Genomic DNA, 144,179 nt, shown 5'->3' on the forward strand with positions numbered 1-144,179 from the left:
TTAGTAGAGTCTCTACAAAGAAGAGCCTGTGACTATAGCTGATGGAACACCCTATACATAAAGCAACATTAAAGCTTCACACACCACACACTCATACACACACACTCATGCCAAATCAGGAGTGAGAGAGAACAAGAGAGAGAGAGAGAGAGACAAGAAACAGAGAGAGAAAGCCAGAGAACGAGAGAGCAAACAGAGAGAGAGAGAGAGAGAATGAGGAAGCGTCAGAATGCGAAAGCGTACAGAATTGAGTGTGGTTAGCTAGCTGTTAGCAGTGTTCCCCTCTCAGGCGAGTCTTTAAACAAGCCTATAATGCCCCCTCTTAAAGGGAGTACTAGGATCTCCTCCAAAACTAACTGATTTATAGTGGCCTGGGCTGGGCCCCCATGGGCATTGGCCAAGTCCCCCTCTGTCCCTCCCTAACTGATCCACAGCCAGCCCTGGTGGCAGGCCGTACTCACACCTATTGTGTTTGTCCACTGAACCACAAACAAAAGCACTTTATAGCACAATAAAACACCACGAGGAGGCATTAATTGAATATAATAGCCAGGAATTATTTAGATAATTTAACACCTTCTTATAAAACGAGAGGAGAGAGAGGAGAGGAAAACAGAGAAAGACTGAGGGAGAAATAAAGAAGACTGCAGGAAAAAGGATGTATTTGTAGACGTGCCTTTGCAAAAGCATCACTCTCACTCACCCCCCCCCCCACCCCGCCCACACACACACACACACACAGACACACCAACAACAACAAAAGCGATGAAGTGCCTATGTCACTGACATTGCTAGAAGATTATAGTAGATGATATGAAAATGAGTAAATATACTGTAAACCCCCTATCTGTAAGAAGTGTTTTACCAACAAGCTTTATTGAGAAAGATAATAACTCCAGATTATTATAACAAACGACCTCTTCCGACCCCACATCCATAAAACTCTGTCACCATTTACCTTCTCTTCACCCCACCCCACCCCACTCCCTCGCTACTCCCTTCTCAACTCTTTTTCTCTCGTGGAGGTTTAAAAGGGTCCAGGCCCTTGCTTGTATAATAATTGGTACTTTATTGTCATATAACATGTATATCTGCACTGTGTGCCTGGCAGGGAGGAACAATGGGAGAGCAGACAATAGAGGAATAGCTATAGCTCTGAGAGCAGGACTGATAACCACACTACACAGCACAGCACAGTCAATATAACCAATCATCCACTCTAATCTCCTTACGCAAGATTTAAACACTCCCCCCAGACACTCCACTTTATCTACTACCGTTTCAGGAAATAACGTTTTTTTTTTATTATTATGTGAAGAGCATTAGAGTAGTCAAAAATTCCTTAGCGGGTGGGCCTGCATAAATTTGGATGGGGGAAAACAGCTAACTTCCTGCAATTCTACACATTTTGCAATGGGGCAGAGGAAAATATGCAATTTTATAGCTAATCTCATGCTAGTCTACACATTTTGCCATGAGGCTGAGAGAAAATGTTGCATTATTAAAGCTAATTAAAGCTTAACTATAGGTGTGTTGACTGCGATAAGGGCCCTGGATTATGAGCTGTCTTGTTTGCTAAATGAACAAATGAAGCAGGTGGTGTCATGGTGCATATAGCCATAGAAGCAGAGTGACGTGCCTCAATGCGGTCATATTCGTGGCTTATTGGGGGTGTGGCTTTCAGTTATTTTTGGCCATCAGTTATTAATGTCCCATTTGGAACACTGATATAGAGAGAGCCCAAAGAAATGAAAAAGCTACATCTGAGTGTGTGGGCCCGGGTCGTGCCTACGCAGCTGGTGAAAAGTGTTTTAATAGAATTACTCTGCTTATATTCTGAAATATATATGATTAAACACAACACAATATACACCTAAATCAAAGTAATTCATTTGTAAAATGGTAGCTATTTCATATACAGTATTTACAACCGCTCAAGGCCAGAAAACTACTTTTCATAATATTGTACATATTTCAGCATTTTATCAAGGCTTTATACATGTTTCATTACCAGCAGGTGCACATGCAAGTTTCAAAAATACACGTTTGAATAAAAAAATCTATAAATTAAAGTGATGAATTTGACTAGCGCAATCTAATTTTGTCATTTACATAAATTACATGATTTTCATTGCACTGATTTGTATTGTGACCTCATGTGCCCGTATCTCAAGTGAGGGTTTTGCCTGTTTCTTTATGTAGGTCCTCGTATTCCGTGGAGACAGTCTGCGGTAACACAGGAGGTACAGTGTGAGGAGAGGTCATGGAGATGACACCGCAGAAAGACATCCATCTCCCTGTTTCCCCTGCTCTGCAGCAGGTCCAACTGGAGATTGTGTGTTTGAAATAGAGGAAAACAATCACATATTATTATCACATATGACGACTAAAAGGGTTTGGGGAATGGAAAGCAAAAAGGAGCTTTACTTTAAAATCATTGCTATGTGAAGACGTGACAGTAACTGAAATTGGAGTGGAATAGGTTCGTTTTCCCTTAAAATGTCAAGTGCTTAGAGACCTATCATGTAAATTATTATATAAATTCATTATATGTCATTAATTAAAATGTTGATTTCAATGCAGTGTAACAAACACACGCTCTGCCTCTGTCAGTGTCTGTCTGTCTCTTGCTGCTCTCTATCTAAGGAGGAGCTTGTCCCAAACGTGACCACAGCTGTATGCAAAACCTCTCAGCTCTGACCTCTCAACTGGGACCCAACCCAATCAGCAGAGGGGGGTGGGGGATAGTGGAGGTCACAGGGGTTAAGTTATAGCTCTTTGTGTGTGTGTGTGTGTGTGTGTGTGTGTGTGTGTGTGTGTGTGTGTGTGTGTGTGTGTGTGTGTGTGTGTGTGTGTGTGTGTGTGTGTGTGTGTGTGTGTGTGTATTATTCACAATGGCTTAGAAACAAACAACACTCCCAATCAAGTATTCACCTATGTTTTTTTGTTTTTTTTAACAACCCTGAAAAACACAAATATGCCAAGAAAATGTGCACGAAAATATATGGTTTCAGAGAGACTGTCATAAAGGAAACTTTAGGGTAAGAACACACACTTCCCATATTTCTCATGTGTGTACTGACATCTCTAGTGCCTGGCCACTCTACCTCGCAAAATATAAACAAGTAAACATTTGTCAGGCTTTGTCATCTGTCTCCACTCGCTTCTTACTCACAGGCTGAATGTTGATGTTTTGGACATAATGGGCACACTCACACACACACTGAGAGAGAAAGCTGTGCTGGGGGCTTAGATATGCATGGCTGTTATTTACTTCAGGAGAGGAGAAGGAGAGACTGAAAACTTCTCTACTGATCTCATCTCTACATCAGCAGGAGGCCAACAAACAGAGGGAGGCTGCAAATTCGGTTGGCCTACAAACACAACACACACACAGCCACAAACACACGGTCACAAACACACTGATACAGTAACACATAGCACACACATACACTGATTGGGCTGACAGTGGAATATGGAGAAAATGCATGGCATCAACAAACATTTCAATGTTTTCAGTTGTTTTCCATCTCTCCATGGTGTGGTGCATTGTGCTTTGAAAACCACATAACTACCACTTGTGAAGTGTGTGTGTGTGTGTGTGTGTGTGTGTGTGTGTGTGTGTGTGTGTGTGTGTGTGTGTGTGTGTGTGTGTGTGTGTGTGTGTGTGTGTATCAATTATTATTATAGTAAACTAAAACTAATCATGAAAAAACTATTTTAGCAAACTGATTTAAAAAATGTATCCGCTTGAAAAACTAAAACTATACTGAAACTATTATTTTTGACTCCATAACTAACTACAATTAAATAAAAACCATCATAAATGATGTTCAGTTTTAGTTTTTCTCTTCTAAACTTTGGGCAAAAAGTTTTTAAAACTTGTTTTCTAATGTTTATTTCAAACTTCTAAATCTGGCAGGTAAATGCTGCCAGGTAATGTTTTAAACAGGCCTAGCTTGTGCATCAGTATCACAAGCTATCTAATCTGTCTAGACAGACGGGCTGCCTCCCACAATGTACAAATCAATATTCCAGCATACACATCTGTACAGGTACCTGTGTCAGTTGGAACAGAGAGAAGGAGCCGGAACAGGGAAGACTGTCACTGCCTTATCTGGTGACGTCACCGCCTATCCATTTGTAGTAGCTAGCTAGCGATATGGCGAACGCAGAGGTTATTTTTAATGAGCACATTTCGCAAGTGGCTAGTTTGCATCCTCTACCTTCACTAAAACCACAGCAAAGGTTTTGCCTGCAAACTTTAGTTTTGAATCGTTCTGAGATGAATGGACATATGACATGTCAATGACCAAGAGCGTAGGCACGGATGGGCCTGGATGGGCCCAGGCCCGACCACTGGGGAGCCACGCCCACCCACTCAGAATGATCCCAAAAAATAATATTATATATTATTTATTTTTGTACATATTTTTTTATGCTCTGTACTTGTCAGTATTCCAAACGGGGCATTATTTGTCTTTTTACCTAAACATGCAAACACCATCAGATATAATTCACAGCAAGCAGTGCACTGGGTTAGTCAGATCTGATTAAATATAACAGAACCAATGATGTATATAAACCCTGGATTGCTGATGCTATGTATTGGCCTTTGAGAGGCTTTGAAGCCACCGGTCAGCCATCTTGGCACTCCTGAGTAGGAGCAGTCCACCATAGGAATGAATGGAATACTACAGTATTTCAATTAAATGTTTCAAGGACAAAATTACAAGTATTTAAGTATTTTTGGTTGTTGTAGTGGGGACAGTAACATTAGTAATCTCAAAAAATTATACTTTAAGGAAACTGTTTTGAAGAATTATGTCATTTTTTAGTTTTATGTTTAGCTCACAATATGATTTCAAAGTATGCATTAAGGTGTTTATAATACAATAAATGTGTCAAAATCGAATGTAGACATTAATAAATGCATTTCAATAGCTTCCCAAAAAAATTTACAATGGTGGGGGAGCACCAAGATGGAGGCACGGTGGCTTCAACACAGCCAGCTATCAGTCATCTATTGTATATATAAATCATAGAATAGAGCAGATGACCTGGAATGACATTCATTCTCACGGGATGGGTTGCCAAAAATAACTAACTGAAAGCCACACCCCCAATAAGCCATGAATTTGACTGCATTGAGGCATGTCACTGTGCTTCTATGGTAATATGCACCATGCCACTGCTTATTTCATTTGTTCATTTAGCAAACAAGACAGCTCATCCTCCAGTGCCTTTATCATAGTCGACACACCTATATTTTAGCTTTAATTAGCTTTAAAAATGCAACATTTTCTCTCAGCCTCTTGGCAAAATGTGTAGAATTGCAGGAAGTTAGCTGTCCAAGAGAAAACAAATGAAATAATATTATAACGAAATACAAATGTTTTTATCAAACTAAAACGGAAAAAAATACATATAAATCAAGTCGTAAAACTAACTGAAACTAAACTGTTAAAAAATATAAATAATATCAAAACATGCTGGATGAGAGCTAGACTTTGAAGGGAGGTTAAACTTGTGCTTTTGTTTTTCTCTGAATTACTGACATGCAGGGTTTGCATTCAAACTCACCTCAGCACTGGAGTCGCGTTAGCTCCCTGACCCTGTACCAACCCTGTCATTCCATTCCCACAAAGGTTCTAAACTCATTCTGATTCGACTTGTTTTACAACCAGAATGCAAAGAAGGTATAGCAATGCATAAATAGCCAATCAAATGGTATCAGAACTAAAATCTCCATACTACAATTCATTGTGAGAGATACCATTGATTTACACACCAGCTGCTGCGTTGGCTCGTCACACACACAAACATGCACACACAAACCTTTCCAATAGCACCCCAGCTACAGTATTGCAGACTGATCAATGGAAACAGCTCATGACCTTTGTTAGAGACACTCAAGGACCCCAACATTACACACAACAAACGACCACTGCACTACAGAAATCCATAACCCAGCCAAAATAAAGCCAAGCTACAGGAATGTAAATGGTTTGCCATGTTCTGCTTTGAAATTTGAAATGCATCTCATGCTTTTATAGATCTGCATGATGATTCACTACTGTGTGTGTGTGTGTGTGTGTCTGTGTGTGTGTGTGTGTGTGTGTGTGTGTGTGTGTGTGCGTGTGTGTGCACGAGACGTATCATTTCTCTAACGCTAAGGTTTGACAATCCATTTTTTGCTATAAGTAGCAAACTGTTTGTCAGGGTTATTTTTCTCACTGTAAAATGACATTTACTGACATGTACTGTATTCTCCCTCAGTTTTTTTGTTGCTGTGTGGCCATGTCGCAGCTAAAGCAATTTTCAGTCTCCTCAGAAAACCAATTATATGAGCGGTGTGGTCTTCTGTAGCTCATATAGGAAAAGCATGGCGCTTGCAACACCAGGATAGTGGGATCGAATCCCAGGACCACCCGTGAGTAAAATGTATGCGTGCATGTTGCTTTGGATAAAAGCGTCTGCTAAATGGCATATATTACATTATAGGTGTGACTACATTTATATTGCAGTCATATGAATGAAATCACTCGATTCAAATGAAATATACCACAGAGCAGAAATGGTAGCCTACACTATAGACTAAATTAAAGCATGCTAAACGTAGGTACATTCGATATTGGGCTACCTTGAATGTATAGATATGCATGAATAATTTATTACAATAATAATATTGAAAACAACGTACCATTGCTGTTATGAAGTCAATTAGTAATAGTCGTGTTGTTTTCCTAATCATTATAGTCAATTATAAAACTGCACCGTTTAAATGTAATCGTATCAAATCACAATCACTAACTTGAACTATGCCAGCTGTAAATATTCGTTTATTTGGACTTTGATTGTGTATTCCCGCTTGCAGTTCTTTATTGGGTTTTATGTAGGATCTAAGTTACAATTACCATTACAATACTAATAGCCTATCGTTTGTTAAATTGCTAAAATGTAACGTAACGTTTTCCTTTTTGATTGGAGATGAATCACTATTTCCCCATGCAATGTGCTTACCTGTGGCCACGTGGACAAATAGTGCCGTTGGAGTTAAGTTGTAAACAAGCAAGCGCCTAATAACATGATAGGCCGTAACACAACTTGATCCATATTACATCAACTTTCCCTTTCTCCCTACTAAAAAATCTAAAAGTGGGCATGTCACGTTTGGCGTGAGTTGAAGAGTGTGTGTGTGTGTGTGTGTGTGTATATATGTGTGTGTGTGATGGGGCCACGGAATGGGGTTCTCCTTACAGCTCAGCCAGTGCATGGTTTGACCAAGTGTTTGTTATCTCGCCGATTACCATTTCAACTATTTCTCAGTGGTGGCTGAGAGAGTGAGTAAGGCCGGGCCCCTTGCATTCAAATCACCGGCCGGCTGCGTGATCGTGAAGGACAGTTTACTAGGCCCCTTGGATTGTTCACTGAACAATGGATTCTTTTGTGAAGGTGTTTCTCTTTCGATCCGTGGACAATACTTGAGGGCCCTTCTGGCCCTGCACTTAAGTAATGTTTGCAAAATTACACCTCTCTATATATGCCTCTCCAAACAAGTTCAGAGTCTTGTGTAGGTTTAAGAAAAAAAGAAAAAAAATATGAAACGGAGTGTTAATTTTAAACGCTGCTTTGGTGGTAGAATAAGCGCGACGTAACAGACCACCATGACTCAAAAATGTGTGTTGTCGATTTATTAGGGATTTGACCGTGCTTTTATCATGTATTTTTCGATGAAATGTACAATGACTCAGCTTACATTTACAATGACAAAAGGCATCCCATTGTTTACGCACTGTAAAACAAATCCAAATTAAATGTCATATGATTAGCCTACACGTGCAGAAAGACTAACTCAACTCAGTGAACACACAAATAATCAACATGCACAGTCTTTCTGATTGTCATATGAATGAATATGTGTTGGAATTGGAAGTTAGACCTGCTCTCTCTGTATAGGTCTATATGTTGACTATGAGGGACTATAGGCTGTGTGTAACGAGCTTTTCCGCGGTGTCCTGCCCACTACGCGTAACGATGACTTCTCCCTCCCCTGGTTGAAAAGGCCCATAAGCAGGGACCCAGCTGTGCCTATCCGGGCCTTCAACAGAATTTCGGAAATCGGTATGATTTCCCTGTGAAAGTAGACCTTCCACCCGGGGAACCAATAACCTCCATGATAACTTCAACATGGTTTACACATTTCGTTGATGGTTTTCTTTAAATTAATAGGTAGGCCTATAGAGCTAAATGTCACTGAACATTTCGTCTATATAATGATCAACACACATTTTTATAGGCTATTATAATTAATGCTAGTTGTGTATGTTATTATTAAGCCTAGTATAATTAATTGTCGTTAACATCATTTATATTTTACCAACATTGTTTTCACATAGTTGTTTATCCTGTGATAGACCTAGGCTATGCCATAGCCTACTATTAAAAGAGCAGTGCGGATACCCATTAGATGATTTCCCAAATTGTTTTGATGTTATAAAATTGACCCTCAATGATCAGGTTTTGTGTATATATATGTTGTGTTAATGTAGACACATGTTTCACGTGGAGCGCAGCATGTGCATAGGCCAATAGCTGTGCGTTTTGCGCAGAGAAACCAAGACTTGCGAATGACATTATCTATTATTAACGTTACTGTGTCCTGAGAGAGGCATGGGAAAGAAATACTAGGAGAAATAGGCTCCACTTTTAAACATTACCTACTGCATTTTGACGTTGCCACAGGCATATTATTCCTATTGAAACTGTATCTTTAAGTGATATGTTATGAGTGGTTAGTCCATAACATTTTAACTTTTGTGTTTATTTAACAATTCATCTCAGTTTAATGAATCCACACATACACGTATATTTATTTATTTACACTGTAATGTTAAATCCAGTTGTTCCATCTGTCTACTGAACTGATGAACCATTGTGTCGTGTTTGTAACCTCAAATACACAACTAAACAATACAGACTCAGTGTTGGAGCTAATTAAATAAAGTTTGATGCTTCCTGTAGGCCTAATCCATATTCGTGAACACTACAATATGTATCAGTACGCGCACACCTTTAGGCGCAACATGAGAGTCTACATCCACAGTGGATAAAGTAGATCTGACAGTATACAGACATTACACCTTCGATACCAGCAAACAGCTCAACCACAAAGCAGACTACCTACGACCCACCCACTCATTCTGCAAGCGGTAGCCTACTCTGCGCATCTTCCTAATGCCTACAACCAAATAAAGGCTCAAACGAACGAGAGAGCGAGAGAGGATATGCAAAGGATATAGACTATACAACCGATTTTCCCTTTTCACCCTAAATCTTATGTTTAAGGAATAAATAGGCTCCTCAAAAATACTTAAACACACACATGTCATAATATCTAAAACACAGGCGAACACTTTCCCAGCGTACCCCCAAAGTTCAGGGGCCGCAGCGCGCACAACTGGGGCCGACTCCCCTCTCTCTTTTGTTGTGGGCTATTGTGGGGGCTGCGTGTTGGGATTGGGGGTGTAATGAGGGGGCTGCGACCCCCCGATGGGGTGCATTTGCTATCCAAAGACCGTTAGGCAGAGGCTGAATGAATGAGGACTGAATGTCATTGTAATGCACCGGGACAACTCCCCCTTCATTCAGCCTTTGGATGTGGAGGCCGCGCAACCAAGCAGCGAGGAAGAGATGAGGAGATAGAAACCTACCCGGCCACATTTAGCCGTCTCTCTCTCTTTTCCCTCGCCGTCTCCCGAAGACAACAAGTGTTTTTTGACACTGTCAAAAACAGTGTGCGGTTTTTCTTTCTAGAGAGGATACGGTGATACATCGCCTCTGAATGCAATGAAGACCGCCAAAAGAGCCGTGCAGGATTGTTGGAGGGAAGCTTCGCAGCACCGTTATGTACAAGAAAAGGAGAAGTATCTGTGCGGACTGATTGAAATTCCCGTCTCAGGAGCATGAGTCTTGTTTTTTTTAAAGGACATTATTGTTTTCCTATAGGTCTCCAGCCGATACTAATTGTATTGCTTTTATTTTGGATACCGTCTTTGTCCAAGCATTGGTACAAATGCAGCATTTGAATAACATTGGAGAGGAAATTCTGGACCTGAAATGTCGTTTAGGCTAGGCTATGTAGAATCTGAAAGGGGTCGTGGTTGAAACAGTAGCCTGAAAAAGATAATTAACAACATACATTTGAAAAGACATTTGCAAATATATTGCCTCGATAATTGAGGGTAAAGCGCCTCGGTTTCATCTTAACCAACTCTGACGTTTTCCGCTCTCCATCTCTTTGTTCAATCGACAGTGGGTGGTAGGTGTGTGTGTGTGAGAGAGAGAGGAATGTGTGTGTGTGTGTGGGGGGGGGGGGTCGATATATCCGGGGAATTTCATTCGGTGCAGTAGGCTATAAATGAAAATGTATCATCTTCGGCTTTGTTCAAACGAAATATCATTAGCTCACACTAAATTGTGTTATTATGAAATAAGAACATAGCTGTAGCCTACACTCAAACACTAGTGTATAATATTCATAAGAACTGCAGCATTTTTTATCAGATAGACTATTATCAAAAATAGGTAAATGTGCGCATGGGGACAAATTATTTAGAATTGTATTCAGGCATGTGATTTTCAAATTGGGCCGAAATGTTAACATCTTTGGCTTATATCTTTAGATAGGCTTATAAGCTACTCGTTGCTAATATATAGACCTACAAACGAGACCCTTAAAGAAGCATTCAGGCTATTTTTGAACTTTTTCTGTTGAAAAACAATATCCCTAATATAAATACGGCTACAGTAATGTACACACACTTAAGTGTCAAAATATACGTTTTTAAATAGTGTTCTTTTTAGACAACTGCAAACTTCAAGGAGTAGGCCTTTCAAGGAGTTGGTCTAACGGTCTGATGTGATGTCATCGGCCTCCCCTTGCTTGCGGAAAGTGAGGTTTGAGGTGTGCCTTTTGTTAAGTAAATCAAGTGATAAATGAGGTGAAAAGGAGACTGGAGTGCTGTGTGTGGTACTATTGTATAAACAAAAACAACACACAGGTTTATATCAAGGGCAGTAAAATTCGTTAGGCCTAATAACTACATTCGTGAATTCGAAGCCTAAAATGAGCCTTTATATTCATACACGGTCCAAACACCAGCATAGTTTTGCGCCATAAAAACACCAGGTGTAGCTAATATTCAATCATGGCATTCCTCCTCTTTTAATATCATATTAATAGACTAGCGCTCTTAGGGTAACTCCATAATTAAGGCTATAGGCTACAACAACCGACCTATGGCATAGGCCTGCACTTACTGTAGCAGTAGGCTACCTTAATCACCTCCCTCCTAGTGTCAGGTTTATATTCCCTGTTTACCCTCAAAATGAGCCATTTTAGTTTAAAGGCACAGAGATGTGTGTTACATGTTGGAATACAATGATCATGGTAAATGTGTCATATAGAGGGTTGATAGGACAAAGTTGTGATTGTTATCTAATGCAGCAGACATAAATATATTGGGAAGACTACAGTAGGCTAGGCCTATGCGTCACGAAGGTAATCATTATGTAGGCAGGCTACGTGTGCTAACGCTGCCCTGCAGAATGTCAGCCGCGTGGTTTCAAAGACATTGTTGCTGATGAGGATTTGGTTAATGGGGGGAGAGAACTTGGGCCCGGGCCATGACGTCATTGTGTGCAGACGTAATCCTATTGCGCTGAGCCCAATCACCAGAGGCTCACGATTGCCTGGGATGGGAAGAGAGAGGCGCGCTCTAATCCGCGAGACTGGTGGCGCATGTATGCATGCAGTGGTTCGGTGCAGTGCCGAGGAACGGGCCAGATTAAAAAGTAACAGAGAGAGAATGGGTTCCAGTCCTTTACAGGCACCAACGGAGTGCGCGAGTTGCCGGGGAGAGAGGACACCGATGGCAGGCGCTGGGTTCTAACCTCTTTTTTATTTTTTCAATGGAGAAGAAAAGACATCATGTGTTTTTAGAGACGTGAAGAAAATTGCTTTCTTGTCATCCTAGATGGCCAAATAGGGAAAAGATTTGTAACGCATGCGGCCAAAATGCTTAAAGATACATATTTGTATGTAATCATCCTATAATATATATATAGCCTGTCAAAAGAATGAGAGGGAAGAGCCATCCAGCGTTTCAGCGGAGGGCGTTTGTAACGGACAAGTGGAGGAACTGCATCTCAGCTATGCTTCGGAGAGCATTCCTATTTCCTACACCGCACAATGGGATGTATATCATTTGAACCAAATAGCGTCTTTGTGATACACCATCCAATTGTTTTTCTCTATGAGGACAAGCCATGGGCTGCTTTGAGAACATGAGTTATGTTTTTGTCGTTTTTTTTTATGTACAAAGAGATGTCGTTTTGAACATGGACAGCCATCAACAGATGCGTAAAGGCGAACAGCTGCTAGAAAAACTAGAGCAGAAATGTCACTGAGCTATTAAGCTTTATGACAGACGAATAGCATTATCCAGTCTGCAGTGGCGTATGGAGTCGGTGTTGCCTTTGTCAGTGTGTGCATAGAAATGGTATAGTGGAATGTGATGTTGCGTTCCGACGCAGAATATGGATACCACTGATGATCTTGTAGGATTTCAATCAGAGTGGTCGGGGCAGTTAGTTGGTTTACGATTGTTTTGTGTGTGTGTGTGTGTGTGTGTGCGTGCGTGCGTGCATATAGTGTTTGACGTGCTATGATCTCAGTCCAAGTTTTGCATGTCCTCATTGCATCTTTCAGTGCCACGGAGTTGGGTGTAGGGTTAGGGTTTCGACATTGCAGTTCTCGTATCCATGGCGGGTGCCCCGTTTTCGTATCTGTGCGGGGGCGCGCGTCATCATGAAGGGTTATCACTCTGCGTGTTCACGGCGGACCTTGATTTAATGTCCATACAATTAAGGCACGCGGTGAATGCCAAGAGAGGAATCTACACAGCATCGGGTTCACTGATATAGGCATTCAAATCAACCTCCATTACGCGTTGAAGACACTTAACCTTTTCATATTCATAATGTAAGCATTGACATCATCTTTGCGTTGAGATGACAGGGTGTTTGTGTGCGTGTTCACTCTTGTGAGTGCATGCGCAATGCGTAAAGTGGCTGGTTTTGGTGGATTTAGGCTCTTAGCAAATTCATAGATTTTACATCTACATCCAAACCCCATCTGCGTTTAGTTTATTACCTGACTGAATACAACACCAGACCTATTACATCTGACCTCCAGTTAAATAATGTGTTGGTACATTTCAATGAGCTTATAATAATGTCTGGAGATGCAGGTCTGTTTCTTGGCTAACACTACAAGGCCCCGCAGTGATGAAGCATTGTTGTAACTGCAACCCGGTCTATACTGTACGTAAAATGTCAACAAACATTTGTATTGTGAATATCCCAGGGAGTTGCATGAAAAACGAGTACAATAAACATAACGGCAATATCCAAAATTGCATTTACACCCGAGGAAATTACACTTATTTTGGACACATTCAGGACTGCTAAGCTAAATATCTTATCAAATAGGTCTAATTTGCCCTAGATGATTACAGTAAACAGTTCTGGACTGAATTAAGAATTCGATCAGTTAAATTAGATAAATATAATACCAAGGAGGCTATAGCTGCATCTCGCTTCCAGGTAGCCTAGTCTTTCCATAACAGCACAAAGACAGGCCCTTTGCTCCCAGCCAATACACCAGCTAAATTCAAACGACATAACTGATGGCATAATCGAAATCGACCGATTTTTTGGACTGAAACAACTAGGCTAATCAAAAGGCAATGTGGCAAAGGCGCCATCCCGCTTCTAGAGCAGCCTGCGCAACAAACCGTGAGCCATGAGTTATTATAACACAATGAGTCCCTCTAAATATGTTAAATATTCTACATTTAAATAGGTAGCCTAGCAGAGTTCGCATGTGTGTGGGTCTAGATCTATAAATTGCCTGTAATGTACAGTATAAGCCATCAATGTGCTTTTCTGTTGCATCTGGTAAAAAGGCCCACAAATGAGCTGTCTGGTAACAGTGACCACAACTGATTAATTGTGGGGTACCTAAGAACCGCCCTAAGAACCATGTCCAATTGCTGACACAAAAAAAAAGTTTGGTAAAAAATGTGGTATGTGGATGATGGTCATGCTTAGGCAAACAAACTATAAGTGGCTATGTCATTTTTTGTTGTTGTTATTTAATGAAATGTTTTTAGAAAAGGGGCGTTTTTTTTCTCTAAACAAGTGTATTATTTATCTTTAGACTGCCCTTATGGTATATATATATATATATATATATATATATATATATATATATATATAAAAACGTTTATAGAGCCAACTTAATTAGATTATATATAACTTTTCTAAATGACAAAATATTATATCAACTTACCTCAGAATCGTTTTGATGAGACAGATAACATTTTAAGTTGAGCAAGAGTAGAGGCAGCAAGGGAAAGTGTTTCAAAATAAATAAATATGTGACATAAAGTGGTTTCTGTGAGATTTACAGGGGTTGGGGTGGGGTGGGGTGGGGTGGGGGGGGGGCAGTGACCCCGGGGGGCTGGTACCCCACGTTACCCTACTATTTCTTACTCTCTTACAACTGTATAGCTTAACTATCCATAGGCTAGGCCTTCATGAGGCGTTGGCGTTTGTTTACTTTTTTATTTTTACATTCTTGTCACAATCCCAAAATATTACAATATGCAACAGCTTCAAAATATATTTAACACATAATGAAATAGCCCAACTGACAATGAAGTGAAATAAAACGACAGATATTGTTCTAGACTCCCCGGGGGCTTTATGGTCAGGCTAACGCCATAACGTCTTGTCATGAGCGTGTCCTGAGTCAATGCCACTTATTGAAACCATATTGATAATGAATCACTGGAGGGAGCTATGGGCTTGGTTGTACAAATGCTATGTAGCCTAGGCCAACTCAAATACGTCATATTCAAAAATGACTCCTACCTTAAGTGTTTCAATAAAACAATTGCCTAGCAGCAACAAAACAACAACGAATAGACATGCATACAATGTAGACCTATTATATAATTGCAGCAGGCCTCTGAATCACCAATATCATATAAGCATGTTTGATAGAGGACAAATCCGACGATATGGAGAATTTGGGGGTCCTGGATGATTGAGAGTGTTATCAAGATTGCTCAGGTAAGTGGTTGGTTGTATCAATAGTTAAATATATTCTGATTAAAATGTCCGAAAATGTTTTACAAGGTCACGTTGTTCAAATTATTTTCGATGTTAGGCCCATATGTAGCCTACACTTGGAATGTTTTGTTCGATATAACCAATAAATGAGTGTGCAATAGGTCATTATTTCATTGTCTGTGTGATTTTGTTACAACTTAGGAAAGGGGGAAGGTTTCAGTTAAATAATTATGTAAAATAGGCATACCAGTATAAAGGGCATATGTGATAACGATTCGAGCAACACAAGACATTAGGCCTGTCGAGATCACGTAGTAGGAATGTCTGTAACAAATTGAGATTTCCTCAGTAGGCTAGTCTAACGATTGTGTATCAGCACCATGGAGAGCTCCCGCCAGGTTGCGTGGATGCGTTTAGCAATAGAACGTTTACAGTAGGTCTAGCCTGGGCCTAACATGATCAAAGGGCTAATAAAAAGTTATTCCGTTTTGGTATTTCAGTTAGGCCTATATAAACATATATTGTAGCCTACCCTATGATCATGCTGGACCACTAGGAGACTTACTTAGACCTAGCCTACTTAGTCCCGTCGCTGCCCAGGGAGCATAGAGGGCGACGACTCCTCAACATCGCACTCTGTTCTGGGCGGTCTTCTCAACTCGTTCCACCCCATGCCGGATCTGTAAAGCAGGAGAAGCCTTGTTTAAATTAATTCACGTAGGTATAGACCTGTCATGCTGATGTTAGGCTACAATTGACTGGCCGCTTGAACCAGCGACTAATGCATCACGTGAATATACTTTAATCATTCAATAAATTTTACTTGGGCGTGACCCGAGCTGTTTGCCGACTTATCTTGTAGGTCTACTGATCTATTCAAAATAGTGCATTAGTGTCTGTGGAAATGTAGGCCTACTGTCCCGGACAAGGGAGTTACTCCCTGCCATCCAGGACCTCTATACCAGGTGGTGTCAGAGGAATGCCCTAAAAATTGTCAAAGACTCCAGCCACCCTAGTCATAGACTGTTCTCTCTGCTACCGCACGGCAAGCGGTATCGGAGCTACAAGTCTAGGTCCAAAAGGCTTCTTAACAGCTTCTACCCCCAAGCCATAAGACTCCTGAACAGCTAATCAAATGGCTACCCGGATTAGTTGCATTGTTCCCCCTCTTTTACGCTGCTGCTACTCTCTGTTTATTATCTATGCATAGTCACTTTAACTCGACCTATACATGTACATATTACCTCGACTAACCTGTGCCCCCGCACATTGACACTGTACCAGTACCCCGTGTATATAGCCTCGCTACTGTTATTTTATTGCTGCTCTTTAATTATTTATTTATCACTTATCTATTTTTTTACTTAACACTTATTTTTCTTAAAACTGCATTATTGGTTAAAGGCTTGTAAGTAAGCATTTCACTGTAAGGTCAACACCAGTTGTATTCGGGGCATGTGACAAATACAATTTGATTTACCATCAAGTGTTCTGCATCAGGGTTGGGGTCAATTCCATTTAATTTCCAGTAAATTCAGAAAGGACACTAATTCCAATTCCAATTATATTCAATGCTTTTCAATGAGGAACATTTGGAATTGGAATTTGGTTTACTTTCTGAATTGACTGGAATTGAAATGGAACTAACCCCAACCCTGCTCCGCATACATTTTCTCACTCTAGTCTAGTCAAATTGTCTTCATATGGTTCTACATCAGCATGTAAGAAAGTAGACACCTAGACATAGCATAGTTGTCCAACAAGAAAAACAACATGACTCAATAGTTGAAATTCTTGCCTGAATTGAAAATGCGATTCTAGGACGCCACTTAGGTCATTATAATGGCCAGTTCAAAATCATCACCAAGTTGATTTCAGTTCAATATAACACAGCTCTTGGAGACAGGACCTTTCTGGAAAAAAACGTATTCACTGTCATGTTTGAAATAAAAAGTGTGTCTCCAGAATGGTCAACAGTAATGAGATGAAGACAAAGTGTTTGATGCTAAATAGTTTATTAAGGCTTGATTTCTTCTAAAGGAAAAAATAAAATAAACCAAGATAGAGTTTTAAAAACCTTACAGGTTATTCCCACTGACATATGCTACAGTGGTGTACTTGCAAGTCTATACGATAATTCCTTTTATTAATATTTTTTTATTTCATTTCATTATTCTGTAGTAGATATAATTTATTTTAAAACCATAAACATGGCCCTCTATTACAGCAAAGAATTTGACACGTGCATGTAAGTCCTAAACTAAACTATAGGCATCACAACCATTCCATGCTTCTTGACCAAAAGAAAGACAACAGTGATGCATGTCTATAGCGTAAAGTAGTTTCCTTTCCTTAATCTATACTGGTGTGAAAGACTGATGAAAGAAACACCATGGAAGGCATCCACCCATATGGCTTTAACCCTTTGTTTTCACATTTGTGCAGATCAAGGAGGAAGGAAGTCACTTTAGACTGGAAGAATCTCACTAGCGCCCTCTCTCCTCATCTCCTTCTCAAAACCCATTTGATGAGAAAGCCATAGGTCCCGCCCCTCTGACCTTCTCCTCCAATGGGTTTTGAGAAGGAGAGAACGCGAGGAGTATGCAATTGAGGTTCTCCCTAAATTGAGTTGCACCCAGGGTGTCCCCTGTATAAAGGTCAAAGGTCACGTCTCCAGTCATACAGGGACTATACACTACACTGACCAGGTAAAGGAGCAGCTACACTACAGAGTACAGACAAAACCAACATCTGAGAAGGGGCTGTGGTGACACACACAACCGAGCACCACACAACCAGCAAGTCTGGAACTGATCAACGCACATTGCAAGTTACACAACTTCTTGAACACAAGAGATGTGAATTCATGCTCATGTACAGTGAGTGACAGCATCCACATCCATGTCATTACTTTCATTAGCACTCTGTCCTGTCCAAGTGTTCACACACACACACACAAGGCAGAAAATGACAAAACATTGAAAAGCAGTAAGCACTCCTCATAAAGGATTGTATGATGTTTAAAGCTGGAATCCGTAGCAGTGAAACTGCAATGTCCTTTTGCGATATTAAAACAAATACATTACTGCAAACAATGAACACTGTTTCCACAGACATCAATGCACATCATTGTACCCGCGATAGACCAGAAGAGTATGTACTATGATTATATATATTTTTTAAATCAAGGTGCAGGATGCTTCGCTCCTCCTTTCATAAACAAAACAAAAACAATAAATGCACCAGTGGCGCCGTTTCACCTAATGCGGATTCCAGCTTTAACCAAAATGTAAATCAAGTTTACAGCCTGCATGATTGCGCATTGTAGGCTATTAATTAGAGATACTTTCAATGTTCAACCCCCAATCAATCTCCATGGATAGATAGCTCCTGATACCAATGACTTACTTTCATATATTAAACAATGACTCCATTCTAAAAGCGCACACACATTTTCAGCAACAACAAAAAACACAGAAACCATATTTTGTTCTTACTTTTTTCTTACTCTTGGTAGTAAATCAGTTACATTATTTTCAGGTTATACATTGTAGGCTTTCTCCATGACTATAGGTTCCTAAGTTAAAGCTTAGCATTACGAAGGAAATTCTTGATTTCAGGGCTCTACAGTCCAACCATTTCACTCGCATATGCACCCTAAATATTTTACTGTGCGACCTGGAATTTTTATTTAGGAGCACCAGTGTGCCTAGAAAAAAAAAAATAACCCAGATGATAATTGTTGCAATGATTACTTCACTGTACCGCAGCCCCTGAGTGCCATGGAGAATACACTGAGCGCAGATTGACTGTCATGTTTGAACTATTACTACAAAGAAAACGGCTCGTTATCTCAAATATTTGTTCATTGTGCTCCTAAATTCCTTTGTGTGCTCTTACATTTTTCAACTTAGGCGCACATGTGATCCTTGTAAAAAGAAAAAAAAATCTGCGTAAAAAAAAAAAAATCAGCGTAGAGCCCTGGATTTATAGCAAAACCACATTTTGATAAGCAGAAAAGTCCAACGAAACAAAGGATTAAGACAGAATGATGGCCAACGGACAATTAACCGAAGTGATTTTTCCAAAAAGAGCAACAAACAATTCATTCATATGTAGCAGTTACATCACATAATTCTAATTATAAAATAATTACTTTAAAATGATGAATGCTACATTTCTCTCATACTGGCTTGAATACGTGAACAGAATCTCCCAATGATGAAACATACAAAACCTCAAGACAAACGTCATTTATCAAAACAAACCAAAGTGAAGGGGTTTGAGGGATGTAAAATAGTACAATTTTGGATTCAGATGGTGAGAGCTCCTTCACCGTGGAGGACACACATCAGTTACTTCCTTCCCAGAGGCCTTTGCACTTCCTCCTTTGAAATGTCCAGAGTCTGTGACTTCACGCTATCCCTGATTTCTCCAGCACTGTCAGTTAAAGAGCGGTTCTTTTGACATGTCATTAATAACTAGAAAATAAAATATTAAGGCTCCAGAAAAGCAGCTTTCTGAACTGAAAATTGTCAATAGTAAGCCAAAAAATATAGACTTTGTTGATCTTGAATGAAAAATAGATAAACCATTGAAGTCTTATTAATCGTACACAGTTCCAAGTCCGAAAATGTTGCCTTTGGGATCCTCCAACCCTGTCGGCATAGTTAAACCTCTGAAGCATGGCAACACCGCCCCCCAATGGACAAACAGGGGCAGGACACTGCAGTTCCTGATTGTGCAGAAATATAAAGTGGCAGATATTCTCTTCTCCTTGGTGCTGTCAAACCCTGATTCAATTCGAGCGAGAGTAGGAAGGAAGGGGGCAGGAAAGGTCAAAACCAACCCAGTCTGACGAGAAAGAGTACATGATGGAGAGAACGTAAAAATCAAAGTCAATCAGAACTAAAACAGTGCAGTGGTGGTGGCTAGGTAATACATTAAATCAGCTTGTTATCCCTGCACAAGAGGTGGTGGGTGGTACCTGGAGCACAAAGCGCAAGTCTTAAGTGGTGGCAGAAATTCACCAGGATTAAATATAAAAAATGACGTATTTTTGAAAATAATTTCTGAATTCTTCTGTCTCTTAAATCAAAAGTCCTAGTGTAAATGTTGATCAAGCCAAGGATAAATGTATTCTACTGTGGTTTACTCCTGTTTTGGCGCTCCTGTGGGGAGACAAGAGAAGGAAGTAGCCATTAAATAACACTAACAAAATCAAAAACAACAATCACCAAAATGGTAATCATCATAAAATCCCCCCAACCTTATCATCACAACAATAATGTCAGATTCCAGTTGAGAGAGGGGGAAACTGGACATGTACCTGATCCAGTGGAGTTCGGTTCTGGATGGGTGCAGGCGGCTCAAAGACCTGACAGCAGGAGCAGAGGGAGAGAAGAAGAGGTGTCAGTCAAGCACACAGTTGCTCAGAGTTGCATACATATAAAGCAACCTCTTACGGACATCTATTGAAGGGATATGATAGGCTCTAAACTGATCATGATATGCAAACCATTTTCATATTCACCAAGATGATAACTAATGACAAAATAATGTAAATGAATCAAATGTCTTTTACCAACAACAAAGGACAGCATTTGAAGTAGGTACAAATCAATACAACTTTATGGGAGGCAGGTTGTTTAGCATCCATAAAGCCTAGAAGTGGATGGACTGGATTTAACCAGACCAGTGTAGCTAACCCACCTTGCGCACCTCCTCCTCCTCCTCCTGCCTCTTCTCATAGTGGGAGAAATCATCGAAGATGGACGTGGTGTGCTTGTAACCCACAATGATCTTCAGCACCTGCTTGGCCTTCTCCAGAGGGACCTCCTGGGTGTCCCGGGAGTTGGTCACCGGCTTGTTGTCGTTGTTCTCAAGGCGGATGTGGCGCAGCTGGCTGTTGGGCACGTCCTTCACAAACAGCCAGTCCACATCAAACTTACCCTTCCACTTGTCCTGCGCCCACACGCCGGCGCTGGTGCCGTAGTCCACGGGCGAGCGCATCTCGGCCACGCCGCAGAAGTGGCCACTGCCGTTGACGCTGAACAGCAGGTAGACGGGTCCCTTGAAGTTGAGGCCGCGGAAGGCCCCATCCAGGCGCTTGTTGCCGTGCTCAGTGCTACACCAGATGGAGTACTTAATGGAGCGGTGGATGTCGTCCTCAGAGTAGCTCTTGATGATGAACACACGGCCGTTCTTCAGGTTCCACTCAAACTCCTTGGGGTTGTAGCTGTGAGCGGCACGCAGCTTCTCCAGTACCGGGTGGTTCTCTGCTCCACCGGGTACCATACTGGCAGAACTGAGGGGGGCACCGTTACCCCCGCCAACTATGGCAATCATACTGCCACCGTCCATTCCGGCCCCTCCCTGCCCGTAGCCAAAGTTACGGTTGCGCGGGGCGACCCAGCGGGTCTGGGGTGGTGGGGTTTGGGTGTGGTTCTGGTAGGATTGAGGAAGGGGCTGGTGGTGCTGGTGGTGGGGGGGCTGGTGCTGTAAGGGCATGGGCTGCATCTGCTGCTGCATGGGGTTCTGGGGTTGCATGGGGTGGCCAAGGGGCATGCTCATAGCCTGCTGCATGGGGGCTTGGGCCACTTTATTCACAGGCCCCTTGTTGTCCCAGGTGCCGATGTCCATGTTGTGTTTGATGGGCGGAGGGGGCAGGGCTCCCCCAGGGCTGGCCATGCCTGGTTTCATCTTGGCCTTCAACTGCTGGGGCTTGGCTGGCTTACTGGCGATGGCTGCCCACGAGGTGGGCTTGGGCAGGGGCATACCGATGGGCGTACCCCCATTTCCCTGCGCCACCGCCGGCGGTCCACCAATCACAGAGCCCACAGCCTTGACCCCTGACCCCTGGCCTGTGATGTCACCACCAATTTTTAGGCCCACCATGCCCTGCTCCAGGCTGTTCATGCCTGGGGCCTTGTTGAGAGTGTCGCTGTGGAAGCCTGTTTGGCCGTCAGGCACCAGGGTGCCCCCCAGGGAGCTGGGAGGGTAGCTGTAGCTACCCCCGTAGGCTGAGCTCTGAGTCTGCTGGCCCTGGGAGCCACTGGTGCCCCAGGCGGAAAAGGTTGGGTTCTCAGGGAAAAAGTTAAAGCGATGGGGGTAGATACTGTTGCCAAGCCCTCCAGGCTGGCCAAACACGGTGTCGGGCATAAAGTGATGGTCTCCATTGCTCAAGGGTCCGTAGGGGGTGAGGTAAGGGATGGGGGGGTCTCCCCCGGTAGACCAAGGGGCCTCGCTAAGGGGGTAGGGAAAGCCGATGGAGGGGGCGTAGTAGCTGGACAGGTAGGGGTCGGTCATGGACTGGTAGCTGTTGCTCTGTGGAGTTAGAACAATGATATCAATAATCTATGACGATTATGTAAAAATATGTTTCATTTGTCTTTTGTTTTACATTATGCAACACTAATAAACAGTTGATCACAAAAATACAGGTCTGGGAATTGCTAGGGACCTCACGATACAATATTATCACGATACTTAGGTGCAAGTTCTATATGTTTTGCGAGTCTATTTTGCGATTTGATGTTCCACACATATTGCTCACTATACAGTACCTTCGGAAAGTATTCAAACCCCTTGACTTTTTCCACATTTTGTTAGGTTAGAGCCTTATTCTAAAATTAATTAAATAGTGTTTTCCCCTCAATCTATACAAAATAGCCCATAATGACAAAAACAAAAACAGGTTTTTATAAATGTTTGCTAATAATAATAATAATACAATTTAAAAATAAATATCACACTTACATAAGCATTCAGACCCTTTACTCAATACTTTGTTGAAGCACCTTTTGCAGCGATTACAGCCTTGAGCCTTCTTGGGTATTTAACATTTAGTCATTTAGCAGACGCTCTTATCCAGAGCGACTTACAGTTAGTGAGTGCATACATTTTCCATACTATGTATGTCTCTATAAGCTTGGCTTATTAGGGTAAGTCTCTATAAGCTTAGCACATCTAGCCACTGGGACTTTTGCCCATTCTTCAAGGAAAAACTGCTCCAGCTTTATTTCTCCCATACTGACCCCCCGTGGGAATCGAACCCACAACCCTGGCGTTGCAAACGCCATGCTCTACCAACTGAGCTACACGGGGTATGACGCTACAAGCTTGGCACACCTGTATTTGTGGAATTTCTCCCATTCTTCTCTGCAGATTCTCTCAAGCTCTGTCAGGTTGGATGGGGAGCGTTGCTGCACAGCTATTTTCAGGTCTCTCCAGAGATGTTCAATCGGGTTCAAGTCCAGGCTCTGGCTGGGCCACTCAAGGACATTCAGAGTCTTGTCCCGAAGCCACTCCTGCGTTGTCTTGGCTGTGTGCTTAGGGTCGTTGTCCTGTTAGAAGGTGAACCGTCGTCCCAGTCTGAGGTCCTGAGCGCTCTGGAGCAGGTTTTCATCAAGGATCTCTCTGTACTTTGCTGCGTTCATCTTTGCCTCGATCCTGACTAGTCTCCTAGTCCCTGCCGCTGAAAACCATCCCCACAGCATGATGCTGCCACCACCATGATTCACCGTAGGGATGGTGCCAGGTCTCATCCAGACGTGACGCTTGGCATTCAGGCCAAAGAGCTCAATCTTGGTTTCATCAGACCAGAGAATCTTGTTTCTCATGGTCTGAGAGTCTTTAGGTGCCTTTTGGCAAACTCCCAGCACACTGTCATGTGCCTTTTACTGAGGAGTGGCTTCCGTCTGGCCACTCTACCATAAAGGCCTGATTTGTGCAGTGCTGCAGAGATGGTTGTCCTTCTGGAAGGTTATCCCATCTCCACAGAGGAACTCTAGAGCTCTGTCAGATTGACCATTGGGTTCTTGGTCACCTCCCTGACCAAGGCCCTTCTCCCCTGATTGCTCAGTTTGCCCAGGCAGCCAGCTCTAGGAAGAGTCTTGGTGGTCCCAAACTTCTTCCACTTAAGAATGATGGATCCCACTGTGTTCTTGGGGACCTTCAATGCTGCAGAATTGTTTTGGTACCCTTCCCCAGATCTGACAATCCTGTCTTGGAGCTCTACGGACAATTCCTTCGACCTCATGGCTTGGTTTTTGCTCTGACATGCACTGTCAACTGTGGGACCTTATTTAGACAGTTGTGTGCATTTCCAAATCATGTCCAATCAATTGAACTTACCACAGGTGGACTCCAATCAAGTTGTAGAAACATCAAAGATGATCAATGGAAACAGGATGCACAGGAGCTCAATTTTGAGACTCATAGCAAAGGGTCTGAATACTAATGTAAATAAGGTATTTATGTTTAGTATTTTTCATACATTTGCAAATTTTTTCTAAAAACCTGTTTTCGCTTTGTCGTTATGGGGTATTGTGTGCAGATTGCTGAAGATTTTTATTTACTTAATCCATTTTAGATTAAGGCTGTAACGTAACAAAATGTGGAAAAAGTCTAGGGGTCTTAATACTTTCTGAAGGCACTGTATGTCTGCTGCAGAGAGACGAGAGCATGAGAAAATACGTTTTGATCGGTTATTGAAATAAAAGTGCTAAGAACATATTGGCGCAACATTTAAAAATAAGACAGAGAACAAGTTATAGGATGAAAAATCCAGTTTTGGGGCAGGTACAGCCAACTAGCGCTAGCTAAAGCTACCTAGCAAAAATAAAAATGTGTATATGTATATATATATATATATATATATATATATATATATATATATATATATATATATATATATATATATCACACACACACACATACAGTGGGGAGAACAAGTATTTGATACACTGCCGATTTTGCAGGTTTTCCTACTTACAAAGCATGTAGAGGTCTGTAATTTTTATCATATGTACACTTCAACTGTGAGAGACGGAATATAAAACAAAAATCCAGAAAATCACATTGTATGATTTTTAAGTAAAAAATTTGCATTTTATTGCATGACATAAGTATTTGATACATCAGAAAAGCAGAACTTTATATTTGGTACAGAAACCTTTGTTTGCAATTACAGAGATCATAAGTTTCCTGTAGGTCTTGACCAGGTTTGCACACACACTGCAGCAGGGATTTTGGCCCACTCCTCCATACAGACCTTCTCCAGATCCTTCAGGTTTCGGGGCTGTCGCTGGGCAAAACGGACTTTCAGCTCCCTCCAAAGATTTTCTATTGGGTTCAGGTCTGGAGACTAGCTAGGCCACTCCAGGACCTTGAGATGCTTCTTACGGAGCCACTCCTTAGTTGCCCTGGCTGTGTGTTTCGGGTCGTGGTCATGCTGGAAGACCCAGCCACGACCCATCTTCAATGCTCTTACTGAGGAAAGGAGGTTGTTGGCCAAGATCTCGCAATACATGGCCCCATCCATCCTCCCCTCAATACGATGCAGTCGTCCTGTCCCCTTTGCAGGAAAGCATCCCCAAAGAATGATGTTTCCACCTCCATGCTTCACGGTTGGGATGGTGTTCTTGGGGTTGTACTCATCCTTCTTCTTCCTCCAAACACGGCGAGTGGAGTTTAGATCAAAAAGCTCTATTTTTGTCTCATCAGACCACATGACCTTCTCCCATTCCTCCTCTGGATCATCCAGATGGTCATTGGCAAACTTCAGACGGGCCTGGACATGCGCTGGCTTGAGCAGGGGTACCTTGCGTGCGATGCAGGATTTTATTCCATGACGGCGTAGTGTGTTACTAATGGTTTTCTTTGAGACTGTGGTCCCAGCTCTCTTCAGGTCATTGACCAGGTCCTGCCATGTAGTTCTGGGCTGATCCCTCACCTTCCTCATGATCATTGATGCCCCACGAGGTGAGATCTTGTATGGAGCCCCAGACCAAGGGTGATTGACCGTCATCTTGAACTTCTTCCATTTTCTAATAATTGCGCCAACAGTTGTTGCCTTCTCACCAAGCTGCTTGCCTATTGTCCTGTAGCCCATCCCAGCATTGTGCAGGTCTACAATTTTATCCCTGATGTCCTTACACAGCTCTCTGGTCTTGGCCATTGTGGAGAGGTTGGAGTCTGTTTGATTGAGTGTGTGGACAGGTGTCTTTTATACAGGTAACGAGTTCAAACAGGTAATGAGTGGAGAACAGGAGGGCTTCTTAAAGAAAAACTAACAGGTCTGTGAGAGCCGGAATTCTTACTGGTTGGTAGGTGATCAAATACTTATGTCATGCAATAAAATGAAACTTAATTACTTAAAAATCATACAATGTGATTTTCTGGATTTTTGTTTTAGATTCCGTCTCTCACAGTTGAAGTGTACATATGATACAAATTACAGACCTCTACATGCTTTGTAAGTAGGAACACCTGCAAAATTGGCAGTGTATCAAATACTTGTTCTCCCCACTGTGTGTGTGTGTATGTATATATATATATATATATATATATATATATATATATATATATATATACACACACTGCTCAAAAAAATAAAGGGAAAACTTAAACAACTCTCACTTCTGTGAAATCAAACTGTTCACTTAGGAAGCAACACTGATTGACAATACATTTCGCATGCTGTTGTGCAAATGGAATGGACAACAGGTGGAAATTATAGGCAATTAGCAAGACACCCCCAATAAAGTAGTGGTTCTGCAGGTGGTGACCACAGACCACTTCTCAGTTCCTATGCTTCCTGGCTGATGTTTTGGTCACTTTTGAAAGCTGGCGGTGCTTTCACTCTAGTGGTAGCATGAGACGGAGTCTACAACCCACACAAGTGGCTCAGGTAGTGCAGCTCATCCAGGATGGCACATCAATGCGAGCTGTGGCAAGAAGGTTTGCTGTGTCTATCAGCGTAGTGTCCAGAGCATGAAGGCGCTACCAGGAGACAGGCCAGTACATCAGGAGACGTGGAGGAGGCCGTAGGAGGGCAACAACCCAGCAGCAGGACCGCTACCTCCGCCTTTGTGCAAGGAGGAGCAGGAGGAGCACTGCCAGAGCCCTGCAAAATGACCTCCAGCAGGCCACAAATGTGCATGTGTCTGCTCAAACGTTCAGAAACAGACTCCATGAGGGTGGTATGAGGGCCCGACGTCCACAGGTGGGGGTTGTGCTTACAGCCCAACACCGTGCAGGACATTTGGCATTTGCCAGAGAACACCAAGATTGGCAAATTCGCCACTGGCGCCCTGTGCTCTTCACAGATGAAAGCAGGTTCACACTGAGCACATGTGACAGAAGTGACAGAGTCTGGAGACGCCGTGGAGAACGTTCTGCTGCCTGCAACATCCTCCAGCATGACCGGTTTGGCGGTGGGTCAGTCATGGTGTGGGGTGGCATTTCTTTGGGGGCCGCACAGCCCTCCATGTGCTCGCCAGAGGTAGCCTGACTGCCATTAGGTACCGAGATGAGATCCTCAGACCCCTTGTGAGACCATATGCTGGTGCGGTTGGCCCTGGGTTCCTCCTAATGCAAGACAATGCTAGACCTCATGTGGCTGGAGTGTGTCAGCAGTTCCTGCAAGAGGAAGGCATTGATGCTATGGACTGGCCCGCCCGTTCCCCAGACCTGAATCCAATTGAGCACATCTGGGACATCATGTCTCGCTCCATCTACCAACGCCACGTTGCACCACAGACTGTCCAGGAGTTGGCGGATGCTTTAGTCCAGGTCTGGGAGGAGATCCCTCAGGAGACCATCCGCCACCTCATCAGGAGCATGCCCAGGCGTTGTAGGGAGGTCATACAGGCACGTGGAGGCCACACACACTACTGAGCCTCATTTTGACTTGTTTTAAGGACATTACATCAAAGTTGGATCAGCCTGTAGTGTGGTTTTCCACTTTAATTTTGAGGGTGACTCCAAATCCAGACCTCCATGGGTTGATACATTTGATTTCCATTGATAATTTCTGTGCAATTTTGTTGTCAGCACATTCAACTATGTAAAGAAAAAAGTATTTATTAAGATGATTTCATTCATTCAGATCTAGGATGTGTTGTTTAAGTGTTCCCTTTATTTTTTTGAGCAGTATATATATATATATATATATACATATACACACACACACACACACACACGTGTACAAAACACCTGCTCTTTCCATGACAGACTGACCAGGTGAAAGCTATGATCCCTTATTGATGTCACCTGTTAATTCCACTTCAATCAGTGTATATGAAGGGGAGGAGACAGGGTAAAGAAGGATTGTTAAGCCTTGAGACCGATTAATCCTTAGTTGCTAACAAGATTTAGGCCCAACTTGCTAAGAAAAGACAAACTAGCTGTTTGCAGATGTAAGAAACACAAACTAAGTGTAATTATAGAACGCTAGTGGATTTATATTAAGAAGCAAAGTGAAAACAGCATCGTTGTCAACAACATTGTTGCGTTGACCATGCAGACTGAACGCAAGTGTCTCGTGGTTAAGGAACAACAAATGTGCTCCTTGAGTGAGGGGGCGGGGCTAGGTCTGTGTGGAAAGCGGCAAGGAGAGAGAGCTGAGAGATGACTGAAGTAGCGAAGTAAACAATAAAAATGGACGGTACACACGGCGTATCACATTTAACAAACCAAACATTCAAATGCCGTTATAGAAGGTAAAGTAAAAACCCAAACTGGTCCGTGCATCAATACCGGTATATCGTAAAATACGGTATACCGCCCAGACCTACACTAATGCTAATCGCTAGCTAACTAATAAATGTACTGAGTCAGGGCAAATGTAAATAGCCATATAACCTGATAATACCAGTGATGGTGTAGATCTAAAATCAGTTGTTTGTGCAACAGTATCTTCTAAATCAAAGAGGAATACGCGAAGCAAGAATATGTTAGCTACATGAAGTAGCTAAGAGAAAACATTCAATGTAGCCAAAGATTATAGGGTCCCGTAGGAAACACTTGTCAACACTTTGGTTCCTACCCTGTCACAATAACGCCTCCCTGGCATTTTCATTCATTGTCATGTCAAATAACACTGTATGCAAAGTGCCCACTATTATATTCTAACTATAGATTTATAATAATCATTATATTTCCATGATTCCAACAGTTCACTCGAGTGTTTTGCTCTAAATCCCAAACCAACTCACAATTGCAACATTTGGTTAAAAATAAGGCCTAGATTGTTTGCCCATATCGTACAGCCCTATGTGGCAGTGTGGAAATGATCTCAAATGAGTGCAGGAAACGCAGAAATTGATGAAAATTCTGAAAATTATTTTTGGTTGAATTGAACAGTATAAAACAATCACAAAGTAGCAAAATAACCTAAAATGACGACATACGCAAAATGCTTCGATAACAGCTGGGCAATATAGGTGTCAGTAATTTACGGTTTATCGTCCCAGCTCTAGCCTAGGGCTACATTTTACAGTTGCCACCCTAGGGTCACACACTACTCATAAAGCAAATGTATAACTTTATTATTCAAAAACATAAAATACCGTCATACTGTGATATGATATTTTGGCCATATCGCCCAGCCCAACTTCATCATAATATGCAATACCTGATACTGACCTTTCTTCTACTATAAATATCCACCAAGAATTTCCACTCCGCCGTAAAACCAACTGTAAAATGTAGCCCTAGAGCTGGGACGATAAACCGAAAATTACCGACACCTATATTGCCTTTCTCTTATCGAAGCATTTTGCGTATGTCGTAATTTTCGGTTATTTTGCTACTCGGTTATTTTGCTACTCAACGTTCCTGTAGATTGTTCTAAAACCATTATTTGGTCAAGAGTAATAGCCTATGCATCATGTTGATCCCTGTTATGAAAGTATTTGCATGTCCCGGTTTCGCTATCAGATGCTGTGTGAGAGAGCTACTCTCACTCCCTCTCCCCACTGTGCACACGGAGGAGGGAGAGATGTATTCTGAGAAGCACAAGCATATGACCTATGCTCAAAAATGCAACTGCAGGAAAAAATAGTTAAAAGCAATTACTGTTGTTCTAGTTACAGAGAGGAGTGTCACAGCTTTCTGGGAGTCATTTATGTATCACTTCTTAATATTGAGTTCATGGCACCACTTTACAGCCGGAGTAGGCTGTAGTATGGTTGATGCGATCGCGGAGCAGAGAGAGCCATTTTCAGTGAATAGGCCAACATCAAGTAGCCTACGCCTAGCGCTGGAAAGGTTTTGTAGGACATTAGCCTAGATTTACTGATTGATTTACATCAATTAGCCTACATGGCTATATAGCAACATCATCATATTTAGAGTTAGCAGTCTAGCTAAGCGGTATCCTTCCTTTCCGGCAACGGAGTTAGGAAGGACGCCTGTATTTTTGTAGTGACTGGGTGTATTGATACACCACCCAAAGTGTAATTAAAAATGTCACCATGCTCAAAGGGATATTCAATGTCTGCTTTTTTTTAAAAATACCTATCTACCAATAGGTGCCCTTCTTTACGAGGCATTGGAAAACCTCCCTGGTCTTTGTGGTTGAATCTGTATTTGAAATTAATTGCTTGACTATGGGACTTTACAGATAATTGTATGCGTGGGGTACAGAGATGAGGTAGTTCAAAAATCATGTTAAACAATGTTATTGCACACAGAGTGAGTAAATACAACTTACTATGTGACTTAAGCACATTTTCACTCCTGAACTTATTTAGGCTTGCCATAACAAAGGGGTTGAATACTTATTGACTTGACATTTCAGCTTTTAATTTTTAATTAATTTGTAAAAAAATAAGAATTATAAGAATAATTCAACTTTGACATTATGGGGTATTGTGTTTAGGCCAGTTACAAAAAAATCTAAATGTTATACATTTTAAAATTCAGGCTGTAACACAACAAAATGTGGAAAAAGTAAAAGGAGTGTTAATACTTTCTGAAGGCACTGTACATAATCCACCAGACACGCCACTATGGGTTACTTAACTGTACCCAAACCAATAACACATTTAATGCGTCGTTCAGTTATGCATAGAACCATGTCATCATGGAATGGTCTGACACCAGAGGTTACTCAGGCAAAAAGTTTATAACAAAAAAACAAACGGATTAAAAAAATAATCTCTTGTATCACAGCGCCTCTCCCTTTTCTAAACATCTCATTTAACTGCACAGTATATAAGAAATATGAGTGGCTTGCGAAAGTATTCACCACCTGGCATTTTTTGTATTTTGTTGCCTTACAACCTGGAATTAAAATTGATTTTGGGGGGCTTTGTATCATTTGATTTAAACAACATGCCTACCACTTTGAAGATGCAAAGTATTTTTTGTGAAACAAACAAGAAATAAGACAAAAACAGAACACTTGAGCGTGCATAACTATTCACCCACCCAAAGTCAAAACTTTGTAGAACCACCTTTTGCAGCAATTACAGCTGCAAGTCTCTTGGGGTATGTCTCTATAAGCTTGGCACATCTAGCCACTGGGATTTTTGCCCATTCTTCAAGGCAAAACTGCTCCAGCTCCTTCAAGTTGGATGGGTTCCGCTGGTGTACAGCAATCTTTAAGTCATACCACAGATTCTCAATTGGATTGAGGTCTGGGCTTTGACTAGGCCATTCCAAGACATTTAAATGTTTCCCTTTAAACCACTCGAGTGTTGCTTTAGCAGTATGCTTAGGGTCATTGTCCTGCTGGAAAGTGAACCTTCGTCCCAGTCTCATATCTCTGGAAGACAAACAGGTTTCCCTCAAGAATTTCCCTGTATTTAGCGCCATCTATCATTCCTTCAATTCTGACCAGTTTCCTAGTCCCTGCTAATGAAAAACATCCCCACAGCATGATGCTGCCACCACCATGCTTCACTGTAGGGATGGTGTTCTCGGGGTGATGAGAGGTGTTGGGTTTGCGCCAGACATAGCGTTTTCCTTGATGGACAAAAAGCTCAATTTTAATCTCATCTGATCAGAGTACCTTCTTCCATATGTTTGGGGAGTCTCCCACATGCCTTTTGGCGAACACCAAACGTGTTTGCTTATTTTTTTCTTTAAGCAATGGCTTTTTTCTGGCCACTCTTCCGTAAAGCCCAGTCTGTGGAGTGTACGGCTTAAAGTGGTCCTATGGACATATGTCCAATCTCCGATGTGGAGCTTTGCAGCTCCTTCAGGGTTATCTTTGGTCTCTTTGTCCCTGACCTGTTTGGAGAGCTCCTTGGTCTTCATGGTGCCGCTTGCTTGGTGGTGCCCCTTGCTTAGTGGTGTTGCAGACTCTGGGGCCTTTCAGAACAGGTGTATATATACTGAGATCATGTGACACTTAGATTGCACACAGGTGGACTTTATTTAACTAATTATGTGACGTCTGAAGGTAATTGGTTGCACCAGATCTTATTTAGGGGCTACATAGCAAAGGGGGTGAATACATATGCACACAACACTTTTCTGTTATTTTTTATATTCCACTTCACCAATTTGGACTATTTTGTGTATGTACATTACATGAAATCCAAATAAAAATCCATTTAAATTACAGGTTGTAATGCAACAAAATAGGAAAAAACGTCAAGGGAGATGAATACTTTCGCAAGGCACTGTATGAAGTGTGTAAATTGCATTTTTGTTGTCTCTTGGTGTCTTTCCAATATATCACTGTTATTTTATTTAGAAAACAAACATTTTGAATTTAAAGTAATATCTTATGTTGTACTTGTCTATAACTTTTTTGGGCCCAGTTATCCCTCTCATGTCGCCTCTTCCTCTCTGTTTCTACCTGATAATAAATGCCTGGTCTCCAAGGTCTGAATCAGTCCCTGATTAGAGGGAAATCATTTTTAAAAAGCTGTGGATATGGCTTCGATGGGTCATGTCTAGAAGGGATGCAGCTAAGGTGAAAGTGATATCAAAAGTTGCACATTCGAGTGACGTCAGGGAGAATTTCTGCATTTTCTGTAACCATTTTCCTAACCTTAACCTAATTCTCCTAACCTGCTACGTTAATTATCCTAACCTGCTGCGTAGGTTTTCCTAACATGCAACGAAAAGTCACTTTTGACATTAGCGGCATCCCATCTAGTCAAAACCGCTTCGAGGTCCAGATTTGAATTTGAGAGGCCTATGTTAGGGAAATCTGAAAACTTGATTCAAAGATTTAAGACCTTAAATAAAAGACCAACCCATCATTGAAAATCTGTTTATACAAATGGAGAGTAACTTAACTCTTACCAACTGCAGCTTCAACACAAAACACTGCCACTCCCTGACATGTAAATTCAAAGTCATAAAAGGCTGTGCAGATATTGAATAATACAAAAATGCAAACATTATCCCATAAAAGACTGGTCAGCATTATCACCTGCGGCCAGTCACGCACCTGGGTTGATTGGCCAGTGAGGTACGGCTCAAAGTCATTGTCGTGGACAGTCTCCTTCTGATGCAGTGAACCATTTTGCACTGAAACAACAACACACAGGAGTTAGAATTTTTGCCAGAAATGAGGAAGGATTCCTTTCTCAACTATAACAGGTGAGTGGCACTGCACTGTCAGTTAAGTCCATTTTGAAGTGTGCTTAGTGGTCAAGGCAGCCTTCCTCAACACTGTCACACAGCTCAGACCCCAGGGGGATAGGTATGTAAGCTACGCCGTCTTTATTTTGTTACTTATTGTTAAGGCCGTCTTTGGTGTGCTTATCAATGCACAAGCAACTTTTTTCCCACTCCGATCATTTTTATTTATTTATTTAGTCATACAAAAGTGTTAAAATGCATGAAGTTTAAAATGCATTGTCATTACTAAATGTGTAATGTGAAATATTTTAACAATACCATTTTTTTGCACAAAAACATTTAATTAAATATTTTAATCAGCCCTCTTCCTCAAATGAAGGGGATGATGATGCAATCTTTGCAAGCGGGAGGGAATCTGATTTCATTGGTCCTCAACTTGCGGCTCAGTCATTTCCTTCAAGGTAAGTAGAGTTAACCCTGAGTTAACCTGCCCCGGAGCAGGTTAGTTCTGAAGGATTCGTTGTCATAGAAATGTATCTAGCTAGAAGGTGAGCCACATTCATGACTGGTTATCCCGAGTTGAACTCAGTTGACCAAAGTTACCACGCTAACTCCTCAAACCTGCTTCGTAGGATACCTCTCTGATCCTTGCTGGGAAACAAGGAGTAATCTGGAAGTGACTCAGGCTGTGACCTACACACCCCCTGCAGTGTCAGTATGAGTCAAGACCTGTGCTGTGTGTCACTCTGCCTGCCTGTTCTGCCAGCCTCTCAATGTCTAATACACAATTAGAGGCCAGTCACAACATAATCAACATCACAGCAGTGAATATTCAGTGAGTCACTAAATGTGTGCGCACACTTAGGCACTCCTGTCTAAGTGTGCATGTCAAAGTCAATTCATCCAGAAATTATGGAAAACTGTTCGCTAACTCAGACCATTAGTTGGCCTGTATGGCAAACAAATGACGTAGAATAGGTTTTTGACTATCCTTTGTTCAGCTAACGACACGCAAAGGTACTGGACTAGCCACCTCTTCAAATGAGTGGATTTGGCTATTTCAGGCACACCCGTTGCAGACAGGTGTATAAAAATCGAGCACACAGCCACTCAATTTCCATAGACAAACAATGGCAGTAGAATGGCCTTACTGAAGAGCTCAGTGACTTTCAACGTGGCACCGTCATAGGATGCCACCTTTTCAACAAGTCAGTTTGTCAAATTTCTGCCCTGCTAGAGTTGCCCCGTCAACTGTAAGTGCTGTTATTGTGAAGTGGAAACATCTAGGAGCGACAACGGCTCAGCTGCGAAGTGGTAGGCCACACAAGAACGGGACCGCCAAGGGCTGAAACGCAACACTCACTACCGAGTTCCAAACTGCCTCTGGAAGCAACATCAGCACAATAACTGTTCGTTGGGAGCTTCATTAAATTGGTTTCCATGGCCAAGCAGCCGCACACATGCTTATGTTCACCATGCGCAATGCCAAGCGTCGGCTGAAGTGGTGTAAAGCTTGACGCCATTGGACTCTGGAGCAGTGGAAACGCGTTCTCTGGAGTGATGAATCACGCTTCACCACCTGGCAGTCCAACGGATGAATCTGGGTTTGGCGGAAGCCAGGAGAACCCTACCTGCCCGAATGCACAGTGCCAACTGTAAAGTTTGGTGGAGGAGGAATAATGGTTCGGGCTAGGCCCCTTAGTTCCAGTGAAGGGAAATCTTAACCCTACAGCATACAATAACATTCTAGACGATTCTGTGCTTCCAACTTTGTGGCAACAGTTTGGGGAAGGCCCTTTCCTACTTCAGCATGACAATTCCCATGTGATCAGTGTGGAAGAACTTGACTGGCCTGCACAGAGCACTATCGAACACCTTTGGGATGAATTGGAACACTGATTGCGAGCCAGGCCTAATTGCCCAACATCAGTGCCCGACCTTACTAATGCTCTTGTGGCTGAATGGAAGCAAGTCCCGGCAGCAATGTTCCAGCATCTAGTGGAAAGCCTTCCCTGAAGAGTGAAGGCTATTATAGCAGCAAAGGATGGACCAACTCCATATTAATTGCCATGATTTTGGAATGAGATGTTAGACGAGCAGGTGTCCACATACACTACATAACCAAAATTATCTCTAGATCTCGCTCTACATTGTCTAGATCATGTAAGGTGAAAGCTGTAACTTGGTGCAGTTGACTAAAGACCACCTGTGCAGATCACAATGTAGGCTGTCTTTGTGGGAGAACCTTCTGTGGAAAGTGTTCTAAATGGAACCCAAAGGGATTCTTCAAAGCGTTCCCCCACAGGAACAGCCGAAGAACCCTTTTAGGTTCTAGGTAGAATCTTTTTTTCTAAGAGTAATGTATCTACATGGCTGTTTTTATTCAGGTTAGAGGCCTATTTGAAATGCAATGATTCTTACCTTTAGATGCTTGTCCCTTTGATCTCTGCATCCCAATTGCATCATGCCCGGGGGAAACAAACATAACTTACATGTTAGCCTTCCAAAGGGAGCTTCACCAAACATGGACTAGATAATATATCAGTTGGCTAACTAGTTAACTTAACTAATGTTAGCTGACCCGTTAGCTAGCCATGATCAGGCTAACATTAGCTAGTTACAAGTTATCTGGCTAGCTAGTTAGCTATGTAACACCATTGGAGAATCCCATATGTTGGTTAGCTTTTTGACTAAACGCATAGCCTAATTTGACTAACGTTAACTAGTTAGCGATATGTAGTTATGACCAAGCAACGTTAACGTTGCAAGATGGCTAGTTACCCATTTAGCCAACTTCTAATATTATTTAAATGAGTCATTTGGTTATGACCTTATCAGGTTAGTTAACGTTAAACACTGGGTTTCTAAACAAGTTATCTAGCAAGCTAATGTTCACTAGCAAATAGCTTGTTTTCCTTCAAAAACAATGTATCAACCTATGCAAATATTTGTTTGCAAACCGGTTAATTGGCTTGCTTGCCAACAAACTACCTGGCAAAAATCAAAGCGATAGCTAGCTAACGTTAAATATAACATAAGTCTGAAACGTAGCTAGCTAGCTAGCTAGCTAATGTTAGCCAGTTAACATTAGCTAACTGATTAGCTAGCTACCACCGGCCAAGATGCATCGTCATGCCTACCTGAGGGTCAATGCTTGTGGCAGACATAATTCATTAAGCAAGTCCCTGGATTCGCACGGAGCCTAGCAGGTTACTGTATCTGGGGCCCCGGGTTCCGATTGTTCTCAGCTCAGTTAACGTTAGCTAAAGTGTTTTTCCGCTACACGTAGCTAGCTATCCCCAGATCAACTTCCACAGTTCAAGTCTCAGTCTTATCCCGTCCGAATGTCCAAGAGTAAACAAGTCCGGATAATATTTCCAGATCTCCACAGAATGTTGTTTTTGGATCCGTTACAATCCTTGTCCACGGTTGAATCTTTTGCGTCTTTTTTTTTTTTTTTACTCCAGAGATCCCTCCTCAGTTAGCGACAGGCCCTGTCCACTTCCCCCAATGGCTGTTCCATCCGGGTTCTAGACAGGGCTTTACGTCAGCGACACCGGTTTCTTGAGAGGAGGTGGCGGTGGACCAGTGATGCGAGGTTAGAGTTAATCGAATGCCAGTGTAAATTCTTCTTCATCTTCTTCTTCTTCTTCTTCTTCTTCGATGAGGTTAAACGGTGGTTGACATCCAATTTGTTGCATTACCGCCACCTACTAGACTGGAGTACAACTCCCTTATATTTTGCTTGAAAAATAAAATGAAGAAATACCCTACCATCTAACACTACACCTACAAATTCAAAAATATTATTATTAATTAACACCACCCTACTCCACTATATAAATATATTCATTCCTACCTCATGCCCTCAACCTGAAATGATGGGACATCACCACTTAACACTCCCTGTAACTCTTCTGATGTCAAGTCTCATACACCCAAATACCTCTCTGCAGCTGCCACCACAACCTCAATTTTCTTCGACTTACGTTCCATCCCTGCAGTACAATTAATAACCATTGCTATATATGCTAAAAATCCAATCTTACTGAAACATATATCACTTGTTGGCCTATCCCTCTGCACTGGTACATATATACTACTCTCACCACTCCTCCCCTTTGAACCATCTTCCTCTACTTTCTTCACTGCCTCAGCATATGACACCAGTGTAACTCCTTCTTCTTCTTCTGTGGGTTTTATGGCAGACTACAACCCAAAAAGGTGTATTGCCGCCACCAACTGGACGGGGGAAGATGGCGGAAACTGAGGTTTTGTTTGAAACTGTTAGTGAGTGGAGTGAAGCTAATAGGACAGAACGTGAGAATGAGTCGGTTACAGTGGTGAAGAAAAAGGGAAACAAGAGAAGTAAAGCTATGTTGGAAAATAGGAAACCACTAGACTCATTCTTGGTCGGAGTCAGGGTTTTGGATCAATGCTACTTGGGAAATCCGTTTAACGTCTCCAGGAAAATCTGGAATGTGTTGGAGGAAAGTGTGGAGTTGGTGAGAGTCACAAGAAGTGGTCTTATTTTGATTTTTTGTGTGTCTGCTGAGCAGAAGAAAATATCGGAGGGGAATGTTTCCTGCAAGGATTTTTGTAGCAGGGCGCCTATCAAGGGTGTTATTTCTGGGGTGGCGCAATAAATAAAGGCAGAGGATATAACTCAAGACATCGATGGAGTGGTTGTTGCACGTCGAATGTCCTGTATGGTGGACGGAGAAAATAAATAAACTTCATCCATGCTACTGTTCATTGATGAAGAGTCTCTCCCTCATATAAAGTTAGGATTCATGAGATACCCTGTAAGAGCTTTTGTGCACAAGCCCCTTCAGTGTCATTATTGTAGAATATTTGGTCATGTGTCAAGTGTGTGCAGAAGGGAAGAATATCGTATGCCAGATGAAGGGAAATGTTGCAACTGTGGAGGTGGACATGCGCCTGAATTCCTGGAGTGCCCGGTTAGGGTGAAGGAGAATGAGGTGGCAAGGGCAAGGAGTGTCCAACGTGTCTCCTATCTGGAGGCGGTGAGAAAATTGGAAGGAACGCGTGGCGGGGAAGAAACAATGGTAGTAGAGCCACCACGACCAGTGAAGGTTTCCCATCAACCGAGGGATAGTGAAATGCTACATGTTAAAAAGGTGGACTTTGTATTATTTATTGCAATGGTCATAAACTGTACAGCACAAGTGGAGAAGAAGTCTAAGAATATTGGAATCATTGTGAATGCCACTGAATGTTTTTGGGGTCTTCGTGATTTCACAGCTGAGGCCGTGCAAGAAATCCTGTCGGTGAATGTACCCCCATCACAGGCTGCTGAGCCTGTGTAGGGATGTATTTTGGAGTGGACTGTGATTGAAGAAGTGTGAAGGGTTTTCTTAGTTGACGTGTTTTATTTTGTATGATGTCGTTTTCCCCTTTTCCCGAAATGTTTTTTGTTGTTGTTTCTTCTTCAATATCCCGTCCAGCTGGTGGCGGTAATGCACCATTAACATTGGATGCCAACCGCCGTTAAACTCCATCGAAAAAGAAGAAGACCAACTTGACGGGTTGAAACCAAAACAAGGTAAAAAGAAAATCCATACGTAATAGGGAAACTAACTTAATCCACCCAAATAAAAATAGTAGATTGACAAAAACAAAACAAAACTCCCACTACTTCCTTCTTTCAAATCTCCATATATCCCTTATCAGGCTCTAGGGCCTGAGAGGGTGGTACGGCTTGTGACAATATTCCATGTAACTCCTTCGCCGAGAAATCTTTCAGCCCCAGGAACTGCTCCGCCGCATCCGCAATTATGTATATCTTCCTGGACCTTCTCTCCACCTTGGCAGTGCCATTAATCACCATAGCTATAAAGGCCACAAGTCCACCTTCTTAACCTTTAAAATATCAGGGTCCTGCTGGTGAAAGGCAACCCCTGCAGCCTGCAGTGAAGGCCTATCCACCACCATGGACTCTTCAGGAGCACCATTTATACCCTCAACTCCTTTAACAGTTGCTGCATATGAAATGCTCTGGACAGCCCTGACTTTGGCCACCTCATTCTCTTTAACCCTTGTGGGGCATTCGAAAGATGTGGCTTCATGGTTCCCTCCACAATTGCAACATGTCACATTTTCATCACTTTTACAACACATGTTATATGATCTTTTCCATAACTTTTCCACATCTCGGCTTCTCCCTTCTGCAAACACTTGAAACATGACCAAAAGCTTTACAATGATCACACTGCATTGGTCTTGGGATATATGCTCTGACTCTGTAGTTAATATACCCCAACTGCACTTGAGTAGGGAGAGACTCCATATCAAAAAACAAAAGAACAGATAGACTCTTCACTTTTTCTTCATTCACCACACGATTCATCCGACGTGCATCAATCACTCCAGGAATATGTTTAATCTCTTCAACATCGACTTCCCACGAGATGCCAGATATAACCCCCTTGAGTGGTGCCCTGTTCCTAAGAGACACACACGACACTTCAAACGTATCAAATCGGGTGAGACGCAACACACGTTTCTTCTGATCCGCTGAAGCACAAAAAATCTAAACAAGCCCGCCTCTCGTGATCCTCACAGCCTTCACTCTACCCAGCATTCTCTCCACCAGTTTGGATATCTCAAATGGATTCCTCAAGATTGGTAATTCGATCAGCTGCTCCTCATTAACAAACCGTACTCCTACAAGATACGAAGTGTCATTCTCATCACTACTTTGCACCGTTTTCCATTATTTTGGACAATATTCCAATTCTCCTTGATTCGGACACCATTAGATTCAGAATCCACTTCATCATCCGCTTCCACCATCCTTTTCTCTCTCCTCTTCCCCAGTGACAAGTTATGGAAAGTGTATGAATATGTAGCCCTCTGCAAAACAGCTTCAATACATGACAATGAGGGGCAATCATTTCAATAAATAGTTAAATGTTGCTGTTGTTGTGATAGACACCAAGACAGCTGCAGGAGTCACATTCAGACACAGGCAATGTTCCCTCTAAGCTGCGCGCATGCGCGGGTGTGCAGCCCCCCCTCGGACTGCCGCGCAGATGCGTGAGATTGAACTTCACTCAACTTTCTACAGTTTTCCTCTTTAGTTAACACTATCAATGTTTTGCTCTACTGTGGAAATTGTGATTGAATCAATGCAATATTAGCCACTTTCAATGTAATATATCGAAACAAAACGAACTATGCAAGATGGCATTGGAGTAGGATTCTATTGCATTGACAGGCACAACTCAGGCCCCTACTCTACACAGACCGGTGCGCCATAACCAATCAGAGCTGCAATAGGCCTATATGCAAATAGCCATAGCCAAATATGGATCTGTGCCATACACTTTGAACTGGACTGTGTTTAGGCTACAGTATGAGCGGCCGTGAGTAGATGCACTTGTTTTGAGATCAAAGTGAGAGCTGCATATAGCCATGTGTGCACATTTGTTCATATTATTTGCTAGTTAGTGAGTTATTAGCCCAGTTATAGCTATAGTTAGTACGTTAGATAAGAAAGAACCATGGGATTATGATACAGATGTACTGCAACAATGTGACAATTACAGAGCCAGAGCAACAGCAGGCAATGAAAAGCAAAGAAAAATAAAATATAAATATGTTTTGTATTTAGGGGGGTTTTGGTTCCCAAATTGTCCCCATGTTGGAGAATAAGAGACTTGAAAGTCTTGGTTTTAAATAAAATCTGTCACCAAAACTATTCCAAAATGTTTTTTTGCTTAAAAAAAAGTATTAAAAAAAGTCATATCTTTCACCTAATGGTGGCACCCTAAACATGCACAAATTCCCATAGGAACACAATTTTTGTCTTGCAGGAATGATATACATATGAGGAGAATGCTGAAGTCTTAACCTTTTCACTGATGTAATCAGATCTCATGTCTGATTCCCAGTTCTTGCACTAGTAGGTCACATGACTTGACTTGGCCACTTGAAACCAGATGCTTCTGGTTTGATTTGGTTTGGGTAGTAGGCCTACCTCACTGTGCAAAAATGACATACAGACAGGGAGGAAAATCAACGGTGCATATGGAGGATGCATTCAAGGTAATGTCATATTAAAGCTGCAATATGTAACTTTTTGGGTGACCTGACCAAATTCACAAAGAAATGTATCTGTTCTATGTGTGATATTTCTATGCTTCTCGTTTTTAAGTTTCATTTTTGCGTCTTTTACTTTCAGTTTTGTACACCAGCTTCAAACAGCTGGAAGTACAATATTTGTTGTTATTGCAAACATATTTCACAGCTCTATGCTTGTTTTGTTACAGAAACTGAAATTAGGCTAACTATTAGAATTTGAGCAACCATGAAATGGGGTAGGGATTTTTGCATAGTGCGCCTTTAAATGTGGATGGAAAAGAAACGCATTGCATTATGATGAGCACCAGGGTGTACCCTTTCCAAAGCCACGGGAAGGCCGGATGCTGGAGGTGCTGCAGCACCCCCTGGTGGTAAGCTAGTAAAACTGCAAGAATTTGTGTTGTTGCAATTTAAACTATAAAACCATTTTTCTGTTGCATTATTGATAGAGAGAAAAAAATATGGAAAGTGTATATATGGGCCCCATTCTGCATGGAGAGCTCTCAGCTCTGTTTTGTAAGTAGTGCACTCATGATATGCTCTTATCTATTCAGTTGTGGGGGTTTAGAGTCAAACACAAGCTCTGCAATACGATACATTTACATTTTAGTCATTTAGCAGACGCTCTTATCCAGAGCGACTTACAGTTAGTGAGTGCATACATTATTTAATTTTTAATTTTTCATACTGGCCCCCCGTGGGAAACTAACCCACAACCCTGGCGTTGAAAACGCCATGCTCTACCAACTGAGCTACATCCCTGCCGGCCATTCCCTCCCCTACCCTGGACGACACTGGGCCAATTGTGCGCTGCCCCATGGGTCTCCCGGTCACGGCCGGCTACGACAGAGCCTTGATTTGAACCAGGCTCTCTAGTGGCACACTAGCACTGCGATGCAGTGCCTTAGAGCACTGCGCCACTCGATAGACGTGGAATGGGAACAATATCAATTAATGTCTCGTCCTCGGCTCGCAGGCCTGCTCCTGCCCATGTCAAACACGTAGGTGTACTAGCCCACTAGTCTAGCAAGCAACACAGTGCTGGGTGTGGCCCAGCGAGTGGTGCTTTCCACCCGCTGGTGCTGAATCGAGGTGAGCGCTTTTCTCCATGATGGATCGCATAGCTGTCCATTTGTGCTCAGTTTTAATAGGCACAATCTTAATTACAACACCCCTCTTGTAATCTCTCTCACACACACGTTGTAATTACACAGTACGCTCTGTTCACAAAGGTCTATTCCTAGGCGGCGAGTGAGTTTCAAGTTTGGGGAAGCTTACAATTTATCCTACCATTATGGTTTTCATATGCACATTTTTGTGGAACAGTTTAATTTCAATAATAACGTTTTTGTTTCTCAAAATCATTTTCAAGTGGTTAATAATTCAAATCGGAATAAAAATTATAAACATCTAAAAGTAAAAATTCCACTGATTGGACAGCACCAGCCTCTGCCATATGATTCACAGTGAGCCATTGGTGGCTAAAGAAATGAGCTCATGGAACTAAGAGAAAGCCTACTGGCCAATGTAGCAGTAGGCCTATAACTTCCATTGTCAACTAAGTAAAAATACATAAAGCTAACAAATTAAAACAGAAAATATCCTGATTAAAATGCAGGTTCTTTCAATAACATTCATGTCTTTACTCCACCTGTTTGCCTCCCTTTCTATCAGTCTTGACTTGAGCTATCGCTAGTGAAGTGCAACATTGTATCAAATCAATCAACTGGGTCCGGCCCAATGACTGAATACTGTAGATGAAGGTCCGGCCCGAAGCTGTCGTTAGCGAACTTGCAACGTTGTATCAACTAGCCTATTCTGGGCCCTCAGAGTTTCCCATGACAGTGAGCTCGGGACAGACACAGCTGTTTAAGGTAAGGGAGGGGTAGAAGGATTACTTTATCCTATCCCAGGTATTCCTTAAAGAGGTGGGGTTTCAAATGTCTCCGGAAGGTGGTGAGTGACTCCGCTGTCCTGGCGTCGTGAGGGAGCTTGTTCCACCATTGGGGTGCCAGAGCAGCGATCAGTTTTGACTGGGCTGAGCGGGAACTGTGCTTCCGCAGAGGAAGGGGAGCCAGCAGGCCAGAGGTGGATGAACGCAATGCCCTCATTTGGGTGTAGGGACTGATCAGAGCCTGAAGGTACGGAGGTGCCGTTCCCCTCACAGCTCCATAGGCAAGCACCATGGTCTTGTAACAGATGCGAGCTTCAACTGGAAGCCAGTGGAGTGTGCGGAGGAGGGGGGTGACGTGAGAGAACTTGGGAAGGTTGAACACCAGATGGGCTGTGGCATTCTGGATGAGTTGTAGGGGTTTAATGGCACAGGCAGGGAGCCCAGCCAACAGCGAGTTGCAGTAATCCAGACGGGAGATGACAAGTGCCTGGATTAGGACCTGTGCCGCTTCCTGTGTAAGGCAGGGTCGTACTCTCCGAATGTTGTAGAGCATGAACCTACAGGATCGGGTCACCGCCTTGATGCTAGCGGAGAATGACAGGGTGTTGTCCAGGGTCACGCCAAGGCTCTTCGCACTCTGGGAGGAGGACACAACGGAGTTGTCAACCGTGATGGCGAGATCATGGAACAGGCAGTCCTTCCCCGGGAGGAAGAGCAGCTCCGTCTTGCCAAGGTTCAGCTTGAGGTGGTGATCCGTCATCCATACTGATATGTCTGCCAGACATGCAGAGATGCGATTCACCACCTGGTTATCAGAAGGGGGGAAAGGAGAAGATTAGTTGTGTGTCGTCAGCGTAGCAATGATAGGAGAGGCCATGTGAGGATATGACAGAGCCAAGTGACTTGGTGTATAGCGAGAATAGGAGAGGGCCTAGAACTGAGCCCTGGGGGACACCAGTGGTGAGAGCTCGTGGTGCGGAGACAGCTTCTCGCCACGCCACTTGGTAGGAGCGACCGGTCAGGTAGGACGCAATCCAAGAGTGAGCCGCGCCGGAGATGCCCAGCTCGGAGAGGGTGGAGAGGAGGATCTGATGGTTCACAGTATCAAAGGCAGCAGACAGGTCTAGAAGGACAAGAGCAGAGGAGAGAGAGTTAGCTTTAGCAGTGCGGAGAACCTCCGTGACACAGAGAAGAGCAGTCTCAGTTGAATGACCAGTCTTGAAACCTGACTGGTTTGCATCAAGAAGGTCATTCTGAGAGAGATAGCAAGAGAGTTGGCTAAAGACGGCACGCTCAATAGTTTTGGAGAGAAAAGAAAGAAGGGATACTGGTCTGTAGTTGTTGACATCAGAGGGATCGAGTGTTGGTTTTTTGAGAAGGGGTGCAACTCTCGCTCTCTTGAAGGCGGAAGGGACATAGCCAGCGGTCAAGGATGAGTTGATCAGCGAGGTGAGGTAGGGGAGAAGGTCACCGGAGATGGTCTGGAGAAGAGAGGAGGGGATAGGGTCAAGCGGGCAGGTTGTTGGGCGGCCTGCAGTCACAAGTCGCAAGATTTTATCTGGAGAGAGAGGGGAGAAAGAAGTCAAAGCATAGGGTAGGGCAGTGTGAGCAGGACCAGCAGTGTCATTTGACTTAACAAACGAGGATCGGATGTCGTCAACCTTCTTTTCAAAGTGGTTGATGAAGTCATCCACAGAGAGGGAGGGGGGGGGGGGGAGGATTCAGCAGGGAGGAGAATGTGGCAAAGAGCTTCCTAGGGTTAGAGGCAGATGCTTGGAATTTAGCGTGGTAGAAAGTGGCCTTAGCAGCAGAAACAGATGAAGAAAATGTAGAGAGGAGGGAGTGAAAAGATGCCAGGTCCGCAGGGAGTCTAGTTTTCTACCATTTCCGCTCAGCTGCCCGGAGCTCTGTTCTGTGAGCTCTCAATGAGTCATCAAGCCACGGAGCTGGAGGGGAGGAACGAGCCGGCCGGGAGGATAGGGGACATAGAGAGTCAAAGGATGCAGAAAGGGAGGAGAGGAGGGTTGAGGAGGCAGAATCAGGAGATTGGAGGGAGAAGGATTGAGCAGAGGGAAGAGATGATAGGATGGAAGAGGAGAGAGTAGCGGGAGAGAGAGAGCGAAGGTTGCGACGGCGCATTACCATCTGTGTAGGGGCAGAGTGAGTAGTGTTGGAGGAGAGCAAGAGAGAAAAGGATACAAAGTAGTGGTCGGAGACATGGAGGGGAGTTGCAGTGAGATTAGTAGAAGAACAGCATCTAGTAAAGATGAGGTCAAGCGTATTGCCTGCCTTGTGAGTAGGGGGAGACGGTGAGAGGGTGAGGTCAAAAGAGGAGAGGAGTGGAAAGAAGGAGGCAGAGAGAAATGAGTCAAATGTAGACGTAGGGAGGTTGAAATCCCCCAGAACTGTGAGGGGTGAGCCATCCTCAGGAAAGGAACTTATCAAGGCGTCAAGCTCATTGATGAACTCTCCAAGGGAACCTGGAGGGCGATAGATGACAAGGATATTAAGCTTAAATGTGCAAGTGACTGTGACAGCATGGAATTCAAATGAGGAGATAGACAGATGGGTTAGGGGAAAAATTGAGAATGTCCACTTGGGAGAGATGAGGATTCCTGTGCCACCACCCCGCTGACCAGATGCTCTCGGGGTATGCGAGAACACATGGTCAGACGAGGAGAGAGCAGTAGGAGTAGCAGTGTTTTCAGTGGTAATCCATGTTTCCGTCAGCGCCAAGAAGTCGAGGGACTGGAGGGTAGCATAGGCTGGGATGAAGTCTGCCTTGTTGGCAGCAGAACGGCAGTTCCAGAGGCTGCCTGATACCTGGAACTCCAGGTGGGTGGTGCGTGCAGGGACCACCAGGTTAGAGAGGCAGCAGCCACGCTGTGTGAGGCGTTTGTGTAGCCTGTGCTGAGAGGAGAGAACAGGGATAGGCAGAGGCATAGTTGACAGGCTGCAGCAAATGGCTACAATAATGCAGAGGAGATCGGAATGAAATGAACTAAACATCTGGGAAAGGAGAGAGCGGGGCCTCCCTCAGCACAACTCCCAAATATAACTCTCCCAACTTCCACCTCAGAAACTATAATTGTTGTAAACTACAGCGGTTCAATGTTTCTAGGAATAGACTAACTCAGTTTATTCAGCTAGCTAACTAGGTGCAGTATTATTCCGTGAAAATCATCCGGGCATCAAGTCATATGACACCACAGCCAGCTAGCATGCCGGACTCCAGCAACACGGTTTAGCGCCAATACTCTGCCACAACAAACCACCAGTGTATCAACACGCAAGCAGATCGTTCGTGTCCGTGTCTAACGTTGTGGGTTAGTCCCGACAGCTTGAGAGAGTCTCTCATCAACTTATTCAGCCAGTTAGTTAGCTAGAATAGTTAGCAAACTAGCTAGCCATTGCTTTCAGACAAAGAAGAACCCCTCCTTTCACGGCACGAACACACAGAGAGAGCCAAACTAACGTTAACTAGTCACCCATGTCCCAAATTCCTTGAACGACTCGGGCTATCAATATGTAAAAAACAAAACACAAATGTAGGTTATGACTTACCCCTAGCAGCTACTGTTAGCTAGCCAAGTGCAAAGCTAGCCACTGAATTGACTCAGCCAGTTCGCGTCTGTTCGCACGGTCGTTCCAGCTATTGTTTACTAGTAGCTATTCAGGTAGCAACAAGCTAGCTAATATTTCAAGCATAGTAGCCACTTGCTACCTAACGTTAACGGTTCAGACAATGAGGTTAGGAAACAGCTGAATGGTAGGCAATTATTGTATGTAATTATTGTAGGCAGCCAGCTGGCGTAATTACAGGCACTCTCAGGCGTGAAATAACTATACCGTTGCTAATAGCTACTCGCCAGCTAGTCCCGGTGGTGGGTTAGCTAGCTAGCTTCGTGCTACGCTGGGCTACGCTGGGCACAGCCGAATACAATACTAACCTACAATAATTACATACAACAACCCACAATAACTGATAACTATACAATTTTATCCCTGATGTCCTTACACAGCTCTCTGGTCTTGGCCATTGCGGAGAGGTTGGAGTCAGTTTGATTTAGTGTGTGGACATGTGTCTTTTATACAGGTAACTAGTTCAAACAGGTGCAGTTAATACAGGTAATGAGTGGAGAACAGGAGTGCTTCTTAAAGAAAAACGAACAGGTCTGTGAGAGCCGGAATTCTTACTGGTTGTTAGGTGATCAAATACTTATGTCATGCAATAAAATGCAAATTAATTATTAAAAAATCATACAATGTGATTTTCTGGATTTTTGTTTTAGATTCCGTCTCTCACAGTTGAAGTGTACCTATGATAAAAATGACAGACCTCTACATGCTTTGTAAGTAGGAAAACCTGCTAAATCTGCAGTGTATCAAATACTTGTTCTCCCCACTGTATGTAATGGGGAATTTATAACAAATTTACAATGAATGGGCAAACAATTAGCACAATAAAACAATGAATCTGCAAGAATTGGCGGGAGACAGCTCAGCACATCCTGGAGAGAGACATGCCAATATCTTTGCCACACACCCCTCCCCTTCTTCTTGTCTCAACATTTCAAATTATACTCAAGACATTATCGTCACACATTTTAGATGCATTGCTTTTCACTCACAGCCACATCTCAATAATCAGCTAGGCCTATTGCCACCCGCGCTGCAGAAATTGCAAATAGGCCTACATGCTTGTGATTTGAAACAATCCACAGCTTTAAAAGAAGCAAATGATCTTCTGTGGCTAAATCATGAAGTATTTTGAATGATTTTGTATTTATTTTTGTATAGACAGCAGTAATTATATAATTTTAGCAAATTCATTTCAATTTACTTTAGGCTGCAGTGACTACTGTTACCGAATCATGTCCTATACTTAGGCTACTCATCACATTAAGAATTGTATTTTATTGTTAGTTGAGGGGGGCAGTGGTGGCATCTTATGACATCCCCAGCAGTAAGATTTGAGCTTGATTTAAAAAAAGACAAGTGATGTAGCTTTCGAATGATATGTCACTTTCTATTTTCTGACCGAAATTGGAGTGGGTATCACTTAAGCTCCCCAAAACAACTGCTCAGAATTTAACAGCTTAACCATAACCTTAACCACTAACCCTAACCCCTAACCTAGCTAATGTTAGCCACAACAAATTGGAATTCGTAACATATCATACATTTAGCAAATTCATAACATACTGTAGGAATTGCAATTCCTAACATATTGTAGGAATTGCAATTTGTAACATTTCATACGAATTGTAATTCGAAACATATTATACGAAATCGATTATGATGGACAGCTACACAGTAATACATACGAAATGTAACATATCAACTAATTGGAGTGTTCCAGATTTACATTTACTATGTTATGTCTACCCCTGAGTCCAGGTTGCAGCTGAGAGGTTTGACCGCATGGGACTGACCGCATTCTGGCATCTGTTGAGTGAGTTCTGGAACGCTGCCTGATGTGGGTTACTGCGCAATCCGTTCATACAGCTGCAGGGAATATATGTCCAGCACTGGGCACTCCGCACTCCCACCCGCACAGTCCACTATGGAACGGAAAGGGGATGACTGGCACAGGACCGAAGGAGAAAGAAGCCACCACAAGCCCGAGCATGACGGATGACAGGAGCGAGATGCTGTATATTCTGGAGAAGCCCCAGATGCGAGGCGAGGCGGAGCGGCTTCGAACTTTTGAAAACTGGCCGAGGGACGCACCAGTCACCACGGCCAACCTGGCCAGAGCGGGATTCTATTTTCTGGGGCCCGGGGATAAGGTGCAGTGCTTCTGTTGTGGAGGGATCCTGAGGAACTGGATCCACGGGGACAGTCCGATCGTCGAACACAAGAGGCATTTCCCCACCTGTAGTTTCATGCTGGGTAGAGCCGTTGGGAATATCCCGCTGTTTGTCATCCCCGGGTCCCCTTCTGACTCCGTGGACGGCCAGCTGTTGAGCCAGCTCCAGAGGATGACTGTGGACGACCAGGGGTCAGCCGGGCAGGCTGTCTACCCCGAGATGGAGTTAGAGGAATCCCGGCTAACCACCTTCCACAACTGGCCCACGGGTGCTTCGGTCCAGGCCGGTGTTCTGGTGAGGGCAGGATTCTTCTACACAGGTACGCAATAGTCTTTGTTGATGGTGACAGTGTGTGTTGTGAATGTAAACTTTTCTGAATTCTGTTGGGTAAGTTTTATAACTTGCATCTTGCTTTTGGTTCCCTATAAAGTCCCATTAATGTTTGGTGAAGCTTTTGGATAAAGTTACGCACGCCTTGGCAATTACGCACTAGCAATTCGATTTTCAGAAATAGCAGGGTAGTGGAACAGTGGTCACTACGAGTTTCCAGTCTTTGTGTGTGAGTTCATGGGACAATAGTGACGCTGAGTCATGTATTTGTGGACAGAAAAAGCTGGACAGGACTCGGACTGCGTAAAGGAGAACATGCCATCACTGTAATGCTTAGACTGATGTGGTATTTAAAGCTTAGACATTAAAGCGACTATGAGAGAGAATTAGAGAAAAAACGTTTCCTTTGTTTGGAATTCAGTTTTGGAAATGCAATAACACAATCCACATTCTCACAGCAGGAATGTTGTGGGTGTCTGTGTGTATCATTGTGAACATTTGTGTCATTGTGTTTGTGTACCCATGGACAGCAAACACATGCTGTTTTGTGTACTGTATGCCTACTGTCCGTGTGTACTGTATGCATATGTTTGTGTGGGTGTGGGAGTATATTTGTATGTATATGTCCATTTGTGTGTGTGTGTGTGAGAGAGAGAGAGAGAGAGAGAGAGAGAGAGAGAGAGAGAGAGAGAGAGAGAGAGAGAGAGAGAGAGAGAGAGAGAGAGAGAGAGAGAGAGAGAGAGAGAGAGAGAGAGAGAGAGAGAGAGAGAGAGAGAGAGAGAGAGAGAGAGAGAGAGAGAGAGAGAGAAAGAAATGTGGTCCTTTAGTGTGTGTCTAATATTCATGTGACTCTTTATGTCAGTGATAATGATACATAAGTGCTGTGATAATACTTGGTCTGTGTCCCACACTCCTAGGCTACGGTGACAACGTGAAATGCTTTTACTGTGACGGAGGGCTGAGGAACTGGGAACCTGGAGATGACCCCTGGCAGGAGCACGCCAAGTGGTTCCCACAGTAACACACAACAGCACCAACACACACAACCTGTAAAAAGGCATTCTGTAATGCCTTTGACCCTGTGTCCATGGTGCAGCTGGGTCAGTAGACTACTTCTTTCTTTCTTTCCTCAGATGTGACTTCCTGATCCAGAGGAGAGGGCGTGACTATGTCAGTAATATCCAGGATACCCACTTCCACAGAGAGACTGTGGTAAGTACCTTTATCCCTCAGTGTTGTCCTTCACTCTCATCCATTGTCAGGGTCATTTGCATATTCATAATGTGCCATCATAACCGTAGTGGTCGCTGTAGTGTGTTAGGGCACTTACAGATTAGATCCTGAGGGTGGATTTGTTTTCCAGGGTGGATCACAGACTCCGGTGTCCCGAGAAATCACCTCAGAAAATGGTGAGTCCCAGAATACAAATGAAAACATTGAAACTTACATTACATCCACTTCATTCTGTTAACCACCCCCAAATGAAATCACAGGGTAATCCGCTCCATGTGTTAACCTGTGCTGCACAAACACAATAAATATGGAATGCCTTGGAACTAATATGCTGCTTCCCCCTGGCTGCAGTCTAAGAGGATGTAGTATTTCATAAGTGGGCACTTAATCACGTGAATGTAGCTGGATAATCACAAATACTGCTTGTTTCGGCTGTTTTAGAGAACAGGCAGAAAAACAGTTGGATCCCTCAGTGGTGCTTTTCTCTTTAGCTATCAGAGCACAATTGAAAACTGAATTTCTTGCTGTGGTTTGTGTGTCAGAGAGGTGATGTGGGTCCCTGGGTTGCCTACTCTCTCCAGTCAGACACCCTGGGGTACTGCTCTCTCTACTGGGCTGTTTATCAAATGATAGAATGCTCACACTTATCATCACATACTGTTGCTGAATCTGCACTGCTATCCATCTTTTTTTTACAGGAGTGGGAAAAGGTCATTCCTTTTGCTTGAACACATATCTCTTTTGGTTTTCTCATGGAGAGAGAGATTGCCTCGGCTAGATTGAAACATTTTTCAGTGCTATTAGTTTTCAGTGAAACTCTCCCTCTATATATAACTCTATCTCTTTCCCACCTTCCCACCTTCTTTTTTTCTCTCCCCCACCCTCCGTTCCTCTCTTCCCTCTTTCTTTCGCTCCCTCCCCTGGCATCTCCTCCCCTCTGTCAGATGTGGTGGGTGGTCTGGGCGCACCCTCAGCCATGTTGTCTCCTGTGGTCCAGACCGTGCTCCAGATGGGGTTTGAGGCTGGCCTGGTGGAGAGTCTGGTCCAGACCAAGTACCTGCTGACCGGCCAGCACTACACCTCCGTGTCTGACCTGGTCACTGACGTACTGGCTGCTGAGGAGGAGGACAGGACCAGGGGGCTGCAGAGCAGAGTCCAGGGTGAGTATGATGATTATATTAATGATGATGGATTGGATTTACATAGAGCTTCCTGATGCTCAAAGCACATTGTAAGGCCCTTACAGAAAAACCACATGATTTCACATATGAAATTTCACATGTGAAAATATGTTTTTGGAAGACTTCACATGTGATCATGTGTTCACATGTGTAGTTTCATGTTATTGCATGTTGCTTTACATGTTGTCACATGTTATCACATCAACTTCACATAAGATCACCTGTGATCACATGAAAACGTGTTCTTGGAACACTTCACATGTGATCACATGTGAAATTCATGTATTTTTTCCGTAAGGGTGGCAATGGGTTATTTCAGATAGGGTAAATGTCTAGGGATTGACCCCTACTGACCCCTGTGAGCTATACCCAGGCAGGTGCTGCTACTATATACCCTGGTAGTGGATGAAGTACTTGTCTTGAGGTAGGGACCAGCAGATGGTTATGGGCTGGGTAGAGTCCAGGGGCCCACAGAGCAGGGGTAAAGGCCATAACTTTAATAAACAGCCTACATCTTTGTAATTACACTTTGACCCTAGGGGGTGTCCTAAAAATAGCCTGCTGGACCATTGTCTGATGTTGACCACATTCACATTTTTACACAACCCTTTGATATTCTTGTGCATCTGAATTGATTGGATTGGATTGACATTGGGAAACAACAAATATAGACTCTTGTTAACGATGTAAATAGATCAGGTTACTGTGTGTAACCATGTGTCTCAACCTTGTTTGTGTTTTCTGTCCCCATCAGAGCCGATGGAGAGACAGGGGCCCAGTGCAGGAGGGGTCAGGACACAAACACCCATCAGAGAAAAAGGTCAGAGGTCATATTACACACACACACACACACACACACACACACACACATACACACACACGCTTGTGCACACTCACATTTGTAAATTCATGTTTGTATTTCAGCAGTTGGAGACCCCACCCCTGAGGAGCTCCTGCGTCAGCTGCAGGAGGAGCGGACCTGTAAGGTGTGTATGGACAAGCTGGTGTCCATCGTCTTCATCCCCTGTGGTCACCTGGTGGTGTGTAGTGACTGTGCTGCCAGCCTGCATCACTGCCCCATCTGCAGAGCCACCATCAGAGGCAGCGTCCGAGCATTCATGTCCTGAGAGACACATTCAAGTACAAGACCCTTGTGTGAGTCAGTGTGTGTATGCGTGTATATTTGTATGGCAAGATTACCCTAAAGTATACCTAATACACCAATACACAAAATCCTTGTTTCCCTTTTAGGCTTTTGTTTGCCTTTGACAAATGAAGAAAGATTCTACAACCCCTCGGAGCGGCTCACATCTTTCTATAGGTGCTGTGAGAACGTTGTGAAAATGTCCCCTGGATGTTAGATGCCTGACAGATCTGATCCACTCTCCTAACCTGAACACTGCTCTGCTGTTAATTTGCCCTGCTCAAAATACCCTCCAAAATCAAAATGGCCTCTTTTTGGCTGTAATAGAAGTTGTTGAACATATTTATTTTAATACAATAAACACATTTGTAATATCATTATTGATGTTTACAGAGATCAACTGGGAGAGCAAGCGAATCAGTCCAACTGCACATCAGATTATAGTTAGTATTTGTACAAAATATGAATAATCCCTAAAACAAATAACCCAGAATCAGTTGATTAAAAGTACACATAATTTGGCCTCCCGAGTGGCACAGCGGTCTAAGGCACTGCATCACAGTGCTTGAGGCGTCACTACAGACCCGGGTTCGATCCCGGGCTGTGTCACAGCCAGCCGCGACCGGGAGACCCATGAGGCAGCGCACAATTAGCCCAGCGTCGTCTGGGTTAGGGGAGGGTTTGGCCGGCATGTCCTTGTCTCATCGCGCTCTAGCGACTCCTGTGGTGGGCCGGCGCATGCACGCTGACATGGTCGCCAGATGTACGGTGTTTCCTCCGACACATTGGTGCGGCTGGCTTCTGGGTTGGGTGAGCAGTGTGTCAAGAAGCAGTGTAGCTTTTGGAGGATGCATGGCTCTCGACCTTCGCCTCTCCCGAGTCCGTATGGGAGTTGCAGCGATGGGACAAGATTGTAAAAAAAGTACACTGATTTTTTTAATTTACACTCTTGAACACAGCACACTTTTTGGACAAATAGGATTACATAATTGAGTCACATGAAGGGAACAAAGAAATACAGAGGACACAAAATAAGGACAAATACAAAAAGCTTTTCCCCTATACAAAGAAAAAAATTTATCTACAAAGAGGTGGACTTTTTTGGGGATCCATTACACGACCACAATAGGCTCCAACCAACTAATGTCAGGTATGGCTCTTCCATTCCCTGTTGCAGAGGCTGTATTGCATTAAAAGGAAAAAACTGTTCCCATAAATGAAATTACTTTAGGTGTCTAAACATATTTTTATCAAGACATAATGTGCAGTGTGTGTTCACTGTTGCTAATGATCCTGGCTACAGTTAATAAAGTGTAGCTGGTCCTTTGTTCATAAGTATTGACAGGCAGGCATGGCTTGGTATTGATAAGCTTGGGGTTTATTCATTGGAGTGCAACATAGAATATTACAGATAGAAATGTAATGCATAGAGCTGGCATCATCTATGACAGAATAATGGCTATTGCACAACACATCTATATATGAACCTTCTGTAACATTGCGCTGTCCTGAAATTTTACATTTACATCTCAAATTATACCTTATTCTCTATATAGTGCACCACTTCAGGATTTCATTTGGAACACAGTCCATGATTTACAATAATTGTTTTTGCACCATCACTGAAGCCACTACCACCGTTCTGCAACAGCATTCATATGAAGCCAATTATCAGTTGAGAGACATCTGTGATTTTAATATCATCCGCTCAGAAGCCTGTCTATCAAACCCACAAGGGGATAAGGTGTTGATCAGGTGCTGGGAACAAAAGAGACCGAACCAAATTCCAGTCTTCATATGTGCTGTGTTCAAGGCTATTTTGATTAAGTAGAAAACAAGCTTTGATTAATGAAGGGTAATCATAGCATTCATGTTACAGCAGATTGCATCAAGACAAATGATACAAAATAAATACAAATACATTTTAGAGGCTTCAGTTGGAGCAAAGAAATACATTTGTTCTTCTGAATGGCGTCAAGTATAAGACTGTGTGGATAACATGGAGATAAAGAAGTAGACAGTGAGATAAACGCATACATACATGCAGGTTAGTAAACTGGACCTTCCTATGGGGTCCAGTAGGCCAATAGAAAATTACCTCAACTGTTTATTATATATTATCAACAAACAGTATGCCATGAAACCCTAAATGACAAAGCAGAGGGCTTTGTTGGAGTCCAGAACAGAAACATATTCAGTAGTATTTTAATGTGTACATGAGCACATTCAACAGCAGGGGGCAGTAGTGGTACACAGGAAGATTAAGGCAGAAGGCAGACGGTCCAGGTAGATTAGGTGCTCTTAGGCACAGATCTAGGATCAGTTGCCCCTTCTCAAATCTTAATGAGGGATGAAACACAAAACTCACCTTAGATCAGTGTCTATGGGCAACTGCATTCTACTCATAAAGGGACACAGCCAAAGACCCAGGCAGTTACACACTCTGTAACAGAAAGTCCAAATACTCAAGAACTAGCCCCCATCTTAAAGTTTGGACAAAATAGTTTATGTCTATTGGAATTGTGGGATAACTGCTCCCCAAACCCACAGAGACCCAAATATACAATAGATTATTACCGTATAATACAGCATATCCACAGTTATCATACAAAACCCATTCAAACATGCTTTGAAACAAATTATTAAAATTGATCACAGTTGAATCATCGATCTATAGATGGAATGATAGAGAAAACAGGTGGTGTATGGTTCTGTCTTCTTGCTTTGCTATATTTGTGCTACTTTTACATTAAAACCATTTACACTACATTCAACACCTTTGTATGCCATGGACGGGAAATGTAGACAAACTACCTCTCATATCACACACTATTTTGGATTGGAAATACAGTGAGCCACTGTGTAAAGTGTGTTTGACTTATGATCAACTGTCAAACACTCAAACTTACACTCAACCCCCTACCCTCACAGTAGTTGGAGGCCGTTGGGTTTTTAGACAGGGGCTTTAAGACACATCTAAATCCTGACACAAACCTCAAACCTCCACACCAACAACTGTAAATCAAGGTTACAAATAAACAGTTTTTCCTTTCATTCCACCCCTCTCTACAGCTTTAAGATGTAGTCTACTGAACACTGTAGACCATGATCAGTCACAGTCAGTCACAGCACTGTAAGTAAGACTAGATTAACAAAAAGTTCAACTCAAACATTATTGCCTGTGTGCTTTTACTATAATACCTTAAGCTCTTTCTCTGTTATGAGGTTGTTGTTGTTTAGTTTGCATTTCAAAACCCTGACTCAAACTCTTTTTCCAGCTTGTGTTCTCTTTTTTCTTCTTTTTCTGGTTCTATTTTTGAAGTCCCTTTAGGTTTGGTTGCTTTGCTTCCCTACCTCCCACCCCTGTCTCCCCCTCCTTTTCCCCCTTCCCTTCCTACCTCTTACTGCTTTGCCTGTGTATTTATGTGCACAGATCCTGGCCTCAAGTAAACAGGCAGAACACAATAGCTCATTCCATTCCACAGGCTCAACTGTAAACAGTGAGGATCTAAGACCAAGCCATAATAACACTCCAAACCACAAAGCCACAGACAGATAGGCCTTTCACACCAGAGGCCAGGAGGAAGGCTGAACTGTCGGGTTCACACAAGTTTTTATATATATATATATATATATATATATATATATACACACTACCGGTCAAAAGTTTTAGAACACCTACTCATTCAAGGGGTTTTCTTTATTTTTACTATTTTCTATATTGTAGAATAATAGTGAAGACATCAAAACTATGAAATAACACATATGGAATCATGTATGAACCAAAAAAGTGTTAAACAAATCAAAATATATTTCATATTTGAGATTCTTCAAATAGCCACCCTTTGCCTTGATGACAGCTTTGCACACTCTTGGCATTCTCTCAACCAGCTTTACCTGGAATGCTGTTCCAACAGTCTTGAAGGAGTTCCCACATATCCTTCAATCTGCGGTTCGACTCATCCCAAAACATCTCAATTTGGTTGAGGTCAGGGGATTGTGGAGGCCAGGTCATCTGATGCAGCACTCCATCACTCTCCTTCTTGGTAAAATAGCCCTTACACAGCCTGGAGGTGTGTTGGGTCATTGTCCTGTTGAAAAACAAATGATAGTCCCACTAAGCCCAAACCAGATGGGATGGCGTATCGCTGCAGAATGCTGTGGTAGCCATGCTGGTTAAGTGTGCCTTGAATTAAAAAAAAATCACAGACAGTGTCACCAGCAAAGCACCCCCACACCATAACACCTCCTACTCCATGCTTTATGGTGGGAAATACACATGTGGAGATAATCCATTCACCCACACCGCGTCTCACAAAGACACGGGGTTGGAACCACAAATCTCCAATTTGGACTCATCAGACCAAAGGACAAATTTCCACCGGTCTAATGTCCATTGCTTGTGTTTCTTGGCGCAAGCAAGTCTCTTCTTCTTATTGGTGTCCTTTAATAGTGGTTTCTTTGCAGAAATTCGACCATGAAGGCCTGATTCACATAGTCTCCTCTGAACAGTTGATGTTGAGATGTGTCTGTTACTTGAACTCTGTGAAGCACTTATTTGGGCTGCATTTTCTGAGGAAGGAAACTCTAATGAGCTTATCCTCTGCAGCAGAGGTAACTCTGGGTCTTCCATTCCTGTGGCGGAATGAGAGCCAGTTTCATCATAGTGCTTGATGGTTTTTGTGACTGCACTTGAAGAAACGTTCAAATTTCTTGAAATTTTCCGTATTGACTGACATTCATGTCTTAAAGTAATGATGGACTGTCGTTTCTCTTTGCTTATTTGAGCTGTTGTTGCCATAATATGGACTTGGTCTTTTACCAAATATGGCTATCTTCTGTATACCCCCCCTACCTTGTCACAACACTACTGATTGGCTCAAACGCATTAAGAAGGGAAGACATTTCACAAATTAACTTTTAACAAGGCACACCTGTTAATTGAAATGCATTCCAGGTGACTACCTCATGAAGCTGGTTGAGAGAATGCCAAGAGTGTGCAAAGCTGTCATCAAGGCAAAGGGTGGCTATTTGAAGAATCTCAAATAGGAAATATATTTTGATTTGTTTAACACTTTTTGGGTTATTACATGATTCCATATGTGTTATTTCGTAGTTTTGATGTCTTCACTATTATTCTACAATGTAGAAAATAGTAAAAATAAAGAAAAACCCTTGAATGAGTAGGTGTTCTAAAACTTTTGACCGTAGTGTATATATATATATATATATATATATATATATATATATATATATATATATATATATATATATATATATATATATATATATGTGTATATATATATATACACTACCGTTCAAAAGTTTGGGTCACTTAGTTGCAAATAAAAAGCCATATCTGAGACTGGCCAATAAAAATAAAAGATTAAGATGGGCAGTCTGAGATATGGCTTTTTCTTTGCAACTCTGCCTAGGTCAGCATCCCAGAGTCGCCTCTTCACTGTTGACATTGAGACTGGTGTTTTGCGGGTACTATTTAATGAAGCTGCCAGTTGAGGACCTGTGAGGCGTCTATTTCTCAAACTAGACACTATAATGTATTTGTCCTCTTGCTCAGTTGTGCACCAGGGCCTCCCACTCCTCTTTCTATTCTGGTTAGAGCCAGTTTGCGCTGTTCTGTGAAGGGAGTAGTACACAGTGTTGTACGAGATCTTCAGTTTCTTGGCAATTTCTCGCATGGAATAGCCTTCATTTCTCAGAACAAGAATAGACTGACGAGTTTCAGAAGAAAGTTATTTGTTTCTGGCCATTTTGAGCCTGTAATCAAACCCACAATTGCTGATGCTCCAGATACTCAACTAGTCTCAAGAAGGCCAGTTGTATTGCTTCTTTAATCATCACAACAGTTTTCAGCTGTGCTAACATAATTGCAAAAGGGTTTTCTAATGATCAATTAGCCTTTTAAAATGATAAACCTGGATTAGCAAACACAACGTGCCATTGGAACACAGGACTGATGGCTGCTGATAATGGGCCTCTGTATGCCTATGTAGATATTTCATAAAGAATCAGCCGTTTCCAGCTACAATATCCATTTACAACATTAACAATGTTTACGCTGTATTTCTGATCAATTCGATGATATTTTAATGGACAAAGAATGTGCTTTTCTTTCGAAAACAAGGACATTTCTAAGTGACCCCAAACTTTTGACCGGTAGTGTATATATATATATATATATATATATATATATATATATATATATATGATCTATACATAGATCACTAGTTCTGATAGAATAATGGACAGAAATACAGCCATTGACAGCAGGTACTGTAAGTCTCTGTTGTCGGATGCCATTTGTAGTTGTAGATAAATAATTTATATTTGAGTGCACAGTAAGAGTTCAGGCCTGTGTCACACTGTAATTACCCCCACCCCCTCCCCCTCCCTCCCTCCCACTAACAACAGAACATAACTGGGAAGTACAGTCATTATTAAGCAGAGCACCAGTAATTTACATGTTTAAAGTACTGAGGAGATGTAGAGAATCAGAGGAATGTCTGGCCTGCCCCAGTGCATTCTGGGACTGTTGTTGTGTCAGTCAGAGCAGCCATTTTGTTTCCATCAGAACCCGCAGTGTTGCCTTCCGACCCTATTTACGTAGACCTGGAGGTGATAGAACACAGGAGACAGTGAGTGGTTGACCGGTGAGGAAAACAGTCACATGCGCACACACGATTTCCGGTACATTTATTGAGATCTAGGCTTTATGTCCCTAGTGTAGGAGGAGTAGAAAACGTTCCTACTGTCTCATTTGCGACAGAGATGATGAAGCTGTTAGGAGAGATGTCCTGCTGGCTAATAATATATTCACTTCCATTTGGGCTCAGGGAAATTAAAAGACTGACACCACTGCCCACATTTTTATTTCGTTTCCTCCATAATTTAAAAGATCATTCCAATGAAAGCTGTGATGGTGGTTAAAAGGCAGAGAGCCTCCAATCCATGATGTTTCTACAGGTAACTGCCAAAATAAAGGAAACACTTGAGTAAATGAGGTATACAAAGTATATTGAAAGCAGGTGCTTGCACACAGGTGTTGAATTTACATCCCATCATGCTTAGGGTATTCCTCTTTAAGGAATACCTGGAATAGTCTAACAGTAATCCTTCTACACCCCCCCTCCCCCAGTGGTGGTTGTCCCACTGGCTATCCTAAGTTGAATGCACCAATTTGTAAGTCGCTCTGGATAAGAGCGTCTGCTAAATGACTTAAATGTAAACGTATAACAATGCTTAGTTGCTCATTATTTTGGCTACCATGGCTAGAAGAAGAGATCTCAGTGACTTTGAAAGAGGGGTAATTGTTGGGGCAAGTTTAGCGGGAGCTTCAGTGACGAAGACTGCTCAACTTGCTGATGTGTCATGATATGCCATGGCCGTCGCAGTCACCAGATCTCAACCCAATTGAACACTTACGGGAGATTCTGGAGCGGCACCAAAGACAGCGTTTTGCACCACCATCAACAAAACACCAAATGATGGAATTTCTCATGGAAGAATAGTGTCGCATCCCTCCTATAGAGTTCCAGACACTTGTAGAATCTATGCCAAGGCGCGTTGAAACTCTTCTGGCGGCTCGTGGTGGCCCAACGCCATATTAAGACAATATGTTGGTGTTTCCTGTATTTGGCAGTTACCTGTATGTCTATGTGCATAGATGCACAAACACACCCATGCACCCACACGCACACACACACATACACATACACACACATGCGCACACGCACAAACAAACACACACACACACAATGACATGACAAACCTACATATTCCCCTAAGCCCCAGACAGGATAAAGCAGGTTTAATAGTGTTGTTTACTTCAGTCAGGCTTATTCATTCTCCCACACAGAGCTAGCAGAACCACAAATAACGTTTATACGAGTCACAGAAGAATAGTCTGCCATGATACAGTACTTAATCCCAATAACATAAACCTGTACAATTCAAAGATGTATTTATTTATTGGCTCATCTTTAATGAAAACACACTGAACTGATGTGTTCAGGTATTTAAGTGCATGGATAACTGGATCAGACAGGATCCCAAACTCTAGACTCCCACACATCAGCCTACTCCTCATATTTCACCCACCCAGAAAGGGAGCCTAACTGGGCATACAGTAGCAGACTTGTTGGTGAGGAAAAAGTATTAACACTTATCAACATGTCCCAAATGACACCCTATTCCCTATAAACGTTTTTGCTAGAGCCACATATCTTTATCAATTGCCAAAAGTAGCGTACTATATAGGGAATAGTATGCCATTTGAGACGTGTCCAAACTTCTGTCCTGTTTTTTCTGGGACCATATAAAATGCCCCTGACCCCTATGACATCACACAATGGAGCCATCTATCTACTGTCATTTTTAATTATGTGCTTGTTAGGCGAAAGCAGAAATGTCTATTAGAGTAGAGTAATTAAGGGCTTATTCCAATTAACGCTGTGTTAACGAAGAAGAAGTTACATCTTAATTAATATCAAAGACTAGCCGCAGAGAAACACAGTCATGCAAGAGAGAGTTCTCGGCACAATGGTAAAAGTCCTAGCTCAGAGAAACATGAAAAGAGCTATTAGAATACATAACACTGTATGTACTGCCTAGACTCCCTTTGGAAGACATGATACATGATACAGTGTTCATATAATGAAAACTAAGACACAAATAATAGCTGAAACATACACAAACATAAAAAACACACAGACAAGAACAAATGCATACACTCACCCCACACACACGCCAAACACACACACACACGTAGCCTACTTACAGGTACGTGGGCTTTAAGAGGAGATGGGATGGTTTCTCATTGACATGGTAGAGGGGAAATGGGTCAAATCCACCAACAAAATCAACTGAAAACAAAAGGATAAAATGCTAAAATTACAAATGGAATCAGAACATGACAGACAGACAGTGATGGACAGAAAAATATATCAATGAAACAACATCAAATGACAAATATGGATTCACAAAATAAATGAACGGAAGAAAACAATGTATGAGTTTGGCAAATGAAGTGAAGAGAAAACAACAGAGTTAGACCTAAAGTATGGGAGGGGTCAAAAGCATGTGTTGGCATGCCAAGGGAGTTTCAAAAACAAAGGAAAGATCCAAAATAGATCAAAAAATGAACTTTCCATATTTTCATTGACTAGCAGTGCTATCTGAGATAGAGGCACACTTCTGTGAGCCCAGGGAACGAGGCGAGAGTCAGGCAGCTGTCAAAATAAACTCTTTATCGCTGAAAAACAGAGGGTGACCTTCACTAAGTGACCGACAGACCAACTCTCTGTTTATTTACTCAGAAAAAGAGAAGTACAGAGTGCTGCAAACAGTCAGAGGGAGAGAGAGAAATAGGGTAAAAGGGAGGAAAGGACAGAGTGTGTTAGACTTTTCACTGACACAGAGCCAATGAGATTAGGTTAAAGGAGTGTGTGAAAACAGCATGTGCATTTATTATCACAATGGATATGAGAGCCCAGTAAACACCAGTAGAGGACAGGATGCAGTGAAACTGGACAGTAATTTGGTGGTGGTTCTTGAAGATAACTAATCCTGACAGAAGTGGCTTCACGATGATAAAAAACATACACTGAGTAGTGGCCAGGAAGCTGCTCCACTTGGAACGGTTGTTTCATGAGAGATTCAAATACACAAATAGAATATTTGAAGTAAATTGTAGGACTAGAGTTCCTGATAGGGCTAGTTATCTGTAGATAAACAATAAAGAGGAGTAACAAGCTAACATGTCCCTCTCCTCTGGCTCCATTCCGGCTCCTTGGGATTCTCAGTTTCCTCTCAGCCAGTGATATAAAGGCTGAGTTATCAGGAAGTGGCAGCTCCAGTAAGGTGATTGACACGAACAAAGGTTAAACACACACTTGCATGCAAACACACACACAAACACACAAACAAGGCTGGCCTGGACTTTTTTGTACCAGTGATTTTCTCATTACAAGCAGGCAGTGAGGGTTCTATCTCCTGCCTTGATAAGCGGTGCCCTGAAGAATATGGTTAGGAGATAATGATGGATATCATTTTCTCTCCCCCGACCTCCCGTTTAGCAAACAGTAAGACACAGAGCGAGAGAGAGAAAAGGGAGAGAAAGAGAAAGAGAAAGAGAAAGAGAAAGAGAAAGAGAAAGAGAAAGAGAAAGAGAAAGATTGAGCGAGATCATGACTGGGAAAATCACACTTTGCGAGACATGGGTTGTGATATAATTGTAATGTATTAATGTCTCCAAACTGAATATGGTAAAACTACAGCTGATGTCATGCTGTTCCAGTGATATATGTACTAACCTATGTGGCAGTGTAAAGTAGCGGCCAGGAAATGTATGTTTTGTATCGTATGAGAGAGGTAATCTCTCCCAGTGCTGTATATCTTTAAATCAACTAAAGGTGTTCACCTACTCTAGACTTAGTGTGGTGTACAGAGCTGTCTTGAGAAATGAACTGATCCCAATGTTACAGACTAGGTACTGAACCCGCGTTGTCCACACCACTCAGATGTTATTCCACTGAGCTAAAGCCAAAGATTGAAAGCATGCCAGAATGAAAGCATGCCAGATATGACAGGTATGTGGGTCAATGCGTTCATGTTGGTGGTCCTCTGTAGCTCAGCTGGTAGAGCACGGTGCTTGTAACGCCAAGGTAGTGGGTTCAATCCCTGGGACCACCCACACACAAAAATGTATGCACGCATGACTGTAAGTCGCTTTGGATAAAAGCGTCTGCTAAATGGCATATTATTATTATATTATATGTGGAGTAAATAAATAAGCAGTGCAATATAAGGAGATTACAGTTCCACTAAGGAGGGGAAATGTTTAACGTCACAGACACATGGACCATCTCTCTAACTGTCACAATGCCTTTCTAAGAGAGAGAGGGAGAAAGAGATAGATAGATGGGGGAAGAGTGAGAAAGAGAGGGAGGGAGGATGGGGGTGGAGGCAGACTGACAAGCTGATAAAACACAGACAAGCAGAGATAAAGACAACGTGGAGAAAACAAAAAAGAACAAGGCAGGAGAGAGATGGATGGGGAGCAAGAAAGAAGAAAGTGTGAGAGGAAAAGAGGGGAACAAAAGAGAAACAGGGGAGAGAATGACAGGGCTAGGCTACTGAGACTTTCTGTTGATCTGGTCATGATAAGATAAGAAACACAGACATGGCTGGAGCCCTGACACACACATACACACACACAACTGGCTCACTGTCTGACTGAGCACTTCTGAGGGTGTTCCCTGGCCCTATGCCAGATGCTATGCTGTGTTTTCTACAATGTAGAGAGAGCGAGAGAGAGAGAGAGAGAGAGAGAGAGAGAGAGAGAGAGAGAGAGAGAGAGAAAGAGAGAGCGTGCGTTGTTTTGTGTTTACATTTTTAACTTTGTCATCGGCACAAAGATTAAAGGAGGGAATTAAGCTGCCCATCACATCACCGTGGTAACAGAGTGGCCATTGGGGACGACTGACAAAGAATCACTATGGAAACAAGCTCCTGCCAATACAGTTCATATCAATGAAAATTGCCCGTGTGCCAATAAAGTTCATACAAATGTAAACCAGACAATAAACTAATGATGAGCCACTGGGATACTGCATTACAGACCATTGGCTTCAAAGAGAATTCATCATAAGCGTGTGTGGGTGTGAGGGCCCCAATTTATCCATCTCATTTTCTTTCTATTTGCACACTGCTCCCCCTACCTCCATTGCCTGATGTCTCTCACTCCACCCCCAAACTCTTTCTCTTTCTGGCTCTGTTACCCTCATCCATCCATCTCCCTCTTCCTTACTTTCACCCCATCTCTCTCTCTCTCTCTCTCTCTCTCTCTCTCTCTCTCTCTCTCTCTCTTTCTTTCTTTCTTTCTTTTTGTCTTTCTGTCAATTTCTATCTCTCTCAATCGCACCCCAGGTCCATTCCCCCCATCCTCCTTCTCTCTTCTTCTCTCCCTTTCTCTTCCTCTCCCTCCCTCCCTCTGTTGCCCTATGACTCCAGGGAATTTACTGAAACAGTGAGTCAGCACAGAGGAGCGCCACAGTTAGCCGTCACGCTAACACTAGGATAAAGCTAATGCTACGCGGGTAACTCTCTGACCTACTTTCCAAAGAGGCTTTTCTGGATGTCTGCTTTATACTGATAACTGGACGCGTACACATGTATGCACGCAGTTCCGTGCACACACACACACACATACACACTCCAGCTCATTTTAATAGGAACATAAGGCCTGAGAGCCATAAAGCTGATCCTTGAGAGGAGTGTGATGCTCACTGTTCTGTTCATCCTGGTTCTCCTTAGCCGGAGAGAGAGTGTGTGTTTGTGTGTGTGTGTGTGTGTGGGGGGGGGTGTGTGTCGGTGTGTGTGTGTGTGTCGGCGTGTCTGTGTGTGAGTTTTATCCCAGCCGTCTTAAAGCAAGCTTGAGTATTCTACTCTAAACCTACATCGGTCCCCTGAGACTAAGTTTGTTGTGAGGCTTTTTGTGTGAAAGGAATGTATATCTCATCTCCATATTCAGGAGGAGCTTAGTCTGTGTGTTTGAACTCTCGCTCTCTCTCTCTTTCCACAGCAGGCTTCTTTCACCCTCTTTCGCTCCTCCCTCCCTCCCTAACACATCTCTTCAGGTGCTGTATCTCTATTTCTGCTCTTTCTCCTGTCCACCTCACTCTTCTATTCATCTTCACCTCCCTCCTCTCCTCAGGTGATGGGGGTATTCCGGAAGATATCGAACAGAGTCTGGCCTAATGACGCAGCAAGGAATGACCAGACACCTCCTAACTTATACACCCGCCTTCATTAACTACACACAGGGAGGGAGAGAGCGAGAGACAGCTAGAGAGAGCTAGAGAGAGAGAAACAAAGAGCGAGATCCCTTTACATTTGCAGATATCAAATGGATCCTGACACAATCATTCCTTGCCAATGAGAGGGGGAAAGATGCAAGGGAGAAGAAGCGGGGGGAAGGATGGAGAGAAAAGAAAGGAAAAACTGAGCGGGCGTACCAATGCTGATGAAGTCTGGGAAGCTCACTGAAGGAACAGTCTAATCTGCCACTTCAAATGAGTATGGTAATTAAGGGAGCATGCTATATTAGTGTGTGTGTGTGTGTCTGTGTCTGTGTGCATATGTGTGTGTGTGTGTGTGTGTGGCCCCGTGTAGCTCAGTTGGTAGAGCATGGCGCTTGCAACGGCAGGGTTGTGGGTTCGTTTCCCACGGGGGGCCTGTATGAAAAAATGTATGCACTCACTAACTGTCAGTCGCTCTGGATAAGAGCGTCTGCTAAATTACTAAAATTTTAAATGTGTGTGTGTGTAGCATTTGAAAAGAAAGGAGACATGCACAGGGCTGATTACAATCACAACAAGGCTGGGCATGGAAGCTGTATAGCTCTGTTTCAAAACAGCTTTCCATTTACACAACCAGCCAGCCAGGATCAGACTAGAACTACTGAATAATTAAAACTAGGAAAGAATACTGAATCGATCACTTCTCTTTTCTACTTTTCTTTCCCCCTTTTTTATTCAGAGTGATGTTCTTCTTAGCGATCTATTTGTACATGCACGTAGAACACACTCACTCACCCACAGACACTTTCTCTCTCTGTCATTGTTTTTTTTTCAAAGTGAACGCCTGTCACCTGTGTCCTTACACAAAAAGTATCTGTACCAACTGTCCACACGACAGATGGATGGGCCGCCGAGGTCAGCAAAAACAAAGGCAAAAGGGAAACGGCAGTGAGGGAAAAGTCAATTACTTATTTTGAAGTTGACTTCCCCCCCCCCCCACCAGATTGGTATTGCCCTCTGGGGATTACTTAGGGGTGATCGATTATGAGATGGTTCCGCCCAGAGCTGGGGGAGGTGGGGGGCAACACTGAACATTCACAGCAACTGAATCTCCACCAAAGAAGAGGTGGTGGTACTTCGACACCAACTGCCCCAAACACACACACACAATTTCCTCTCACTCACTAAACTTGTGTGTACAACCGTGGTAAATGTGCATTCTATTAACCATTGTCACCACACTCAAATGCTTCCTGCCACCTGATTGGTTAACCCTCAATGTGACCTCTGACCTCGAGGCTATGAGGTCACTGCTACCATGAGCTGTTGTTCAGATGTGTGCCCTTCTCTCTAGTCTCACAAACCCGACCCTAGGCAACACACTGATTACCGGCTGGGCACACACTCGTTGAATCAACGTTGTTTCCACGTCATTTCAATGAACGTTTACGTTGACCCAACGTGGAATAGACATCTGTAACCAGTGGGTAGGGTCTGGTTTAAATTATGGATTATATTTTGGCATAGAGGAACTACGTCACCGCCTAGGTCGAGAAGGGAAAACATTTACGGGGACTCGTCCAACAAATCACAAGTCAGACATTACATTTTTAAGTCATCATTTAGCAGACGCTCTTATCCAGAGCGACTTACAGTTAGTGAGTACATACATTATTTTTTTATTTTTCATACTGGCCCCCTGTGGGAATTGAACCCACAACCCTGGCGTTGCAAACGCCATGCTCTACCAACTGAGCTACATCCCTGCCGGTCATTCCCTCCCCTACCCTGGACCAATTGTGCGTCTCCCGGTCACGGCCGGCTACGACAGAGCCTGGATTCGAACCAGGATCTCTAGTGGCACAGCTAGCACTACTATGCAGTGCCTTAGACCACTGCGCCATTCGGGACGTCATGCCAGAACGTCATGATTCAAAACCAACGTTTTCAGGCAAAACCTTTGCAGTGGTTTTGGTTAAGTTAGGTGATGCAAACTAGCCACTTGCGAAATGCACTCATTAAACATAACCTCTGTGATCTCCATCGTGCTAGCTTCTATTTTGTATTTTATTTAAGCAGATAAAGTAGTGACGTAGGCAGTGACGTAGGTCCTCTATGCCAAAAGAGCATCATTGAAACCATCTCATAATCAATCACCCAACCCTGTGTTGCCTAGAGTCAGGTTTTCGAGACTACTCTCTCTCTACCCCTTCTCGCTCCCTCTCTCTAATACACTCTTTCATCTTGCCCTCTTTCTCCACACCTTTCACCAGTTTCCTTTTTCTCGATCTCTCCCTTCAATCCCCCCTGTACTAGCCAACCATATACAGTTGAAGTAGGAAGTTTACATACACTTAGGTTGGAGTCATTAAAACTTGTTTTTCAACCACTCCACAAATGTCTTGTTAACAAACTATAGTTTTGGCAAGTTGGTTAGGACATCTACCTTGTGCATGACACAAGTAATTTTTTCAAACAATTGTTTACAGACAGATTATTTCATTTATAATTCACTGTATCACAATTCCAGTGGGTCAGAAGTTCCAGAAAATGGTGTCATGGCTTTAGAAGCTTCTGATAGGCTAATTGAAATCATTTGAGTCAATTGAGGTGTACCTGTGGTTGTATTTCAAGGCCTACCTTCAAACTCAGTGCCTCTTTGCTTGACATCATGGGAAAATCAAAAGAAATCAGCCAAGACCTCAGAAAAAAAATTGTAGACCTCCAAAAGTCTGGTTCATCCTTGGGAGCAATTTCCAAATGCCTGAAGGTACCACGTTCATCTGTACAAACAATTGTACGCAAGTAGAAACACCATGGGACCACGCAGCTGTCATACCGCTCAGGAAGGAGATGCGTTCTGTCTCCTAGAGATTAACGTACTTTGGTGCGAAAAGTGCAAATCAATCCCAGAACAATAGCAAAGGACCTTGTGAAGATGCTGGAGGAAACAGGTACAAAAGTATCTATATCCACAGTAAAACGAGTCCTATGTCAACATAATAATAATAATATAATATGCCATTTAGCAGACGCTTTTATCCAAAGCGACTTACAGTCATGCGTGCATACATATTTTTTTTTGTGTATGGGTGGTCCCGGGGATCGAACCCACTACCTTGGCGTTACAAGCGCCGTGCTCTACCAGCTGAGCTACAGAGGACCACACTAAAACGAGTCCTATATCGACATCACCTGAAAGGCCGCTCAGCAAGGAAGAAGCCACTGCTCTAAAACCGTCATAAAAAAGCCAGACTACGGTTTACAACTGCACATGGGGACAAAGATCGTACTTTTTGGAGAAATGTCCTCTGGTCTGTTGAAACAAAAATAGAACTGTTTGGCCATAATGACCATCGTTATGTTTGGAGTAAAAATGGGGACGCTTGCAAACCGAAGAACACCATCCCAACCGTGAAGCACGGGGGTGGCAGCATCATGCTGTGGGGGTGCTTTGCTGAAGGAGGGACTGGTGCACTTCACAAAATATATGGCATCATGAGGAAGGAAAATTATGTGGATATATTGAAGCAACATCTCAAGACATCAGTCAGGAAGTTAAAGCTTGTTTGCAAATGGGTCTTCCAAATGGACAATGACCCCAAGCATACTTCCAAAGTTGTGGCAAAATGGCTCAAGGACAACAAACTCAAGGTATTGGAGAGTGCCATCACAAAGCCCTGACCTCAATCCTATAGAAAATGTGTGGGCAGAACTGAAAAAGCGTGTGCAAGCAAGGAGGCCTACAAACCTGACTCAGTTACACCAGCTCTGTCAGGAGGAATGGGCCAAAATTCACCCAACTTATTGTGGGAAGCTTGTGGAAGGCTACCCGAAACGTTTGACCCAAGTTAAACAATTTAAAGGCAATGCTACCAAATACTAATTGAGTGTATGTAAACTTCTGACCTACTGGGAATGTGATGAAAGAAATAAAAGCTGAAATAAATCATTCTCTCTACTATTATTCTGACATTTCACATTCTTAAAATAAAGTGGTGATCCTAACTGATCTAAGACAGGGAATATTTACTAGGAATTGTGGAAAAACTGAGTTTAAATGTATTTGGCTAAGGTGTATGTAAACCTCCGACTTCAACTGTAGGTACTGGGTGAAACAAAAGGAGGCATGACGTGTGTGGATGTGTCAACGATATGGGAGGTGTGAGCAGTACTGTGCTGTAGATTACAAAAACAAACTCTCTTTTTCACACCCACTACCCCCGACCACCACCATGAGAACTGATAGCTGGGGAGGAGGATGACAGATGTGGAGAAAGAGAATGAAAAAGAGAGATGGAGAGTGGGGATTAGCCAGGTGTTCGATAATGGGTAAAGTGAGGACACTGTAGGGAAAGAAAATTGGGTCAAGGGCGTGAAGGAGTGAGAGAGAGAATGAAGAGAATGGAATGGGTGTGGAATGGGAAGGGGACCAGCCGGTAGGGGGAGGGAAGGAGGAGAGGGGGAGTAAGGGAGGAGACGACAAGGTGGAGGAGGGATTTGAGGGAGGTTTTAATGAGTTACAGGCCCCCCATCTCCTCTTTTCTCCTCATCCTCCTTTCCTGTCTTGCCATGTGGTTAGGTTGTGGTTCATTTAGGGTGTGTGCAAGTGTGTGTTGGTGTCGAGTTAAGTTGTAGTACTCACAGCTGTCTTCCTCCTCAGTGATGGCGCTGATGACGTAGCAAGCGTACACAAAGCCCAGGAGCTGAGAAAACACACACAGAGCGTTAGAACACACAGAGAGGTGTGTGTGTGTGTGTGTGTGTGTGTGTGTGTGTGTGTGTGTGTGCGTGTGCGTGTGTGCATGTGTGTGTGTGTGTGTGTCTGTGTGTATGTGTGTGCAAACATATGAATGACAACTATGGGATCCAGAGAAAAGAGCAAACATACAGTACCTTAGGGGATAAACACCTCCATTCAAAATTAGCAACTGCACACAGGGGACATGAGTGTATGTGTGTGGGGGATGTGTGTGTATGTACAGGGGATGGCGCAACAGGTTGCAATCAAAATCACTGATCAGTACGTAAATCAGCATGTGCAGTATGAGTCTATGAGCTCATCTATATTCCTGTCTATCTAAATAATGTGTTCTGCTATACACAAATCAACAACAGGTCCAGAGATATTTCCTCAGAAAACAAACACTTGAAGACACCACGCACTTAAACAAGCTGGTATAACCATTAGATAACCAAACCGATACCACTATTCTGGGCTCAGCAGCCTGTCCTCCTGAATATAGGCAAAGTGACAATAGGCTGTACTGTTGGCAGATGGCTGTCATCTATTCTGAGAGACACACACTGGGACTTAGAAAGAGAGACAGACAGACACTCTCTACCCCCAATGACTGGCACACTGCCATGCCAATTAAACCAGCATCGGGCACAATGCCCTCAAAACACACACTGGGCAACTGAAGACTGTGTGTGTCCGTGTGTGTGTTTCTGTGTATTTGGGCATGCATGTTTTCATACACAAGTGATCCTAGTGATGGTATAGACTACACAGTATATGAGTGTGTGTCTGTGTGTGTGTTCTTGAAGGGTAATGACTAGTCCTATACTATAATAATAATATCCCATTTAGCAGACGCTTTTATCCAAAGCGACTTAGTCATGTGTGCATACATTTTTACGTATGGGTGGTCCCGGGGATCCAACCCACTAACCTGCCGTTACAAGCGCTATGCTCTACCAATTGAGCTACAGAGGACCACATACTATACTCACACCTCAGACACCATTAGCACAGAACAACATGCTGTGAAAGAAGTGTGTGTACAGCCTAAATTAGTTTTAAGAGAGAGTAGTGAGTCCCATCCTACCTTCTCTCTCTGTCAGAAGTGGCTAATTACCTCTGACAGGCAGGCCAGCCATTACAGTAGTAGAGAATTAACATACATATAAAGCCTAGTCCACACACAAGATGGTGTTAGCAGCAGGGGGCCAGACACGGTTTGATTTGCATGAATTGCCCTGATTAGAGTGTCTGGAGGGCTCAGCCAACAACACAGTCATCAAATACAGAGTGTCAGGGTGGGGGGATAGCGCAGAGTGGGTGGGTGATAGTGAGGTTGCGTGTGTGTCTGCGTGTGTGTGTGGGGGTGGGTGGGTGTGTATTTAACACAACTGTTGTCCTGAATCTGTTCCCTTTCAGTCAGTACTGGTCATTTTCTGAGTCACATCAGTCCAACAGCTTATTCGCTGACATGAAATCAACTGCCAGGCCTGTGTGGCTCAGTTGGTAGAGCATGGTGCTTGCAACCCCAAGGTTGTGGGTTCCATTCCCAAGGGGGACCAGTACGAGAATGTATGTGCTCACTACTCTAAATCACTCTGGATAAGAGTGTCTTCTAAATTACAAAAAAAAACTGCTGTTTGTTTCTCACTCCCTTTTCATCATCCTCTCCCTCTCTTTCTCTGCTGTCTGTTCTATTAGCGCTCTAATTGAAAGTGACTCCTCTGACAGCTCCCCTCGGCTCTGTCTAAAGTGGTGTGTCTGGGTGTGTTATGTGTACGCGGGTCACCGCATCTTAAGCGGAGTGGTCAGGGGTCTTGACCGAGGTAAACGTAGGGTGAAGGATGGAAAACGGGATAAAAGGATGGAAAACTGGGGCTGAGATGAGAAGAGTTCAGAATGATTGGATGACTTCAAACCCAGGATTTGTTCAATTTGCTGTTCATCTATTATCTATAGCAAACAGTGGAGGCTGCTGAGGGGAGAACGGATCATATTAATGTCTGGAACAGAACGAATGGAATGGCATCAAACACATGGAAACCATGGAAACCATGTGTTTGATGTATTTGATGACATTCCACCCATTCCGCTCCAGCCACTACCATGAGCCCATCCTCCCCAATTAAGGTGCCACCAACCTCCTGTGATAGCATAGCTTATAAGAGGAAACAGGCTTTGGGAGAAAACATGATATTCCACATTCATCCTCTCAGGATAACATCAACCCACACACAAGCAGACACATTCACAGTAATACATGTGCATGCACACACAAACGCATTCACATACACATACACACACAACTCACTACTGCCATTGAGAAGCATTGTAGATTTCAAGGACACACACACACAGTAGAGTGTGTGAAAGGGAGACCAGCTGCTCACCTAGGGGAGGCAGACATTTGCATGCGTTAATGAAGGGCAGACAGTGCGCTGCAAATATTAGCCCAGGCAAAGAGAGACAATCAGATTACCATTATGCGGTGATCCGGTCCACGAGACGGCATGAAACCGGCTAGCTAACGCGGCAACGCTGGCTAGTACTTAGGCTAGGCGTAATGCTCATGTGTCCTGCCTCAGCTAACACACTGCTAGCTTGTAGGCTCGGCCCTAAATTGTGTTCTCTGTCACCTGGGGCTGCATGGCAAATGGCCCAGGAACACACAAAGGACTTTGATTTAAGGATCTCTCTCTCTCTCTCTCTCTCTCTCTCTCTCTCTCTCTCTCTCTCTCTCTCTCTCTCTCTCTCTCTCTCTCTCTCTCTCTCTCTCTCTCTCTCTCTCTCTCTCTCTCATTTCAATTCAAAGGGCTTTATTGGCATGGGAAACATATGTTTACATTGCCAAAGCAAGTGTAATAGATAATAACCAAAGGCGAAATAAACAACAAAAAATGAACAGTAAACATTACACTCACAAAAGTTCCAAAGGAATAGAGACATTTCAAATGTCATATTATGGCTACATACAGTACTGTAACGATGTGCAAATAGTTAAAGTACAAAAGGGAAAATAAATAAACGTAAATATGGGTTGTATTTACAATGGTGTTTGTTCTTCACTGCTTGCTCTTTTCTTGTGGCAACAGGTCACAAATCTTGCTGCTGTGATGGCACACTGTGGTATTTCACCCAATAGATAAGGGAGTTTATCAAAATTGGATTTATTTTCAAATTCTTTGTGGGTCTGTGTAATCTGAGGGAAATACAGTGGGGAAAAAAAGTATTTAGTCAGCCACCAATTGTGCAAGTTCTCCCACTTAAAAAGATGAGAGAGGCCTGTAATTTTCATCATAGGTACACGTCAACTATGACAGACAAATTGAGGAAAAAAAATCCAGAAAATCCCATTGTAGGATTTTTAATGAATTTATTTGCAAATTATGGTGGAAAATAAGTATTTGGTCACCTACAAACAAGCAAGATTTCTGGCTCTCACAGACCTGTAACTTCTTCTTTCAGAGGCTCCTCTGTCCTCCACTCGTTACCTGTATTAATGGCACCTGTTTGAACTTGTTATCAGTATAAAATACACCTGTCCACAACCTCAAACAGTCACACTCCAAACTTCACAATGGCCAAGACCAAAGAGCTGTCAAAGGACACCAAAAACAAAATTGTAGACCTGCACCAGGCTGGCAAGACTGAATCTGCAATAGGTAAGCAGCTTGGTTTGAAGAAATCAACTGTGGGAGCAATTATTAGGAAATGGAAGACATACAAGACCACTGATAATCTCCCTCGATCTGGGGCTCCACGCAAGATCTCACCCCGTGGGGTCAAAATGATCACAAGAACGGTGAGCAAAAATCCCAGAACCACACGGGGGGACCTAGTGAATGACCTGCAGAGAGCTGGGACCAAAGTAACATAGCCAACCATCAGTAACACACTACGCCGCCAGGGACTCAAATCCTGCAGTGCGAGACGTGTCCCCCTGCTTAAGCCAGTACATGTCCAGGCCCGTCTGAAGTGCATTTGGATGATCCAGAAGAGGATTGGGAGAATGTCATATGGTCAGATGAAACCAAAATATAACTTTTTGGTAAAAACTCAACTCGTCATGTTTGGAGGACAAAGAATGCTGAGTTGCATCCAAAGAACACCATACCTACTGTGAAGCATGGGGTTGGAAACATCATGCTTTGGGGCTGTTTTTCTGCAAAGGGACCAGGGACGACTGATCCGTGTAAAGGAAAGAATGAATGGGGCCATGTATCGTGAGATTTTGAGTGAAACCCTCCTTCCATCAGAAAGGGCATTGAAGATGAAACGTGGCTGGGTCTTTCAGCATGACAATGATCCCAAACACACCGCCCGGGCAACGAAGGAGTGGCTTCGTAAAAAAGCATTTCAAGGTCCTGGAGTGGCCTAGCCAGTCTCCAGATCTCAACCCCATAGAAAATCTTTGGAGGGAGTTGAAAGTCTGTGTTGCCCAGCGACAGCCCCAAAACATCACTGCTCTAGAGGAGATCTGCATGGAGGAATGGGCCAAAATACCAGCAACAGTGTGTGAAAACCTTGTGAAGACTTACAGAAAATGTTTGACCTGTGTCATTGCCAACAAAGGGTATATAACAAAGTATTGAGAAACTTTTGTTATTGACCAAATACTTATTTTCCACCATCATATGCCAATAAATTCATTAAAAATCCTACAATGTGATTTTATGGAATTTTTTTTCTCATTTTGTCTGTCATAGTTGATGTGTACCTATGATGAAAATTACAGGCCTCTCTCATCTTTTTAAGTGGGAGAACTTGTACAATTGGTGGCTGACTAAATACTTTTTTTCCCCACTGTATGTGTCTCTAATATGGTCATATATTTGGCAGGAGGTTAGGAAGTGCAGCTCAGTTTCCACCTCATTTTGTGGGCAGTGGGCACATAGCCTGTCTTCTCTTGAGAGCCAGGTCGGCCTACGGCGGCCTCTCTCAATGAGGCTATGCTCACTGAGTCTGTACATAATCAAAGCTTTCCTTAATTTTGGGTCAGTCACAGTGGTCAGGTATTCTGCCACGGTGTACTCTCTGTTTAGGGCCAAATAGCATTCTAGGTTTATCCATACATCTCCATTTTGGATAGATAACTCTTTGTGTTATTGTTTGGTGCGTTCCAATTTTCCCAGAAGTGGTTAGATTCTATGGATTCTTCAATTACATTGAGCTGATTTCTGACGTGCTGTTCCTTCTTTTTCCATAGTGTATATCTGTATTGTTGTAGTGATTCACCATTGTAAAGGCTCAGGTTTTCTGGAGCTCTATGTTTTTGGTTGGATAGGTTTCTCAATTTCTTTCTTAGGTTTTTGCATTCTTCATCAAACCATTTGTCATTGTTGTTCATTTTCTTAGGTTGTCTGCTTGAAATGTTCTGATTTGATAGGGAAGCTAAGAGGTCAAATATACTGTTTAGGTTTTCTACTGCCAAGCTCACACCTTCACTAGTACAGTGAAACGTTTTGTCCAGGAAGTTGTCTAGAAGGGATTGAATTTGTTGTTGCCTAATTGTTTATTGGTAGGTTTCTACACTACTTTCCTTCCATCTATAGCATTTCTTAATATTATGCAGTTCCTTTGGCTTTGATGCCTCATGATTGAGTATTGCTCTGTTGAAGTAAACTGTGATTTCGCTGTGATCTGATAGGGGTGTCAGTGGGTTGACTGTGAACGCTCTGAGAGACTCTGAGTTGAGGTCAGTGATAAAATAATCTACAGTACTACTGCCAAGGAATTAGCTGTAGGTGTACCTACTGTAATAGTCCCCTCGAAGCCTACCATTGACTATGTACAGACCCAGCGTGTGACAGAGCTGCAGGAGTTGTGACCCGTTTTTGTTTGTTGTTTTGTCATAGCTGTGTCTAGGGGGGCATATTTGGGAGGGAATGCTGTCACCTCCAGGTAGGGGTTTGTCACCCTGTGTGCTAAGAGTGTCAGGTTCTTGTCCAATTCTGGCATTTAGGTCGCCACAGACTAGTACATGTCCCTGGGCCTGGAAATGGTTGATCTTCCCCTCTAGTATGTGTTACAGGAGGGGGTCGCAGTTCCGGAGCGACCCACTAGGTGTCATCCTCCAACAACCTTAGGCACCTCCTCACTCACAGTCTGGATTTATTATCCTATTTGTGTCACCTGTGTCTACCTGTTCACCTGTGTATTTATGCCCTCACTTCCATGTGTTCCCTTGCTCAGTTCTTTCTGATAGTTTCTTGATGCCAAGCAGTACGAATCAGTGTCTGATCACGAGACGGAAGTACAGGTACTTGAGAAGTGATCTCCCTGTTTCATTGTTGTTTTCAGTCATAGTTAGTATTTCGTATTTTTGCTGTCAGCCTGTTTTTGGAGACCAATTTGCTCATCCTTTATTTTCCGTGATAAGTCTGTTATTTTGTATCCTGGCTTTGGGACCACCAGTAAAGATCCTTGTTTCACCATCTCTGCCTACTTTCTACTGTCTATCCTGCACCGCACCTGGGTCACACCTCACACCAACCCTTACAAGGATGGATAAGCTGTCATTGTTAAAGTATGGGGATTATATTGGGGGGATATAGGTATTACAAATTAGGATAATTTTTTCTTCTGTTGAGATAATTTCCTTATTAATTTCTAGCCAGATTTAAAATGTTCCTGTTTTGACTAATTTAATAGAGTGGGTTAGGTCTGCTCTATACCAAATTAGCATACCCCCTGAGTCTCTTCGCTGTTTCACACCTGGTAGTTTGGTGGATGGGACTATCAGCTCTCTGTAACCTAGAGGGCAACCAGTGGGTCTGTCTCTTCTATACCATGTTTTTTTTAGGATGACAATGTCTGTATTTCCAATTTCTTTGATGAAATCTGGGTTCCTGCTCTTTAGGCCAAAGGCAGATGACCTCAGACCTTGTATATTCCAGAATGAGATAGTAAAAGCTTTGTGTTCCATAGTGTCTAGTGTTGTTTTCGTGTGGTTTAGGCCCGGACCATTACAGTAGGTGGAGCAGAGCATGTTGAGCATTTGATACATACCTATTAGGTCGCAGGATGGGGCTTGGGCGGGTGTATTAGTGGGGGTTGGGCCTGTTGCTCTGCTCACGGCCTGGACATATGTGCAGCTGTCATGGGCGGGGGGCATGGGGGGCAGAAGGGGAATAATATGTTTTTCGGGGGGCTATATAGGGTGTGGCAAGGGTTTGTTTGGGGAGGGGTTGACTGGTTGGGGTGGGGATGTGGCTGGTGGTGCTGTGGTCTGGGTGTAGGTCCTCTTGCTGTGGATCCTTTTGGTGCAGGCCCTCCGGGGGCGGGGTGTCCGTTTCTCTGTTGCTCCTGTGTGAGGTGCTGGGGCTGCGGTTGAGGGTGATGTCCTTCAGGGTCCTGGCAAATGTGGGGACTGCTGCCTTGTAGGGGTGGACCTGGTCATAAAGGCTGTTCAATTCCAAGGTGAAGTGATGGGCAGGTAAACATTTGGTTTTGAGTCACAGTCCCGGGAAATGCTTGCATTCACCCGCTGTATGGTGGCAGGGTGAAAGTATTTTTTGTGGTAGCAGGGTGGAAATAACCACTTGTGCGTTTGGGAAAGTAGAAGAGGCTTTTTTAATCACTCCCTTGAGTGCTGTGGCCACCCTTTCCTGCTGGACTGGCAGGTTGTTTGTGCCTGTGTGTATTATGATCTCGCTCTCGCTCTCTCGCTCTCTCGCTCTCTCGCTCTCTCTCGCTCTCTCTCGCTCTCGCTCTCTCTAATAGTAACCAGAGAATTGACTACAGAAATATGTGTTACTATAACACTTTTGCATCCATGTCTGGTATCTACAGTGAGGGGAAAAAAGTATTTGATCCCCTGCTGATTTTGTACGCTTGCCCACTGACAAAGAAATGTTCAGTCTATAATTTTAATGGTAGGTTTATTTGAACAGTGAGAGACAGAATAACAACAAAAAAATCCATAAAAAACGCATGTTATAAATTGATTTGCATTTTAATGAGGGAAATAAGTATTTGACCCCCTCTCAATCAGAAAGATTTCTGGCTCCCAGGGGTCTTTTATACAGGTAACGAGCTGAGATTAGGAGCACACTCTTAAAGCGAGTGCTCCTAATCTCAGCTTGTTACCTGTATAAAAGACACCTGTCCACAGACGCAATCAATCAGATTCCAAACTCTCCACCATGGCCAAGACCAAAGAGCTCTCCAAGGATGTCAGGGACAAGATTGTAGACCTACACAAGGCTGGAATGGGCTACAAGCAGCTTGGTGAGAAGGTGACAAAGGGGGCTCCATGCAAGATCTCACCTCGTGGAGTTGCAATGATCATGAGAACGGTGAGGAATCAGCTCAGAACTACACGGGATGATTTTGTCAACAATCTCAAGGCAGCTGGGACCATAGTCACCAAGAAAACAATTGGTAACACACTACGCCGTTAAGGACTGAAATCCTGCAGCGCCCGTAAGGTCCCCCTGCTCAAGAAAGCACATATACATGCCCGTCTGAAGTTTGCAAATGAAAATCTGAATGATTCAGAGGAGAACTGGGTGAAAGTGTTGTGGTCAGATGAGACCAAAATGGAGCTCTTTGGCATTAACTCAACTCGCCGTGTTTGGAGGAGGAGGAATGCTGCCTATGACCCCAAGAACACCATCCCCACCGTCAAACATGGAGGTGGAAACATTATGCTTTGGGGGTGTTTTTCTGCTAAGGGGACAGGACAACTTCACCGCATCAAAAGGACGATGGACGGGGCCATGTACTGTCAAATCTTGGGTGAGAACCTCCTTCCCTCAGCCAGGGCATTGAAAATGGGTCGTGGATGGGTATTCCAGCATGACAATGACCCAAAACACACGGCCAAGGCAATAAAGGAGTGGCTCAAGAAGAAGCACATTAAGGTCCTGGAGTGGCCTAGCCAGCCTCCAGACCTTAATCCCATAGAAAATATGTGGAGGGAGCTGAAGGTTCGAGTTGCCAAACGTCAGCCTCGATAACTTAATGACTTGGAGAAGATCTGCATAGAGGAGTGGGACAAAATCCCTCCTGAGATGTGTGCAAACCTGGTGGCCAACTACAAGAAACATCTGACCTCTGTGATTGCCAACAAGGGTTTTGCCACCAAGTACTAAGTCATGTTTTGCAGAGGGGTCAAATACTTATTTCCCTCATTAAAATGCAAATAAATTCATAGCATTTTTGACATGCGTTTTTCAGGATTTTTTTGTTGTTATTCTGTCTCTCACTGTTAAAATAAACCTACCATTAAAATTATAGACTGATCATTTCTTTGTCAGTTGGCAAACGTACAAAATCAGCAGGGGATCAAATACTTTTTTCCCTCACTGTATCTAAAACTTGTCCTCTGATGATAACTTGGATTCCATCTACAGTATATGAATGTATGATCTCTATGGTTACTTGTAGTTGTTCAGAGAGAACTCTGATGACACTCTATGCAATTGTCATCTCAGGAATGCTGTCTTATCTCTATTGCTCCCAGCCCACCCCCTCAGATCATCACATATTGATGTGACCCCCTTCCTAAAGGATGTTGACTGGTTCGATTGGATATTTTCGTTTTATTACCTTTGGTTTGGTAGATTGGTCAACAATTGATTTTGAATACAAACAAGTCAGCTCTGGTATAAATGGTTGTTCTCTCTCTTATCATGTATCCTGTCCATGGAATAAGGTTGTATGGACATGTTTTTCTTGTAGACTGCTCGGCCTTCGGTCTGAGTAGGCCTGTTATGTTCATGCTTTGCTTTGTATCTCTAAGATGCCATCTACAGGATCCTAATAAATAAATACATCTAAAATTATCTTAGAAAAATGCCTTGTAATGCTAGTACTATCTTGTAACTTAAGCTTTGTGCTTTGTATGTAATTTGATTCATTTTACAAAGTTATTAAATAATACTTGCATTTTGCATTCACTTCTCATGACCATTTCTTGATCTTAGTCAGCATAATGCTTGATGACATATGATTTTACTATAATATTAAATGTCAGATAGTCAGGTTTATTAAATGTAGATTGTTAAATATTATTTAGCACTACAGGCTCTCTGGCATAGTTCACATAACGTCAGTCGTTTTTGTGCTTACAAGTGCCCTCCAAGTTAATACTCTCCTCTCGGCACCTTTTGCGGTTCATGCCAAGGCTGGACGAGTAAATGTCAGTCGCCACCAAGCATTGTTCCCACTCCGTGCCTAACAGCACCTTGCCTCCAGAAATATATCACTCTCTGTCCCCTTGAAACCAGGGACACAGGGCCGTGTTATTTCGATAAAAGTGGATCTCTTTGATGCCACCAGAGGATGCCATCCGGCTTGTGGACAGCTCTTTCTTATAGCAGAGAATTGACGTTCAAATGCAGTTAGTCCCTACGGGCATTCCCAGCCCCCGAGAGCCCGCTTTTCGCATCTATCCAGACTGATTTGAGAGACAGACTGTTAGAAGCGACAACCCTATGAGGGTTTTTGGAGACTCCATTCGTACATGGTGACAATGCAACAATAGGGGTGGAATCGCTGGCACACCCTGTCAAGGGTGGTGCCCTACTCTTTTTCTCTCCCCTATGCCTGGTACCCCCCTCTAAGCAAAGCCACTCGATGGCAGGGATGCCCTGGTTAGCAGAGATCACTCTCCTGCTTCACAACCAGTCCTGGTAGCCACCGTTACCAGGGCTCTTCTGACCCAAGTAGGGCGATATATACAATTCATTTGAATGTATGTTTTAGTGGATGTTCCAAATGCCTGTATCACAAGAATCAGTTTTTAATTTTTTTTTGCTTTTTGGTGCACCGTCCCATTTGCACAAAGACATCAAGCCCCTCCCCCTGCCACTCAAAAAAACAAAGACGAAAGATCACTTCCTCTCTGACAACAAGCAGTTTCACGTCGCTATTTGCATTTGAGGTTTCTTCCAACAGAATCGGTCATATGAACACCGAAAAGCATTGAGACATTATTTTACTGTAATAGATGAGAACTTAACCTTTTTCACATTCTGAGAAATAATAATCCAGGTAGACACTTGATTTCAACATCTAACCAAAGTGAACAGGCTATGTCGTTCAAACATTTGAAGATGGACAGGAGGGTGTATTCATAAAAGTTCAACTGTTCTACCTTGTTAGCAAGCAAATAGATCCAAGTTGGCTAGACTTTAAATGTAAAGATTAGCTGGCTACTCACTAGCACGTGGGCTTCTGTTTATGAGACTGTTTATGAGACCTGTGGTAATTTTCTATAATGCCTGCTACCAGAAGTTGGTCATTATTAGTGGATGTGTAATGTGCATGTTTCTGGTTAAATTTGTAACAAAAACAACATTCTCATAGACTTGTGATAATTGCAAAAAAGCAAGTAAAATTTTGATAAAATAATTACATTATTAGTGGTTGTGGAAGGCTTAAATTTAGTCTAGGTATAATTTTACAAGCCCTGAATTCATTAGATTATACATAACTGTTTGAAATGCAGTGTATTGACGATTAATTGTGCAACAAAGCTTATTTATATAAATATATATATATATATTTTTTTTTCATTTAGCAGATGCTCTTATCCAGAGCAACTTACAGGAGCAATTAGGGTTAAGTGCCTTGCTTAAGGGCACATCGGCAGATTTTTCACCTAGTCGGCTCGGGGATTAGAACCAGCGACCTTTCGGTTACTGGCACAATGCACAACTGGCACAACGCTCTTACCCCCTAAGCTATATATATATATATATATATATATATATATATATATGTGAAAAATCTAGATATGATTTTTAGGCCATATCGCCCAGCTCTAGACCCAAGCATAAGGGGAGATTTGCCACCCTCACCCAGTACCCACCCTCACCCTCACCCAGTACCCATGGCACTCTGGGCATGACCCGTGGGAGGATACATCTATTATTATTATTTATTATTATTATAGGATAAATCTGAATGCGACAAGCCTGCCACTCAAGATCTTTGACCAATGCCCCTTCTACATACTCACTGTTTGGGAAAACAGGCAATGCATATTTTGAGAAGTTGTGTGACCTAAACAGATCATTCCTTAAATGCTTTGCATCCAAGGTTTCTATGCTTCATTTCAGGACCTTTTTTGGCTAGAGGGAAGATCTCAACTGCAAGGTCTGTTTAGCTGCTATCTCGGCCTGTCATACAAGCCTTGGCACTTACACAGTAGGGTAACAAGCGCTTATGTCGTTGAAGGATGCACGTCGCTAACGTCTAGTCTCCAAGCCTTTAGCCTCATCACTGGGACCTGTCTATTGTGCTTGAGGCTTCCTCATGGCAGCCTCTTGAGCCACTGGAAAGCGTGAAGATGTAATCCTTCTCCTTCTAAACCACTTTACCGTCTGCACTACGCCTTGATACCAAGCCCCGCCTTTATGCCTAAAGTGAGCGGCAATGTGTTGTCGCACCCTAGAGCTTGTGGTTCCACCCACCACTCTCCCCATTTACGGAAGAGCGTCTCCAACGTTTGTGTCCAGTATGCATCTTGCGCATTTGCATGGATGAAGCGAGAGTATTGTGGCAACAACCTCTGCATTTTTTGGCCAACTCCCAGCAAAGGGGGACTCCTACCTTGTTAACGGCTATCCCTTGGGATAATGGAGGCTATTGTACTGGAAAATATAATAGCAAAGGTTACAGTCTGGAAGGGCTCGTTCCATCAGAGGTATGGCTACCTCTTGGGATACCTCTTGAGGATACCTCCCGTAAGGAGATGCCCAAGAGGTAGCCCAAGAGGTAGCCTGACGTTTATGAGGTCTTTACCAACTGGATGTCACTGCACCTTCATTGGTGCATACTTCCTCAGTGTTGGAGCCTCTGATGGGTGATGCTATTGGGACAAACTACCCTGGCTTTGGAGAGCATGTCTGCGATACGGGAGTTGGTCATATCCTATAGTGACACATCGAAACGAGTATTAGAAATAGAATTTAGGATTACTTGTTTAACCCCGGTTCTCTGAGACTATGAGCGAGATGTGTGTCACCTCATTTCCCTGCTCGCAAGAGCGCAAGGAAGAGAGGCATGCTTGAGAATGACCAGTGGATGGGCGAGTGGCACCTTATAGGGAGGAGAGGGGCTCACCTCATTCACGACTCGACCTGTCTGTGTCCAACAGACGCTCTGTGATTGGATACTTCGAGCCAGTGATCCGCCCGGAGCGAATCCCATAGTGACACATCTCACTCATATTCTCATAGAAACAGGGTTACGCAAGTAACCCTACATTTTCTTCTGTGGCAGGTTAATTACCTGGCACTGTCTATTTGACGATGAGGCAACAACTTCCCCACCGAGTATCAAAATGAGATCACCTCTCTCTCTCTTTCTCTCTGTGTGTGTGTGTGTGTGTGTGTGTGTGTGACTGGGGTGATGAACTGGAAAAGAACAGGTGGGTGTAGTCCCTGCAGCCCCTATCTCATCATATCATATTCTGCTTGTCATTAATCACACTAAACAAATTCAACACAAATTAAGACAATGCACACATGAGAGTTCAAACCACACAGCACGCTATAAATAAAAATAAATACATCTAGAGTTTGGCAGTTTTTCCCTTAAAGCTGCAATATCTAACTTTTTGGGTGACCTGATGAAATTCACATAGAAATGTACCTTTTAGATCTGTCATTCTCATTGAAAGCAAGTCTAAGAAGCTGTATATCTGTTCTATGTGCGCTATTTATATGCTTCCCGGTCTTAAGTTTCGTTTTTGCATCTTTTACTTTTGGTTTTGTACACCAGCTTCAAACAGCTGAAAATATAATATTTTGGTTATGGAAATTATTCGATTTGATTTATTAGGGTCCCCATTAGCCAACGATAATGGCAACAGCTAGTCTTACTGGGATCTGACAGATAACGAAAAATACATTACAGACAAAAGACTACAATTGACATACATTTAAAAACGTTAACATGTAGTTTGTGTGTGTGTGTGTGTGTGTGTGTGTGTGTGTGCATTGATCACTAACACATACATGTCAGTACATACACACAACAATTAGGTCACATGGGGGAGAGGCATTGTGCCGTGAGGTGTTGCTTTATTAGTTTTTTTAAAACCAGGTTTGCTGTTCACTTGTGCCGTATAAGATGGAAGGGAGTTTCATGGACTCATGGCTCTGTATAATATTGTACGTTTCCTTGAATTTGTTCTGGACCTGGGGACTGTGAAAAGACCCCTGGTGGGGTAAGTGTGTTTGTCAGTGTTGTGTGTCAGTTAACTATGCAAACAATTAGGAATTTCCAACACAATGTTTCTTATAAAAACAAGAAGTGACGCAGTCAGTCTTTCCTCAACTCTTAACCAAGAGAGACTAGCATGCATAGTATTAATATTAGCCCTCTGATTACAATGAAGAGAAAGACGTGCCGCTCTGTTTCTATGCCAGCTGAAGATTAACTAGGTCTTTCTTTACAGCACTTGACTATATGACTGGACAAAAATCAATATAAGATTAAACTAGAGCCTGCAGGACTTGCTTTGTGGAGTGTGGTAGCAAAAAAGCAGAGCATCTCTTTATTACGGACAGACCTCGCCCCATATTTGCAACCACTGAATCTATATGTTTTGACCATGACAGTTTACAATTTAAGTTAACACCAAGTAATTTCCTCAACTTGTTCAACAGCCACACCATTCAATAGCAGATTCAGCTGAGGTCTAGAACTAGAAATACAATTCTCTTACTTTTAGAGATGTTCAGGACCAGTTTATTACTGGCCCCCATTCCAAAACAGACTGCAACTCTTTGTTAAGGGCTTCAGTGACTTCATTAGCTGGGGTTGCTGACATGTATATGGTTGAATCATCAGCATACATGGACACACATCATTTGTTTAATGCCAGTGGCAGATTATTGGTAAAAATAGAAAAGAGTAGAGGGCCTAGAGACCTGCCCTGCAGTACACCACACTTTACATGTTTGACATTAGAGAAGTTTCTATTAAAGAAAACCCTCTAAGTTCTATTAGATAGATAGCTCTGAATCCACGATATGGCAGAGGTTGAAAATACATTTTCTCAACAACAGGTTATGGTCAATAATATCAAAGTCTGCAATGAAGTCTAACAGTACAGCTCCCACAATCTTATTTCTTTCTTTCTTTTTTGTGTGTCATTTTTACCCCCTTTTTCTCCCCAATTTCATGATTACGATCTTGTCTCATCACTGCAACTCCCCAACGGGCTCGGTAGAAGCAAAGGTCGAGCCATGCTTCCTCCGAAACATGACCCGCCAAGCCGCGCTTCTTTACACCCGCCCGCTTAACCCAGAAGCCAGCTGCACCAATGTGTCGGAGGAAACACCCTTCAACTGATGACCCCGTGTAGCTCAGTTGGTAGGCCTGAGGACAAATACTTTCCTCTAAGCTCAAATTAAAGATATGAGAGATAGGAGTGGCTATAGAGTTAGCTACCATCCTCAGTAGCTTTCCATCTAAGTTGTCAATGCCAGGAGGTTTGTCATTATTGATTGATAACAATAATCTTTCCACCTCTCCCACACTAACTTTACAAAATTCAAACTAGCAATGCTTTTCTTTCATTATTTGTTTTTTATGCATGAATACGATGGCTCACTGTTTGTTGTTGGCATTTCCTGCTTAAGTTTGCCACTTTGCCAATAAAGTAAAATAATTGGCAACATCAAATGTTTTGTGATGAATAAGCCATCTGATTCGATGAACGAAGGAGTTGAATTTGTCTTTCTGCCCATAATTTCATTTAAAGTACTCCAGTGTTTTTTTCCATCATTCTTTATATCATTGAGCTTGGGTTCATAATACAGTTTATTTTTCTTTTTGTTGAGTTTAGTCACATAATTTCTCAATTTGCAGTAAGTCAGCCAGTAAGATTTGCAGCCAGACTTATTAGCCACTCCTTTTGCCCCATCACTTTCAACCATACAGTTTTTCAATTCCTCATCAACCCATGGAGCCTTAACAGTTCTAACAGTCAGTTTCTTAACAGGTGCAAGTTTATCAATAATTGGAAGAAGCAATTTCATAAATTCGTCAAGTGCAGCGTCTGGATGCTCCTTATTAATCACATCAGACTAACAAATATTTTAAACATCGTCCACATAAGAGTAACAGCATAATCCTTTGTATGATCTCTTATACATTATTTTAGGCCCAGGAACTTTGGCTTTCGTGGATATAGCCACTATATTGTGATCACTGCATCCAATGGGTACGGATACAGCTTTAGATCTATACATGTGGATGATCTTGTTCCTGTAGTGTTTGTAAACACCCTGGTAGGTTAATTAATATCCTGAACCAGATCCTCAAAAAGTTATACAGCTGCACCATCAAGAGCATCCTGACTGGTTGCATCACCGCCTGGTATGGCAACTGCTCAGCCTCCCACCGCAAGGCACTACAGAGGGTAGTGCGTACGGCCCAGTACATCACTGGGACCAAGCTTCCTGCCATCCAGGACCTCTATACCAGGCGGTGTCAGAGGAAGTCCCTAAAAATTGCCAAAGACTCCAGCCACCCTAGTCATAGACTGTTCTCTCTGCTACTGCACGGCAAGCGGTACCGGAGCGCCAATTCTAGGTCCAAAAGGCTTCTTAACAGCTTCTACCTCCAAGCCATAAGACTCCTGAACAGCTAACCATATGGCTACCCGGACTATTTGCATTTCTTAACACTTATTTTTTCTTAAAACTGCATTGTTGGTTAAGGGCTTGTAAGTAAGCATTTCACTGTAAGGTCTACACCTGTTGTTTTCGGCGCATGTGACAAATACAATTTGATTTGATTTGATTACAGGCACTGGTTACAGTGAGAAGCTTTCTCTTGAGCTGACAGCTTGATGAAAACCAGTCAATATTCAGGTCCCCAAGAAAGTAGACCTCTCTGTTTACATCACATACACTATTTCACAGCGGGTTAGATGGTATGATCCTCTACACTATACTTGCTTGTTTTGTCACATAAACTGAAATTAGGCTAACTATTAGATGTCTAGCAACCAGGAAATGCTAGAATAAGAACTTGCTAGAATAAGAACAGTAGCTAGCGTTTCACACTGGTGTTTCATTAGGGGTTGAAAGCTTCTTTATGTGACTGTCTCTTCTACATAAAACAAACCCACGCAACACACACCTAACACAAGTGGCTTATAACACACACAACACCCATAACACACAGACTTGCACACACACAACAAATTCCTTCAGAAGAGCTGCCATCCAACTTCCAAGCTGAAGAGTGTCTCAGTGTACGATGCAGTCACAGGCCTCCAGACAGATACACAGCAGCTGTCACACTGACTCCCAACAGCTTCTCTCACTATATCACTTCTTCGCACAGCTGGCGTTTTTCTTCAGACATCCGAGTTAAGGGCCTCACGCATGTGCACCCACCCACCCACACACACATAAACACACACACAGCCTGGAGCAGTAATCATAGGAGTCACTCCATAGTGGGCCTCTTGTGGGGACCAGTGACAACCGTTCATCACACAGCCACACAGGGATAGAGAAGGAGAGAAGGTGACGTAGATTTCCATCTCTTGAAACACCAACCTACACAGCAGTGTTCCAGTGGGAATGCAGAGAGAGCCAAGGAATAACACAGACACACACACACAGCTCAGCATGGCCTAAGGGCAGCAAATTAGGGTTATATTAGGTTCATAATTCCTGTGTTTGTGTGTGTGTGTGTATGTGCGTCTGTGCATGGGCAGCTGTGTGTGTATAAATTGTGAGAGGGAGGGAGTGTGTGACAGCTCTCAGGTGTTGTATTCTGATCACGTAAGAGATGGGGTGTTTATAGCTGGTGTAAACTGAAACAGACTATTCCAGTATTCCCCTGTTCCACATCAGTCCCACACTGCCAAGGTGATAACCCACCATAATCTTATACCAATACATTTATAGAAGCTTTATAAAAATGACACGTACAAATTAGTGGTGTTCGGGTCAGCTGTATGTTCACCAGCACTCACCCGCAATTGCTAATAACCCATCCGCAAGTGCCCGACTATACTGTATGTGATAAGGGACTGTACGTTATTTATAATGAGGGATACTTGGAGAAAATCGGATCTCTCTGAAATGGAAATGGATGGCCCTCCCTTCAGTAAAATATATTTTTACCCGACCCTCCCTGAATGCTTGAAAAAAAAACGTGACCCTCCCCTATACCCAAAATAATAATAAAAACATAAAGTGGATAGAAGAGAACATGTCTACCGTTTACCCTCACTCCTAGGACAGACCAGAGCCTTAGATATGCAGTTTTAGAAACTGTTCTTCATTTTGTAAGCATTACATGGCAAAGTAGCCAGAAGGTTGTGGATTCGCAGACCACCGGTGACAAGGGTAGGGATGAAAATATTTCCATTAGAATAAATAATCTTATGTCGGTCTGAGAAAAACTTGCTTTTATAATCGCATTTCATGCAATTCTATGTCATATTTGTCACGATCGTCTAATGAGGAGGACCAAGGCGCAGCGTTGAAAGTGAACATAGTATTTATTAGACTGATCACACGATCAAAATAACTGACGAAAACGTGATGTCTCTGGTTACATAAACAAACCAAAATGAGAACAAGAAACCACAAACCACAAAGTGCAAGACAAACAGTTAAATATGGCTCCCAATCAGAGACACCCAGCTGACACTCGTTGCCTCTGATTGGGAGTCACTCAGCCCAACATAGAAAATTAAACATAGACTTACACACCCTGGCTCAACATAACATAGTCCCCAGAGCCAGGGCGTGACAGTACCCCCCCCCAAAGGCGCGGACTCCGGCCGCGCCAAACAACCACAACAGGGGAGGGACCGGGTGGGCACTCCGCCTCGGCGGCGGATCCGGCTCCGGACATGACCCAGGCACGGGTTGTGCTGGACTGACGACGCACACCCCTGGCTTGATGCGTGGAGGAGGAACGGGCCGGACCGGGCTGACGAAGCGCACCCCTGAGTTGGTGCGGGGAGCAGGAATGAGCCGGACCGGGCTGACGATGCACACCACTGACCCGGTGCGGGGAGCTTGGACGGGCCGGACCGGGCTGGCGACGCGCACCACAGACTTGGTGCGGAGAACAGGAACGGGCCGGACAGGGCTGACGACGCACACCACTGGCTTGGTGCGGGAATCTTGGATGGGCCGGACTGGGCTGGCGACGCGCACCACAGACTTGGTGCGGAGAGCAGGAACGGGCCGGGCTGGGCTGTCGACGCACACCGTAGGCTTTGTGCGTGGAGCAGGGACAGGCCGGGCTGGGCTGTCGACGCACACCACTGACTTGGTGGGAATGGCAGGAACAGGCCGGGCTGGGCCGACGACGCGCACCACTGACTTGGTGGGAATGGCAGGAACAGGCCGGGCCGGGCTGACGACGCGCACCACTGACTTGGTGGGAATGGCAGGAACAGGCCGGGCTGGGCTGACGACGCGCACCACTGACTTGGTGGGAATGGCAGGAACAGGCCGGACCGTACTGGGGACACACACCACTGGCCCCACGCAGGGATCAGGAACGGGCCGGACCGGACTGGTAACACACCCCAGTACCTCTCGCCGTGCCTCCACACTTTCCCTCTCCTCTGTGCCCAGTGGCCCCCCTAACCTGGCGGCCCTCTCTGCCAACGCTTTGCACCGCTCTAACCCGTACACCTGCTGGCCCGACGTCGTGAGCCCCCCCCCTAAAAATTTCCTGGGGGTCTCTCCTCCCTCTTGCCAGACTCGCAATCATCTCCTCCCACGTCCATCCTCTCTCCTCGTCCCGCTGCTTGATCCAGTCGAGGTTGCCACGGAGATCTGCCAGCGATGGCTCCTGAACACGCTGCTTGGTCTGGTTAAGGTGGTTTCTTCTGTCACGATCGTCTAATGAGGAGGACCAAGGCGCAGCGTTGAAAGTGAACATAGTATTTATTAGACTGATCACACGATCAAAATAACTGACGAAAACGTGATGTCTCTGGTTACATAAACAAACCAAAATGAGAACAAGAAACCACAAACCACAAAGTGCAAGACAAACAGTTAAATATGGCTCCCAATCAGAGACACCCAGCTGACACTCGTTGCCTCTGATTGGGAGTCACTCAGCCCAACATAGAAAATTAAACATAGACTTACACACCCTGGCTCAACATAACATAGTCCCCAGAGCCAGGGCGTGACAATATTACATGACTGGAGACAATCAACATCTTTTTTAATACCACAACAGAGCACGATAACGAATGACTATACCTACATGTACATATTACCCCAATTACCTCGACTAACCGGTGCCGCCGCACATTGACTCTGTACCGGTACCCCCTGTATATACCCTCGCTACTGTTATTTTACTGTTATTTTACTGCTTTTATTTTCTACTTATCTATTGTTTACTTAACACTTATTTTTCTTAAAACTGCATTGTTGGTTAAGGGCTTGTAAGTAAGCATTTGATTGTAAGGTTTACACCTTTTGTTTTCGCCGCATGTGACAAATACCATTATATTTTATTTTATTTTATTTTGATTTGCAGCACCGGACACGTTTTGATTTCTATACAGGATATTGTTAAAAAAGAGGATAGTCTAAGTTTGGAACACTGCTAAAGTTGTCTATCAACTGTAAATATTGAGCGCAACAGAACCAGTTACAACTGAAGTATCTGACCATCAATGAATTTGAGAAAAAGCCACTAATTGTTTAACATAGCAGCCGCATATCATCAGGTAGGCCTATGTGCACTTGTAAAAAAAAATTGCAGGGGAAAACTATAATTTTCTAATTTATTCTTTTTCATTCCATTATATTGTTGTTACAAAATAGATATGTGTTGACTGTGATTAGGGCATGGGAATATAAGAACATCTGCTAGGCTAAATAAACAAATTAGGCATGCATAGCTCACCACATGATCCTCAAACAAAAGACTGGCAAAACTCGTGTTTCTAAAAGTGAATTCAAAGGCACTGTATAATAATAAAGCATGTTTAGTTTCAATGCAGTATTAGCCTTATATTTAGCTAATGAATAATGGGTTATGCATAATAAGCTAATAAAATAACTTACATGTATAGCCTCTGTCTCTTGTGCAATACGCACCTGTGCTCCGCTGGCCTCTCCTTAAAAAATGCTCCTTAGCTCTTGGAGTCCCAGGAAAAGCTAGACGAGAATAGCTTGCTGGATTTTTTGTTGCATTTCTTATACTAATAGACTATTCGAAGAGGGATGCAAGCTCTTGTTTGCTGAATGTTAAATACAGCAGCTAATAGAACTCACGGGTAGTTTGAAAGAAGAGCGAACGTGCAATGGCGGTAGGCTATAGCATTTATTTATTCAGACATATAACCATTCAATCTTCCTGAAGAGAAGTGAAAGCTGTCTGCATCTTATTCTAGTGCGATATTATTCAAGCATGTCATTACAATGATGAAGATAAGGACAACGAAACATATTTCATTGAACTGTTGAAAGTCAGGAAGGAATGATGCAACAATAGAGAGAAAAAGAGGAGGTAGGCTAATAACATTAGGGGAAATATTATGAAAGGTATATATGCGTCAGCCTACTAATTATACAAATATAAAATATTATATTTCAAAATTAAAATAAAATTTGTTAGCCTAGAATTGTAACTTTGTAGGCTGCATGTCCTGCACCAGCATCACATGTTCTCTCCCAGCTTCAAGATTTGAACAAGGTACGTAATTCCAGTCCATATAATACAGTCTAATAAAATAGTACAGTAATACAGTCCACACTCAAAAAGATTAGCCTACTGGAGCTAGTTTCAATTATTTACCCAAGAGAGAATAGCTACATCTATGGGCTTTTATGTTTTTCTGTCATGCGTAATGTGCGGTAGCCTATATATATCATAGGCTATGTATTGGATAATGGTACAATCATTTGGGCTTTTTGGGGCTTGGGCTCATAAAATGTATTTAATATATGGCTCATAAAATGTATTTAATGTATGGCTCATAAAATGTATTTAATGTATGGCTCATCAGGCTCAGTTAGCATCAGGCTTGAATGTTCATGCTGATCAAAGCTCTAATCAAATCCAGACATATTTATAAGCTTTTGAATGACACTTCCAGTTTTGGTGGGAAATACCGGGTTACCTGGGAGAAAATTGATTTATTCTCAAGATGGAACATTTGTAAAATACTGGGAAAATATTCAACCCTAATGGTGACTGAAGGAATTGGCTGACAAAATCTATGGATAGTAGACTATAATTTAGTCTGTCAAACAGGTAGGTCTACCTCTTATTTTCTTGAATAGGAAGAAATAGGCTCCAACACAAAGACCTGTTGTTGTTAATAGCCTAAAGTCAATTTTAAAATGAAGACTGTTTAAATGAATTAGGCCTTCTCGAATTAGCCTACTTTCAGCTTCCATGCACTGTCCATCTCCGCGGCTGCCACTTCTAAGTTATGTAAATTACTCAAATATGACTTATTGGGAGGTCAATAACTCTGATAAATAGCTTCATTATGGGCAACGAAACATATTGTTTTGATTAAAAATCAATTATAGCCGTAGCAAAGCTTACCTCCAGTCCTCCTTCTCACCTTCATGCTCTCCCTCTCAAACTGAACAGGACATGTCCGCGCACACAGATATTACATTTTTTTTAACAAATTGACTTGCTTCCTGAAGTGCCACCATACTCAGCACAGTCATTGGTTAGGCAGTACAAAAAGGTTTACATCAGCAAGAGCAGGGCAGGCCGGGGCTCATGATTGGGAACGCCTATCCATTGCCGTGTGTAATGCAGTGTAGCCTAGTTTTATATACACCATCCAAGCAGCGCAAAAACTTGGGAAAGATGTACATTTTCTTGGAAATATAACTTCGCCCTGTGATTCTCTGAGCATGCTCTTCGTATAGCCTAGGTCTATAGCCTATAGTATAGGCTATGGATAATTTTATTGAGACCACACTAGGCGCACTTGATATTGTACGACCAGCAGAGAATCAGGGATGATGGGCATCATCGGGCACACAGGAGATACAATAATAAGCAACTAATTCTCAAACCCTGAGCAATATGACATTTAATCAATTACAAATTACATCACCCTCCCCTGGACTAAATTTAAAAAAGACTAAACCCTCCCCCTGACTGAAATTGAAAAAGCATTACCCTCCCCCATTTTCGTCCGGGTAACTATTGTGTACATTTCGATCTCCCCCTAAAGTGAAAAACTGAGGTCCACACCCGAACCTAACCAGAAAATGCGCTGTAGGCTACATTCAGAGATGGGGTAAAACATTTTTTACAGGGGGTGCAGGATTTTTTTTGCCTGATTTAGTTATGTCTGCTTATAATTTTCGACATTTTGGTAGGCTATTTGTTAGTCAACTTGTCTATAATTATATAGATAAATGCAGCTTCTTTTCTGTCATTATATGTTGCCCTAGAAGACTAAATAAACCCTTGCTCCCCAGAATAATATCATAAATCGCTAGAATGAATGCTTCAATCTAGTTGACATCCGTAAAGTTGCTTCTTTCTCGAAGCAAAGACGTTTAGGGACCGGGGAGAAAATGCAATAACTGTGCAAAATTTCCAAATTAGTTTGACCAGTTGTAAGGAAATAGAAAGCTGTGAAAACGACCCAACATGTTTCTGATATGATTTCAGTTTGGCTTGGATGCATATTTAATGTGTTTGAAATACTATCAGCTTTTATGATGCTGATAAAGAAAGCACCTCTACAGACGGTATCTAACTGGGCATTTGCATTCTCTAAAGGTGCTGAAAGAAATAAATCATATTTCTCCACTCCTGTTCCCGAGTCAAATTTGGTGTATAATTTTACTGCCAGAAAGGCTTAATTCTGCAGGACTTAATATTAAGGCTATGTGAAAGGTTATAGACCTACAGTCAGTGTCCAGATTTCAGTTTCCATTTAACCCATCTGAACAGTAGGCTACAGTTCCCTTGATGTGCCATAGGCCTATTTGAAGTCCCTGTCTTGTGACTGCCGAATTTGTATAGTGCATCACTGCTATCATCCTCTTTTATCACTTTGAATTGAACACCAACATTGTCATTTTTGCCTCTGTGGATCGGCGATAACTTTTTTGCCCGTTCCCAAAAGTATTTGGCGATTGGCGTGCAGGTCATTTGGTGAGCATTCAGTTAGGCCATAAAGCTTTGGCTTACGCATTAATGCCAGATAGCCTAAATGATGAAAGAAAAACCTCAATGTAGCCTACATTTACATTTTAGTCATTTAGCAGACACTCTTATCCAGAGCGACTTACAGGAGCAATTAGGGTTAAGTGCCTTGCTCAAGGGCACATCGACAGATTTTTCACCTAGTCGGCTTGGGGATTAGAACCAGCGACCTTTCGATTACTGGCACAACACTCTTAACCACTAAGCTACCTGCCGCCCAGCCTACAAATATCAATTGCACAAGAAATACATTTAGGGATTTTTAAAGTATTGTTTTCTCTTTATTTAACCTGCCCGCCACTAGGGCTGTGGCGGTCATGACATTTTGTCATCCGGTTATTGTCAAGCAAAAAACTGCCGGTCTCACGGTAATTTACCATTAATTAACATAAACACATTTAGCATCTCCTGGCGTCCACGCATAGCCTACAAGCCACTGATGCAGACCTTTGGAACATCTACATTTAAAAAAGTCTAATAAATCCATGTAATATAGCCTACACCATTATTTATTTTAGACAGGTCTAAAGAAACATGATATGAAGAAAATGTAGTCTATTTCAGAAGAACAGAATAGCATACTCTGAGTTGTCCTTATGTTAGGCCCTGATCTGGCTATGCCATATGGCTGTGGGCTACACTACTTCATTTAGCAAACAACATTTGCTTAAAATTCCATGGCATTATTTTATATTATTTTATAGTATGAAGAATACAATTGAACATAGCTGAATAAAATAGAAAGGATATTTTCTCCAAATTATTTGAGGGAGTGCGCACATGTGGCTATTCTGTGTTGAGCAGTTAACAAAGAAACAGGTACTCCTATATACTTGATTTAGTGTTATTTACAGTGCATTAGGAATGTATTCAGACCCCTTGACTTTTTCAACATTTTGTTACGTTACAGCCTTATTCTAAAATGGATTAAATAGTTTTTTTTCCCTAATCAATCTACACACAATACCCCATAATGACAAAGTAAAAACAGGTTTTTAGATTTTTTTGCAAATTTATAAAACATAAAACACTGAGATATCACATCAACATAAGTATTCAGACCCTTTACTCAGTACTTTGTTGAAGCACCTTTTCGCAGCGATTACAGCCTTGAGTCTTCTTGGGTATGACGCTACAAGCTTGGCACACCTGTATTTGGGGAGTTTCTCCCATTCTTCTCTACAGATCTTCTCAAGCTCTGTCAGGTTGGATGGGATATTTTCAGGTATCTCCAGAGATGTTCGATCGGGTTCAAGTCCGAGCTCTGGCTGGGCCACTCAAGGACATTCAGAGACTTGTCCCGAAGCCACTCCTGTGTTATCTTGGCTGTGTGCTTAGGGTCATTGTCCTGTTGGAAGGTGAACCGTCGCCCCAGTCTAAGATCCTGAGCTCCCTGGAGCAGGTTTTCATCATTGATCTCTCTGTACTTTGCTCCATTCATCTTTCTCTCGTTCCTGACTAGTCTCCCAGTCCCTGCCGCTGAAAAACATCCCCACAGCACCATGCTTCACCGTAGGGATGGTGCCAGGTTTCCTCCAGACGTGACGCTTGGCATTCAGGCCAAATAGTTCAATCTTGGTTTCATCAGACCAGATAATCTTGTTTCTCATGGTCTGAGAATCCTTTTGGTGCTTTTTGGCAAAATCCAAAGCAGGCTGTCATGTGCCTTTTACTGAGGAGTGGCTTCCGTCTGGCCACTCTACCATAAAGGCCTGATTGGTGGAGTGTTGCAGAGATGGTTGTCCTTCTGGACGGTTCTCCCATCTCCACAGAGGAACTCTGAAGCTCTGTCAGAGTGACCATCGGGTTCTTGGTCACCTCCCTGACCAAGGCCCTTCTCCCCGATTGCTCAGTTTGGCCGGGCGGCCAGCTCTAGGAAGAGTCTTGGTGGTTCCAAACTTCTTCCATTTAAGAATGATGGAGGCCACTGTGTTCTTGGGGACCTTCAATGCTGCAGAAATATTTTGGTACCCTTCCCCAGATCTGTGCCTCGACACAATCCTATCTCGGAGCTCTACGGACAATTCCTTCGACCTCATGGCTTGGTTTTTGCTCTGACATGCACTGTCAACTGTAGGACCTTATATAGACAGGTGTGACTTTCCAAATCATGTCCAATCAATTGAATTTACCACAGGTGGACTCAAGGATGATCAATGGAAATAGGATGCACTTGAGCTCAATTTCATCCCCTTTGTGTGGCCATAATGCCCCCTAAAAAATCAAAAAAATCCATGCCCTTTTCAGCCAGTGGCCGTTGTGCCCTTGGGCTGAATATAATTATTATAATTCCCTTCTCCTGGTTGCGTGCTCCCTCAGATGGGCTCTTTCTCACAGGCTACAAGTGAAGACAGACACATCGGGGATGCAATTGCGCGCGTCCTAATCCAATTCCAAGGTGCATAAAGATATTGGAAAAACTGTCCACATGTACTTTTCGTCAGCCAACAAGATGAGTAGGCCTAACTAACAGCAAAAGCACTAGCCTATGTCAATCTACTATCCCCCATAGTACAAAAGTTGACCTATTCTGTGTGAGAAATAAATATTTGAAACATAGTTGTGGGTATAAGCGCGAATGTGCCATTAGCAGGAAAACCCCATTCTCAAAAGTGACCGCAAATGTGATTATGCATGTATTGTTTTTATTATAAAGGTGCATTTCTTTGGTGAAAATTATCTTCCCCAAGCTTGAAACTCGCGCCCTGCATATGTATGCCAGTTAGGCTCTACACCCATTGTAAAGCGGATTAATGTGTTCAATTTTAAGAAGTTATTTGGCCACTTTTGTTGTGATCCAAACCTTATCAAAACATATAGGCCTATGGGTTAGGCTACATGAGGTGTGCGACTATGATTAGAAAAAGTCACAAAAAAAAGGCATGTGCTGTTTCTTGCCTTAAGCTGGGCATCATTCACAAGTGATAGGCTAATATTGTCACCCAACAGACTATTCTTGATTTAATATTTTCTTTACATATACTAAATAATATACAGTATGTGTGAAATGTGTTTTGATTTAGAATGGAATTTAGAATAGAATTGTCTCGAAACATGGGCAGGGGAAATAAATACATGTCATCTATGCACTTAAATAGCGAATGGAAGACACTTTTCCCATGGTTCATTTTCATGCCAGCCATGTAAACTATTCTCCTGTTGAAAAGAGAAGGAATGTGCTTAATAAGGTCACCGTAACAGCCCTACCTGCCACCCACCAACCCTTCATCGACACAATATTTAATGACCCTAAACCCGCCCGCCCTGTGGATATAACCATGGGACTGCGGGTTATGATTCAACAGTGGCGTGTATTCATGGATGCCAAGCCAGGCTTCCCCCAAACAATTATAAAGAAAAAAAGGAACAATCGTTTGTCTCTCTGTGTTTCATAATTTTCCTTCAATTTGCAAGAGGCTGAATGTATCTCACCAGAGAAAGCATCCGAGCAAGCAAAACAATGCCCCTCTGTCTCTGTATGTGTAGGTCATCTATCTGATGCTGTTTGGTCAAAAATAGTATGACATTGTTGCTGCCCGTAGCATTGAATGTAAGGGAAGCCAGCGAGCATTTGGCTTCCCTTGATAAAAAAATTACAAAATAATATACAATCAGCGTTGAGCTAAACTGAGTGAGCTCAACTTTGGATGGTCCTGTAGCATTAAAAAAAACTGTCAAGGGAAGCCAGTTTGGATTTGGCTTCACTCCTATCACATCGTATCGAGAGCATACTTCATTGACAGAAACAACTTGAATTGTTCCATCTCGTTGTGTTGTTGTCCTCTGGTGGCTAGCTAGCTAGCTAAAATTGTCCCTTTCCTAAATTAGCCATGGATGGAGATATGGATTTGGACTTCTGGTTTTACATAATTCTCCGTACTGGCCAATGATTATAACGCAGATTCTGATCCAATAACCATGCATTCATACATTGTGCCCCTGGCCTGAGAGGATGGAAGTTCAATATGTAGCTAGATGTAGAAGGCTAATGTTAACTAGCTAACGTTGCCCATGAAAGGAAGTTAGGCTAGCAACCAAGCATTTTAGCCAAGTAGCCTAGGGCAACAAAAAATTAAAGTGTGTACTGTATGACATAGTCATAGACCGTTTTGTCAATATGAAAGAGAGGAGGATGGCAAGTAGGGTGAGTCAACATGTTTTTCTACTTGCACGAACGCACGCACGCACGCAAACACACACAGAAATCAGAACCATGGACAGCCACATTATATCCAGCTTACTTTGATTGGACTAAATTGGTTTTTGTGTCTTTTAGTTGTCACTGTATTAGACTAAGCAGAGGTGATTTGATGATGGTGCTGGAATAGTGGAGGCAGCTCCTGTTGTCTTTGCGACTCGCGGTAACACTCTGTGGTTCTAAACCAATAGTTGTTCAGTAGTCCTAAAATGTCAGAAACATTAACTTGCTTGACATGCAATATGCTTTGTGGACTTCACAACACATTTTTTTCCTAGCTTGGCTTCCCCAGTGATTTTACCCATGCACTGCTACTGTGATTCAACCCACACATCACTAGTACACACACCCAAAATCCTACCCTATTCTACATGTTCCCTCACATTCCAGAGAGTGACATTTTTGTCCCTCCCTTTTCCCTCTCTTGCTTTTTCCATCTCTTCTGCCCTCCCTCTCTATCTCCTACCTACCCTGACATTTTCTCTCCCATCTCTGGAGGAGAGTCACCTTCTCATATTCATGTTTTATGTAACATATGATGTATGAAGACAGCAGGAGGACAACAGGAGTAGAGAAATAGAGAAGAAGAGAAAGAGAGGAGATGCTCAGGAGTGGAGGACAGGGGGATAGAGGTGAGGGAGCCTGTGGTGATGAACAACAATTGTGTGCTGACTGGCAATGACAGGACAATCAGTCGAGATTGGATTTATTGATCATCTATAAGAACCCCAGAGAGAGCGAGAGAGCGAGAGAGAGAGATACAGTGTACACCTTCTTTCTGTACAGTAGCGTATATCCTCCACTCTTCACCTCCCCCAGTCACATCAAACATGAAGAATATAACTGGGGAGACAACAGCACTCACTGCCCCCAGTATTGGACAGAACTCTCATCTCATTTCTCATCATAATTAACCATTCTCCTCCCAGCCTAAATATTTAATGGGCTTTCCAGGGTGACCTTGTGCAGTCCACACAAAGACAAAGGGACACCCGCTTCTATAATCTTACTTCCCTCCTCTTTAACAATATAGGAAAGAGAGAGCTGTTACCACAGTGTTGAGATACCATCTCAGTATATAGTGCGAGGGGATTCGGGTGATGGTAGAGTCAGGGCCTGGGATCCAGCATTAGATAAATAAGGATTAGACAGAGTTTCGGTCATAAAATAAAGCAGGAAGAGTAGGTTTCTGTTGTAGTCAACCTTTCCAAATGTTTCTTTCAGTTCCATTCACTGAAAGTTGGGAGATTGAGGGTAATCGGAGGGCAAATTATGTGTGTGTGTGTGTGTGTGGTGCTATTTTTTTAGGTGAGGAAGCGCATATAAAAAATAAATAAAAAGTTGTCATAATTTCTGAATCAAAGTTTGTACTGACAGATTTAGGCTATTGAATACCACTGTAGAATAGGCCTATGCATAAAATGCATCCTCCATTTGCAACGTCTGCCTATGCCCATACATATAGTCTCAATACGTTTTTCTATTTTTAATACCCTCAAACACCCAGTTAGGCATAGGCCTACCTAATTTCTAAATAGGCCATCATCACTGTCAATCGTGCGAATGATAATTATACTCTGGTTCACGGAACAATGGCTCTCTCCGGATATACTGTCCCCGTCCATACAGCCAACTGGGTTCTCAGTACATCGCGCAGACAGGAATAAAGAACTCTCCGGGAAGGAAAATGGCGGTGGTGTATGTTTCATGATTAATTACTCATGGTGTGATTGTGATAACGTACAGGAACTCAAGTCCTTTTGTTCACCCAACCTAGAATACCTCACAATCAAATGCCGACCGTATTACCTCCCAAGAGAATTATCTTCAGTTATAGTCACAGCCATGTATATTCCCCCTCAAGCCAATACCACGACGGCCCTCAAGGAACTACACTGGACTTTGTGCAAACTGGAAACCACATATCCTGAGGCCACATTTATTGTAGCTGGGGACCTTAACAAAGCAAATATGAGGAAAAAGCTACCGAGATTCTATCAACACATTGCCTGTAGTACTAGCGCTTCAAAAATCAATCGACCATTGTTACTCTCCCTTCCAGGATGGCTACAAGGCCCTCCCCCGCCCTCCCTTCGGCAAATCAGATCACGACCCCGTTCTGCTTCTCCCTTCCTATAGGCAGAAACTCAAACAGGAAGTACCCGTACTAAGGTCTATTCAACGCTGGTCTGACAAATCGGAATACATGCTTCAAGATTGTTTTGATCACGCAGAATGAATTTGTTCCGGGTTGCCTCTGAGAATAACAATGACATATACACTGACACAGTGACTGAGTTCATCAAGAAGTGTATAGGGGATATTGTACCCACTGTGACTATTAAAAATGACCTAAACCAAAAAACGTGGATAGATGGCAGCATTCGCGCAATACTGAAAGCACAAACCACCGCATTTAACCACGGTAAGGTGACTGGGAATGTGGTCGAATACAAACAGTCCAGTTATGCCCTCCGTAAGGCAATCAAACAGGCAAAACGTCAGTACAGAGTCAAAGTGGAGTCGTAATTCAACGGCTCAGACACGAGACATATGTGGCAGGGACTCCAGACAATCACGGATTACAAAGGGAAAACCAGCCACGTCGCAGACACCGACGTCTTGCTCCCGGACAAGCTAAACACCTTCTTCGCACGCTTTGAGGATAACTAAGTGCCACCGACGCGAGTCGCTCCCGAGGACTGTGGGCTCTCATTCTCCGTGGCCAACGTGAATAAGACATTTAAGCGTGTTAACCCTCGCAAGGCTGCCTGCCCAGATGGCATCCCTAGCCGTGTCCTCAGAGCATGTGAAGACCAGCTGGCTGAAGTGTTTACAGACATATTCAATCTCTCCCTATCCCAGTCTGCTGTCCCCACTTGCTTCAAGATGTCCACCATTGTTCCTGTACCCAAGAAAGCAAAGGTAACTGAACTAAATAACTATCGCCCCGTAGCACTCACTTCTGTCATCATGAAGTGCTGTGAGAGGCTAATTAAGGATCATATCACCTCTACCTGACACCCTTGACCCACTTCAATTTGCACACTACCCCAATAGATCCACAGACGATGCAATTGCCATCACACTGCACACTGCCCTATCCCATCTGGAATACCTATGTAAGAATTCTGTTAATTGACTACAGCTCAGCATTCAACACCATAGTACCCTCCAAGCTCATCATTAAGCTTGGGGTGCTGGGTCTGAACGCCGCCCTATGCAACTGGGTCCTGGACTTCCTGACGGGCTGCCCCAGGTGGTGAAGGTAGGAAACAACACCTCCACTATGCTGATCCCAACACAGGGGCCCCACAAGGGTGTGTGCTCATTCTCCTCCTGTACTCCCTGTTCACCTATGCCTGCATGGCCACACACGCCTCCAACTCAATCATCAAGTTTGCAGACGACACAACAGTAGTAGGCCTGATTACCAACAATGACGAGACAGCCTACAGGGAGGAGGTGAGGGCCCTGGCGGAGTGGTGGCAGGAAAATAACCTCTCCCTCAACAAAACGAAGGAGCTGATCATGGACTTCAGGAGACAGCAGAGGGAGCACGTCCCCATCCACATCAATGGGGCCGCAGTGGAGAAGGTGAAAAGCTTCAAGTTCCTCGGCGTATACATCACTGACAATCTGAAATGGTCCACCCACACAGACAGTGTGGTGAATAAGGCGCAACAATGCCTCTTCAACCTCAGGAGGCTGAAGAAATGTGGCTTGGCCCCTAACGCCCTCACAAACTTTTACAGATGTGCCATTGAGAGCATCCTGTCGGGCTGTATCGCCGCCTGATATGGCAACTGCACCACCCGCAACCGCAGGGCTCTCCAGAGGGTGGTGTGGTCTGTCCAACGCATCACCGGGGGCGCACTGCCTGCCCTCCAGGACACCTACAGCACCCGATGTCACAGGAATGCCAAAAAGATCATCAAGGACATCAACCACCCGAGCCATGGCATGTTCACCCCACTATCATCCAGAAGGCGAGGTCAGTACCGGTGCATCAAAGCTGGGACCAAGAGTCTGAAAAACAGCTTCTATCTCAAGGCCATCAGACTGTTCAATAGCCATCACTAGCCGGCCTCCAACCAGTACCCTGCCCTGAACTTAGTCACTGTCACTAGCCGGCTACCACCCGGTTACTCAACCCTGCATCTTAGAGGCTGCTGCCCTATGTACATAGAAATGGAATCACTGGTCACTTTAATAATGAAACACTGGTCACTTTAATAATGTTTACATACTGTTTTACTCATTTCATATGTATGTACTGTATTCTAGTCAATGCCATCCTATTCAAATATTTCTGTACATATACTATTCTATCATACGTATTCTACAGATATACTAAATATTATATCCACATATTGTCCATAATGTCTATAATGTCTATGCATCCCATCACATACACTACCGTTCAAAAGTTTGGGGTCACTTAGAAATTTCCTTGTTTTCCATGAAAACATACATGAAATGAGTTTGAATAGGAAATATAGCAAAATGCATAGGAAATGTAGTCATTGACAAAGTTAGAAATAATGATTTTTTATTGAAATAATAATTGTGTCCTTCAAACTTTGCTTTCATCAAAGAATCCTCCATTTGCAGCAATTACAGCCTTGCAGACCTTTGGCATTCTAGTTGTCAATTTGTTGAGGTAATCTGAAGAGATTTCACCCCATGCTTCCTGAAGCACCTCCCACAAGTTTGATTGGCTTGATGGGCACTTCTTACGTACCATACGGTCAAGCTGCTCCCACAACAGCTCAATAGGGTTGAGATCCGGTGACTGTGCTGGCCACTCCATTATAGACAGAATACTAGCTGACTGCTTCTTCCCTAAATAGTTATTGCATAGTTTGGAGCTGTGCTTTGGGTCATTGTCCTGTTGTAGGAGGAAATTGGCTCCAATCAAACGCCGTCCACAGGGTATGGCATGGCGTTGCAAAATGGAGTGATAGCCTTCCTACTTCAAGATCCCTTTTACCCTGTACAAATCTCCCACTTTACCACCACCAAAGCACCCCCAGACCATCACATTGCCTCCACCATGCTTGACAGATGGCATCAAGCACTCCTTCAGCATCTTTTCATTTGGTCTGCGTCTCACAAATGTTCTTCTTTGTGATCCGAACACCTCAAACTTCGATTTGTCTGTCTATAACACTTTTTTCCAATCTTCCTCTGTCCCATTGTCTGTGTTCTTTTGCCCATCTTAATCTTTTCTTTTTGTTGGCCAGTCTGAGATATGGCTTTTTCTTTGCAACTCTGCCTAGAAGGTCAGCATCCCAGAGTCACCTCTTCACTCTTCTTCTGAAACTCATCAGTCTATTCTTGTTCTGAGAAATGAAGGCTATTCCATGTGAGAAATTGCCAAGAAACTGAAGATCTCGTACAACACAGTGTACTACTCCCTTCACAGAACAGCACAAACCGGCTCTAACCAGAACTCCGGGATGCTGACCATCTAGGCAGAGTTGCAAAGAAAAAGCCATATCTCAGACTGGCCAATAAAAAGAAAAGATTAAGATGGGCAGTCTGAGATATGGCTTTTTCTTTGCAACTCTGCCTAGAAGGTCAGCATCCCTGAGTCGCCTCTTCACTGTTGACGTTGAGACTGGTGTTTTGCGGGTACTATTTAATGAAGCTGCCAGTTGAGGACCTGTGAGGCGTCTGTTTCTCAAACTAGATACTCTAATGTATTTGTCCTCTTGCTCAGTTGTGCACCGGGGCCTCCCACTCCTCTTTCTATTCTGGTTAGAGCCAGTTTACGCTGTTCTGTGAAGGGAGTAGTACACAGCGTTGTACGAGATCTTCAGTGTCTTGGCAATTTCTCGCATGGAATAGCCTTCATTTCTCAGAACAAGAATAGACTGACGAGTTTCAGAAGAAAGTTATTTGTTTCTGGACAATTTGATCCTGTAATCGAACCCACAATTGCTGATGCTCCAGATACTCAACTAGTCTCAAGAAGGCCAGTTTTATTGCTTCTTTAAACAGCACAACAGTTTTCAGCTGTGCTAACATAATTGCAAAAGGGTTTTCTAATGATTAGCCTTTTAAAATGATAAACTTGGATTAGCAAACACAACGTGCCATTGGAACACAGGACTGATGGTTGCTAATAATGGGCCTCTGTACGCCTATGAAGATATTCCATTATAATTCCATAATAATCAGCCGTTTCCAGCTACAATAGCCATTTACAACATTAACAATGTCTACACTGTATTTCTGATCAATTTGATGTTATTTTAATAGACAAAAAAAAATGCTTTTCTTTCGAAAACAAGGACATTTCTAAGTGACCCCAAACTTTTGAACGGTAGTGTATATATATATATATATATATAGAGTGGGGAAAAAAAGTATTTAGTCAGCCACCAATTGTGCAAGTTCTCCCACTTAAAAAGATGAAAGAGGCCTGTAATTGACAGACAAAATGAGAAAAAAATTCCAGAAAATCACATTGTAGGATTTTTTATGAATTTATTTGCAAATTATGGTGGAAAATAAGTATTTGGTCAATAACAAAAGTTTCTCAATACTTGGTTATATACCCTTTGTTGGCAGTGACACAGGTCAAACGTTTTCTGTAAGTCTTCACAAGGTTTTCACACACTGTTGCTGGTATTTTGGCCCATTCCTCCATGCAGATCTCCTCTAGAGCAGTGATGTTTTGGGGCTGTCGCTGGGCAACACGGACTTTCAACTCCCTCCAAAGATTTTCTATGGGGGTTGAGATCTGGAGACAGGCTAGGCCACTCCAGGACCTTGAAATGCTTCTTACGAAGCCACTCCTTCGTTGCCCGGGCGGTGTGTTTGGGATCATTGTCATGCTGAAAGACCCAGCCACGTTTCATCTTCAATGCCCTTGCTGATGGAAGGAGGTTTTCACTCAAAATCTCACGATACATGGCCCCATTCATTCTTTCCTTTACACGGATCAGTCGTCCTGGTCCCTTTGCAGAAAAACAGCCCCAAAGCATGATGTTTCCACCCCAATGCTTCACAGTAGGTATGGTGTTCTTTGGATGCAACTCAGCATTCTTTGTCCTCCAAACACGACGAGTTGAGTTTTTACCAAAAAGTTATATTTTGGTTTCATCTGACCATATGACATTCTCCCCAATCCTCTTCTGGATCATCCAAATGCACTCTAGCAAACTTCAGACGGGCCTGGACATGTACTGGCTTAAGCAGGGGGACACGTCTGGCACTGCAGGATTTGAGTCCCTGGCGGCGTAGTGTGTTACTGATGGTAGGCTTTGTTACTTTGGTCCCAGCTCTCTGCAGGTCATTCACTAGGTCCCCCGTGTGGTTCTGCGATTTTTGCTCACCGTTCTTGTGATCATTTTGACCCCACGGGGTGAGATCTTGCGTGGAGCCCCAGATCGAGGGAGATTATCAGTGGTCTTGTATGTCTTCCATTTCCTAATAATTGCTCCCACAGTTGATTTCTTCAAACCAAGCTGCTTACCCATTGCAGATTCAGTCTTCCCAGCCTGGTGCAGGTCTACAATTTTGTTTCTGGTGTCCTTTGACAGCTCTTTGGTCTTGGCCATAGTGGAGTTTGGAGTGTGACTGTTTGAGGTTGTGGACAGGTGTCTTTTATACAGGTAACGAGTGGAGGACAGAGGAGCCTCTTAATGAAGAAGTTACAGGTCTGTGAGAGCTAGAAATCTTGCTTGTTTGTAGGTGACCAAATACTTATTTTCCACCATAATTTGCAAATAAGTTCATAAAAAATCCTACAATGTGATTTTCTGGAGAAAAAAAATCTCAATTTGTCTGTCATAGTTGACGTGTACCTAAGTTGAAAATTACAGGCCTCTCTCATCTTTTTAAGTGGGAGAACTTGCACAATTGGTGGCTGACTAAATACTTTTTTCCCCCACTGTATTTATACTACGGACTCCGACGTTGCTCGTCCTAATATTTATATATTTCTTAATTCCATTATTTTACTTTTAGATCTGTGTATTGTTGTGAATTGTTAAGATTTTACTGCACTGCTGGAGCCAGGAACACAAGCATTTCGCTACACCCACAACAAAATCTGCTAAATATGTATATGTGACCAATGACATTTGATTTGATTTGACGTGTTTATGTATAAAGATATAAAACCACTACTCACAGCGATGAGGATCTGTGTTCCACTGTGTAGGACCTCTATGTACTGGTACTCCATGAGACAGCCCATGACAGAGATGTAGGACTGGCTGTCCACGGTGCGGACCCCTGTCATCTCTCTCCTCACACACCCTGGACCATGTTCCCTCCACCACGAGTGGTGAGCCGAGATGTTAAACGTCAGCAGGTCACTTTCCTGTAACAAGAAATAAACACACATATTAACATGTAAGAAAGGACACACAGAAAAACATACACAAGGACCTGCACAAACACACACGCACACATTAATACAGTATATACAGACAGAAACACTCACAAACGTCAATCAATACCCCAATACAGCAATCTAACCCCACAGTTGCCCCGCAGCGACAAGACTTGCATTATTAACACAGGACAATGGGTTGCTGTCAGGAATTGTTCTTTTGAACACACGTTCCAGTTTGTTTATATGCATGTATGTCTTGCTCTCTCGCTCTCTCAATGAAATTAAATTGTTTCAATTCAAAGGGCTTTAGTGGCATGGAAAACATATGTTTACATTGCCAAAGCAAATTAAATAGACAATAAACAAAAGGGAAATAAACAAGGGAAACATTAGTGAGCATTACACTCACAAAAGTTTTAAAAGAATACAGACATTTCAAATGTTACATTATTATTATTATTATTGGTTGAAGTATGAAAGGGAAAATAAATAAACAGATATATATAGGTTGTATTTACAATGTTTGTGCTCCACTGGTTGCCCTTTTCTCATGGCAACGGGTCACAAATCTTGCTGCTGTGATTGCACACTGCAGTATTTTGCCTAACAGATATGGGAGTTGTTGTTCACTAGTTTACTCCAATTTGGGAAGGGGTGGTGGGGTTGGAAAGTAATGAAAGGAAATATAATTTAAAAAAGGATATGTGTGTGTGTATGGATGTGTATATGTGTATGTGTATGTGTGTATATGTATATGTGTATGTATGTATATATATATATATATATATATATATATATATATATATATTATTGCGAGAGAAAAAAACATATGGGGGATTGGAAGTGATGCAGACAATTACATTGATGGAAGTTACAATCTATCTGAAATATTAAAGCTGATCTACCCCCTAAAAAATATATAAAAAAATAAAAAAACAGATATGGGAGTTTATCAATGTTTGATTTCTTATCAAATTCTTTGTGATCTGTGGGAAACATGTGTCTCTAATGTGGTCATACATTTGGCAGGAGGTCAGGAAATGTAGCTCAGTTTCCACCTCATTTTGTGGGCAATGGGTACATAATACTAATAATAATATGCCATTTAGCAGACGCTTTTATCCAAAACAACTTACAGTCATGCGTGCATACATTTTTTTGTGTATGGGTGGTCCTGGGGATCGAACCCACTACTCTGGCGTTACAAGCGCCGTGCTCTACCAGCTGAGCTACAGAGGACAAGATCTGCCTATAGTGGCCTCTCTCAATAGCAAGGCTATGCTCACTGAGTCTGTACATAGTCAAGGATTTTCTTAATTTGGGGTCAGTCACAGTGGTCAGGTATTCTACCACTGTGTACTCTCTGTTTAGGGCCAGATAGCATTCCAATTTGCTCCGTTTTTTGGTTGATTCCTTCCAGTTTTGGTTGATTCCTTCCAGTTATCTTTTTGCTTTCTCATATTTTGGTTGGGTCTAAATGTGTTTCTGTCCTGGGGCTCTGTGAGGTCTGTTTGTGTTTGTGAACAGAGCCCCAGCACCAGCTGGCTGAGTAAACTCTACTCTAGGTTAATCTCTCTGTAGGTGAGGGCTTTGTGGTGGAATGTGTGGGCATTGCTACCTTTTAGGTGGTTGTAGAATTTAACAGCTCGTTTCTGGATTTTGATAACTAGTGGGTAAAGTCCTAATTCTGCTCTGCATACATTGTTTGGGGTTTTGCCCTGTACACAGAGTATATCTTTGCAGAATTCTGCATGCAGAGTCTCAATTGGGTGTTTGTCCCATTTTGTGAATTCTTGGTTGGTGAGTGGACCCCAGACCTCACAACCATAGAGGGCAATGGGTTCATTAACTGATTGAATTATTTTTTGCCAGATCCTAATTGGGATGTTGAATTTTATGTTCCTTTTGATCTTGCCTTGTGTCTTAGATTGTTCACAGCCTTGTGGAAGTTACCTGTGGTAGGTGTAATTCTTTGTGTGTTCTAGGGCAACGGCAGTCGAGTGGCGCAGCGGTCTAAGGCACTGCATCTCAGTGCTTGAGATGTCACTACAGACCCCCTGGTTCGATTTCAGGCTGTATCACAACCGGCCGTGATTACCATAGGGCGGAGCACAATTGGCACAGCGTCGTCCGGGTTTGGCCGGTGTAGGCCGTCATTGTAATTAAGATTTGTTCTTAACTGTCTTGCCTAGTTAAATAAAGGTAAAATAAAAAAGTAGAATTTGTATTTGTTGTCTTGGCTACTGGACCTTTTTCCGAATACCATTATTTTTGTCTTACTGAGATTTACTGTCAGGGCCCAAGTCTGACAGGATCTGTGCAGAAGATCTAGATGCTGCTGTAGGCCCTCCTTGGTTGGGGACAGAAGCACCAGATAATCTGCAAACAGTAGACATTTGATTTCTGAGTCCAATAGGGTGAGGCCGGGTGCTGCAGACTGTTCTAGTGCCCGTGCCAATTAATTTATATATATATGTTGAAGATATACATATATACATATCCCTGTCTCATCCCACGGCCCTGAGGAAAGAAATCTGTGTGTTTATTGCCAATTTTAACTGTTGTCACTATTAATTATCACTTGTTGTTTGTGTACATTGATTTAATAATGTCATATGCTCTCCTCCCCAACACCGCTTTCCATCAATTTGTATAGCAGACCCTCATGTCAAATTGAGTCAAAAGCTTTTTTGAAATTAACAAAGCATGAGAAGACTTTGCTTTTGTTTTGTTTTGTTTGTTTATCAATAGGGATGTGCAGGGTGTATACGTGGTCTGTCGTAGGGTATTTTGGTAAGAAGAAAATTTTACATTTGCTCAGGACATTGTTTTCACTGAGGAAATGTTGGAGTCTGCTGTTGATGGTACTGCAGAGGATTTTTCAGAGATTGCTGCTCTCATATTCCACGATAATTATTGGGGTCAAATTTGTCTCCACTTTTGTGGATTGTGGTGATCAGGCCTTGGTTCCAAATATTAGGAAGATGCCAGAGCTGAGGGTAATGTTGATGAGTTTTTGAATAGCCTATTTGAATTTGTGGTCTGTATATTTTATCATTTTGTTTAGTATACCATCAACACCACAGGCATTTTTGGGTTGGGGGGTTTGTATTTTGTCCTGTAGCTCATCCAATGTAATTGGAGAATCCAGTGGGTTCTGGTAGTCTTTAATAGCTGAGTCCTGTAGCTCATCCAATGTAATTGGAGAATCCAGTGGGTTCTGGTAGTCTTTAATAGCTGATTCTAAGTTTTGTAAATTATCATGTATATGTTTTTGCTCTTGGTTCTTTTGTAATATGGCCGAAAAGGTTGGAGAAGTGGTTTATCCATACATCTCCATTTTGGATAGATATCTCTTCGTGTTGTTGTTTGTTTAGAGTGTTCCAATATTCTCAGAAGTGATTTTATTCTATTGATTCTTCATTCACAATAAGCTGTTTTCTGTCATGCTGTTCCTTCTTTTTTCTTAGTGTATTTCTGTATTGTTTTAATGTTTCAACATAGTGAAGGTGCAAGTTAAGGTTTTCTGGTTCTCTGTGTTTTTGGTTGGATAAGTTTCTCAATTTCTTTCTTAGGTTTTTACATTCTTCATCAAACCATTTCTCATTGTTTTCTTAGGGTTTCTGCTGGAATTTAAATTGTATATGTTAGCTGATAGGTCAAATATATTGTTCAGGCTTCCTACTGCTAAGTTTACACCTTCACTTTTGGTAGGTTTCTACACTACCCTCCTTCTATCTATAGCATTTCTTAATAGTATGCTGTTTGTTTGGCTATAGGTGTACCTACCGTTGGAGTCCCCTCGAAGCCTACCATTGACTATGTACATACCCAGCGTGCGACAGAGCTGCAGGAGTTGTGACCCATTTTTGTTTGTGATGTTGTCGTAGTTGTGTCTAGGGGAGAATATGGGTGAGAGAATGCTGTCACCTCCAGGTAGGTGTTTGTCCCCCTGTGTACTGAGGGTATCAGGTTCTTGTCCAGTTCTGGCATTTAGGTCACCACAGACCAGATCACCTGGGCATGGACATGATTGATCTCCCCCTCTAGGATGGAGAAGCTGTCTTCATTAAAGTATGGGGATTCTAGTGGGGGGATATAGGTATCACATAGGACAGGGTTCTTCAATTCCGGTCCTGGAGGGCCGAGACACCTCTGTTTTTCACCCTCTCCTTCTAATCAGGGGCTAATTCAGACATGGGACACCAGGTGAGTGCAATTAACTACCAAGTACAAAAAAAAAACAGAGGTGTTTCGGCCCTCCAGGACCGGAATTGAAGAACCCTGACATAGGAGGACATTTTTCTCTCACTCACTCACTCTTCACTCACTCACTCACTCACTCACTCACTCACTCACTCACTCACTCACTCACTCACTCACTCACTCACTCACTCACTCACTCACTCACACAGACACACAGACACACACACACACACACACACACACACACACACACACACACACACACACACACACACACGACCAGTGTGTGTATGTTGTCCATTAGCTGTCTCCCCTCCTGGCCACCATATGCAGTGTTGGGAGGCCAGGCTATTTCCCTCTGTTGTGTTACAGCCCAGCCCCAGCCCCCAGCTGCTGGCCTCTACACGCCTCATTATAACAGCTGAGACCAGGCAGAGCTGCGGCCTGCTGTGAGTACACACACACACAACCAATCACCAATCCAACTATGTTAGGCATGAGTATTCATCTTCACTGAGAGATCAATGAAGATCCCCATCACTGACTGAGTCTGATGGAGAGAAACAGAGCTGATCAACAGAGGACAGGGAGGGGATAGACCAAAGACAAAGCAGAGGAGTGGAGCAAAAAGAAATGGAGGAGGAGGGGTCAGGCCATGGTGTGACAGGAAAGAAATGAGAGGGAAAAAGGAGAGGGGGAGAATGTGAAGAAAGTGAAGGACAAATGTTTGATGAACGAGACGAGAAGAGTAGCTGCTGCTGCTAATAGGGATCCTAATAAACCTAAATCCACACTTAATCTGCTAAAAAGAACCCCGGGGGAGCAGTGGAGATTTGGGGAAACCAGACTGGAGTGGGCTAAGTGCAGTCATACTGTGTGCGTGGGCTTGTGTGAACTCTCTATATAGTGAAGTTGACCGAAGTATACAAAGGAAAACCACTCTTTCACATCTTCCGTCATGTTTTATTAAAATGTCATTATCTCTTCTTAGCAGTGTGAGCTTTGGCAGAATAAAATCGAAGATTCTAAATGGCTAAATATTTGTGTATACCAGACAAAGCCTACACACACTTACACACACATGCACACAGGCACAGACTGTCCATTCAGGCACAGACTGTCCAGTTGTGTGTTAGTCCTCTAATTGGATGAGGAGCTAATTTAACCCCACATAGCCTGACTGTGACTCCACATCTGACAGATAGGACACCCAGGGTTAAGCCAATGTCATGAGAACTAGGACATATACAGTACACCTGACTAGTGTCAGTCTAACCTATGGCACTTATGATAGCTCCCTAAAAGCATAAGGAGGGGTTAACTACAGCCTACCTTCCCATCTCTAGCTCCCTTCATTTTTCTTTCTTTTTCTCTGTCTCTTTCTTTCTTTCTCTCTCTCTCTCACACACACACACACACACACACACACACACACACACACAGTTCAGATGAGAACAGTCTCAGCACTCAGATCAAACTCCTCACACTGGGAGAAGAGAAGGGAAATTATCATAATCCCAAACGTAACACTCTCTGTCGGCACGGAAACAGAGACTCAGGAGGCCTGTCAGGGTGTGTGTGTGTGTCTGGCAGTCCGTCAGGGGCTACACAGTGGTGAGTGTGTGCGTGTAGAACAGAGACTCCATAGAGCGAAGACCTGTCAACAGATGCTGTTCGAACAGTGACAAGAATGAGGGGTGGGCGGGATGGGTTGGTAGGTGAGGTGTGTGTGTGTCTGTATGTGTATCCGTGCGTGTGGAATGGGTAAGTATGTGCGGTGTGTGCGTGTGTCTGTGCGTGCGGGATGGGTAAGTATGTGCGGTGTGTGTGTGCTTGTGGCAGGGGGTCAGCGGGGCATCCTCCTGGGGAGCCCTCTACTCTCTGAACCCTGACACTGAAGGTCTTGGAATACGGTTCCCACCTCCTTAGGATGACCACATGTTTTATTCAATATCTCTCAAACACCAAGGAGAGAACACATGGACATATCGACAGACCGAGAGACACACTGTATCTTAAATGGTGGAAGATGTACACAAGTCATGGGAGCTCCAAGATGGAGGACAGTTGCTCTGTAGTTGCCATGTAGTTGACCTATGAGTCAGAGAGAATAGGGCCTACCTTGGTCAAGCCTCCCACATCCAGGTAGAAACAGATGATGAAGACATTCCAGGCCACCCAGAGAGCTGTCCACACTGTGTACTGTATAGGACACACACACACACACACACACACACACACACACACACACACACACACACAAACCATTCAAAAAACACATCATACATTAAAATAAGTCATAGATGAAATGAAAGATCTCTATGTGTGAATGGTGTTATGGGACACACTCTACACTGCACTAGACTGTTTCTTTATTTATGTGTACTACCCGCTCTGGCCCACATGCCAAAGCTGCTGTAAGTCCATTGAGACTTAAAGGAGTTGTTTTTTAAACCAGCTGAGGGTTTAATGGAGGGGCGTAAACAGGTCTTAGGATGGAATTCAATTAGTAATGTCTACAAAGGGTCTATTTTACAAACAACAAACTTCAGTTTGCCTGCTTACAGACACTTTGAGCACTTTGGAAAAGTGATACACAAATCCAATCCATTATCATCCATCAATATGATCTTTCTGACAGGAAGTTGCTAACCAAGCTTCCACTCAAGGCTGAACTTCTTCCATTGGAGGTGTTTTTCACCATTTGAACAGTGATTCATCCTGTGTCATACATCCCTGATTAGTGAACATGTCAATGCTGATTGAGACAGTATTATCCTTACCTAAAGACGTAACATATTGAGTCACGAAACCCCTTCCATACTTTTTCCAAGAAAGCTGACACACAAGTATTCTTCCCTCTATCCGCTCTTGCCTTTGGTTACTCTCTCCACTCCACTCCTCTCCCTTCGCGTTTCGCTCTCCCTCCTTTTTCCCAAGAAAGCTGACACTATTGTTTCCTTATTCCTTCTCATGCTTCTATCCGCTTTTGCCTTTGGTTATTCTCCTCCTTCCTACCCCTCACCCATTCCTTCCAATCGCTCTCTTTCCTCTCTCCCTCGCCCTTTAATTTCCTTTCCACATTAACACCCACTGAACATTGCTAATACATTTTTTATGTATTTGTGAATCTTTTATCATTACTTAGCTTCATCCATCCTGTGTTAATTGAATAAAAGAGACATATGCACTTCCTGTAATGATCTTCTAACTCCAAACGACACCAGAGTGGAATAACACTTCAAATATTCATACCCTGTCTAGGAGCTATGCTAGATACTTTTACTGTTCTTCAATCTAGAACATTCTAGTGTTCTTCAATCTAGAACATTCTAGTATTCTTCAATCTATAAACTTCTAGTGTGCTTCAATTTTGAACATTTTAGTGTTTGTTCTTTAATCTTGAACATTCTAGGACATTCCATTAGGTTTTTAATTCCTGGTTCTGGAGCGCTACAAGATGGCCAGGCTTTTGTTCTTGCCCAGTACTAACACACCTAATTCAACTAATCAAGAAGTGCTCTAACCCCCCTTTCCCCCACTCCCACCCACCACTAACCCCTCAGATTTAACCAAATCCTAAATCCTGCTGGATTCATGCTGAGGTGGGCCCTAGGGTACACTCTGTTTGAGTGTGAAATGAATGGAAGTTGAGCCATTAATTAAATGTAATTACTGATGGATTAAAAAGATTAAGACGACAAACAATGTGTTCGGGGAGAGGGCAAGGGATCTTAGGAGTGTGGATAAATGGAAAAATAACAAATTACATTCAAATCACACGTTCAATACAATTTAGGCTGACACGTGTGTGTGTGTACATGTGTGCGTCTGTGTGTGTGTTTGTACTCACCCCTACAATGTAGCGTGGTCGGTACTGTATAGTGCCGAAGAGGCCGAGGATGACAAGGATGATGTGGAAGAAGTTGGCCAGGATGGGCACCCACTGGTACCCCAGGAAGTCAAACACCTGTCTCTCCAACACCACCATCTGCAGAGAGAGAGAGAGAGAGAGAGAGAGAGAGAGAGAGAGAGAGAGAGAGAGAGAGAGAGAGAGAGAGAGAGAGAGAGAGAGAGAGAGAGACAATGAAAAAATCATATGCTTCATTATCTAAATATTGAAAGAGTGTGGGCAATGGAGAGGAAAAAAATTGTGAAATTTAAAGACGTGGCGGAGAGTAGTGCAGGATTTGGAGATAGGGGTGAGAGCAGGTGTGATGTCGTTGATGTTTGTCTGTGTCTGTATGTTGTCTTTTGTATGTGTTGTTTGTATTGTTTGGAAAAAATCTATAAATAAAATCTTACAAAAATAAGTATATATAAAACAATACGCGACCACTTTGGGCACTGCGGGCGCAAGGGCCCCCAACCAATTTGTATTATTATTATTACTATTATTTATTATTATTATTATTTTTGTATTTATTAAGAAGTCAGTCGGGCTCTGAACTAACTGTTAGTTAGGATAGTAGAATACACAATGTGCAATTTAGAAATGTAGTATTGCATCAGCAGTTTTCCTCTTGATATGTCAGTCACAGACAGTCACTCAATTAGCCCATGTCAGCTAACATCTTCAGAGCGCTCCGACTGGGAATTCTCTACATAAGAGAAAAAGGAAGAGTTTGTATGGGTGTGTGTGGGCATCCATACCATTTTCAGTAACATTTCTGAAATACAGAGCATGGCTGTCACACCCTGGCTCTGGGACTCTATATGTTGAGCCAGGGTGTGTTCAATCTGTTGTGTTTATTTCTATGTTGGCTAGAGTGACTCCCAATCAGAGGCAACGAGTGTCAGCTGTCGTTGGTTGTCTCTGATTGGGAGCCATATTTATACTGTCTGTTTTCCCTTTGTGTTTGTGGGTTTTTGTTCCGTGTTGGTCATTGTTACCGTGGACTTCACGAGTCGTTTCTTGTTTTGTTTATTGGTGTCTATTATCACTAAAGATAATAAAGTTAACCATGTTCGTTCATCACGCTGCGCCTTGGTCTATTCAATACGACGATCGTGACAGAAAAACCCACCAAACAAGGACCAAGCAGCGTGTCCAGGAGCAGGCAGCCTGGACATGGGAGGAGATATTGGACGGGAAAGGATCCTGGACTTGGAAGGAGATACAGGCCGGGATGGATCGGCGTCCGTGGGAAGAGACGGTGGAGGCGCGCCGTAGAGAGGAGCAGCGGTGCCAAACGGGTCAACGTCGGACAGGCGAGAGGCAACCCCAGAACATTTTTAGGGGGGGGCACACGGCGTGGACGACGGGGCTGACGGAGGCAGATAAGGGGCGGATTCAGAAGGCCACCAGGTTACGGGTACACCGCCCTGTACGTCCTGTGCGGATGCCTCACACAGAGTGTGTGAGGGTAGGCATTCAGCCAGGACGGGTTGTGGCCGCTCTTCACTCCAGGTCTCCTATCCGTCTCCACAGCCCGTTTCGGCCTGTCCCTGCTCCACGCACCAAGCCTACGGTGTGCGTCGCCAGCCCAGTCCGGCCTGTCCCTGCTCCACGCACCAAGCCTATGGTGTGCGTCGCCAGCCCAGTCCGGCCTGTCCCTGCTCCACGCACCAAGCCTACGGTGTGCGTCGCCAGCCCAGTCCGGCCTGTCCCTGCTCCACGCACCAAGCCTACGGTGTGCGTCGCCAGCCCGGTCCGGCCTGTCCCTGCTCCACGCACCAAGCCTATGGTGCGCATCGTCAGCCCGGCCCGGCCTGTTCCTGCCACTCGCACCAAGTCTACGGTGCGCGTCGCCAGCCCGGCCCGGCCTGTCCCTGCTCCACGCACCAAGCCTATGGTGCGCATCGTCAGCCCGGCCTGTTCCTGCCACTCGCACCAAGTCTACGGTGCGCGTCGCCAGCCCGGCCCGGCCTGTTCCTGCCACTCGCACCAAGCCAGGGGTGCGAGTCGTCAGCCTGGTCCGGCCCGTTCCTCCTCCACGCACCAAGCCAGGGGTGCGCGTCATCAGCCTGGTAAGGCCCGTTCCTCCTCCACGTACCAAGCCAGGGGTGCGCGTCGTCAGTCCAGCACAACCCGTGCCTGGGTCACCGGTGCCTGGTAAGGTACCGGTCAACTGCTCCACTATGGAGCTGAAGCTAACCGCTCCTGCTAAGTCCAGTTCAGCTCCAGCCAGCGGGGCCAGACTGGACCAGGGGCGCTATGGGGGGTTTATTGGAGGGTGGGTGGCAAGGCCGGAGCCAGAACCGCCGCCGAGGAGGTATGCCCACCCAGCCCTCCCCTGTTTTGTTCAAGTTGAGGCGCGGTCGCAGTCCGCGCCTTTAGGGGGGGGTACTGTCACACCCTGGCTCTGGGACTCTATATGTTGAGCCAGGGTGTGTTCATTCTGTTGTGTTTATTTCTATGTTGGCTAGAGTGACTCCCAATCAGAGGCAACGAGTGTCAGCTGTCGTTGGTTGTCTCTGATTGGGAGCCATATTTATACTGTCTGTTTTCCCTTTGTGTTTGTGGGTTTTTGTTCCGTGTTGGTCATTGTTACCGTGGACTTCACGAGTCGTTTCTTGTTTTGTTTATTGGTGTCTATTATCACTAAAGATAATAAAGTTAACCATGTTCGTTCATCACGCTGCGCCTTGGTCTATTCAATACGACAATCGTGACAATGGCGTAAAGTTTAGTTAAAAGTAGCAGGAGTATCATCATCAGTCTTGTCTCTGAGAGCAGCTGGGCAATCCTACGATAACGGAATTGTGATGAGACTCAGATTTTTCACTTTTAAATGTATGCCAAACAAAAACCATTGATTTCAAAGTTTAACAAACCATACAACTCTATGCACAAGGACTACTTTTATTAACAATTTACACAGAACATTTTACAAAAATACATTTACTGGAAGAACTGTGCAGATGCAAAGTCTGGTAACAGAATTTCGGTAAAATCTCCCTACGTTTTTTTATGTGACCACGTTTTCCAAACATTCAAAGAATGTCTGCAGAAAGAATCGGGTGTTATCTATGACATGACATATTGACTTTGAAAAAATCTATTTTGGTTATTGAACTACAGTAAGAGTTCAGTAAAGCAGAGTACAGTACAGTAGAATACAGTACGTTGATATACTCAACTCTAGTGTGCTCTACTGTGTACTTTACTGAACTATACTCTGCTCAACTTTTTTCTTTACTCTACCTTACTCTACTGTGCCCAGTCTGTACTGTACTGTGCTCTCCAAACTTGTGAAACATAGACGTTTATGAACGAATCATAGGCATCTATATCAACTACTTTTCAGTGTCCATGGACGTCCAGTGTTGGTCGGTGCTCAGTGGGTAAGGATGCTGGTTACAGTAATTGGAAAGAGAGGTGGCTCATGGGTAGGTGTCAGTAAGAGCCGAGAGTGACATTAACTGGAGAGAGTGAGAGAGGCAGAGCGAGAGAGAGAGAGAGAGTGAAGCCACCCTGATAGCTCTCATGACGACCCCCCCACACCCACTGAGGACATACACAAGCCACAGATTGTACTCCTTATGGACTCAAACGGGAAATACATACAAGAAAATACACTTTTTCCTAAACACACAGTGTCTAAAACTCTGGTGTCCAAACACCCAGCGCGCACTAGACCTTCTGTCTGAGGACCAACTAGGATCACCCAGCCACATAATAATACACACAGGCACAAACGACCTGAGAACACAGCAGGAAAGGGTGGCCACAGCACTCAAGGGAGTGATAGAAAAAGCTTATTCTACTGGTTATCTCAACCCTGCTACCACGAAAAAATGTCCACCCTGCTACCATACAGCAGGTAAACACAAGTATTTCCCGTGACTGTGCATCAAAACCAAATGTCTACCTGGCCCACCACTCCACCCTGGACGTGAACAGCCTTTACGACCAGGTCCACCTATACCCGGACCCTAAAGGATATCGCCCTCAACCGCAGACCCAACACCTCACACAGGAGCAACAGATCAACAGACACCCCGCCCAGACCAGCGAGACACTCTCCCAGACCTGCGGGACACCCCCCCCGGACCTACACATAGACGACCCCCACCGAGTGGACCTACATCCAGACCACAGCACCATCAGCCACATCTACAAACCCACCCCCACCAATTAACACCCCACCAAGTCAACCATGCCCACACCCCATTTAGATCAGATCAGACCTAATAGAGCAGACCTAACTCACTCTATTAAATTAATAAAAACAGGAACATTTTACATTTGGCTAGAAATTCAAAAGGAAATGATCTCAACAAAGAAAAAATTTATCCTGTGTGCTACCTATATCCCCCCACTAGAATCCCCATACTTTAATGAAGACAGCTTCTCCATCCTGGAGGGGGAAATCAATCATTTCCAGACCCAGGGACATGTACTAGTCTGTGTGCGACCTAAATGCCAGAACTGGACAAGAACCTGACACCCTCAGCACACAGGGGGACAAACACCTACCTGGAGGTGACAGCATTCCCTCCCCCATATGCCCCACTAGGCACAACTACGACAACATAACCAACAAAAAAACGGGTCACAACTCATGCAGCTCTGTCGCACATTGGGTATGTACATAGTCAATGGTAGGCTTCGAGGGGACCCCTATGGTAGGTACACCGATAGCTCATCTCTTGGCAGTAGTACTGTAGACTACTTTATCACTGACCTCAACCCAGAGTCTCTCAGAGCGTTCACAGTCAGCCCACTGACACCCCTATCAGACCACAGCAAAATCACAGTCTACTTGAACAGAGCAATACTCAATCATGAGGCATCAAAGCCAAAGGAACTGAATAATATTAAGAAATGCTATAGTTGGAAGGAAAGTAGTGTCGAAACCTACCAAAAAACTATTAGGCAACAACAAATTCAGTCTCTTTTAGACAACTTCATGGACAAAATGTTCCACCCTAATAGTGAAGGTGTAAACTTGGCAGTAGAAAACTTAAAAAGTATATTTGACCTCTCGGCTTCCCTATCAATTTTAAAAATCTCTAACAGAAAACCGAAGAAAAGTAACAACAGTGACAAATGGTTTGATGAAGAATGCAAAAACCTAAGAAAGAAATTGAGAAACCTACCCAACCAAAAACATAGAGACCCAGAAAACCTGAGCCTACGCCTTCACTATGGTGAATCACTAAAACAATACAGAAATACACTACGGAAAAAGAAGGAACAGCATGTCAGAAATCAGCTCAATGTAATTGAAGAATACATCGACTCTAACCACTTCTGGGAAAATTGGAAAACACTAAACAAACAACAACAAGAAGAGCTATCTATCCAAAATGGAGATGTATGGGTAAACCACTTCTCCAATCTTTTTGGTCCTATAACAAAGAACAAACAGCAAAAAAATATACATGATCAAATGCAAATCTTAGAATCAACTATTAAAGACTACCGGAACCCACTGGATTCTCCAATTACATTGAATGAACTACAGGACAAAATACAAACTCCAACCCAAAAAGGCCTGTGGTGTTAATGGTATCCTCAATGAAATGATCAAATATACAGACCACAAATTCCAATTGGCTATACTTAAACTCTTTAACATCATCCTTAGCTCTGGCATCTTCCCCAATATTTGGAACCAAGGACTGATCACCCCAATCCACAAAAGTGGAGACAAATTTGACCTCAATAACTACCGTGGGATATGCATCAACAGCAACCTTGGGAAAATCCTCTGCATTATCATTAACAGCAGACTAGTTCATTTCCTCAGTGAAAACAATGTACTGAGCAAATGTCAAATTGACTTTTTACCAAATTACCGTACGACAGACCACGTATTCACACCCTAATTGACAAACAAACAAACCAAAACAAAGGCAAAGTCTTCTCATGCTTTGTTGATTTCAAAAAAGCTTTTGACTCAATTTGGCATGAGGGTCTTCTATAATTGATGGAAAGTGGGGTTGGGGGAAAAACATACGACATTATAAAATCCATGTACACAAACAACAAGTGTGCGGTTAGAATTGGCAAAAAACACACACATATCTTTCCACAGGGCCGTGGTGTGAGACAGGGATGCAATTTAAGCCCCACCCTCTTCAACATATATATCAACGAATTGGCGAGGGTACTAGAACAGTCTGCAGCACCCGGCCTCATCCTACTAGAATCTGAAGTCAAATGTCTACTGTTTGCTGATGATCTGGTGCTTCTGTCACCAACCACAGAGGGCCTACAGCAGCACCTAGATCTTCTGCACAGATTCTGTCAGACCTGGGCCCTGACAGTAAATCTCATTAACACAAAAATAATGGTGTTCCAAAAAAGGTCTAGTTGCCAGGACCACAAATACAAATTCCATCTAGACACTGTTGCCCTAGAGCACACAAAAAACGATACATACCTCAGCCTAAACATCAGCGCCACAGGTAACTTCCACAAAGCTGTGAACGATCTGAGAGACAAGGCAAGAAGGGCCTTCTATGCCATCAAAAGGAACATAACATTTGACATACCAATTAGGATCTGGCTAAAAATACTTGAATCAGTTATAGAACCCATTGCCCTTTATGGTTGTGAGGTCTTGGGTCCGCTCACCAACCAAGAATTCACAAATTGGGACAAACAGCAAATTGAGAGTCTGCATGCAGAATTCTGCAAAAATATCCTCTGTGTACAACGAAAAACACCAAATAATGCATGCAGAGCAGAATAAGGCCGATACCCGCTAATTATCAAAATCCAGAAAAGAGCCGTTAAATTCTATAACCACTTAAAAGGAAGCGATTCCCAAACCTTCCATAACAAAGCCATCACCTACAAAGAGATTAACTTGGAGAAGAGTCCCCTAAGTAAGCTGGTCCTGGGGCTCTGTTCACAAACACAAACAGACCCCACAGAGCCCCAGGACAACCACAACAACACAATTAGACCCAACCAAATCATGAGAAAACAAAAAGAGAATTACTTGACACATTGGAAAGAATTAACAAAAAAACAGAGCAAACTAGAATGCTATTTGGCTCTAAACAGAGAGTACACAGTGTCAGAATACCTGACCACTGTGACTGACCCAAACTTAAGGAAAGCTTTGACTATGTACAGACTCAGTGAGCATAGCCTTGCTATTGAGAAAGGCTGCTGTAGGCAGACCTGGCTCTCAAGATAAGACAAGCTATGTGCACACTGCCCACAAAATGAGGTGGAAACTGAGCTGCACTTCCTAACCTCCTGCCAAATATATGACCATATTAGAGACACATATTTCCCTCAGATTACAAGAATTCGAAAAACAAAACCCAATTTTGATAAACTCCCTTATCTACTGGGTGAAAAACCACAGTGTGCCATCACAACAGCAATATTTGTGACCTGTTGCCACAACAAAAAGGGCAACCAGTGAAGAACAAAAACCATTGTAAATACAACCCATATTTATGTTTATTTATTTTCCCATTTGTACTTTAACTATTTGCACATTGTTACAACACTGTCTATATATACATAATATGACATTTGAAATGTCTTTATTCTTTTGGAACTTCTGAGTGTAATGTTTACTGTTAATATTTGTTGTTTATTTCACTTTTGTTTACTATCTACTTCACTTGCTTTGGCAATGTTAACATACGTTTCCCATGCCAATGAAGCCCTTAAATTGAAATTTAATTTAATTGAGAGAGAGATGGGGGGGGTTGTCCAGACTTTTTTCATACTTGCTTTAACCACCAGATGACAGAAAGAGAAAGAAAACTGTAATGAGCTGAACAACAGTATGCCAGTGGAAGGGAGGACTGTAGCAGGTGACCCAACTGTGGTTTGTGACTACTACTGTATGATTTCCCATTGTAGCCAATTGAATTTCAGTAATTCTGTTACTGATTTTTCAGAAATTCTGTTACCAATTTGGTAACGGAATTCTGAGTTTTAATCAACTTAATGGTCCATAAACCAAATAGATATCAGTAAAACACTACAACTAATTGGTAGGCCTACCTTTACTTGTTACTTCTGTTCACTTCCATTATCCTCCCTCTTCATGAGTGAGAGAAATTAGAAAATATCTTAAAGATATGCAGGTTTTGGGTAATGGAATTTCAAGACACAGGGCATTGTTTCTTAAACTTACACAAGGCAAATCATTTTATCAAAAGTAAATATAAGTGTTGATATTAGTTGGCAGGGGTCTTTACTTCAACATGATTGTGTTTTTATGTATTTCTGGTAGATGTTTTCTAAGATATGTTTTCCATCTGAAAATGGTTGGAAAATGTATACTGTACATGCCTTAATGTTTGTAAAATATAGACTCTTAGCTTTCACTTGACACCAGAATTGACATGTTCCTATGAACTTCACATGGGTCCTTATACATGGAAATGCCCAGCTGTGGTTGTTTGGATATTACCCTTTTATTCTCACAAAAAGTGTGGTAGATGTGGTTTCTTCTCCAGGCCATCTGTGTTTTTTTATTCTGCAGCTGAATTGCGTGCAGTGTGAGTATGTGTCTGTCTCGATAGCAATCTTTCTCAGAAAGCAATGAAAGCCAATAAAATGGGAGAACAATTGTAATAGACATCCTGCATGAATCACCTCTCAGCTCTCCTCTTTAAAAACACCCCTCTGTTTTACTAGGTGAGTCAGAGCTCTCTGCAGAGGTTATGTGTGTGTGTGTGTGTGTGTGTGTGTGTGTGTGTGTGTGTGTGTGTGTGTGTGTGTGTGTGTGTGTGTGTGTGTGTGTGTGTGTGTGTGTGTGTGTGTGTGTGTGTGTGTGTGTGTGTGGACATGTTTAACTATTCTATAGTCAAATGCTATTTCTAGGGGGTTTAGAGTTAAGGTTAGAATTAGTGTTAGGGTTAGAATTACGTTCAGGGTTAGGGTTAGGAGCTAGGGTTCGTTTTAGGGTTAGGGTTAGGAGCTAGGGTTAGGTTTAGGGTTAGGGTTAAGGTTAGGTTTTTGGGTTAAGAGTTAGGGTTAGGGTTAAGGTAAGGGTAAGAGTACGGGTTAGGGTTAGGGTTAGGGGTTATGGAAAATAGGATTTTGAATGGGACTGAATTGTGCGTCCCCACAAGGTTAGCTGTACAAGACTGTATGTGTGTGTGTGTGACTGAGTAAGAAATACATAATTCTGCCCTGACAAACATACCTGTCTGATTGTTGAAAACCTGTTGGCTAAGGAGGGGCAGCAGTGCGTGTGTAGGGGGTGACATTTTTTTAAATCTCTAGATAGTTTTGAGGTCATTGTTTGTAGAACCTGGTGTCCCAGGTATAAATCACCTGCTAGTATAAACAGAGGACACACAGGGGACAGAGCGAGATCTGTTGGTTCATTAGACGGGTCATTCCTACAATGCGGTGCCTTTTCTGTCCCCAGGAAATATAACTTCTTATTTAGTGTAAAATGTGGATTCCAAAAGGCTTTAAATATAAGGTAAGGTGTCCTTTACCTTAAAAACACTTTGTTTCAGTGGATGTAGGCATTTTTGCCATTTTACATTTTAGTAGACACTCTTATCCAGAGTGACTTACAGTTAGTGAGTGCATACATTATTTATTTATTTTTTATACTGGCTCCCCGTGGGAATCGAACCCACAACTCTGGCGTTGTAAGTGCCATGCTCTACCAACAGAGCTACACGGGGCCCCATGCCATGTCCCTGGGTGTTATTCATCAACTTTCATGAGAAATATAAGCCATAAAATAATACAATATATTGTATAGTCCTAGTTAAAGTCTCTCTCATCAATAATGTTTTTTTCACGACTATTGTCTTTATTATTTTATTCAAGATTTTCTGTGTGTCCCTGATATCACTTTCCACCCTGTTAGTTTGTTGTAATACTCCTTTTAAGAAAACAACCCCTTCCTAAAATGACACCACATTCAGGAAGTGTCTTAATTTCTTTGGTGGGAAAACAATGGTGCAAAGCTAAGTAAATATAAACACTTTTTCCATTTCCACCCTGTTAGGTTCCACCCTGTTAGGTAAAATTATAGAGAATATTAACCAAATTTCTAAATGTTAAAATATGTTTGATAAAGAAGTTAAATTCCTGGTCAAGTGTTCACCATTATGCTATCTCAATCTTGCTCACTCACAGATATATGGCTAATTTAGGATCCAAATGTCCACCCTGTTAGGTTCCACCCTGTTAGGATTATGCACCTAACAGGTTGGAAAATGCACCTAAAAAAATTAAGTGCCTGAGCTTGACCAATATTTTCTGAAAGTCAAATATGTCATTTTTCTGATGGAATACATGTAAAAAAATATATATACAGTATATATATACTTTTTTCCCCAAAGGTTATGAGGTCCAAAAGGCACTGCATTATAGGAATGACCCAGACGGGTTGGTTGTTTAGCAACAAACCCGACGTGTAGGTAACTATGGAGCAAAACAGAAGGGGTTGGCATAGATTGTTGACAACATGTAAAAAATGTTTTATCTCCAATGTTTATTGAAAACATAAATAAATGTGCACAATGAGCATTTGTTGTCTCTCAAATACTGTTTACAGTTGTTGGTTAGCTAGCAAGCTAATTTTAGCCATATTGGCACAGACGTGATATCAGTGAAAACACCTCAAAACAAGACATGGTATCAAGAACAAGATAAAACTAGTCACCAACGATACCCCACATGGCAGCTTCTTGCTATTGTTGCTAGCTATCTGACCATGTAGTTGGGGAGTCAACTCCAAAATAATCAATTCCTAGACTCCTTGCCCGTCGACTCCCAGTGTTGGCAGGGGTCTTTACTTCAACATGACTGTGTTTTTATATATTTCTGGTAGATGTTTTCCAATATATTTTTTCCATCTGAAAATGGTTGAAAAGTGTATACTGTACACGCCTTAATTTTTGTAAAATATAGACTCTTGACACCAGAATTGACACCAGAATTGACACCAGAATTGACATGTTCCTATGAACTTCACATGGGTCCTTATACATGGAAATGCCCAGCTGTGGTTGTTTGGATATTACCCTTTTATTCTCACAAAAAAGTGTGGTAGATGTGGGGGTTTTTTCCCAGGCCATCTGTGTTTTTTTATTCTGCAGCTGAATTGCATGCAGTGTGAGTATGTGTCTGTGTAACGATCCCGGCAGTCTGAGTCGGGTCCTGTCTGTGGACTAGTTTTTCTGCTCGTGATCTCCAGTTTCCCGAGGGTTCTGGAACGCTCCGGGGAGCTCTCTTGAGTTCCGCACCTGCATCCCATCAGCAATCTGCACACCTGGTCCTGATCATCACCCTTCTTAGGCTCTGGCCTAACATCCATTCCCTGCCGGATCGTTAGCCATGAACAGTAGGTTTACCAGAGTATCAGTCTTAGAGCTTCTAGCGTTAGTTTTGTTGTTTTGCACCTTGTTGGTTTGTTGTTTACTTACCTCCGTTTTGTTCCATCTGCAGTCACTCGTCCGAACCTTCATCCAACCTCTGCCTGGTGGTCGGCTGCCGAGCCATGATTGGATCAACCACTGCACCCCCAACAACTAATCAACGCCGCCCGCTCTGTTCCCTGGATTATTCAGCATCACTCTTGAATTTGTAAATAAACACTCACCTTCGTTTCAACTTACCTTGTCCTGGTCTGCTTCTGGGTTCTGGCTTTGTAACTCGTGACAGAACGATCCGGCCAGTAATGAACCCAGCGGACCTGGACTCTGTTCGCCATGCCATTACCCATCAGGAGAAGATGTTGGGCCATCATAGCACGGAGCTACAGGAGATCGCGTTGGCAGTTCGGAACCTTTCTACCGGTCTGACGGAGGTCCAGAACCAGCGCAAGTTTCCGGTGGAGGATCCACTACCGGTTTCACCCATCTCGCCTGCCGCGTCTGGAGCTGTGTCCTTCCGTGAGCCCAAGGTTCCGACGCCGGATAAATATGAGGGGGAGCTGGGAAGATGCCGTTCTTTCCTTATGCAGTGTGGGTTAGTGTTCGATCTACAGCCCTACTCTTATGCCACAGACAAGGCTAGGATAGCCTTTGTGATTGAGTTGCTGCGTGGTCGAGCGCTGGAGTGGGCTTCAGCCGTTTGGGAACGACAAGACCCCTGCATGGCTTCATACCAGGGGTTCACGGCCGAGATGAGGAAGCTCTTCGACCATTCCGTCCGAGGGAGGGACGCAGCTAGGCGCCTGTTTTCGCTTCACCAAGGAACTGCAGGCGTGGCCGACTTCGTGATCGAGTTCAAGACGTTGGCTGTGGAGAGTGGGTGGAATGAGGAGTCTCTGCAAGCGGCCTTTTACCAGGGTCTGTCGGAGCAGCTCAAGGATGAGTTGATCTCCTATCCGGAGCCTAGTGACCTGGACAGCTTGGTAGCCTTGTCTATTCGGGTGGATAATCGAGTCCGAGAGCGAAGGAGGGAGAAGCAATGGGGTCCGTCCAATCGATCAGCTTCTCAGGTTCCAGTCGGGTCGGGGATTGGACCAGAATACGTCGATCATCGTCCACCACACAGGATTAGTGGAGAGGTCCTGTCTCCCGATTCTGAACCAATGCAAGTAGGGCGGCACGGGTTAACCAAGGAGGAACGCCAACTCAGACGTAGGACTAACTGTTGCCTCTACTGTGGTGGTTCGGGACATTACCTCGCCACCTGTTCCCGGCGGTCGTCAAACTGCGCGGCTCGCTAAAGTTGGGAGGACTTTTAGCGAGCCAGTTTCGACCTCTCAATACCTCTGTCAGACCCGTTTCCCGGCTACCCTTGTGAACAGGAATCAGAGCTTAGCGATTAACGCTTTTATCGATTCAGGTGCCGATGGAAGCTTTCTTGATGCCGAGTTGGTGGAACAGCTGGGGCTTTCCAAGGAGCAATTGCCGGAAGCCATTGAAGCGACCACTCTGAACGGCAGTAGTCTGGCACGTATCACGATGAGGACTGAACCGGTTAAGATGCTGTTGTCGGGGAATCATTCGGAGATGATTTCATTCTTCATTCTGCCGTCTTCCCATGTTCCTCTGGTCCTTGGATACCCCTGGCTGAAGGAACACAATCCCACGTTCGATTGGGTGACGGGCAAGGTAACGAGTTGGAGCCTTGATTGTCATGCTAACTGTCTCAAGACTGCCTGTCCCCATTCGGTTCCCAGTCAGGTGATTGAGGCTAAACCCCCCAGATTTGTCCCTGGTTCCCGAGACATATCACGATTTGGGGGAAGTGTTCAGTAAGCAGAAGGCTCTGTCACTCCCTCCCCACCGACCATATGATTGTGCCATCAACCTGTTCCCTGGAGCTGTCTACCCCAAGGGAAGGTTATACAGTATCTCCGCCCTGAACGTGAGGCTTTGGAGACCTACATCAAGGAGTCCCTAGCTGCTGGTCTCGTTCGTCCCTCGTCATCACCCCTGGGGGCAGGATTCTTCTTTGTGGGTAAGAAGGATGGCTCTCTTCGACCGTGTATTGATTATCGGGGGTTGAATGACATCACGGTCAAGAACAAGTATCCCCTGCCCTTGATGAGTTCTGCCTTCGACTCCTTACAGGGTGCTACGGTGTTCACCAAGCTAGACCTACGCAATGCGTATCACATGGTCCGGATCAGAGAGGGAGACGAAGTGGTTGACGGGTTTCAATACACCGATGGGTCACTCGAGTATCAGGTGATGCCGTTTGGACTGACCAATGCTCCAGCGGTATTCCAGAGTATGGTGAACGACGTCCTGAGAGATATGATCGGTCTCTTTGTGTTTGTTTACCTGGATGACATTCTGATCTTCTCGAAGGAACCTTCCGACCACGTCCAGCATGTCCGGCAGGTTCTGCAGCGATTGTTGGAGAATCGCCTGTTCGTGAAGGCCGAGAAGTGCGAGTTTCACGCCCACACGACATCCTTTCTCGGGTACATCATCTCCAGGGGAGAGATTAGGATGGACCAGGAGAAGGTTAGAGCGGTTCTGGAATGGGCCCAGCCCGGTACGAGATTGCAGCTCCAGAGATTTTTGGGGTTTGCGAATTTCTACCGCAGATTCATCCGGGATTACAGCCGTGTGGCCGCTCCGTTAACTGCCTTGACTTCCAGTATCAGGAGCTTCAAGTGGAATCCGGAGGCGGATCGAGCGTTTCTGGATTTGAAGAGGCGATTCACCAACGCACCGATTCTCTCTCAACCGGACACGGCCCGTCAGTTCGTCGTTGAAGTGGACGCGTCTGATGTGGGAGTTGGCGCCATCCTGTCGCAGCGATGCTCCACGGACAGTAAACTCCATCCCTGCGCCTACTACTCTCGTCGCCTTTCGCCTGCGGAGAGGAATTACGATGTGGGTAACCGGGAGCTTCTCGCGGTGAAACTTGCCTTGGAGGAGTGGCGCCACTGGTTGGAGGGGGCGGAGCAACCGTTTATTGTCTGGACTGACCACAAGAATCTTGCTTACGTGCAATCGGCTAGACGTCTCAACTCCCCGTCAGGCCAGGTGGTCGTTGTTTTTCGGACGATTCAATTTTTCCCTGACGTTCCGACCTGGATCTAAGAACGGCAAGGCGGACGCCTTGTCTCGGATGTTCTCCAAGACGGAGGAGAGTGGGTCCAAGACCGAGACAATTCTCCCCCGGAACTGCGTCGTGGGAGCTGTTAGGTGGAAGATTGAGGAGGAGGTGATGGCGGCCCTTCGGACGCAGCCCGGTCCCGGTAACGGTCCACCCGGTCGGTTGTTTGTGCCTGAGTCGGTTCGTCCTGCGGTCCTCAAATGGTCCCACGCCAGCAAGATGGCTTGTCACCCTGGCGTGGCTCGGACGATGGCGTTTCTTCGCAGACGTTTTTGGTGGCCTGCCATGGCCGAGGATACTCGGGGTTATGTTGCTGCCTGTCCAGTGTGTGCGCAGAATAAGAGTACCAATCGGCCCAGCTCTGGACTACTTCACCCCCTTCCTATTCCCCGGCGACCATGGTCGCATCTGGCCCTGGACTTTGTCACTGGGTTGCCCGCTTCTGAGGGGAACACGGTCGTTCTGACTATCGTGGACAGATTCAGCAAGTTCGCCCACTTTGTGCCAATTGCCAAGCTTCCCTCTGCCTCGGAGACGTCCGAGATCCTGGTTAGGGAGGTTTTCAGGGTCCACGGTTTGCCCAGTGATATCGTTTCCGACCGTGGCCCTCAGTTTACCTCTGCTGTCTGGAAGTCCTTCTGTTTGGCCATTGGAGCTACAGTCAGTCTCACATCTGGTTTTCACCCCCCAATCTAATGGTCAGGCGGAGAGAGCCAACCAGAAGATGGAATCCACGCTACGCTGCCTGGCCTCTTCCAACCCCACCTCCTGGGTCTCTCAGTTGCCTTGGGTTGAGTATGCCCACAATACTCTCCCTACATCTGCCACTGGGATGTCTCCCTTCCAGTGCCTGTATGGCTACCAACCTCCCTTGTTCCCTTCTCAGGAGAAGGAGCTCTCAGTGCCGTCTGTTCAGGCCCATATTCGTCGTTGCCACCGGACCTGGCATCGGGCCAGAAAGGCACTCCTTAGAGTTTCGGACCGGTATCAGCTCCAGGCGAATCGTCGCCGGATCCCCGCTCCCACCTATACCATCGGAGATAGGGTCTGGTTGGCCACACGGGATCTTCCTTTACGGACTGAGTCTAGGAAGTTGTTACCGAAGTTCATTGGTCCGTTTGTGGTGGAGAAGGTGATCAATCCGGTGGCAGTTCGACTCAAACTCCCGAGGACGCTCAGAGTCCATCCCACCTTTCATGTCTCCTGCCTCAAGCCTGTTTTCCTCAGTCCTCTGTTGCCTCCTCCGCCTCCTCCTCCTCCTCCTCGGATGATCGGAGGTGGTCCTGCCTACACGGTGCGACGCATCATGGATTCCAGACGGCGGGGCCGGGGTTTCCAGTATCTCGTGGACTGGGAGGGGTATGGTCCTGAAGAGAGGAGTTGGATTCCGCGGCGACAGATCCTAGATGCTGACCTCATCCGTGACTTCTACCGCCTCCATCCTGGCGCTCCGGGAGTCCGCCCGGTGGCGTTCGTCGGAGGGGGGTACTGTAACGATCCCGGCAGTCTGAGTCGGGTCCTGTCTGTGGACTAGTTTTTCTGCTCGTGATCTCCAGTTTCCCGAGGGTTCTGGAACGCTCCGGGGAGCTCTCTTGAGTTCCGCACCTGCATCCCATCAGCAATCTGCACACCTGGTCCTGATCATCACCCTTCTTAGGCTCTGGCCTAACATCCATTCCCTGCCGGATCGTTAGCCATGAACAGTAGGTTTACCAGAGTATCAGTCTTAGAGCTTCTAGCGTTAGTTTTGTTGTTTTGCACCTTGTTGGTTTGTTGTTTACTTACCTCCGTTTTGTTCCATCTGCAGTCACTCGTCCGGAGCCTTCATCCAACCTCTGCCTGGTGGTCGGCGGCTGCCGAGCCATGATTGGATCAACCACTGCACCCCCAACAACTAATCAACGCCGCCCGCTCTGTTCCCTGGATTATTCAGCATCACTCTTGAATTTGTAAATAAACACTCACCTTCGTTTCAACTTACCTTGTCCTGGTCTGCTTCTGGGTTCTGGCTTTGTAACTCGTGACAGTCTGTCTCGATAGCAATCTTTCTCAGAAAGCAATGAAAGCCAATAAAATGGGAGAACAATTGTAATAGACATCCTGCATGAATCACCTCTCAGCTCTCCTCTTTAAAAACACCCCTCTGTTTTACTAGGTGAGTCAGAGCTCTCTGCAGAGGTTGTGTGTGTGTGTGTGTGTGTGGACATGTTTAACTATTCTTGTGGAGACCAGAAGTCCCCACAAGAATAGTAAACTAACAAAAATTTGACCAACTGGGGACATTTTGTTAGTCCCCACGAGGTCAAATGCTATTTCTAGGGGGTTTAGAGCTAAGGTTGTCTCTCAAATACTGTACATAGTTATAGTTGTTGGTTAGCTAGCAAGCTAATTTTAGCCATATTGGCATAGACGTGACATCAGTGAAAACACCTCAAAACAAGACATGGTATCAAGAACAAGATAAAACTAGTCACCAACAATTCCCCACATGGCAGCTTCTTGTTATTGTTGCTAGCTATCTGACCATGTAGTTGGGGAGTCAACTCCAAAATAATCGATTCCTCGACTGCTTGCCCGTCGATAGTGTCGACTCCCATTTCTGGGTGTCAAGCTTCCACTCCTAAGATTCTGTATTTTTGCAACTGAGGAAACTAGTTGCCATAGGCTACTTCAAAGAACACAAACTCTTGCATTTTTCACAGCAAAGAAAGAGCGAGATAACGAGAGAGGGAGAGAGAGGGGAGGGGCACAGCCAGGCATGGGTAGGCATGTTGGCCACCATGCAGACAGTCAGAACCGTGAAATGGTAATCAAAAGATGTATAGGCTATCACAATGCTGTATCTCGCAATTTCTTGGCTTGCAATGTCTTGCGCAAGTTCACTAAAGTCGGGGCTATCAATGAGTAGGCTGAGCTATTCTACATTCAACAGACCGAAGACCAGACACACTAGCATTTTTCAAAGCCAAGACAAGAGAAAGAGCAGGCAAGCCAGCGATGGAGAGAGAGAGGATCGGGGCAGGCAGACAGACAGTTGGAACTGTGTGCATAGGCTATATCTTTGTAATCTGTATCTCGCAATGTCTTGTCTTGCAATGCCTCGTAAATTCACCAAAAGTATATTAAAGTATATTAGGCTATTAATGAGTATGGCTAAGCTATTCTTCATATTGCCAGTGAACTGAAGTTGAACATCGCCAAATGCATCAGTTTAATTAGTCCTAAATGTGCAATAAAAAGTATTGTGCCTATAGCTTATTTGATGAAACCCTGGCTGGCTGTTGATGTCCTAGGTCAGGGCTCTCCAACACTGTTCCCGGAGAGCTACCTTCATTGTAGGTTTTCACTCCAACCCAGTTTTAACAAACCTGAATCAGTTTATCAACCAGCTAATTATTGAATCAGACGTGCTAGATTAGGGTTGGAGTGAAAACCTACAAGATGGTAGCGCTCCACGAACAGGGTTGGAGAGCCCTGTCCTAGGCAATAGATCGCAAAGCAGGGCATCCCCGCTAAACTTTTTGGAAATGGCAAGTTCACTTTCTCATCCATAAACACCTCTCAAGCTCAAACCAGCAGGATGGTATTAGGAAGGACATTTAAGGGCCTCCTGAGTGGCGCAGCGGTCTAAGGCACTGCCTCGCAGTACTAGAGGTGTCACTACAGACCCAGGTTCGATCCCGGGCTGTATCACAACCGGCCGTGATCGGGAGTCCCATAGGGCGGTGGACAATTGGCCCAGCGTTAGGGGAGGGTTTGGCCGGGGGGGGCTTTACTTGGCTCATCGCGCTCTAGCGGCTCCTTGTGGCGGGCCGGGTGCCTGCAGGCTAACCTCGGTTGTCAGTTGAATGGTGTTTCCTCTGACACACTGGTACTTCCGTGTTAAGAAGTGTGGTTTGGTGGGTCATGTTTCGGAGGACGCATGACTCGACCTTTGCCTCCCGAGCCCATTGGGGAGTTGCAGCGATGAGACAAGATGGAAATTGGGGATAAAAAAAGGATGCCTACCATGGATCACTAAAATAAAGGTTATGATCACATTTCATATTATAGGGACACATACTTATGGCAGCCAAGCACAAGTTATCAGTGTAGCCTATTTTCGTCTAGACATGGCATTGAAATGTCTTCACCCCTAGAATAAAAACCTCCACGCTTCTGTCATGTGCTCCCGAGTGGCGCAGCGGTCTAAGGCACTGCATCTCAGTGCTTGAGGCGTCACTACAGACCCCCTGGTTAGATTCCAGGCTGTATCACAACCGGCCATGATTGGGAGTCCCAAAGGGCAGCGCACAATTGGCCCAGAGTCGTCCGGGTTTGGCTGGTGTAGGCCGTCATTGTAAGTAAGAATTTGTTCTTAACTGACTTGCCTAGTAAAATAAAAAATAAGAGTCAATTTAAAGAATTACAGGGGGCAGTTTGGAAAAATGAATCCTGTGTGAATCGTCCTCTGGAATAACACACATGCTTGGATAATAATTACATAACCAACGTCTCTAGTAATACGAGTCTGAATAGGACTCTAACATGGCAAAGAATAGGCTTATCAGCGTAGAGTGCGCCGCATCATCCCATGGGATCTGTAAGGCTGGGCAGAGCAGAAATATCCCTGAAATATTCTAGTTCCTACACATCACCTTCTATATTCAAACAAAATAGGCATTTTATAGGCTAAGGTGATGAGCAAATGGGCAGAATCATGCTCATGTCAATCTGCTAGAACTCAAATGTTGTCTTCCTGCAATAATGAGGTGGTGTGTATGTGTGTGCCATCCCTTTCAACGTGTTTTGGGAGTCGAGCAAGAGTCGACTCCTTCTGACTCCAACTACAGGAGTCAGAGTCGACTTCAAAAATCCTTGAGTCGTGCACCACTATCTGACCATCCAGAATCCGAACAACACAGACTTCTGCTAACCTGTCGCTAAGCCCCGCCCCCCTTTGTTACTGTTGCAACCTCGGAAGCCCAATTCCCCATTCAACCACTGACAAAATCCCCTCACAATGATCTCAAACTGTGTTTTTAATATACAATTAAATTAAACACAGACTACCCCCTGCTAATCAGGAAACTCTTGGGTATGTTGTAGTGGACTGTCAGTACAATTGCTTCACAGGAACCTGGTAAAACTATGTTTGTAGTGTAGCTGAAATATGACTGAATTTACTGTTAGCATGTAGTCAAAGCTATAACCACTTTTGGAACTAATAGTTCTCTCAAATCGTATCCTGATTTCGACAGCAGATGGGAGTTGTATTCCTAACATTGCTAACTTAGCTAGCTAACATATACAGTATTTTGAGAAAACAAGCTATATTAAGTGGCTAGCTAGCTAACGTTAGCAACGTTTGATGGTCAAAAAGACAGAGCTAGTTAACCAGCTGAGCTAGCAAACAAAGTAACAAAGTATAATTTCGGATTTAAAAAAGATACTCCATCAACAGACTCTGCATTTCAGGAATCACAGTAGCAAGTACTCCTGTTGTACTGTTAAATTATGTAGCAATATAAACATAGCCTTCACTGGCTTTTATGCAATTTAAACATGAGCTTGGCCGAGGTGTCGGACTCGACAACAGTTGCTATCCATTGGAGCGCTCCCATTGGTTGCCAAAAATTCTGGGGCGGGGCTTAGCGAAGGGTCAATTGCTCTGGTAAAACATGGCCTAATTTCTTGGATTCTTCCCTCTATCATTCACCCGGTACCAGTAAAAACACTGTATGTATGCCAAAGCCTGGTGTTCTTAACACATCTCAGTGTGTGTTGGACGGGTGTTTCTCGAACACACACACTCCCTAATTAACTAGTTATCAGACAAGGGAGAGATAAGACGTCTTTCCTCTTACACACATTCACTGGGATCTTCTCATAACTGTTTCATCCGCGTCCCATTCTCTCTCCTCCTTGACTGTGATGTTTAGGAAGCGAGGGCTTCAGGGAGGTTAAAATGGTTGAAGTCTTTGATATGCTCCGATTGTACTGTGACAGCGATGGGAAAGATCAAACTTCATTACACGAAACTGTGTGTGTGTGTGTGTGTGTGTGTGTATACAGAGAGGAGGGAGAGATAGAACGGGGTAAGATAAATAGAGGGAGAGAGAATGAGAGAAACAGGCAGAGAGAAAGATTGAGATTTACAATATCTATGATGTGGTATCATGTAGCAGTAGGGGAGATTTGTTTTCAGAGATTGTTTTATGGAAGAGAAGACAAAGAGATGGAGAGAGAGAGAGAGAACTAGAGACTATAACTGCTGAGAGCACTGCTGAGGTGTGAGAGGCTTGTTGCATCCTGCCCTGCTCACCCTCAAAGAGAATAGGTGTGGTAGGGGTAAAGGTGTCCGCATGCTTCCCAGCCGAAACTGTTAGGAAGAGTTTGTGCATATATTATGACTACATTTTTTGACGTATAGTTAGATGCAAAATTGCGCGACTAAATTAATGACAGATTTCCTGAGTTATTTTACATAAATTCTGACTATTTTAAAGAAGCGTATACTGGCTATGGCGTCTGGACAAACAGTTTTATTGCCACTTTATTCTCGTATTTCAAGCGAAGGTCTTTTAAGGGAGTATGCAAGTACACTCGTTCGGTTCGGCTAGACGCCCACCGAACTAAAGCATGCTGACGCCTTAACACACAAACACACACTCACACTCACATATACACACCACAGGTTTACACTTGCGGAAAGATGGCGGAGTGCTTTTAGGAGCTGCTGTAGTGAGTTCTCAGTATTGGTATCCATTTGATTAAATTCCACCCCACTTCCAAATAAGCCATTTCCCAAAGATTAGCTTAGACCTACCCTGACGTGTGTGTGTGTGTGTAATAATAATAATTTGGTGGGTGCTTACATTTGTCCTATTTCACACATGTACAAGTGTGTATTATACGCATTTGTGGATTGGAAATTAGATTTTTCCACCTCCCCCGAGATAACTTCGGAGAGAGCGATCACGGCCAAGTTCTGCCATTATCAACGGCGACCCTGGAGCAATTAGGGAAAGGTACATCAACAGATGTTTCACCTTGTCGGCTCGGGACTCAACTTAGCAACCTTCCGGTTACTGGCCCAATGCTCTAACACTTTATTTAGTACACATACTGTACATAAAAAAAGGCCAGTACTTTTATAAGTAGGGAATGCATTAATGATGTTATCTACAATTCCATATCACCTATTTCTTTTTAATAAACTATTCAACTCTTAGTCCGCCTGCCCACCTGCACTCTTCCCCACCTGTGGTACTTCAATATATCACTCATTATAGTGTTTAGGAATTAGAAATAATATTTTTTCCCTCTTATCCCAGATGTTCATCCTCAACACCCTGCTCTCTCATTGGTTCGTTAAAAGTCATGTGTAGCCGTGCTTAAGCTGTATGTGTGTGTGTGTGTGCACTTTCAGATTGATTGCTGTCATCAGTGTGTGTTATTGAGTTAGATGAGTTAGTGATAAGGCCGCTACGACAGCTCCTCTTTCCTGCCCGTTCTCTACACCATAGAGAGAGAGAGATGCACTCACAGGAAAACATGAGTGTATGTAGACCACATACACTACCAGTCAAAAGTTTGGACACACCTTCTCATTCAACGTTTATTCTTTATTTTTTACTATTTGTTACACTGTAGAATAATAGTGAAGACTTCAAAACTATGAAATAACACATATGGAATCATGTAGTAACCAAAAAAGTGTTAAACAAATCAAAATATATTTTATATTTGAGATTCTTCAAATAGCCACCCTTGCCTTGATGACAGCTTTGCACACACTTGGCATTCTCTCAACCAGCTTCATGAGGCAGTCACCTGGAATGCATTTCAATTAACAGGTGTGCCTTGTTAAAAGTTAATTTGTGGAATTTCTTTCCGTCTTAATCCGTTTGAGCCAATCAGTTGTGTTGTGAAAAGGTAGGGGGGGGGGGGGGTATACAGAAGATAGCCCTATTTGGTAAAAGACCAAGTCCATATAATGGAAAGAACAGCTCAAATAAGCAAAGAGAAACAACAGTCCATCATTACCTTAAGACATGAAGTTCAGTCAAAATTGAACATTTTAAGAACTTTGTTTCTTCAAGTGCAGTCGCAAAAACCATCAAGCGCTATGATGAAACTGGCTCTCATGAGGACCGCCACAGGAATGGAAGACCCAGAGTTACCTCTGCTGCAGAGGATAAGCTCATTAGAGTTACCAGCCTCAGAAATTGCAGCCCAAATAAGTGCTTCACAGAGTTCAAGTCACAGACACATCTCAACATCAACTGTTTAGAGGGGACTGTGTGAATCAGGCCTTCATGGTCGAATTTCTGCAAAGAAACCACTACTAAAGGACACCAATAAGAAGAAGAGACCTGCTTGGGCCAAGAAACACGAGCAATGGACATTATACTGGTGGAAATTTGTCCTTTGGTCAGGAGTCCAAATTGGAGATTTTTGGTTCCAACCGCCGTGTCTTTGTGAGACGCGGTGTGGGTGAACGGATGATCTCCGCATGTGTATTTCCCACCGTAAAGCATGGAGGAGGAGGTGTTATGGTGTGGGGGTGCTTTGCTGGTGACACTGTGATTTATTTAGAATTCAAGGCACACTTAACCAGCATAGCTACCACAGCATTCTGCAGCGATACGCCATCCCATCTGGTTTGGGCTTAGTGGGACTATCATTTGTTTTTCAACAGGACAATGATCCAACACTTTCTATAGGCTAGGCCTACTATATTTCATTCTCAACTTTAATAATATTAAGCACATTGCTTCTCTTTACAACAGGAGTATAGCCTACCTGGCTGGCATGAAAATGAACCACGTCCATTTGCTATTTAGATTACATGTATTTTTCCCCCTGTCCCTGTTTTGAGACAGGGGCATGGTAATGGTCCCTTCTAAATCCAAACAAAGTTCACACATATATTATTTAGTATATGTATAGACAAGATTAAATCAAGAATAGTCTGATGGTGGACAATATTAGCCTATGACTTGTGAATGATATATTATCATGTGAAGTGAATGATGTCCAGCTTGTGTGCAGTAAAGCAAGAAACACATGCCTTTTTTTGCTACTTTTTTAATCATAGTCACACGCCTCATGTAGCCTAGCCCATAGGCCTACAGTGCCTTGCGAAAGTATTCATCCCCCTTGGCGTTTTTCCTATTTTGTTGCATTACAACCTGTAATTTAAATGGATTTTAATTTGGATTTCATGTAATGGACATACACAAAATAGTCAAAATTGGTCAAGTGAAATGGAAAAAATTAATTGTTTCAAGAAATTCTAAATAATATAACGGAAAAGTGGTGCATGCATATGTATTCACCCCCTTTGCTATGAAGCCCCTAAATAAGATCTGGTGCAACCAATTACCTTCAGAAGTCACATAATTAGTTAAATAAAGTCCACCTGTGTGCAATCTAAGTGTCACATGATCTCAGTATATATACACCTGTTCTGAAAGGCCCCAGAGTCTGCAACACCACTAAGCAAGGGGCACCACCAAGCAAGCGGCACCATGAAGACCAAGGAGATCTCCAAACAGGTCAGGGACAAAGTGACAAAGTTGTGGAGAAGTACAGATCATATAAAAAAATATCAAAAACTTTGAACATCCAACGGAGCACCATTAAATCCATTATAAAACAATGGTACGAATATTGGAACCACAACAAACCTGCCACGAGAGGGCCGCCCACCAAAACTCACGGACTAGGCAAGGATGGAATTAATCAGAGAGGCAACGAAGAGACCAAAGATAACCCTGAAGGAGCTGCAAAGCTCCACAGCGGAGATTGGAGTATCTGTCCATAGGACCACTTTAAGCCGTACACTCCACAGAGCTGGGCTTCACGGAAGAGTGGCCAGAAAAAAGCCATTGCTTAAAGAAAAAAATAAGCAAACATGTTTGGTGTTCGCCAAAAGGCATGTGGGAGACTCCCCAAACATATGGAAGAAGGTACTCTGGTCAGATGAGATGAAAATTTAGCTTTTTGTCCATCAAGGAAAACGCTATGTCTGGCGCAAACCCAACACCTCTCATCACCCCGAGAACACCATCCCCACAGTGAAGCATGGTGGTGGCAGTATCATGCTGTGTGGATGTTTTTCATCGGCAAGGACTGGGAAACTGGTCAGAATTGAAGGAATGATGGATGGCGCTAAATACAGGGAAATTCTTGAGGGAAACCTGTTTCAGTCTTCCAGAGATTTGAGACTGGGATGGAGGTTCACCTTCCAGCAGGACAATGACCCTGAGCATACTGCTAAAGCAACATTCGAGTGATTTAATGGGAAACATTTAAATGTCTTGGAATGGCCTAGTCAAAGCCCAGACCTCAATCCAATTGAGAATCTGTGGTATGACTTAAAGATTGCTGTACACCAGCGGAACCCATCCAACTTGAAGGAGCTGGAGCAGTTTTGCATTAAAGAATGGGCAAAAATCCCAGTGGCTAGATGTTCCAAGCTTATAGAGACATACCCCAAGAGACTTGCAGCTGTAATTGCTGCAAAAGGTGGCTCTACAAAGTATTGACTTTGGGGGGGTGAATAGTTAAGCACGCTCAAGTTTTCTGTTTTTTTGTCTTTTTGTTCTTGTTTGTTTCACAATAAAAAATATTTTGCATCTTCAAAGTGGTAGGCATGTTGTGTAAATCAAATGATACAAACCCCCAAAAAATCCATTTTAATTCCAGGTTGTAAGGCAACAAAATAGGAAAAATGGCAATACTGAATACTTTCACAACCCACTGTATATGTTTTGATAAGGGGTGTATCACAACTAAAGTGGCCAAATAACGTCTTAAAATTAAGCACATTAATCCACTTTACAATGGGTGTAGAGCCTAACTGGCATACATATGCAGCAGGTGAGATTCAAGTTTTGGGAAGATAATTTTCACCATGAAATGAACCTTTATAATAAAAGCATTACATGCAGAATCACACTTACTGTCACTTTTGAGAATGGTGTTTTCCCGCTAATGGAACATTCGTGCTTATAATGTGAAGAAATAGCCTAATAGTTTATCAACATTTTAAGCTAAACGTTGTGATCTGTTGTCAGCCTCAATGCTCAAAAACGTTTTTTTGATGCTAGTGGTTGTATTAATTTGGGATCTATCTCATCCCACAACTATCCGAGACTATGTTTGGAATATTTATTTCTCACACAGAATAGCATAGGTCAACATTTGTACTATGGGGGATAGTAGATTGACATAGGCTAGTGTTTTTGCTGTTCATTCGGCCTACTCTTCTTGTTGGCTGACGAAAAGTAAATGTGGACAGTACTTCACATTTTTTCAAAATGCGGCTTGGGATTGGATAAAGACGCGCCCAGTTGCGTCCCGGATGTGTCTGCCTTCACTTGTAGCCTGTGAGAAAGACCCATTTGAGTGAGAGGTGCTTTGGAGCGTGCAGCCGGGAGAAGGGAATTATAATTATTATATTCAGCCCAAGGGCACAATGGCAGCTGGCCGCAAAAAGCAGAGCTCATGCCTTTCATGCAACTTTTTTTCAAATCATCATTAGAGTCTTAGAATGTCTTAGAATGTATTAAAAATAAAACATATAGCCCAACGTTTGTATCACAACTAAAGTTATATACATACAGTGGATCCCATGTTTATTTGAACAGTGAGAGACAGAATAACAACAAAAAAATCCAGAAAAACTCAAAAATGTTATAAATTGATTTCCATTTTAATGAGGGAAATAAGTATTTGACCCCTCTGCAAAACATGACTTAGTACTTGGTGGCAAAACCCTTGTTGGCAATCACAGAGGTCAGACGTTTCTTGTAGTTGGCCACCAGGTTTGCACACATCTCAGGAGGGATTTTGTTCCACTCCTCTTTGCAGATCTTCTCCAAGTCATTAAGGTTTCAAGGCTGACGTTTGGCAACTCGAACCTTCAGCTCCCTCCACAGATTTTCTATGGGATTAAGGTCTGGAGACTGGCTGGGCCACTCCAGGACCTTGATGTGCTTCTTCCTGAGCCACTCCTTTGTTGCCTTGGCCGTGTGTTTTGGGTCATTGTCATGCTGGAATACCCATCTACGACCCATTTTCAATGCCCTGGCTGAGGGAAGGAGGTTCTCACCCAAGATTTGACGGTACATGGCCCCGTCCATCGTCCCTTTGATGCGGTGAAGTTGTCCTGTCCCCTTAGCAGAAAAAAACCCTCAAAGCATAATGTTTCCACCTCCATGTTTGACGGTGGGGATGGTGTTCTTGGGGTCATAGGCAGCATTTCTCCTCCTCCAAACACGTTGAGTTGATGCCAAAGAGCTCAATTTTGGTCTCATCTGACCACAACACTTTCACCCAGTTCTCCTCTGAATCATTCAGATGTTCATTGGCAGACTTCAGACGGCCCTGTATATGTGCTTTCTTGAGCAGGGGGACCTTGCTGGTGCTGCAGGATTTCAGTCCTTCACGGCGTAGCGTGTTACCAATTGTTTTCTTGGTGACTATGGTCCCAGCTGCCTTGAGATTGTTGACAAGATCCTCCTGTGTAGTTCTGGGCTGATTCCTCACCGTTCTCATGATCATTGCAACTCCACGAGGTGAGATCTTGCATGGAGCCCCAGGCCGAGGGAGATTGACAGTTATTTTGTGTTTCTTCCATTTGCGAATAATTGCACCAACTGTTGTCACCTTCTCACCAAACTGCTTGGCGATGGTCTTGTAGCCCATTCCAGCCTTGTGTAGGTCTACAATCTTGTCCCTGACATCCTTGGAGAGCTCTTTGGTCTTGGCCATGGTGGAGAGTTTGGAATCTGATTGATTGATTGCTTCTGTGGACAGGTGTCTTGTATACAGGTAACAAGCTGAGATTATGAGCACTCCCTTTAAGAGTGTGCTCCTAATCTCAGCTCGTTACCTGTATAAAAGACACCTGGGAGCCAGAAATCTTTCTGATTGAGAGGGGGTCAAATACTTATTTCCCTCATTAAAATGCAAATCAATTTATAACATTTTTGACATGCGTTTTTCTGGATTTTTTTGTTGTTATTCTGTCTCTCACTGTTCAAATAAACCTACCATTAAAATTATAGACTGATCATTTCTTTGTCAGTGGGCAAACTTACAAAATCAGCAGGGGATCAAATACTTTTTTCCCTCACTGTAACTCTAAATGAAGCATATCAGAGTACCTCCTTCTTTGTTAACCGCTCAACACAGAATTGATATGTGCGCACTCCCTCAAATCGTTTGGACAAAATATCCTTTCTATTTTATTCAGCTATGTTCAATTGTATTCTTCATACTATAAAATAATATAAAATAATGCCATGTAATTCTAAGCAAGTCTTGTCTGCCTGATGAATGAGTGTAGCCCACAGCCAATATGGCATAGCCAGATCAGTATTATAACCGCGATCGATAAAAGACAGTACTGTGCAGCCGTCTTCATTGACCTGGCCAAGGATTTCGACACTGTCAATCACCGCATTCTTATCTGCAGACTAAATAATCTTGGTTTCTCAAATGACTGCCTCGCCTGGTTCACCAACTACTTCTCAGATAGAGTTCAATGTGTCAAATCGGAGGGCCTGTTGTCTGGACCTCTGGCAGTCTCTATGGGGGTGCGACAGGGTTCAATTCTCAAGCCGACTCTATTCTCTGTGTATATCAATGATGTCGCTCTTGCTGCTGGTGACTCTCAGATCCACCTCTACGCAAACGACACCATTTTGTATACATCTGGCCCTTCATTGGACACTGTGTTAACAAACCTCCAAACGAGCTTCAATGCCATACAACACTCCTTCCGTAGCCTCCAACTGCTCTTAAACGCTAGTAAAACTAAATGCATGCTCTTCAATCGAACGCTGCTTGCACCCGCCCGCCCGCCCGACTAGAATCACTACTCTCGGCGGGTCTGACTTAGAATATGTGGACAACTACAAATACCTACAGTGGGGAAAAAAAGTATTTAGTCAGCCACCAATTGTGCAAGTTCTCCCACTTAAAAAGATGAGAGGCCTGTAATTTTCATCATAGGTACACGTCAACTATAACAGACAAAATGA

At 43.4% G+C, this 144,179-nt stretch overlaps 3 protein-coding genes across 5 annotated transcripts; 1 reads left to right on the forward strand and 2 right to left on the reverse strand.

The window, feature by feature from the left end:
- Positions 1 to 17,197: 17,197 nt before the first annotated feature.
- On the reverse strand, positions 17,198 to 37,124 carry LOC121538614 (YTH domain-containing family protein 1). 2 transcript variants are annotated; one of them, XM_041846789.2, is made up of 6 exons: positions 36,672 to 37,124; positions 35,953 to 35,977; positions 33,398 to 33,477; positions 20,914 to 22,527; positions 20,531 to 20,578; positions 17,198 to 20,372 (listed from the first exon to the last, which is right to left on the reverse strand). In XM_041846789.2, exons 1-6 carry the CDS (start codon positions 36,696 to 36,698, stop codon positions 20,343 to 20,345), a joined length of 1,824 nt encoding a protein of 607 aa, XP_041702723.1. In that variant the 5' UTR covers positions 36,699 to 37,124; the 3' UTR covers positions 17,198 to 20,342. The 2 variants fall into 2 exon arrangements, with proteins under 2 accessions (XP_041702723.1, XP_041702722.1); XM_041846788.2 differs by having other exon boundaries at positions 33,380 to 33,477.
- Positions 37,125 to 41,529: 4,405 nt separating this feature from the next.
- LOC121537559 (baculoviral IAP repeat-containing protein 7-like) lies at positions 41,530 to 53,705 on the forward strand. 2 transcript variants are annotated; one of them, XM_041845163.1, is made up of 9 exons: positions 41,530 to 41,601; positions 48,932 to 49,663; positions 50,592 to 50,691; positions 50,808 to 50,886; positions 51,038 to 51,083; positions 51,852 to 52,067; positions 52,843 to 52,908; positions 53,013 to 53,243; positions 53,340 to 53,705. In XM_041845163.1, exons 2-8 carry the CDS (start codon positions 49,009 to 49,011, stop codon positions 53,213 to 53,215), a joined length of 1,365 nt encoding a protein of 454 aa, XP_041701097.1. In that variant the 5' UTR covers positions 41,530 to 41,601; positions 48,932 to 49,008; the 3' UTR covers positions 53,216 to 53,243; positions 53,340 to 53,705. The 2 variants fall into 2 exon arrangements, with proteins under 2 accessions (XP_041701097.1, XP_041701098.1); XM_041845164.1 differs by having other exon boundaries at positions 53,016 to 53,243.
- A 5,967-nt stretch (positions 53,706 to 59,672) lies between these two features.
- Positions 59,673 to 115,707, reverse strand: LOC121538615 (sodium/potassium-transporting ATPase subunit beta-1-interacting protein 4-like). Its single transcript, XM_041846790.1, has 6 exons — positions 115,570 to 115,707; positions 113,838 to 113,918; positions 107,304 to 107,495; positions 70,696 to 70,756; positions 62,030 to 62,114; positions 59,673 to 59,862 (listed from the first exon to the last, which is right to left on the reverse strand). The coding sequence occupies exons 1-6, from the start codon at positions 115,705 to 115,707 to the stop codon at positions 59,853 to 59,855; spliced, it is 567 nt and encodes a 188-aa protein (XP_041702724.1). The 3' UTR covers positions 59,673 to 59,852.
- Between the last annotated feature and the right edge of the window lie 28,472 nt (positions 115,708 to 144,179).

The sequence above is a fragment of the Coregonus clupeaformis genome, chromosome 24 (genome assembly GCF_020615455.1).
Source record: "Coregonus clupeaformis isolate EN_2021a chromosome 24, ASM2061545v1, whole genome shotgun sequence".
In the NCBI taxonomy this organism is placed as follows: Eukaryota; Metazoa; Chordata; class Actinopteri; order Salmoniformes; family Salmonidae; genus Coregonus; species Coregonus clupeaformis.

What these genes read in the sequence shown, in the direction of transcription:
- LOC121538614 (XM_041846788.2), bottom strand. Translation starts at nt 36,698, where the DNA reads ATGTCTGCCACAAGCATTGACCCTCAG. An exon ending in AGGTGCGTGACTGGCCGCAG is followed by an intron (nt 22,528 to 33,379) that starts GTGATAATGCTG and finishes CTAACTCCACAG; the next exon opens with AGCAACAGCTACCAGTCCAT. An exon ending in ACCGAACTCCACTGGATCAG is followed by an intron (nt 20,373 to 20,530) that starts GTACATGTCCAG and finishes GTCTCCCCACAG; the next exon opens with GAGCGCCAAAACAGGAGTAA.
- LOC121537559 (XM_041845163.1), top strand. Translation starts at nt 49,009, where the DNA reads ATGTGGGTTACTGCGCAATCCGTTCATACAGCTGCAGGGAATATATGT. An exon ending in GGCAGGATTCTTCTACACAG is followed by an intron (nt 49,664 to 50,591) that starts GTACGCAATAGT and finishes CCACACTCCTAG; the next exon opens with GCTACGGTGACAACGTGAAA. An exon ending in AGAAATCACCTCAGAAAATG is followed by an intron (nt 51,084 to 51,851) that starts GTGAGTCCCAGA and finishes CCCCTCTGTCAG; the next exon opens with ATGTGGTGGGTGGTCTGGGC.
- LOC121538615 (XM_041846790.1), bottom strand. Translation starts at nt 115,707, where the DNA reads ATGGTGGTGTTGGAGAGACAGGTGTTTGACTTCCTGGGGTACCAGTGG. An exon ending in GACCACGCTACATTGTAGGG is followed by an intron (nt 113,919 to 115,569) that starts GTGAGTACAAAC and finishes TGTCCTATACAG; the next exon opens with TACACAGTGTGGACAGCTCT. An exon ending in CACTGAGGAGGAAGACAGCT is followed by an intron (nt 62,115 to 70,695) that starts GTGAGTACTACA and finishes TTTTGTTTTCAG; the next exon opens with TTGATTTTGTTGGTGGATTT.